At 41.6% G+C, this 144,179-nt stretch overlaps 2 protein-coding genes across 2 annotated transcripts in view; one reads left to right on the top strand and one right to left on the bottom strand.

Moving 5' to 3' along the window:
* Positions 1-61,352: 61,352 nt before the first annotated feature.
* RAMP3 (receptor activity modifying protein 3) lies at positions 61,353-108,534 on the bottom strand. The gene is made up of 4 exons (XM_061374851.1): positions 108,351-108,534; positions 91,501-91,530; positions 88,740-88,872; positions 61,353-62,723 (listed from the first exon to the last, which is right to left on the bottom strand). The coding sequence occupies exons 1-4, from the start codon at positions 108,400-108,402 to the stop codon at positions 62,468-62,470; spliced, it is 471 nt and encodes a 156-aa protein (XP_061230835.1). The 5' UTR covers positions 108,403-108,534; the 3' UTR covers positions 61,353-62,467.
* A 28,505-nt stretch (positions 108,535-137,039) lies between these two features.
* The window catches only part of PDIA4 (protein disulfide isomerase family A member 4), a 13,139-nt gene continuing 5,999 nt past the window's right edge, over positions 137,040-144,179 (top strand). The window contains exons 1-2 of the mRNA XM_061374898.1: positions 137,040-137,180; positions 142,498-142,678. Of these exons, the coding sequence (XP_061230882.1) occupies positions 137,081-137,180; positions 142,498-142,678 (281 nt within the window). The 5' untranslated portion in view covers positions 137,040-137,080. The remainder of the gene's footprint in view (positions 137,181-142,497; positions 142,679-144,179) is intronic.

Here is a 144,179-nt window from a genome sequence, read left to right as displayed (position 1 = left end):
CAGTTAAGCTTGATTGCTGCATAGGCTGGTTCTTGGGAATCAGTTCCCAGGTACAGATATCAACAACACCAGAGCACATAACTAGAAGATTTTAAAATTATACAAATGGTGAATGTAGGTTCATTTATACATGGAAATAAAGATTCCTAGAATTACTTCTGCAATTTCTGCCTCTCTAGTTGTTAACTTTCTGTCAGCACATCAGAGCCAACACATGTGAAAGAGCCAAGCGCTAAGAATAAATTGGCAGCTGGATTCTGAGCTGAGGAATCTTCACTGCTGTCTAGGTTTCAGAGCAAGTGTGTTGCACACATCTGACAAAGCAGTTAAAAATTATCTCCTTCCTTGGACTTTTAGACAAGTTATGAAAAACAACCTGAAATAACAACAAGAAAAACTACACTCTTGACAGAAACTGCAAAATAACAAAAAGGGCTATGAAACAGAGTATGTTTACAAGCTGGAAAAACGTAAGCAAAACAGTAGTTAAACAGCATGTTTCATAGGTGGCATTACATTTTACAGTGTTCATCTTAGGCAAGAGTACCTGTTCCCCAAAAATAGCCTTGGATCTCCATCTGATTTTCAGATTTTGGGGAAAAAAATCATGTAACTAATTATTAAACAAGTATTTCTTGCTAGAAGTACAAACCAGAGAAACATTATTATCCTATCTGTATTATCTGTGTAGTATTCAGCAAGGCTTTAGAAAGGATCCTAGAGAGGGACTCTTCATCAGGGACTGTAACAATAGGACAAATGGTGATGGGTTCAAACTGAAACAGGGGGAGTTCAGGTTAGATATAAGGAAGTTCTTCCCTGTGAGGGTGGTGAGGAGCTGGCACAGAGTGCCCAGACAAGTGGTAAATGCTCCATCCCTAGCAGTGTTCAAGGCCAGGTTGAACGGGACTTGAAGCAACCTGGTCTAGTGTGAGGTGTTCCTGCCCATGGCAGAGGGGTTAGAACTAGATGTTCATAAGACCCTTTCCAACCCAAACCAGTCTGGGATTCTATGATTCTATACTCTCTGCATGCAGGCTGTGTAAATAAACATCTCTAAGTGTTAAAGAATGCTTGCCCAGGATAAATCTCTCTCAGCAACTAAAGCAAAATATTATTCCCCCAGCCAACAAGTTATATATTTTTCTACATACACACTCTTAACTAACAGCATGTGTTTAGTCACAAATCTAAAATCAGAACTGCTGAACATGTCACAGTCCCACAAGCAGAGCCTATTCTGGCATCGCATCTGGTGAAGATATCTGCACTGGATTTATAAATCCAGATTTCAGCAAGACAAGTGGCAATGCTTTCCAGAAAGGAGTAGCAAAGGAATATTGCATGGTGTGATTAATGCCTTCCAACCTCTTTATTTCCTTAGGTATTCTCACTGATCATCCTCACATTCAACCCCTTGGGGCACTAAACAGCAGCATCACTTCAGCAGGTGTTTTCAGTCAAATGAGAAACATCCATTAACTGTCCTCATCTCCACTCCTGCTCAACACTGAGCCAAAAAAAGATAGAGAATAATTGGCTGTTACTCCCAAGGAGATGCTGGGTCCCATTTTAAAAAGCACTTCCTCCTTAGTGTGGACACCACAGCTTTCCCTGAAATTTTCCACCTTCTCAGTGTCTGTGGCTGACACCAGTCTCCCCTACACGTGGAAATGAGGAGAGCTTAAGAAGACCCAGCAACAAGAAAGAGCCTCATTTATATTATCCTGCGCATTGCTCCTGAATTCTACTAGCAGAATAAAAAATGACTACAGATTTAAGAGCATATAGCCTAGTGTGAAAGAACTGAATGCCAGCAAAAGGCTTTATTTGCAACTACCAGTCCCCTTCCCTTATTGAGCCTTGCCAAGAGAATTTCAGTTCCTCAGGCTAGAAATACCAGGCTAGAACACGGTAACACTTCAAAAGATGGGGGACTCAGGTCTTCTGGGCACAACACAGTAAAATAAAGTGTTAGAAACTAATACCACCCTTGCTTTTTGTGCTCCTGGGTTCCCACCCAAGGCAGGCACATAGTAGCCGCAGTAAGACCAACAAAAGACCTTTGTTTTACAGTGGTCTGCCACCCCCCTGTAATAAAGAATTCTGCACAATACCCCTCCACTTCAGTGCCAGCAGACCACTAAGCAACAGTGCTGCTGTTGGGGACAGGGAGTAGAAGACCTTACCCTTAAAGGCATGACAGGGCCTATGGCTGATTAGATTGGCTTGGTAGCCAGATATGTTTATAACTTAAAGGAAAATAGGATGTGAACCAGATACTGTCTGGTTGGACTGTGCCTCTTTTCTCCCTCATAATGGGCCACCTCCTATGTTCTCTGTGTGGTGAGTTTGGCATACAGCTCAGTGGAGGCGTGCAACCTTCACAAAACACAGAAAATACCTTTTCTATCAGCAGTGGATCAGATTTTCCCTCTTCAGCAGTCACTTGCTCTGATTTTCCTGCCAGAGGTTTCCAATCCTGCAGCTCATCCATCCCCACAGAGTACACTGTTTGCATGGCTGTGCTGTGAGGAGAGTGGAAAACCTCCAGCAGGGGAACAGAAAATATCAGACTGTGGCAGGAGAATGAGACCCCTTAATATGCCACAGATATTATGAATCTGTCACTTGTGACAAAATCCCCAGGCTGGCTGCTATTTACCAGTCCTTTCCAAGGCCTTCAGCTCCATTTAGTGCAGCTGCAGTGCAATTAGAGAGGAGAGGCAGGCACTGCAGTCACTCATCAGGTTGAGCCCCTGTTTTGTGCCAGAGGCTGATTTCGAAAGCTCTGCACTAAATGGAACCAGGACTGTCATTCACCTCGCAGTGATGATGTCTCTGTATCTATCACAGGAGATACTGTTAGGACAAATGGATGTGCAAGAAGCAAGGAATTCCTGAGTGCTCCTAAGCTATTGAAATAAATGATTGCAAGGTGTCCTTTCAGCCAAAAGTGATTACACCGAATCGCATCTCAGCTTCCTAGCCTGCTTTCTGAGTGCAAAATTGTCTTGCGCAAGTACAGCTTCAGCTTATCATTCTTCCAGAAATTAACTTCATCCAACCATTAAGCCCTCTTAGAAGCAGTGCTGCGGGCACAAGTGGGGAGAGTTGGGAAGAAGGATGAGTTTTCTCTGGGTGCTATTATGCTCACTGAAAGAAGACACTAAACGAATAGAAGCTGTGAGACAGCCAGGTAGTTTCTGTCCATCACTGCTTGCCAAAGAGATACAGATAATTCATCCTAAAATCTTGGGCTTCTGGTTCTGGCAATCCAAGTGTGCTCTTCACTCTCAAACACTAAAGGTTTGGGGACTGGGCAGGGGAATAACTTTAAAGCAATCTGTTACTGGCAACACTTCTAGTACAGTTTCCAAGTACTCTGCCATCGACATTTTTTGGTGAGCTAGTCATAAGAATAAATATATAAACCAATCTCAGGAGAAGAAACAAAGACTTCTGGCAGAAATCTGTCTTAGAATAAAAGGAAAGAGAAATATATTTCAACGTGACTTTAATTCGTAGCCACATCCAAAAACCAGCCATAAAATACATTCCTCTTTTCATTGATGGAAGCCTTACTGAGAACTGCAAGCTATTAAAGAAGTCTAGAAGCATTTTATTATGGGCCAAATGTTATTTCTGTTGAACTGGAAGAGTAAACTTCTATGAAAGAGCAGAATTTGGCTCTATGAATGTGCTTTCACTGTGATCATGACACAGTACCTCTTACAGATATGGTCAACTGGATTCCATTCTGATTTAGTACTTGCTTGATGAAATGTGATTCTCCTATTCTACATATTCATTTATTTATTCACCCTATCTCCTCTTTGATTACTTCATGTATGCCTTTTTTTGTCTGCATTGATATTCTTATTTTCTGCATTTTTGTGGAGGTAAATCAGCGTAGATAAGAGAGCTAAATCAGCATTATGAGTCTATTTAAATGTATTCAGCCTGCCAACAATCAGGTAAGATTTGTATTGTGTACCTGGTTTTGTCTCTGCTCAGGAAGGTCATTCAGAGCCTTAGGAGAATGATGATAACTGTTTATTCATCTTACAGTATATCCCAAGTCAGCAGCTATTGCTGATACTCATATTGGCTGTATTGATTAAAGCAGTTATTCAAACTGTATTTTTTAAAATAGAATTAGAATGTATAGCTCAGTTGCATCCTGGAGGAAATGATGCATTTTGGTATTTGAGGGAGTATTTTATAAATGTTTTAAAATCAGTAATGCTCACTCAGATGTAATCCAGAGCAGCCCGGGCTTTAAGGCACATTCTTAGCTCTACCTCCATTCTTACTGCAGCTTCATGTGATCTAGGGGCAACCTGGTGTTCCCAGACTAGGGACTGCTGAATTTAGCATGTCTGGAGCAAGTCTGTTCAACAGCTCACAATTACTGCAGGTATTTGGTACAGTATTCGCATGTTTTGTAAATGTATTTGAGTGATAGGTGTATATGCTTTCACAGTTTGCTCCTCAAAGCAGGTGACTGCTCCCTTTGATAACTGTCACCATAACCTGCATATGAGCTTACCTCAGCCACTTCTTCCCTTTCTACTAGGTGGAAGCCAACACTCACAAGCAGCAGCCAAGTAAATAGGTCTGGTCTTGAGCTGTGATCTTGAGCTGTGGGTATTAATCCACTGTCTCTTTGGTAACCCTATCCCAAAGGCAAGGAGTCACAGGGTACAGAGACAAAGAAACTCCTTATCTGACACAGTCTCTCTTAATACAGGATTGAGGGCAGAGGAAGGCACTGAAGTGTCTGTCACAGGCTTAACAAGTCCAGCCTGAGAAGTCTAGGACTCAAACCTCTGACCTTAGCTCACTTCCAAAGAATGAAAAGTCCTTCCCAAAGGAAAAAGGGCAGGAACATGTAATGCATACTGTCACCCTAAGGAAGCATGCAATCCTTACAAAAAAGAACCTATATTGTCATCCTTTAGAAAGGAAACAGGATAAAGAGACAGCTCTTCTAGAGGTAAGAACAGATGACAGCTCTGAAGCTGAAAGAAACCTCAGCTGATAGTCAGTAGCATCTCTAATCGTCCTCTTTCAAATACCAGCACCCTCTAACTCTGCTCTGAATAATGTGGCAGATCCACATCTGCTTCCAAAAATGAAGTACCGCTTCAAAAGCTAGCACTTCTACTAATCAGGTTGGAGCAAATGAAAGAGAAAGAAACATGTTCATCCTTCTAAAGTAACACCGCAAGTGTACTTAGCAAAGGCAGCTCTATTTCAAGTGATTTTTGGAAATACTTACACCTTGTTGTATACTTTATAAACACCGAGTAACCTCAGTCTGCTACACAATATTTTTATGCTACTGCTCCAAATTCTATTCAGTTACTGTAGATGTTTTTTTAAAACACTGTTGTCAAAAGAAAAAGCCTAACAATACAACTCTTCACATATAACACCTCTTCAGGGCTGTACTATTATTTTCTATTATGTGTTATCAGTGTATTTTGGAAGATTGAGATGTGCAGGACAGAAAGAAGGGTATTTCAGAATCAGAGTTTTGTTTAAGAGCCTGGTCTGTCCAACAATGCTTTTGAGGTCAGGAAATGGAAATATTTGCCACCACAACATCCCTGAATGTGTTGTCTGTTTGCTCCAGCAATGGGGAAAATGGAGACAACCCCAGCCTATGACTGAAAGGAGAAGAGCTTACGATTCTTCAATTTGTTCATGATCAAACATTTTTGGTTTTTAGTTACATCATTCATTCAGAATACTAAGTCCAGTTTTATAGAAGGAGATTAAACATTTAACAAAAATGCGTAATTCCTTTCTACCCCAAATTCCATCCCACAGATCAGCAGGCAAACTGAGACTTGCTAAAGTATCTGTTAGATAATTTATATTCCTCAATGAGCTCAAGAAATGTTAACAAGATTCTAAGAAATTATTAAATAAGAGATATTTTTATGGTCCCATTTATTCAACAATCAGGATTTTCCGCATCCTGTCAAAGGATGATGATCCTAATCATGATTAGGATCCATTATCCTACAGATGCTTATATATTAACTTCCCCATCCTTCAAGTCAACTTCTTCTCTGACTAAAATTATGCAACATATTAGGGGCTTCCAGCAGAGAGGACTACTCAGCACATAAAAATAACCCTTTTTTAAGCTTTGTAACTGTCTTTGAGCTAAACCAAATAAATTATAGAATCGTAGGACGGTCTGGGTTGGAAGGGACCTTAAAGCTCATCCAGTTCCAACCCCCTGCCATGGGCAGGGACACCTCACACTAGACCAGGTTCCTCCAAGCCCCCTCTTTTCTATGAGGGGAAGCCATTTCAGTTCCCCAAAAGCGTTTTACTCTACATCATTTCACCCAGACACTGTGTAATGAATAGTAGCTTGTTAGCACACAACAAAACATACTCTGTCTGGAACAGTTACATGCTTGTAAAATACCTCTTTTCCTCTTAAACACCATTAACTCTAGAAATCTAAAGCATAGTTACACATGCATCCTCCCATTTAATTTTAATGACCCACAAAGGAAATTAGGAGCAGAGTTTCTTACATGGGTATTTGGAACCCAGCCTATAAAATAGCAAGGAGGATATGATATGCACACTTGCAGAAGTCATACCTCTGTGTGTAAATACACATACATTATTGCAATGACATACCCATTTAGAAATGTATCCAACGACAACTGCCTTAAAAGATACTGCAAATTCATGTGAAAAACTGCCTGATTTAGAGTTCCCTACAAGACAGACTGCTTCTTACCCTGGGAGTACATCTGGGCTATGGAGTGGATTGTCCAGTTTCTGGTAACTGGTGATGAGTGTGATGGGGGCATTAAAACCAGGGAAATGAGTGTTAGGGCTCAGAATAGTCCCATATTTAAAGCAGTTGAGAAATTCTGTCCCCAATTCCCAGCAAGTACCATGCTAGCTGCTTTCAGTATGTTCTTCCAAACTGGGTCATTGGGTGACTGCTCTTTATCCTACAGGTTTCCCATTTGCCATTTCTGATCAGAACTGAGCCCTCACACCTGCCAGCTCCACACAAGCTCTCCTCTAAAAGCATGAGTACTGTGTTGACATTCAGAACAGCCTCATCTGTCTTAGTATTTCAGTTTTCTCTCTGCAAGCTATGTGTAAAGTGGGGTGGATGACCCCTGGTGTTGAACAGCATTTGATTTGCTGGAAAGTCTCACAGTAAAGAAATTACTAAGATATGCAGTTCTTGGCTTCATTTTTACATACGAATACTGTGATGATTTCCAACACCTCCAACATCTCCCAGATTCTTCCGTCTCCTCCTCTGATTACTCTTTACTTGCCAGTCAGAGTCTGTCTCTTGCTCTTGTCACCAGGGGCCCCTGCACTGTCTTTTGATATTCTCTGTCCCCAGCTCTTTCAGGTCTGTTGTTTGCTTCTGTGTTCTTAATTGTTTTACTTTGAAACTCTCCCATGACTGCCTGATGTCCGCTGACCTCCTCTGGTGGTACTTGTCTCCATGAGTCACCTTTACAGCATGGAGAAGCAGTTCCATCATGTCAGGGGGTCCCCAACAACTGGAAAAAGCATTTGCAAGGAAAGGACCACCCAGACCCCAAAGGCCAGGCCAGATGCAGATTAATTTGCTGTGTTGAAGAGCAGATATGCTATATGACTGCTATAGAAGCACCAGGGGAGGTTGAAACACTTGCTCTGTACACAGGCATAACTGCACTTACAAACTGTTTTTTTTCAGGTAGGTGTACTTTAGCCAAGCCAGACAGATTTTTAACAGCTACACCAGGATGATACAAGCTTCCTGCCAAAGTTCAATTTCCTGCTCCAAAGCACTTAAGCTCTGGAAAGTCCTAGAATCATTATCCATGTCTACATGGCTAAACAAGGCTTGTTTTAGTCCAGTCTCTATTTCAGACACAGATGGGCAATTGAGCTCAATTCCTGTCATCCCACTGTCAGAAGAAGTTAATCTGAGGCAGAAAGCTAGCATGGAAGACAAGCTGAAACACATGTAGTGCACATACAGCGAGAAGACCCATTTAGAGGTAAAACATGCTTATGAGCTGAAATGTTTGTCACAGTGCACACCTGAAGATGACATGCACTGTGGCTTGGAGCCAGGGTGGGTCACAGCCAGCCCAGTATGGGCACCAGCTGCAGGGCAAGCCTCACTTCAGGCACTGATACAGATGTTTCACATGGAGTAGAGCCTAAGCAGAGCAGTCACAGCACACCCCTGCTGGGTCTGGCACTTTGAACAAGGAGCATGGGGCCATATACACTCAAGCGGTGCAGAAGGGGGACATGGTTTTCATGCCTTCTGCCACACACCAGCAGCAGCTTCTCACACGTAAGTTTGGATCTACAGTGTTTAGTACACTGGCAGGTGGGTGGTACATATGCACAGCTACTCAGCATCTCTGCGCCATGCTGTACTCTCTTGTTAGCTCAAATCTGGTGCTTCACTGAAGCTAGTAGGACCTTCCAGAGGCAAAGTGCCAGAAAGCAGTCACTGAACAGATCCTCTGCATAGAAGTGGCGAGTTGCACGCAGGCCAGGATGCTATACCAAGGCCAGAACACCTTAGCTAAGTCCTGGCAGTACATGCCAGTAGTTCTGTTTCATAGTGGCAGTGTCATCATTTGGTAGCACCAAAATTACACTGTCCAGAAATATGTAATTTTTTTCCCTCCTTTGTACCCCAGCACCCTGAAGAATCAAGTGCACATTCTAAATCAGTGCATATAATTAAGATGTGTAATAACCATCCAAGAAATCCACTTCTTCATGTTTAAGAGCTTGTTCTAATCACAGCAGAGTCCTTGAGCTTCCCCCTCCATCCTCCCCTTTACAGTATCGCTTCATTCCCAGTTCTTCTACAAGGTAAAATGACAACTGTATTTTTCCTCAGCTCATAACTCTGTCATTCCTTTTTTCCACTTATTGGGTGGATTCTAAAAACGCTTAGAGTTCATCCTAACTTATTACACCATTCTTCATATCACAAACATCATAGTGTTATTTCTCCCATCAGCAATCTTAATTTCTTCCTGATACAAGCAAAAGCAATTCCCTGCCAATTTAGTGAGCCATGGTACCCATTAGTGCCAAGTCAGCAGAAGTGCAGCTTTGGGTAAGACAGATAGATGAAGACTGCAGAAATAAAACAACATGAAGCATACTGCAAGCAGAGATAGTAACAATCAGTAAGCAATATGAGCTGTCATGAATAAAGAGTGAGATAGGTTTTGATTCAATCCTGTTACCATTCGTGATAAACAGTCCAACTCTAGAATAAATAGATCAGTTCAGCTTTTAAATAGAGAATACTGGCAAAGAGGTTTATAGAATGTGAAAGGCTAGAAATGACTAGCAGCCACAGCTTGTTTTGCAAAATTCAGAGCAAATGAAGTTTTCCTTGAAGGAAGGAAACAGTCATTCCCTGAAGTATGGTGAAGCTCCTTATTTTGAAAAGCTTTGCTCTGTCTGTCATATGTTCCTGGTACTAACTATTAGAAACAGGTACTACCAATGGAAGGAGGTGAAAATGAAGCCTTTTTGAGAACTACTGAAAAACTTTCATACACTTGGTGAAAGAAATACATATGGATATAAATAAAACTACTGGGGAAAGGAGGAGAAAGCTGGAAACATAACCTTAAATGTGTGGTTGCAATAGACAGACAAGGGTGGAAATCACTTCAGTAAAATACTCAGGAAAGTCACGAGTTATTGTAGGTTATGGCTTAAAAGAAGGAAAAGGGAAGGTTGTGTAGCATGGTGAAGGTCAGCTATTCCTGCAAGAATGCTTCCAGAAATTCAGCTAAAAATGAATGCATTCATCTTACTTACTTCTTTCTCTTGAGGAAACTGGAGAGGAAGCACTGAGGTTGGCAACAGCTGCTAAATGCTTTGCGCAAGAACTTGGGAGAGCTTCTGAACATTGCAAAACGATAGGAGATGAAAAGAAGATGCGGCATTAGCATCCAGTCTTCTTATCTTCAAGGCAACCATCCTGATATGCCTCATACCAGTTGAAAAACATACTAAGTGTTTCTTGAGTAACTTATAAAAGCAAACAATCCTAAACCCAAGTTTGTTTCTTTTTGTAATGAGTTATAGCTCTGGACAGATCTTTTCAAGCTCAGGTTGCAGACTGCTCAGCCCACTTATCTTCTTTGAAAAGACTTCTACTCCTTTCCTTTTCCTGATATAAATCAGCTGAGCTTAATTAACAAATAAGAAGCATTTGTCTTAAGCTTCTCTTTACATTACCCACTCCTGATTCCTGAATCCTAAAAACAGGCAGTTAGCTAGCTTTCCTTCCCAGTTCCTCACAGGTTGGCCAGCTCACATCATGCAGAAACCCACGTGTGTTATGTACAGCATCAGCAACAGAGAAAAGCAGAAGGACTAGTACCAAGGCTATCTCTTCCATTCCACAGATGCTCCTGAACAGCATCTGTGGTTTGAATACATATCAGTTCTCACCTAAAGATTCAAAGTTCAGTGCATGAAAAGTCAGAGCAAAGTCAGCCTAGAAAGCCAGAACTTGTTTATTTCACAACCAGAACTTTAAAAATCACTCATTTGTGTGATTTTCGTCAAAGTGGCCCAAGTTAATTCAAAACATTTGTGAACCTTAACAACCCTTTTAATAAACATGGTTAAATTTATTAGGAAACCTAAAAGCAGGCAAATTTCACATGATTTGTTAATAGAAGTTTGGTCCAATCACAAATGCCACATCATGGTTCACACAGCAGCAGTGAGGGTAAAAGGCATAAAACATCATAGGTTTGTTGTAGCATGGGGCTCTCTTGTACTCCTTAATTTCCTCACTTTTAGAAACAAACTCAATAGCAAATCTTTGTGTTCTTCCCTTCATCTTCAACCGCATCTTTTCGTCTCCTCAGTTTCAGCAAAATATAAGGTATTTACTCATGGAGATCTCACAGTCCTTTTTCTCTTGCCATTTCTAGACCAGCCTAAAGCTGTCAGCTTTTTAGAGAAGCATCTTTATTATAACTGAATAGGCAGCTGGCAGTTCCTTGCAGGTTACTCTTCATTCCTTTTCCCAGATTTTTTCTTGCTGTTGAATCTGGGAGTATTTCCCAGTCACACTTTAGGTACTACTCCAAGGGTGAAGCTTAAATGTTCCCACTAAATGCAGTTGTTCAAAATAGACGCATTTATCTGTTGTGCTGCCAAAATGTACGTTTGCATTTGCAAGAGACATGTATAGGTGATTCACACAGAAATACTGTCAGGAGTCATTTTAGAAATGACTTTCTTACTGTGATTTCTGTACCAGCCCTTAGGAATTCCTAATGGTGTTTTTTTAGTGTCTTCTCAGGATGCATACTTAGGATGAAGAAATGAGGCATAAGGTATAACTGGGTCCATATGAAAGGCATGTTCATGCACAAAAGTTAGACTTTCCAACAATATTAGTATTTTCCTTCAAGGTAATGGTGAGGTTTTGTTCAATTCTGTTCTTGATAATAGTGATTTCTGAGTGAATGTTTTTTTAATGAAAACCATAGTGCCTTTCCAGTGTTCAGATGGTTCTTTCAAGAAACATCTCAAGTCTGTTCGAAGGATTGCTATTCCTTGTGATTAGATGTGGCATTTATGTCCCTATAGGTTATAAAATACTGATTACAGTGCAATACAGTGCTGGATTGCTTTATGTCTAAATGTATAAATATGTCTGTCATCCTGGAGGGGTAATAAAATTGTCTTTCAAGTATTTTGACTAGCTGTCAGCCTCACTGAAAATGTTTGAAACCATAGGCCCTTTTCAGACAATTTGACAGAGAGGCAGCAGCTCTAGAAGTAAGCTTCAGGAAGGGCTAAATGTAGGTCAAAGACACCAAATAAGGACTGGATGACATCGAAGTGTCCCCGTTCCCTCTAACCAGGCAATCAGTATGTTGGTGCTGTCCCATGAATGTTTAGGATACACAGAGAATAGTAGATACAAGTTTGAAGATAAAGTTGGCAATCAGAGTACTGTGAAGCCAAGGGAGAAGCACTGCCCTTTTAGAATATAGATATTCTTAGAATAGAATCATAGAATAGTTAGGGTTAGAAAGGACCTTAAGATCATCAAGTTCCAACGCCCCTGCCATGGGCAGGGACACCTCACTCTAAACCATATCACCCAAGGCCTCGTCCAACCTGGCCTTGAACACTGCCAGGGATGGAGCATTCACAACCTCCCTGGGCAACCTATTCCAGTGCCTCACCACCCTAACAGGAAAGAATTTCCTCCTTATATCCAATCTAAACTTCCCCTGTTTCAGTTTTAACCCATTACCCCTTGTCCTACCACAACAGTCCCTAATGAAGAGTCCATCCCCAGCATCCCTATAGGCCCCTTTCAGATACTGGAAGGCTGCTATGAGGTCTCCACGCAGCCTTCTCTTCTGTTCAGCCCCAACTTTCTCAGCCGATCTTCATATGGGAGGTGCTCCAGTCCCCTGATCATTCTTGTGGCCCTCCTCTGGACTTGTTCCAACAGATCCATGTCCTTTTTATGCTGAGGACACCAGAACTGCACACAATACTCCAAGTGAGGTCTCACGAGAGCAGAATAAAGGGGACCTTATACCCTTATACCCTGTCCTACAGACTTTGCTTCTTTCTTCAGTCATTTTCGGTTAGCACTACTTCATCCAGGAGTTAGCACATCCTTCATCTTCAGCTAGGGATGACTGCAGGCAGGGAGACTCCCCAGATTGATGACACCAAGGAGGGAAGGAAGGATATGTTTATACAGAAAACAAGAGATTAAAGAAAACAGATGACTACTTAGATTATTCTAAACCTTAGCGTATGTGAGTTCCAATTACCTGAATAGTCATGTTAAGAAGTAGTGTTTGTATCATCATTACATGCTAAAAGTTTCTCAGTCCTTATTTTGTACTTGGACTTGTGTGTCTGGGCTTATTAGATCTTACACCACCTTAAAGTGTGTCAGCACCACCACAATGGCAGAGCATTGCATATCATGCATACAGAACTGCAGCAAACTGAAACTAAGCTGTTTCTAGAGTTTCTGCACAAAGGTTCCCGACACTCCATATTCCCTGATTAGTGGGTCCCACTACAGAGCCTGTTACATTGCATGGACAAGTGAGATTCTGAACAGAGCGTTGGAGGGTTTTCTGGGTACCACAGTCAATGCTGAGGTTAGAACTTCAAATATGTGCTAATAAGATGTTGCATTCTGGCTGGAGCTTGCTTGAATTTAATTATTATAAAGTGTTAACGTAGTTCCTTCCTAAAAATTGGCAAAACTTCAGGTAAAAGGGGAAACTTCCTGAGCAAAAAGGCATTTTATACTTTAAAAGCATTAAAACAGCATAAATGTTAATAAGCCACTGCCAAAGAAGCATGCAAACATAGTGATTGCACTCATAGAATCATAGAATCCCAGACTGGTTTGGGTTGGAAAGAACCTTAAGAACATCCAGTTCCAACCCCCTGCCATGGGCAGGAACACGTCACACTAAACCATGTCACCCAAGGCTCTGTCCAGCCTGGCCTTGAATGCTGCCAGGGATGGAGCATTCATAATTTCCTTGGGCAACCTGTGCCAGTCCCTCACCACCCTCACAGTAAAGAATTTCTTCCTTATATCTAACCTGAACTTCCCCTGTTTCAGTTTGAACCCATCACCCCTTGTCCTATCGCTACAGTCCCTGATGAAGAGTCCCTCTCCAGCATCCTTGTAGTCCCCTTCAGACACTGGAAGCTGCTCTGACGTTTCCATGCAGCGTTCTCTTCTCGGGGCTGAACAGCCTCAGATGTTCTCAGCTTCTCTTCATACAGGAGGTGCTCCAGCCTCTGAGCATCCTCATGGCCTCTTCTCAGAATCCAAACTGTTAATACTTTAGAGGAAGCAAGGGAGACAAGTTCCTTTGTGGGCTAATAGCACATCTAGGTTTTGTAGCAGTCAGAGAGTTAAAGTAGTGCTCTAGGAACAATTCATGACCTGTAAGGATTTGCTGTTTTTCCCTATTGCTACTATTTCTTCTTCTTAACCATCATCTCTTTGTGGTACAGCATCATCTCTTTCCCTTCTCCTCTCTCATCTGTCGCAAAGTTACACCTTCAAATCAGTCAGTCTCTAAAAACATACTCATTTTCTACCTTCCTTTCTTCCCTCCTTTCCCAGTCTCTCTAATTCTTCGAATTATTCTTGAGTTAATTCTTCATCTAATTCTTCTAAATTTGGGGAGGTGACAGGGCAGTTTCTCATGTCTTGAAAACAGCAAGTGGTGCCCTGAAGTACTTTCTGCAAGGTGAAAAAACCTATTAACAGAACAAACTCCTACAGTTATACAGACAAGGATAAGCAGTCTCTGGATAGGATTTACTTTTGCTCATCAAAATGTAGATTTATTGTTTCTACAATCAATTTTAGCTGGTGGATTTATTATGGAAATGTACATTCTTGTTACCTACGTTTGTTGAGCAATTTTTGCTTCACAAACATCTCATTGTCTCTGACGTGTAAAAGCAGGCTGCATACTTCCTATGAAATGAACACATCTCACCAGGTATCCTCTTTTGCACATTTGCAGCACATGTGCAGACACATGCACATACGCATACATATATATAAATGTCTCTATTTTATTTTTCAAAAGATTTCTAAGTATGCAGATTTCCCCAAGTTTTATCATAAGACACTTGGCTAGATTCCTCTGATGGCCTTTTATCACAGCTTTGATTCCCAAAACCTTTCCCACCGAATGCTTGAGTCATCACCATCACTCAGTTCACAGTTTGTCTGATTATCATTCATGCACAAAGCCATGGCAAAAGTCAAAACAAAACCTAATTTTAATCCCTAACTGTTGATAAACAAATGGAAGGACACAGTTTATTACACAGCTGCAACTGTGTATTCAAAGGGCAAATAAAAGTTCATTTTGTTTCTGTTCAGTGGTTATCGCTGTTAAGTGAATACTGATTGTTGTGTTAACAGCAATGCATGGCATAGTCCAGCAAAGCCAAAAACTGGGGTGCTGATCAGCTCACAGAGAAAGCACTATTGTAATTCAAACAACTCTTCTCACTGCATCTCCCTGAAAACCTGTGTGTTTGTTGCACTGTGCTTCTGAACCCATGTACTGTTTCTTGCATATGAGCATGTCTTTAAAGGGAAAGGGGGCAGAGGGACCTGTGGTGTTCATGTTTTTGAGACATAAGCATTTATTTTACAGAAATTCCTGCATGAACTGCATCTTTATCGGGGACTGTAGCAATTGGACAAGGGGAGATGGGTTTAAACTGAAACAAGGGAAGTTCAGGTTAGATAAAAGGAAGAAATTCTTTACTGTGAGGGTGGTGAGGCTCTGGCACAGGGTGCCCAGCAAAGTGGTGAATGCTCCATCCCTGTCAGTGTTCAAGGCCAGGCTGGACAGAGGTTGGGCCACATGGTCTAGTGCAAGGCATCATGGGGTTGGAACTGGATGATCTTAAGGTGCTTTCAAACCTAAACCATTCTATGATTTAATGATTCCCTGTCAGAGTCTGCTTGCTCTGTGCTAGTTGCTTCATCATTGTGGCTGAGCAGTTAGGATGTCCATATGACCAATTATACAGGCAGCTGATCTGACCTAAAAATAAATCTCTTTCTTTGTTCCTTCTCCAGTTTTACTCATTTTCTATACAGCCACACAAGTACCTGCCCATGTTACTGAAGGTGATAAGTGAGACATGAAGAGAGAACCAAGAAACAGGCAGCAGAACAAACTTAAACAGGGTGATCACCAACTGTCTAATCGCAGTTCAATGATGCAGATTATCTGAATTCTTCTCAAGGAACAGTAGTTGCGAGAAGTGTGTCAAATACGGGACACTCAATGCATCAGATTATAGTTTGCATGGTTGTTGGTTTTGTGTTGTGTGCTATGAATAGCTCATGACATTTCCCAAGGAATACTTCTAACCCAAATGGGAAGTTTAGATCCTGGGAAATCATGCTGTTTTGTATTGGAAAACTGAGTGGCTTTTACAGAGTCAGTGCTAAAAAATTATTTTAATTAGAATCTACTTGTTGGTCCTGTTTATTGGTCCCAGATGAGTTCCAGTGCACTGGAGTAAAATTTGATGTGTTCAGATATAGCTGTTTGGCATTAAGCAGTCCTGTTATTACAGCTAGCAAAAACCATCAGGCCTTACTTGGCTTGACAGAACACACCTGATGGGATCTGGAGACTTAACAAACAAAACTATTGTGCTGGAAGAGCTTCACAAATGGAATCTTGGAGACCATGCATGCAGCTTATACAACAGAGAAGATAATGGCTCCAGCATTTAAGCTATGTACAAATATTTACATATATGCAGTCTGTGGATTAAATTGTGGATCTCTCCTCTCGGTGCTGCTGCAAAATGACAATTCACTTGGATGCAAATCATGCTTTTTGCAGGCACTTCATACCTGCAGAGGGGAAATAAAGGAGTGGACAGTAGTACACAGGGGATGAAAAGAAAATGATACTTATATGCATTCTCTGGTTGTGTGAATCCTGTGTCCAGGAATGCCTGGGCTGGGTGGATGGGAAGGAAGGCTGTGGGAGAGGAGGGGCCATTTGCAAGCAGTTTAAGACAGTGTCTATAAAAAAGAATGTTAGCAGCTGTTTTCCTGACTGACCTCACATAAACCAAGGAGATTTTCATGCTCAGGTCAGAAGTCGTGGCTCCTCAGTGTATCCTGAAACACTACTTCTGAGCAGTTTTGAACAAGCCCTAAAGGCCGTAACTCAGAGGCTGAAGTTTTAAGGGGCAATTACAAATGACTGTGACTTGGTTTCAACCCTTTATCTGGCATTCAGGATAAGTCTGTGCCATCATGAAGGCACAGAGATCCCTCATAACCTAGAGGAACCTCCAAAGAAATGGCAAAGAAATAGTGTGTCGCAGTTTGCAGTGTTCCCACATAGTCCACATTTAGTTGTTTATGGAACAGAACTTCTAGAAACAACAATTATGTGCTAGGAGAAAATGGCTTATGATTAGCCTGAAGAAGAGTATTTCAGCTTTGTGTTAAATGTGGCATGACTTAACTAAATAATAATATGCAATGGGAATATATTTCTGTCAAGCTTTCTGAGAAGTCAGAATTTCAGTACCTATAGATCTAAGGCACATGAAGGTTTCTTCTTCCACAGATGCTAGTGTCTAATGCATCAGTATTTTCAAAAACTACCAAATCAAAGACATTTCTCTACATTATGAACAACACTTGAAATTACGCATCAAAGTGAATTAGAAATTACTAATAGATTAAATCTCATAATAATAATGCTGTTTGGGAGAATTAACGTTAAGTCTTCTTTCAGGCTTTCTTCAACTTAAAAAAGAATGCTCCATCCCTGGCATTCCAATAGAACAGAAACCAAACAATTTATCACAAAAGATACTGAAAGGTATCCTCAGTATCAGCCATCACAGAACTGGGTATGGTTTTAAAATGCTCAGAGAAATATTGGCTCATTCTTAAGGGTTTTCTTCTGTCTGCTTCCGGGGCCATTAACAAGAGATCTTATACAAGGCCTTATCCATTGTTCAGTTTGTGGTTCTTTAACAATAATGGTATATTGTGGTGAAATAATATGAATGGCAGATGTCAAGACCATTGAAAATAGTGGTATGATACCTGAGCATTCATGAGAAACAGAAGTGAAGTATCTGGAGGGTTTAAAATTCACCTAGACTTTGTTTTATCCTAGACATTTGTATTGGAATTGCCATTCAAAGTAGAAGTCAGTGCAATTTGCATAGAGGCCAGATTTAGTCACAGTTATTCAAAACTGAGTGGTGCTTCACACCACCACTAAACCTCATTGAATATATGGATAGGCACCATCAGGAAGGAGTGACAGAATCCAGACATGGTCCTCGAACAGGTAACTTCCCACAAGGCTTTTGTGCCAGGCTTATTTAGTCAGTCACACAAATAATGCCAAGCTGATGTTAACATCACATGCTTTCACAAAGCAATGTCCAGTGCCATTGTCTTGATGTAAATATACTCATATAAACAGTGATATTTAAAATACATAGCAGGTTTTTTTTTCCTTTTCTAGTGTTTAAAGATGAAATAAACAAAAGCACTGCCTGTTTTTTCACATTCCAAGACACTGTGCTTCCAGAGATAATGTATTGTACAGTTTGTCCTTTTGCCAGGCAGTACAACCCTGTGATAACAACAAAGCTGGGAACTCTACCAGGCTTTCTGAGCTAGAGCTATTGCCACCAGTTACTATCAGTTGGGATGGTGGGTCCCATGGCCCTGAAAAAAATCTGAAAGCAGTCCTATTTTTGCCATAAGGACAGAAAAAAAATCAGGAATAAATGCAGACTCTGGATCCTGCAGGTGACACTGATGTGGCATTTTTATCACATGTCTTTGGGAAAAAGAAAGCTCCAAGACAAACTGATAATGTAGCTCTGATCTCTGAAACATGAAGTGTTTCAAAATGCTTAGCATCTTCCCCTTCTCATTAGCAACAGACTTGTGTCTCACTAAACTGATTTGCTTCCCAGCTCACTCCACTCATTTCCCCATCCTCTTATCATCTCCACTTACTTTCTTCTTGCCCATGTGTCCCTACCCTTCTTCATTGTTTGTTCATTTCCCAACCTTTTCAACACCCCAATATTTAGTCTTTCCCATCTCCTTTCTGAAGTTGCCACACTTCCTAGGCTTTTAACATTTAGAGGCATGATATTCCTCTCTCTTTCTCACTAACTAATTACAGGGATCCTTTGCCCAAGACAAGGTGGCAATAGGTGATTATATGATCACAGAGCATTTTGGGTTGCAAATGACCACTCTAAAGCTCTCTCCTTTCAACTTAAGCCTGTTGTCTTGCATTCTCCTGCTCTGCAAGAAGCCTGGCCCCATCTACTCCGTTACATCTCCATAGCCCCTGAATCTGTGTCTTCTTCCCCAGGCTGAACCAGTCATGGTCCCTCAACCTCTCCTCATAGGAAAAGTCCTCCAGCCCTTTCCATCCTGAAGACCCTGCAGGGCCTTTTCCAAGGAGCTGCTGCCCTAACAGGCAGGCTCCAGCTTGTGTGCATTGAAAAAGGTTTGTGTATGCCAGGGGTAGGACTTGCCATCTGTCCCTGCTGAATTTTACAAGGTTCCTCTCAATCCACCCCCTGGAAGCAGGAGAAGCCAACACCATTACAGAGCAAAAGAACCATCAGAGCAAGCATGAGAGCAGCCTGCGTAGGCTGTGAGGTCCACATCCAGCCCAGCATCTGAGATACAGAAAGGCACAGAATGCCAAAACTTCTCTTGTAGGCCCCTATCAATCAAAGGCTGAAACTCAGGAAACAATAGACAAAATACCAGTGCTCAGACAGATGAGAAGGCAGCAGGACTGCTGTATGCCCTGCAGGATTTGACAGCACTAAGCACTGGCCACATTCAGAAATAGCCAGGCCCAGTCAGACTGCTAGGAGTCAGGGGAGTCAGTCAGGGCTGTTCTGAAGAGGATCTGAATGCTCTCTGGGAAGACATAGACAAAGCCATGCAACCAGTACAGATTTAGGGCCCAGTGTATGACAGAGATCAAAGGGATGCTGGGAACATTGAAAACCTTATGCAAATACCCAAATCTTTAGCTAATTTGAAATACTCACTTGGAGAAAACATCTGGAAACTGACCTCAGTGCCCTGTTCCCAATAAATTATTAGCTAGGCAGAAAAACAATAAGCCCCAGTGGCTATTTTTCAGATGTGTGCAGTAAAAGCACTACTGGCAGGTTCTAGGGAGATATTTTGGAAGAAAAGAGGGGTTCATCAGTTGTTCAGAGCCAGAACTTGCATTAGCACAGCTGTCTTGGTTGTGCTTTTCTGATGTATGCAGAGTCTCATCCCTTTCCAGATACAGTAATGACTTGTTTGTACTTGATTTCCTTGGTAATCACAGATTTCAAAATACATAGGATAACACTGAGCAAGTCATGTAAACATCTTGCTGGGCTCAACATTGAAAAGATGAAGATAAAAGAAATATAGACAATGGGATGTAATCCTTCATGTCTTCAATAACAAATCCAAGTATAGCATCATCTGTTTGTGGCAAGATAAGGTCAATTTGATCTTATGACCAATTTGATCAAAGCTTCATGTACCAAAATGTTTGTATGTGTGTTTATACTTGTATTTATCCAATTCCCATACTTTGTTGATGGTATTGTACTTAGCTTTGTTACTAATTAAGTTACTGCTTTGTGTTATTACTCCATTGGCCTTCTATTGAAGGAAATACTTCTCAAAGAGAAAATTGCTGTGTGCTGATGTACTAACCATTCCCCATGGTCCCATGAGGAGAGGGTATGGGTCCCAGCTGAGGCTGGTCAGGGCCTTAGGACATGTTAAGAGGCCTCAGGATCCTGATAGTTCTAGCATAGCTTATGTTATTTACGTTTCAATTTAACAGCAGTATTTCATTCACTTTTAGTATCATTATTCAGTTATTATTATTTATTGCTATAATCAAGAAACTATGCAGACTTTCAGCACCAGAAAAAGGATCATTAATTCAGAGCTTAGTAAATTAGAGAAATGAGGAGAGAAATATCTTTTCTTTCCCCTGGGAAGCAGAAAAGGAAACAAAAGGACAGTCACACAACCTGGGGGTTAGACCAGTGATCATGGAAGTGGGGTATGCAGACCCTAAGGTGTGTGCAGAACAAGTCATTGTGGTGTGGGAAGAAATTTTTTTTAAACCATTAATAAGTAAAATAATCTAAAATAGTGCTTATTTCATCATTATCCATTTTAAATTTCTATTTTGGATATGTTTTATAAAGTACATGATAGGAACAAATTACCATTTATTATGATTTATCTGATTTATCGACAGCCATAGCAAGGCTGACGTAAGCACGATAAAACCCTTCCGTACCCAATTCTTCTTCCATTCCTAGCAATGCATTTTAGGAGTGAACTGATGGAAATCTGGAGCATTTCAGTAATGCCAAAAAAATCAGCATAGTGGAAAAATCCAGACTTCAAAATGGATCATTTCCAACTGTGTCTAGCTATAGATAGAATAGCATTTAGAATATGGCTCTTCTGGAGCTCATGCAAAGGTTTTGCCTAAGGAGGAAGTAGTCCAGCACAAAGTACAAGAAGACAACCTCAGAAATACACTTGTTGGAAATGGTTCCTTGCAGGATTTCTCTGAGGGGTCAGAGAGGAGCTTCCAGCGGAGCATCACCACCGCTGAGAACAAACTCTGAGAAGGGTGGTTTTTATCACCACTATATCAGCTGTTTGCATCACTCAGCACTTTGTTTTAACTCATAAGAGGGCCTGGTTTGGAAGCAACTCCATGTGCGAAACGTTTAATGTTGCCTTTTTCAGAAGGGTTTTCTGAGGGGGTGTGGAGGGCTGTGAAGTCTTGTGGACCTCTCCATTATAATCCCCAGCATGAATAGTTACAGGACTTTCTTCCCTTCCAGCTCAGATTTTGTCAATGAATCCAAATTCTACCATTTAGTATGTGTTGTCCCTTTAAACCCGAGTCTTGGACAATGAAGGAAGTTCCTATGCTTGTCATGTCATGACATTGATGTAGCTTTTGGCCTTTACCAGGACACGCTGAAGAAGCCTGAACAGATTAATATGACACAGGGCATGAAATTACTGTAAGTCAGGTGCTGTTGGCAGTGCTGTTTTTCTCTCTGTCTCCTAACAACCTAGGAAATACAACTGCTATCTAAAATCTGGGGTTTTATTCTCCTAAAACTGTTATGAATAGATGCCTAATCCAAAGTGCAGATGAGTTCAAAGTGGCTCACTTGAGTTTGAGATCAGACACAAAAAACTTCCTTTAAACTGAGTGGAACTGCTGAGCTCAGCTGAGAAGTTTTATATTGTAAAGCCTTTATAAAACAGGTTGACTAATAATTGCAAGTGTTCCTCCAGAGATTTGCTGCTTTTATTGCTTTTGTCCTTCTCACTTGTTTTGTCAGGTTTCTCTCTTAGAATAATCAGATCCTTCCCTCAGCCCTCAGAGGTCAGGAGCTGATTTTGCACATTCATTTTTACTTTTCTGTGCTGCATTTACGAGCATTTCTGATGCCTCGGTGCTCTAGGGCATCGCTGTTGAAAATGATGACTTCAGCTGACACTGCACACAGGTTTGAGGTCTGAGCTCCCTGTTCACTTGAGAAGAGAGTTGGTGACACATTGTTTTTTATTTTGAAGAGCTGTCTATGTGTATATCCCTTCTTTTTCATGAATCTGAAATGAGTAAGCACCATTCAGAGGGCCAGGGCATTCCCTGGAGCTGTAACGGACTTCATCTCTGTCTCCTACCTGATTCAGAGGACTTGGGTTTCCACGTTCTTGCTTAGCAGTTGTGACTCCTCAGCCATTCCAGCTGGAGAGGTCTTTTCAAGTGAACCAGCCTGCACATTTCTGCTAACAGTTCCAAACCAATTAAGTGCATCTTCCAGAATAAAGCGGTTTTATCTGGAAGTGCCAACTATCATCTCTGTTCATGTCAGTACTAAAATTTCTGTAAAATTTCTTCATGTGAAACTGTTAAAAAAGCTAATAAATCTCACCATAAGGAAGCTTAACAGAATGATCAAATTCATTTTTAGTTTATTAATACCATACTGCTGCTATAACTGACAAGTCTTCCAAGTACACACAGTCATTTGTTTTTATCCTCCCTACAAATTGTTTTTATATAGTATCATAGAATCCCAGACTGGTTTGGGTTGGAAAGGGCCATAAGATCATCCAGTTCTATCCCCCTGCCATAGGCAGGGACACCTCACACTAGACCATGTCACCCAAGGCTGTGTCCAAGCCTGGCCTTGAACACTGCCAGGGATGGAGCATTCACCACTTCTTTGGGCACACTGTGCCAGTGCCTCACCACCCTCACAGGGAAGAACTTCTTCCTTTGTCTAATCTGAACTTCCCCTGTTTAACTTTGACCCCATTACCCCTTCTCCTATCACTGCAGTCCCTGATGAAGAGTCCCTCTTCAGCATCTGAGGTCTCCATGCAGCCTTTTCTCCAGGCTGAACAGCCCCACTTCTATCCCCACTTAATCAGTACTAAGTTAATAGTATAAACTCATTCCTTCTAATGTACTTCATCAAACAATTTCACCAGTCTTCAGTGATTGCATAAGACTAGAACAGACGATGAAAAACTGTTTTTCTGTCCCACAGGAATGTGAAAATCTTCCCATCCTAAGTCATAATTTGGAACGGGAAACCAAAATCTCAGCAGAAATACTACTGGTGAAATATCTCTTAATTGTTTTGATGTGTTTCTATTTTGCAAAAATAAACAGTAAAAATCAATTTAAATGCTTAAACCTAACTTCAGTTGAAAATCATCTGCATGGGCTTTTCCTGTATTAGAACATTAAACAAATAGTTGTTGAAACCAACCTTTTCCTACAGGAAACTGAGTTCAGCAGCTCAGCAGTTCCAAATGAAAAACACTTTACCTAGGCCTGTCTCAGGTCAACATTTACACTGAATGAATCCCCTTTCTTGAAGGTCAGCTGATGTGGAGAAGCGGACATGGAACAACATTAGGAAACTGTTAGCGTGGCTCCCACTAGCGTTGAACATACTGGGAAGGCAGAGGTGATCATTTTGTCAGATAAGTGAATTGCACTTAGAATTAATTGGAATAGGATTTTTCACACTATAAAGGACACAACTTTTCTCAAAGACTTTGAGCACAACTTCCAATTACAGCTAATAAAAACAGACCTCAAAAATCATTGTTGCTGTAAACACAAAGGCTGTAGAAACTAATCACAGGAGGCAAATAGAGCTGTTGAAATGCGTTTAAAGGTCTGGAGAAAACTCAGCTCCTTGAGTCCTGGAAACACAGCAAGGCATCATAGGATATCAATCTGACATTTTCTCTCTTCACCTTCCTGTAGACTGATACCTTATGGTGAGAGATACTATAAAGAAAATGCCTGATATTATCTCATGGTGCTGACAGACTATCACACACCATCTTCATCCAGTGAAGCTCTGTATGTTACTGGTGAGCTTGCTTCCTGTCCTCATCCTGTTTTTTCATGGGAGAGTAGCCCCCATTATTCCTGCTACTCACAACACATTCCCATCTTCCCTGGGTTTTCCCTTCAATTTTTTCGATCTCCGTTTCAACGTTGATCAGGAAGCATGCTCCCTTGCATGCCACTGCACAGCTGGCCTGAACCCTTGTTCAGCAGGATGTGTAAAGTACATTTTCAAATGTCAGTTGTTCCATTAGCTTCACTTGCTTAAATTTTAAAGCTGTGTCACTGCCTAGGTGATTCCGTGTTTAAGTAATTCATGGAGGAGGTTGTCAGTAGCTAGGTTTACTCTGAGAAACCTTCAAATGTGTAGGACTAACAGATGTATCATAGTGGTTTAATTTGGCTTCACAAATCACACATTTCCATATCCATATTTTCTTCCAATATCTGAAGGGAGCTACAAGGATGCTGGGGAGGGACTCTTCTTCAGGGACTGTAGCAGTAGGACAAGGGTTAACAGGGTCAAACAGATGAAGTTCAGGTTAGATATCAGGAAGAAGTTCTTTACTGTAAGGTTGGTGAGACACTGGCACAGATTGCCCAGAGAAGTGGTGAATGCTCCGTCCCTGGCAGTGTTCAAGGCCAGGTTGGACAGAGTCTTGGTCTAGTGTGATGCATCTCTGCCTATGCAGGGGGTTCAACTGGATGATCTTAAGGGTCTTTCCAATCCAAACCATTCTGATTCTGTGATACTTTAACAACTTGTTCTGATTTATTGTTGCAAACATAACTAAGTCCAAAATAGTACATATGAGCTGCATAGGCAAACTGTACTTAAGCAGGGTTTTATAGAAGGCTAGCCACAGAAAGCAGCAAACAGCTAGGAGCTGTAACAATCAGCAGAGTTCAAAAGTTAATATGTGAGTAGAGAGAACTATTTGGAATCATTTTGCTAACTACAAAAATAGCCTGCAAATGAGAAATAGATCATGCTAAGTAAGAAACTTCAGAAAAACTGAAGAATGTTTGGTGCATTACAAGGTGGAGGTGGCAGAATTTACAACTGCATAAAAGAGTGGAGGTGTACATGGAATGAGTCTTCCATGATCCAGTCATAGAATGTTGGGCCTTTCTGAAAGATGGAAGTGTCATCTAAAACCACCTAGTAATAGCTAAAATGCTCCTTCTCAGTGTCAGTATAAAGACCAGTTAGTTGTTCACAACTGAAAGAGTAACAGAATAGAGGTATTCCAAAGGCATGTACTTTCAAGTGCCTTTTCTTTACACTCTTCATTTTCTCTGCCTTATGATTGTTCTGGCCATCTCTTCTGGTGAAACCAGATCCACCCTTAAGCCTGTAGGTTTTGTGAAGTGATGAGGAGCTATGCAGAGCTAGCCTTTTTGAACATGTAACAGGTCTGATTACACACTCAGTGATCTGCAGTGGAGCTGACAGACAGATAATTCATGTAGATGCTTATTTCATTTCCAACCCACCTAATAAGTCAGCCTCTGTGGATACATATGCAAACAGTAAGGAAAATACACCACACCCTATCTGAGGATCCCTTCTGGGAAACAAAAGTTTTCTCTGCTCAAGACAACCAGGTTCACGCAATCCTAGTGAAAACAGACCAGCCTGTGCAGGAAATGTTATCAAACTGAAACCAGCAAAGTTCACCCTGTCTTTGGGCTTTCCTCATTTTGATTTAAAGAAGGGAACCACAAGTGTGGTGCTTTAATTCCCAGAAGTTCGGAGGGAGCCAGGCAAGTGGAAAGGGAAGTGCACAACAGAGCCTTTTGTTTGGAGAAACAGTGGGCTTTCCAGTTCACTTTGTTTTGCCTAATGCTCTTTTTTTTGGCCATGTATATATGAATAACATTTTACACAGAATGAATAACAATTTTTGGCCTATTTTTCTAATCTTAGATAATTTAACGCTGTTCTACTCAGTTACCCAAAGAGTACTTCTCAGCCTCCTTTTTGGAAAGAGGCTACAGAGTTATACAGCATCATACACTTGTTTCAGGAGTGCCTCACATCTCCCCAAGGTGCCCAGAATCAAAGAGCCTACTGCAAAGCACTTCCACTCTCCTGTATAAAGTAAATCAATAACATCAGCTGAGACATCTTCATGCCAGCAGTGCTATCCTTCCTCCTTTTCAGAGCAAGGACTCACAGTTGTGTTGGGACTTAGTCCTTTGATTTATCCATGGGTAACATCTCTAAGTAACACAACTCTGTGTGTGTGTAAAGACTGTCAGTTCCCATGCATGGAAATGCATTCAGATGAAATGGTGACTGACATATTCCTGGAACAAGAAGAAAAACCAGAAAAACTCATTGTTTCTTACAAGGGCCAAGAAGTAGGTACCAAAGAAGCCTGTCAGCTAGAGGCAAAAGGAAGGATTATCTGGGAAGCTGTGAGGGGAACACAAAGGGAGGAACTGGAATTTATTTACAATGGGACATAGAGAAAGTCATCTGACATCCTGGGAAAGAAAGGAAGAGCAAGCTCAACACCAGTGCTCCCGCTCTCCCTCATATTTCACCTTTCTAAACCATACAGGTTTGCTTAGTGTAGCTTTTCTTTTTCCATTCCTTTTTTTCCTCCTTCTTTGCAGTTTGATCACCAGTGTGTCTCATGTATCTTTTCGTTCTAGGCCTGTTACCTGTTGCTCAACAGCCTCACTCCAATTCCTCTGCTTCCCAGAAACACTCATCCCTGCAGATTTCCCAGCAGCCTTGCAGAGCTGCATGACTGTGTGATACCCTGGCTTGGGGTGGCCTCACACTCTGTAGCAGACTGCCTACAGGCAAGAGTAATCCTGCATGAGCCTTACGCAGTGACCTTCTGCTTTTCTGACTTGACTCTCCCAAGCAATTCCCACAAGTTCACTTGGGAACCATTTCTTAACTCATGGTTTCTGTTTCCCTAGTTCCTTTCTTCAGATAATTTTTCTTGTCATATTAACACCAAAAATACCCTAAGAGTTTTAACTCATGGGCATACTGGCACTGCCAGTGTTGTCTTATTGTACCTGCAGGACACATACAGGCATAAACCTTAGCTCAGATGCTGATCAGCTCTTACAACATATAAACCTCAGTGAAGCTGATCCCACCACATGACCCCACAAGGAGGGAACCAGTGGATTTGGGACCCTAGGTGTTCATGGCCTGCTTTAAGGTCTTCATAATGCAGAAATAAGACAGACAATGCTCAACATGCAATCTAGGTATATCCTTAAGTCTCCCAACAGTTACTCTTTCTCCTTTTCCAGTGAGCTTTCTGTCACCTCCATAAAACACTTGCAGTGTATTTAAAGTCAATGCCTGACTGCTCATCCACCCCTATACAATGAATGTTTTTACAAAGTCTTTATCACTTTCCCTTCAAAGCATCTCACCTAAAGGGATTTCACCAGCTTTAAACAGAGGCTTCTTAAAATCAAGATTCTTACGTGCCAACAGCCATTCTGTGCTTTACAAAAGCATTTGTAGTATGGCTGACCTCAAGTTTTAAACTTTCACATGCAAAACCTTAGAAGATGTGATGTAAAAATAAATTAATCTATTGTTCTTGCAGTCTGTCATTCTCATTTGCCTGCTCCTGAGCATGTAGGCTTGAGTGAGACCAAGCAAGGAAGCTTTTTCTTAGCAGTCAGAGTCTTTATTTCTAGGGACTATTAGGTTCTCATATGTTCACATAAGATCAGTAGATAGCTGATAAAAAGAATAAGTGGGAACTCTGCCCTTTCCTGTTACTGTACATGTTTTTCCTCTCTCCTACTTGTATGTGAAGTACCCAGTAAACCAAGAGGTGACTTTCATCATACCAGGGAAAACAGCTATATTTAGCCAGCTTAAATGCATGAAGAATCCCATCCCCCCTCAAAGACTGCAATGTTGTAGTGTCCCTTTTCCCTCTTAGCTCTTCTGAAACAAAGTAGTATTTAGAGCCTTCTTTAAATCTGTCCATTTGTCATTGTGTTTTCCCCAAGCTGATTCCTAATACCTTTCCACCTCTTTCTTCCTTTTATCCCTGTCTGCCCTGCACTACTTGGAATGGGGTTTTTCTTCCCAGCATCACAATATTTTGCTTCCACACAGGGCACATAGACCTTCGCAACCCATAGAAGAAAAGGAATAGTTTCAGAAGGAGTTTCTTGTGAGCCACTTGAGACTTGGGACTGCAAACATTCTTTCTATGTGCAAAGGGCTTTCCATATACTGCTGAAATCTTAGCCAATGCATGAATCTTTTTGCTAGAACTCTTGTGTCCTTAACTAACCTCTTCACACTAATGAAACCAGCCAAATGCAAGACAAGATCTCATCAATCCTTACACTTGGACTGCAGGAAAGCATACAGCTCTGGCTCTTCAAGGATGAATTGCACATCTCTTTTTGAAGGATTGATTTGCTTTTCTTGTAATGAAACTCTGATCTGATCCCAAAGAATAAGCAGCAGTTCAGAACCCAAGATATCATGGAGCAATGGAGAAATAAAAAGGACAAAGGGGCAGGCCTGAAACAGTTGATTTATGTGTGTCGCTGTTATAATTAAGTAACTCTGTGATGGATCTTCAGCCCTTGGAAACTGTCAGGACAGCAACATTTTGATATAAGCATTAGCTCCATGAGTTCACAGGAAGAGATAGAAATGAAGTAAGAGAGAATGGAAAAAAGATGCCTGGGGCATGCATGGAGAAGGTTGTTTTACAAGAGACCTCTGATACCAAAGAGCTTTAAGTTTTCTTGTACATAAATTTCTGACAACAAAACAAGTTGGTATGAATTCAAAGGGCAGCATCAATGTTGCCCACTCAGGCCCATGGTAGTTTGGATTTAATAACATAGGTTTCAGTAGTAAACACACAACTTGAGTCTCTGACAGAAAATCTTCCCAGAGATTCGATTTTGCTGAAGTGTATACTTTTGTGGATAATACATGAACTAAATAGATGTCCTCCTACATTAGATCACACATTCAACCTTAGTAGAGCATAACTAAACAGAGCATGAGAAATCATACAACAGGGAGAGCTGGATTTGCTTACCAGATATCCAGGCCACTTCAACTGAATGAACTTTTGTCTATTTGCTTTTCTTAAAGCAAAAAAAAAGTGGCTCTATATCAGAAGAAAATAAATGTGGAGAAAGCACTAGATATTCTTTGGAATGCAGATGGGACCATCAAATCAAAGAAATCCTGCAAAGTATTCGCAGGCCTATGTGAAAAATACAGTAGGTAGTTCAGTAACACACAGACATGTTTGTACAGTTAATAAGTGTCTGTAGTGATCTATGTCTTACTGTTTCATGAAGGATGTGTTTTGCTATTAAATCAAGGTTTACTAAGTAGGCTGAGAAAAACCAGAGCATGAACATAGTGTCAGAAGGATCATTCTGAGCACTCAATGCCTATATTGTCCTGAAGCCCCTTAAGTATGTGTGTACCTTTCTGCAGTTGCGGTGTAACAGAACAATCCATTAGATCATCACACAGATGAGCTAATTTCAAACAGAAAATTCTGCTTAGTAATTCATTTTCATTCTGAACTGGAACAAAGAAGTTTCAAGAAAAAGGTTTTCAGACGGATAAAAATACTTGCTTTCTTCCATTCTCATTTGTCCCTATTTACATGTTGTAATCTGTAATAAAAGCGTGGAGTGAAAGTCTTGTACTTTTGTACTGAAGTACAAAAAGGAAAGAAACCTCTTTGAAACGGCTGAAAGCTGGGTTTCCCCCTAAATACAACGTTGTCACACTGATAGGGAAAACTTATTTCAGAGGAAGAATTTCAGCAGAAAAACTCTGAGCAGAAAAGCAGTTCATCTGAAATAACTTGGTCACTGCAGAGCTCCACCAAACCAGCTCCCCCCTTTGTCAGAGTCTATGGGAACAGAGCTGGGTTACTGGATTGTCTGGTTCCTTTAGAACACAGGATGGAAACACCCTGACTTTCAGTAACAATTCAGAACTTGTATTGAGCAGAAAAGCAAAACATTTCTCCTGAGAGAAACTGACTCCACAGACTGAGATAACTTCTCAAAGAAAAATAAACAGGAAGCAAATAATTGAAGCCCTCACAGCAGCCTTCTAATATCTGAAGGGGGCCTACAGGGATGCCAGAGAGGGACTTTTCATCAGGGACTGTAGCAACAGGAGAAGGGGTGATGGGTTCAAACTGAAACAGGGAAGTTCAGGTTAGATCTAAGGCAGAAGTTCTTCCCTGTGAGGGTGTTGAGGCGCTGGAACAGGGTGCCCAGAGAAGCTGTGGCTGCCCCATCCCTGGCAATTTTCAATGCCAGGTTGGACAGAGCCTTGAGTGACATGGTCTATGTGAGGTATCCCTGCCATGGCAGGGAGTTGGAACTGGATGATCTCAAGGTCCTTTCCAACCCAAACCACTCTATGATTCTATAAATGTAAGAAAGGTGACCATACCACAGTAACATAATTAATGGTGAAAACCTACAGAAAGAAGTGACTTGCAGAAAGAACAAATGTGCAAACATTTGTACTCAAAAAACCACCTGGACTGCAAAAATTCTTAGTGAATTGCACTCCTGATATTTCAAATATGTACTGTGTTCTTAATTTTACATGGACATGCAGATTTTCAAGGAAATAAGTGAAACATATTTAGTTACTTAATTGCTTAGAGGATTATAGCCTCGGTTTGTGAACCCAAGGGATTTGTTAGCCCAGATCCCCTCTATGACTTTGGGTTCTTTTAAAAAATTCAGCCTAAATATATACTTTAATTAGAACTCAGCTGAGTCAGGGAAGTGTGAGAGGTTGAGAGGTTCACACGCTGCTGAAAACCCAAAATCAGACAGCTAACCTCTGGTTTCAGAAGTGTCTTGGTACAAATGGAAGAACCAGAGTCTTTCCGTGAGAGTCATTTGGCAATGAAAACAAATAATGGAGAGGAGGTGGAGATTTGAAACGATTCAGAAGTGATGGATGCCTACTTTGATCCCATACTTTCTTCCAAAAGCATCAAGGATTTGATCACTTGATCTGTGTGTCATTTTTCATCTCATCTATATGTACTTCATCCATATGCAGGACACTATTCCCTTAATCCAATTTTTCCAGTTTCCGACTTCCTCAGGTGCCTAGCGTGACTTTTTCTCTCAGATGAAAAATAAGGTAATGCTTAGTTGCTTTCATTAGGGTATCGTTCCTGGCTCCAAACTCTAGCTTCAAGCACTACTATTATTCCTCCAATGGATTTTCCTGTAGACCCAGAGGGCATAATAAGTCTTAGCTGAAACCTTAAACAGGCTGCTGTATATGTCCAACTGCCTGCATCCAATCAAAGCAATACTAAAATTGCCCAGAAAAGCAGTATTCCTTATGAGCTCCCACTGGATTTTTCCTCTGTCACCTTCACTGCTGTGACAAAACAAAATCACTTTTCCAAACCATCTCATCTGCCAACCACACCAAGTATTTTATTACTATAGCATTGAACATTCTAATGCATTCAGACTTTGCTGGTGAAAATGTGATACAGCATCTGGAAGAGAAATAGGGATGTTACCAGGAGGCAGTAACTTCTTAAAGCCTACAGCCAGCTCTGAAAAGGGTACCCCACCAGCAGCCAGGGCACCAAGACAACACGCCTACTAGTGAGTTGTTTGGAGCTGTATGTAAAGAGTTTATCTGATCAGGCAAGCTTTTAGCTACACATACCAGAGCTGAGGAGACAGAGGGAGATAGTTCTTCAAAGTGAGACTTTGCATGTGCCCAGCTCTTAATAGATTAATCCAGTAGCCACTTGAAAACAGAAGCAATAGATGAACTTTGCAAGTCAGCAAGAGCTATGTAACAATTCCCTGATACATTTGAAGTGGGAGAACAGAGCTGATAGAAACCTCAAGTGACACTGCAGACTGGCTTTGTGTATGGAGAGAATCAAAGACATTTTCCTGGAACTCTGTAGTTAGTGAGGCCATTTGCAGTTTGTGTCAACAGTCCAGTAGAGAAAGTAGTAAGTAGTGAAGAGAGTAGCCCCATGGGGAAAGGGCAGGAGGAAGAGGGGAACTTGCATGCACAGGTACCCAACATCATTTGAAAGCCTGAGTCCACAGTGGAACTGCAACACACAGGGACCAACCTGCCAGCCAGGACTTAGCCACATCAAGTGGTTGGAGTAAGTGTCCTCAGGTCCCTGCTGCCAGGCAGAACTGGACCAGAGGGGTTGAGGCCTGATTTCTGCAACTGTGTGAGAACGTTACAGGACAGAAATCACTGCTTGTCTGCGATACCTATCTCACTTCACAAACAAGCTTAGAATTTTATCTTACTTGGTATTGGTTCTCTTCTTGTGTCTACTCCACCTAAATTCCCTTTAGCAACATGTTGAGACAAAGCATAATTTTTTTCCAGACTATAAGAAATAATAATAGTTAATTCTGAAGGGCGTAGACTAATAGATATATATTTTCCTTTGGCAAAGGAAAACCTTAAATCTTAGCGTGCTTGTTAGATGAAACAGATATTGATATTCCTGACTGGATAAATTTCATTATGTCTTTCCATCTGCTTTTGCTTTTACAAAATACCTCTAGAATAGTCTGGGAGGGGGAGCAGGGAGTAGAGTTCAGCAATTAGTTTTCCACTCATCTATTTTCACTTTCCTACCTCTTTTTCCTAAAGGAAAAAGGCTAGGCAGTTTTCCCATCTGTCTCACTAGGTAGTGCTGCCCAACCATTGCCATCAGGTGTACCGATGCACACACACCTCACCGGAGAGGTGGAGGTCCAAGCTGAGACTCATGTGTGAGGCCACTGCTGTTTCTAGTCATACTGCATTATTACTGAGGCTCTGTATTGACCAAAACGTGCCCTACTGTTAGTCAGGGAACCAAGTTCCCTAGAGAAGTCAGGAACCATAAATCACTTTATAACAGTCTATCTGTTGCGTACACCAATTTTAGGTCCCTTTGTTCAGGTCAGTATGTTCCAGTGTTTTGTTTTACGTAGCTGATTTTGTGACACACATACACACACACCTCTCCCCTGAAAAGCAAAAGCTATTGGAGGAAAAAGAGGCTTTGTTTCCTTAATTTCATGGGAACCCCCAGTGCTTCCAGTTCCCAAAACACAATGAGAGCGTGACGTTGCAATTGTTGTGTGTTAGTATTCTTGCTGGAGTATAAATCCCAAGGGAGTGAATTCCCCTGTTCCAGGGGAACCTGGAATAGCAGCAGAAATTCCAGGGGTTTTTCCTTACTTCTTTCACAAGTCTACCCATACTATGGTAACTACTGGATCTTTTCTACTTTTTTTAGTGTCTTTCCCTCTGGTGTTGTAGTAATAATGGTGAAGCCTTTTCTGTCAGTGTTGAGTAGTCTCCCCTTTAACAAGGGACATAATATGGTCACACACAGTCCTTTCCCACCTCAAAAGGTAAATCAGTGTTCTCAGCCATGTAGCTTTGGTCTTCTTACCCCTTTATCCACAGAAACCAAGCAAATACCTCACATGGCTGACATCAAAACAACAAATATCGCAGTGGATTTGGAACTGGTCCACACATGATGCTAACATTCAACTTGTGTTGTCAAATGCAAGGAGAGACTTTCTTAGCTTAAAATGTCTGTAGTTTTTGCTTTAAGTTTTGTCAATGACTCAGCTGCTATTCCTTTAGTGGTGAAACTGCATGCAATTGCAAGGGGTACAGGCGGTGATCAATTGTCAGGAATTAAGCTATAATTTGCTCAATTGTAGATCAAAAAAGTAGGTGACTTGACTGTAATTTTAGATGAGATAGTTTCAAGAAGGCAGAGTTTCATAATTAAGATCCTGAAAAAGTCATCATGCTAAATCTGTAGAAACAGCAATCAAATCATTTTGTCAATTGATAAAAGCAATAGACCATTTAGCGCCAAGTGAGTTATTTTCCCTAAATCCCTCAGCATTTCAAAAGAGAGTAAAAAAAAAAAAAACAAAAATCACTTGCTTAAGGCTCACTCCAAACTTGTCATTTTCAGGTGATTTCATTATTTATTGGTTTAGAAAACCATTTTTCAGCCTGGGAATGACTGTTGTCTTACCTGGATCACTAACATTACCATTAGGTAAGTTCTATGTAAAAACACAGCAAGTTTACTTTCTCCAGTAAGCCCATACACTGAGATGATCTTTATATGGTCTGAAATAGCTCTGTTCAAGCCAGCAGAGTAGTATCAACATAAAACTAATGCAAGGCAAAGTCCTCAGACCTTAGCTACCTTACCAAAGTTGATGTGGATTTCTTTCTTATCCCTTACCTCCCACCCCCAACCTTCAGGTGGGTACAGTAGTCATCGCATGTGAGGCCACTGAGTACCTCACCACCTGTGACACCATACCAGTAGACGTGTTTATAGTTATGCTTCCTAGAGAATGCTATATGTTTTCTATCAGCTTTACCACATCCAGTTAAACTTTCATTTTCCTTAAGTAAAAAATTGAATTGATTTTCATCACTCATCTTCTAAGTTTTTTTGATCAAAATCTATTTGGGAGAGTCCATTATTTCATTTGGAAACCACAACAGCTTTACTTGTCTTGAATTTCCAGGTAGTTTTATGTAGATGCTGAGCTAACAATAATTCCAGTTTTCTGAAGATCCCCCAACACTTCAAGACTTCAGTTTAAAGTACAGTTTAATTCCTTCATCAGGTCCTTCACTGATGTTCAGATCATCCCATATACTTACTGTCCTCAAGGCGTCATTCAAGCGTGTACAGGAATGATGCACAATTTATTCACCTAGGACAGAAAACCCTCCCACATGAAGTGACCTACACTTTATGGAGACCCTTGCTCAGAGGTAAACCTTCAGCTACACCTGTAAGGACAAAACAAGACTTTCCTGACACCATTTTGGAATTCTCTGTAGCACAGTCAACATCGCATAACTGCTTCTTTCTTCCCATCTGAAAAAGGGACCATTATTTGACTGCTGTGCAAAAGGTTGGGTAGCACTTCCCCATGACAAGTCCCCCCTCAAAAAAGGCAGTTTCCTCAAAGTGTATCATATTTTGAAAACACAAATTGCTTTGCAACAAACCCATAGGCATGGCAGACCCTCCATTACAGATTCAGACATTCAGAGTGCATGGTACAAAACATGATCAGATCATTTCATTATATCCTAAAAAACATAGGGAAAACTACTATTTTGACTTCTATTTCAGTAACGATTCTAACAATCGGACTGGCTCAGCATGTCCTAACCCTAAGGTTAAGGGAAGTAACAACTGCTTAAAGTATAGGAAAGGAAATCAAGTAAAAACAAGGAACAGAGGAAAACATGAAGGACTGCACTATTACATATATTGAAACAAAAGTGCCCATGCTGACAGCAACAATACTGCTTACATGAGGTTTCTCTAGCTGTAAGGTGATCAGGGACACATGAAAACAAGGCACCTACTGATTGCAAATCAACTGAGGAACTTATGTTTTTTAGTAAGAACCATTTCCCTACAGGTATGAAAAGGGATTGTATTGTATCAGCTGGACAATAAGTAAAGACTCATCTGCAGTGTCTAACCTTTACACATCCCTGCTCCCAGTCAATCACATGAATGTGAGGACTGATTTTGAATAAACGCTGGAACTTCCTAATCTGGCCTTCCTTCTTTCTCCCTGTTGCTTTAGGAAATTCCCTTTTGCTAGAACCAGTATCCCTTTTTGATTCATAATTTATATAGCCTTTTTCCTTGATCACATCCACAGTAAAATTGTATGCAGTGCATCTCCTAATGTGGGAATTAATTTACTTGAGAAATACTACAACTGGGCAGTAGTTCTTAACCTCATAGATGTAGAATAAGACGTGTCCAGCTAAAGAATCTCAGGACCAGCTGCTGCAACTCATAGGCAGAAATGATGGTACTGCCATTACGTACTTAAGATAATAGCTCCTGAGCATCTCATTGATGAGGAGATGTTTAGGAGCTGTGATCTTTGGGAAGGCTACCATTGATACTGATGGTGCTAAATTTTGTCTCCTAACATTTGAAGGATTAGGTACTTTTCTCGGTACAGACCTTCAAAACAAACTTAGGGAAAACAGTTAACAGCAGAGATTTGCTAAAAAGAAAGCAAGCTACATCAGCTGAGGTAATAGCACATAATTCATAGTGCACCATTCTGACTCATATTACACTCATATAAATAAGATTCATTGACGCTAACAATCCAACTGGGAAGACTTGTGTGATGACATCCAACATGCTCAGAGCCTGTAAGGACTCTGGTCACAGAGATTCTACCTTGATTTCACAGGCTGATCTCAGGCCAAAGTCCTCAGAGCTGCTAGAAAGCTGATTTTCTCACCTTCTGATGCATCCATTTACAGAAACAAGAGAGACTGCGAGACACACAAAACCCAGTATGGAGGAAAACCAGTACCCTTGGAAGGGCATGTTCCTACTGCTCCTAAATTTTAGCTATTTGACAAGGGTAGTCAGATTATACTCCCAGGTTCCTATTGTTTTCCAGTGCTCTCTATTTCTCATTAAACCATGAAGCCCAGAGTTTACATCTGGTACAACATAGTTATCCAAAGAGAATGGCTAAACTTATAAATAACCACTAGATTTCATGTAGAAGTGAATTGTGTAAGTTGATAAGTGGCTGTAACAGCTTTACATCTTACAGTGCAAAAGGAGAGGTCAGATGTGTAAGGAAAATGGTTAGAGGGCTAGAATGATCCATGTGAGGAAAAGCTAAAGGGATAGAGACTGTACAGTTTTAGGATGAGATAAATAAGAACAGACATGGCAGATATAGCTGTTATTGAAATGGTAGATTATTCACTGAGAATAATTCCTTCTTTGGAATGATGTGTCTACCATATGTGTCTTTGGCTCTGAGCTAAAAGTAAATGTGTAGGAAAAATGTATTGCACATTGTAAGTTAATTATGTGAAATTCATTGCCTCAAGACATCCCCATATATCTAGGTATATGGATATCTATATCTATATATACAGATATATTTCAGGAGGTCTGTAAAAAGAGCTAAACATTCGGGTAGGTCTTGGTCAGGTAGGTGATAACAGCATTTGCATTTAGCTGTATTAAAACAACAGTAAACCATAATCCTCAGCCATAAACTAAGCTAACTTTCTCCATGCTGGTTATTCCCTAGCACTGTACACTTCCCACCAGCTGATGCTTGACTATGTAAACATCACTTGCTTCTGATCTCTATACACAGGAAAGCACTTTCAAGTTCCTGAAACCCAAACTGTTTAAACTATTTCAAACAGTATTTGTTTGAAGGTATTCACTTCTCATCCCAATCCGTTTTCAAGTCTAGTAATCGACTGTACAATCGCCTTACTGGCATTTAGGAAGTCTTGCTTTACTGCCCAGTTTCAGATGTTTTCTGTGGTTATTTCAAGAGCTATTCTAAGTTTTTACTTACCCAAATGGAATTGTTTATATGTGAAACATACTCAGCATCAAATCTGGATTTTTTCCTAGTTCTAAATCTCTGCCTTTGCTCTATCAGAAACAGAATTCTGGTATTTTTCTAGCTGTCCTATATATACACTTGAAGCAGGTTTCTGCCTGGTTTTAGCACAGCTTGTTCCAAGCTTCCCAAAGAAATTAATTACCAGTCTTTGATATTTCAAAAGTTTCTCATATAGCCTGTGTCATACCTCACATCTATGACATGCTTTCATCCAGGAGATGCGATGGATTTTACAGTGTCTGAATCCTTGTACAAGCTGGAGCTGATTTTTAACCTCCTTTTCTGTCTACTTTAGAGTTTTGACTGACCTTTTACTAGAGGAACAAAAGGAAATTTGGCAGACTGCTTTATTTCTGTCATTCTGAGACATAATCTATACAAAGAATATAGATACAGTAAAGATACTGTGTGCAGCAAATAATACTAGAATCATTATAATGCCGCTTGTGTAACTTGTGGAGCAGGGATTTACAATTGCAAGGTTGTGCTAAATTGTTTGGCACTGAGCCACAGAAGATGAAGTATTTTAAATAGGTCTTAAACAGCATCCACCAAACAAATGCAATACTCAGGGATACTACCTGCTTTTGAAAATCCTAGGTGTTAATTGCTGCAGTGATGGTCTTATGATTTCAGTTTGTTCCAATGTCTTTTCATGATGACAGAGTTTTGATTTTAAATGTCATGTGTTTGTTTATTGGGGGTTGGAGGTTAGTTTCCAACCTTCACACATCAAATTCAAGCAAGGTCTGTGAGTGTAATATCTAGGCTAATAGGGATACTCACTAATAAGTGGTTATCACTGACTTAATTTTCAGTTGGGAACCTGGAGTGAAATCAAAAGGTGGTAGCAAATAGCCAGTATTTATTATCTGAGAGCAAGTAATGCAGTAAAACAAGTATCTGGTATACTGATTGATTACCATGGTTAATGAATGTACCTGATTAATATGGAGCTAGATTTAATAGTTTCCATATATCAGACATCAGAGCTGTGATGCCATGCAAAGACAACATCTGTTCCACATTGAACTGCTGACACTTTCACTTTAATCCTCTATGACTTTAAAAAACATTCAGGAGAAGAAGATGGAAAAGAATGCATACCATTCTTAATGTCCTTCCCAAATTCATACGACAGGCTGCACATAATCCTTACATTGGATGTAAGCATAGGAGGTAAAGAAAACAATGGTCTGTAGTAGCACAAATTGCAGGTTTTGTGCCAAGGAGAAGTTGTGGAGCAGAATAACTCCTACAAAACTGCTCAACTCTAGGAAAAAATAAATCACTGTTTCTTGGCATTGAGGAGTACACCAGCAGCAGGGTTACTATCTACTCTTCCCTGCAATAAAACACATGCAGCTCTTCTGAAATCACTGGCTACTTGTGTATGAGGATTTATGACAGCTTAATTCAGTCATTAATGCTGTAATAATTTTACCATTAGTAGTTAGTGAAAAAAGTAGCTATCAGATTTGGTAGACAAGTGAATTTTAAAATAAGCCAACCCCACACTGAACTTCTGTTGGCAAATACCACCTAACCATGGTTACCAGATAGCTCAAAGTACCTAAATCTTTACCACTTACATACAAGAAACAAAGGAGTAAATAACTTCAAGTCTTGTTCTTGCTGAATGCCAGGTCTCCCCATCCACTAACAAGGTAACATATAGAAAAGCTGCATACTGGAGGGTAGTAAAGAGGCAAAGAATGAGGAGAACTGTATGGAATATTGACATTTCAAAGCACAAATTGGTCCAGAGCAGTGTATCACCAACAAATGGTTGTACGTGTGAAGAGCTGAGAAAAGCTTGTTGCAGCAAAGAAAGGGTACAGGGTGCATATCTGGTTGTTGCCTGTTGCTCTACAGGTTTTAAATAGCAGAAGAGAAATTCTTTAAGAATATTGTTACAAAACTGCAACAGGTACAAATTATTTTCCTCCTCGGAGTTTTGGCACATTTTAGGGCACCACTTCTGTGAGTGTCACATGAAACACACTTCAAAAGCTTGGGAGCGAAGCACACAGTTCCACTGGCAGGATGGCATACAGATTGTATCCTGGAAAAATCTGAAGCCTGCATAGCTTCATGGTTTTTACCAGCTCTAGCCTCTCTTTCTTACAAGTACAAAATGTCAGAGGTAATCTAGCAGCTCAGTGAATCAGAGAGCAGCACAAACTGTTCTGAAAAGTTACATGAAGATTGCAAAGGATATATTTTTTCTCTCTTCACCCAGCCCTGCCATGCACTTCAGTGATGAAAGTCTTAACCTACTGCAGACTGCCACAAGGAATCATGAGAAATTCTAACTCATTATTTAAGTCCTGACGAACTTTGCACAGGCAATGGAGAGGCACATACAACTACACTAGCTAAGTCACTAGCTCTGGAGCTTGTCCCTTTCTATAAGCCTCTCACAACTTGATTTCGCTAGATACCAGTAGTCTCATCACCTTGCAAGATTAGGCCCAAAGATCTAGTTTTGCTCATTCTGTTTAGTGGGAAAGGAACAGAAAGACAGCTAATTCCCCTGATTTCCCATTTCAAAGCCGGTTTTCTATATGTGTAACTTTGATTCAGTATGATGCAAACAAAGTCAACTGAACAAACTGAATCCTTCATATCCCAAACAGCCTACAGAATGGAAACAGATGAAATAAGAAACAACACCTCAATGGTCTTCTAGGACACTAGAGACCTGCTGAGACACTTAAGATCTAATCACTGGCAAATTACTCTTTATAAATATTTCCTTCTTACATTAGTGAGAAAATAGAAGCCAACTGGGTTCCCATATATGCAGCACTCACACACCAGGTTATTCATTTGTTAACGCTGATGTTGTAATGTGATGCAGTATATTTGCTTAAGGATTCATCTGTATATCCACCTCAGTGCATGGAGCTCTGAATTAGGTTCACTGGAAAAGCTGGCCATTGCTGGCAAAGATATATTTGGATTAAAATATATCAATACTGGTGAGAGCATTTTCCTGGGAGTTTCCCACCTTAGAGTTCTGAGAGCACTCAGTAAATCTCTGGAAATCACACAGGAAAGTCCTAAGAGGTCATGCTTTAGGATGTGGAGCAGAGCTACAGCACGTTTCTATGCTTGAATAAGGTGCAAACAACTCCATTGAGCGTCAAAGCCAACTGAAGTCCACAGGGATCAGCAAACAGACCAAAGTGGTTTGGATCAGGCCCAAAAATAGCTGTTCGCACCAGTGTGAAATTTCATATAAGATTCTTTTCCTGGCTTCTACTTTTCAAAAGAAAGAGGTTATAGACACTTTGGAAACATTGGAAACCTTCATGTAAATCTCAGTCATGTACTTACCAGGTACCTGTCTTAAGCCCATGACATCTAACATGTATGAATATGCTTACAGTGATGTTGGTGATTTGGACTGTGTTTCAGATACTTTAGTCAGGCAATGATATCATTCACTTCATAAATATACAAGGTCTCATGTCAAACTGCTATTCTTTTTATAATAAATCTTTATAAAGTAGATTTGAGGTAAAACATCATTTTGGGTATATTTGCTTTCGGATTTTCTGGGCTTCGTATCTTTGAGCTTTCATTTTTATTATAGCTTGTGAATCACCATTAGGAAGCCAGGATTGCAAGTGTGTTTCAAATTACATAAAATCAAATATATAAGTATGCAATTCCATAATAACCTGAAGATTACAGGGATGATCTCCAGTTTGGTCCCTTTTTTATTAATACTGCCATTTTTTATATCCTTATTTGATAAAGTTCTTCTAAATACTTGTTTTTCATGCTATCAAGGTAAATTTAAGACCTTAGTACAAGCAGAAAAAAACACCAGTACTAAAACCTACTGTAGAAAGCTGAGCACACTGAGACAGAACACTAGTCAAAACAAGAGCTGTTCCAAACTCAGCATCATGATTAGGCAGTAATTTACATCAACTAAGAGCCTGGTTAGAAACATTGACTGGTTTGTGTTTGAAACCTTTCCCTCAAAACACAAACTCTAAGCAGCAAAGTACCTTGTTCTTCACATCATAATCTTCCCTTCTTCAGGGACTGCAGCGACAGGACAAGAGGTAATGGGTTTAAACTGAAACAGGGATGTTCAGGTTAGATATAAGGAAGAAGTTCTTCCCTGTGAGGGTGGTGAGGCGCTGGCACAGGCTGCCCAAAGAAGTGATAAATGCCCCATCCCTGATAGTGTTCAAGGCCAGGTTGCACAGAGCTTTGGGCAGCATGGTCTAATGTGAGGCATCCCTGCCCATGGCAGGGGGTTGGAACTGGAAGATCTTAAGGTCTTTTCCAACCCAAACCAGCCTGTGGTTCTATGATATTAATGAATTCCACTGTCTTCCATCCAGAAACACAGATCAAAATGTGTTCATGTATAACAGAGCTCTCATTTGTCAACCAGTTTCAATGCTCAGGGCTATTATCAATAAATGATGCCCAGTTTTGGAGCAGAAAACTGAGGATTTTCAAACAAGATATGTACTGGAATTTTCATAGGGAGATAACTGAAGAGTTAGAAATAAAACGAGTACTTTCTGAAAGAAGATCCTCTTCATCCTGATGTTAAGTTGCTTAATGTCTCTAAAGTGATTTGAGACACTAAGACTGCAATATGTTGCCAAAAAACGCTATTACTATTTTAATCATTACTATTAACTTTGAGATTTTATTTTCTTTCAGTGGGGTTTTGTGTCCTTTAATTGTCTTTGTCTTTCATTGTCTGTATCTCCTTCAGACTGTAACATCAAGACAAAAACCATTACTTCAGACTGCAGCTTCACTGATTACCACACTGTGGCCCTGACCGCTGCCGCAGTTACGTGTTACAAGGATTATGTAATGTCAAGACTAATTCTCCAAGCAGTTTCTGTTTAAAATATATACACACATAGTATTTCATGAGCTGTAGAATACTTCCTGGTGTCTATCCAGGTTACAGAAACATAAGTCCTAGAGCAGAGGTTTCATCTAACGAGTATCACCTGCATTTACCTTAGGGTTCATTTTCAGCTGAATTGCATTTAAGTACAGCTAGAGAGGCAGGTAGCTTCTATATATGCTAGCAAACATCAGAGCATGGCTCTTCTTTGCCATTTCCAAAGCTCAGAGAGTGCGAGTGGTGAGGAAGAGACAAGTACTTCAGGTTTTGGTGTTTGCTATTCCAAGGACAGTGGTTACTCCTCCACACCACATTTTTCCCCCATGGCAGCAAGACCACCACATTTAGCTCTTCAGGAAGTTTGTTCAGGTTTATGTTTTAGCTCGGGCTGTTTCTCTTCCCATAACATGCGCAACTGTGCCAGAGCTATGCTGTTATCCAGCATCCTTCACTCTGCACAGTTTGATTTTGCTAGCACTGCAGACAAATTCTGACCAGCCTTTCAACTCATCAGGTTTCTTCCACTTTTCCTGTCATATCTCAGCACCTGTGGGTCCAATGGCATATTATGCTAGCATACATATGCAGGGATAATCAACTGCCAAGTGCTGCAGCCTTTGAGATAGGTCTCCCTGTGCCTGAGGAGGATTTGTTATTAATGAGCAAACATGACTGATTTTGTGAGGAATCTGACTGACTGAATATACTCTGAAAGCATCAAAATGCAAATAATGCTTCCCTTTTATGTTATGAAGTTTCAACTTTTGGACCAAAGTTAAATCATGACATGAATAAAGCTACATGTCAAATACTCTGAAGGGGAAGTAACCACAATGTTACCTTTGGACCCAAATTTTCTGAAAGGAAAACATTTCACTCCATCAAGACCATAAAAAGAGTTAAATCTGGACCACAAATATGAAATACACAGTGCAGATGCAAATGGCTTTCCCATTCTCAGACTTACTTTAAAAGTATGTCAATGCTTTGACTGTGTTGTTTTAGTAAGAGTGATTCTGGGTTTGTCTGCAATTGCAGAGCACATTTCGCTCGGTTGTAAGGCTTCTTATACTAATCCAGGCATTCCTGCTCATAGACAATGATGAAAACTCTGAAATCCATTAAATTGTGCCATGAGAAACCTACACAGATGTGGCCCAGGAGGAGGGTATTGAAGGAGAAGCCCTCTCACCAGAGCAAAGAGTTAATTTCTAGAGAAACAGGAAGGACTCAAGCAACTAAGAAAACTTTCAGACATAGGACATATATAACAACTTAGAGGTAGATTTAAAGAATAATATCCCCACACTACATCTGAATTCATTTCATGTGATACAGCTAGAATCTCAGCAATTCTTAAATGACATCATTTGCTTTCTTTGGAATATTCTAGGAATATTGTCTTGTCTAACCTTCTTGCTCAGAACTTGATCAAGTAGAGCAGGTTGCCCAGGACCAAATACATAACCACATTGTTGGATAATACAGCAGTTTAGATGTAGCTGCTTGAAAGTCTTGGTTGACAACAGAATTTGCTGCTAAACAGTATGAGCTTGGCTAAAAAGTTAAGTTCTGAACTTAAAACATGGATGTTTAAAGTAGGGATTTGGTTTACTTCTAATAGTCACTGCAGTTCTCAAACAGAATACATTTAATTGGTAGCTCAAGAACTACTAATTAGAAAGCACAAAGTAACTGGTCAACATTCTTTCCATTTTGAAATTAGGCTTCCATATTTAAATGAGCTTCTAATGTGGCCATGCTTTTGTTTTGCCAGGCTTATGAAGCAAATCTCAAGCTGCAAGCAGGACAGAATTAGTACTTACTCCCATAGTCAGGCTTCTATACTCACACTGATTTGCTGACAATTAAGCCACTAAGCAATTCTCACCACTGAATCCAAACGCTAAACTAATCCATTAATCCATAAAGTATTCTTCTTTTTTAATGGGATCACATCCATAAACATTTTCTATGTCAAAACCCAGAGACTGTGATGTATTTTTTATCATTTTTATCTGGAATATGGCAACAGCAGGAGCTCTCTCTCTCTCTATGACCAGAGCTGACTATAAGCACTCTCCATGTACTATTGAAACTGCAAGCATTAATTACAGCAGCTGTTCGATACAGATGTGAGCTCCCTACAGAGGAGCAGGAAGACAGTGTTTCCAATCTCGAAGACTGGGAATTTGGAGCAATAAACAATAAATGCAACATGTCTGGCCAAATCCTTGAATAGGATAGGATACATAATATAGACAGCACATACACTTGCGTTCAGATAGAATCATAGAATCAGCTGGGTTGGAAAAGACCCTCAAGATCATTAAGCCCAAGCATGCCCCAGCACTGCCAAGGCCACCACTAACCCATGTCACTGAGAGCCTCATCTACACGGTGTGTGAACACTTCCAGGAGTGATGATTTCACCACTTCCTTACTCCTCAAAAAAAGGTGATTACTCCTATGCCAATTCAATTTCTGTAGGAATCTGAACTCATAATGATAATCTGAGATGAAGATACACAGACAGATACACAGAAAATCTTCCATTCTCTTCATTGAACAGTTTAGATAGGGGCTAAACAAGGCAGCCTCAAAATAGCCTTGCTTCGAATGCATCGTATGTCGCAAATACAGACAGCTGACTTCGTATACTTCTCAGAGGAGCCTAATCAGATTTCCACCACAGCACAGGAGATGAATCAGGTTGGAGCCACTACAGACTCCAGTTATACCCTGGAACATCCACACTGACTGTAAATTCAGTTCTCACCTACAGCAATCGCTTTATGGTGTCACAGTTCTACTGAAAAAGGAGAAAGTGAAAAAGGACTGCAAGTGCACCCATGAAATCCTGCCACCTACAAAGAAACATGATGGAAGCCTCTAGAGGTGTAGCAGAAAGTATATGCTCTTGTACTGTAAGAAAGCAAATTGAATGTTTTCTTAGACAGTCTGCTCCTCACATAACCCAGAATGAGTCAGTTTGTTCTGAGGGTCTGGGCCAAATCAGAATGCAATTTGGTCTTTGCCATAGTGTTCTTTGTGGATTGTGTCCTTTAAAAATAAACTCAATACGAAGGGAAAGCCCTCTTGCCTCCAGTTACCGTTTTCTTTCACCAATTCTGCCAACACAGTTTCATCTCCTGTTTTGCAAGGTTCATTCTGTATTTAAAGAGACACAGAACATATTTGCGTGGCATTGCTTTGCTTCCAGCAGTAGAAACAAGAATTATAATTCAGTGGCATACATTACAGCAGGAATATAGTAATTTCATTATTCCATATCAGGAGATGCCTGATTAAGTATAATTTCACCCAGCCAATGATGTCAATGTGGTTTTAGTTCAGAAGACCGTGTTTGTATGTTTGTTGAAACATAACAGCATGGCAAATGCTAATCTTTGCAGTACTTGTTCAAGAGAACAATGGTCTTGGAGGTAATGCACTGTCTATGAAACTTGGTTGTACTGCAGGGAGCAATAAAAAAGAAAGTAGTTGTTTGAGGCTGGTGAGAGAGATAACATACTGAAATAATGGTTCTTTTGTTTCCTTACTTCCTTGCTAACTCCATTAGGACATAAACTTTCCCCCTGTGGTAAACCAGCATAGGGCCCTGTGAGTAGCCCACTGCCAAATGGAAGTCTGGCTTTTTGAGGAGACCACACTTCAGACATATGTAAGAACTGAGTATTTCCAATAGAGATTCAGTCAGAAGGGACCCTGCTGCTCTTATCCGTAGGGGAACTACAATTAACACACCAAAGAAAGCTGAAATGAGTCCATTTTACTGGAGGTTTAATCTCTTTAGAATTAGTTTTTATACTGAAATAGGGGCCTTATGTTTTTTTACAGCTTTGTGCTAAAAGAAAACAAGTACACTTCTTATTAGCCTCTGTAAGTATTGATCTTTCCTATTTGCCATCTTTCCTTGCAGCCGCAGAGCTGTCCTTTCTCATCTAATCAAACCCACTGGAAATCTTATTGCGGCAGTGCCATTGTGCAGTGCGTTTATTCTGAACCCCCTGGGATTTGCAGGTCAGTTCTAACCATTTGTTGTGCAGCCCTTGCATTCCCTAAAGTGACTGAATGACTGTGGGATACTGCCTGTGCATGTGCTGGAGTTAAGTGCATTCAGAAAGTCTGGAAGGGTCACAGCAAGCACATATAGGAGCATGCTTCCTTTTTGATGCAAAAATAAGTAACTCGAGTGGACTCAAGTTCAGAGGGATCAGAGATCACCCCTTTTCATCTACACATCCAGAGACACATATTAACCATGCAATAAGGACTAAGTATTTTATTCCAAGCAAGTTCTTCAGTAATTTAAAATACCTTGGTCAGTTAGGTTAGGGGAATCTAAAGCAGAATTTGTCCTTTTGGGCTCACACAATCATTATGAGACTTTTGTATAGTTTTCCGCCAAGCCAAGCTGTTACTTCATTTATATTGTAAGCTTCCATAAATTGCAGTATTTCTGCTTTCTTCTTTAATATTTTTTTCATTGCTTGTACATTGTTGCCATATAATCTCATGCTCCATAGTGACATGAGATGTACTATGTTCCTTACTACCTCTATAATCTAATGGCTTTGATCTGGATTTGCCTTTCTTAACTCAGCACTCTCCACCATATATGGCATGTAATGTATACTTACTATGTCATCACTATACCCATACACTTGCAATGCAAAAGATGTTACCTATTCCTTATAGGTTGCTAAATCCTTTCACTAGCAAACTTCATTCTAAAGCACAGTGACAGTAGTTCATAAGGGTAGGTAGGTCTGTGGCCTCTTTACCTGTTCTGATTTAGCATCTGACCCTCTCATATCCTCAGCAGACCACAGGGGTAATAACTTCTGAAAACTGGCCTGTAGATCAGTGGTATAGTAATACAGTGAGAAATCCAGAGCTGAGACAATATTCTGGAACATCTGAGCACCACTCCACAAAAACATCTCTGATTTTTAATGGCAGACACAATCAGATGGCTCTTACTCCTACAATGGCTTACTAATGCTTTAGAACTTATTCCAAGCTTCACCCTGTAAAATGCTCAGTGTGTTCTAATAGAAGCTAAATAATAAGAAACCTCATCACTTAACTGATTTTTAAGACTGATCCTACGCTAACCTGACACCGATTCCTGCATTCAGCCTTTGACAGGGAATTCAGAAATGAAATTAACCCAGTGTACAAGTAAAGCTACTTTTTTTCCTGTTTCTGGAAACTTGGCATGTTATCTATAAACATTATCCATACATTTCCTCTCCACATGGGATTGCTAAGAACTCTGAGCATACCCAGGCTCTTCAGTTCCATGTAAAATAAGCAGAATGCAAAGCCATACATCGTGCTTGGACCCATATACTGAGCCACCTCTGAAAAGCTCTTCAAAACATAGCACTTAAAGACATGTGCTGTTCTTTGCAGACCCTGTGACAGAGTTACAGTTGATCTGTAGTGCACTTTTACTATCCCCATGCAGCAGTCTGAGCACAGGATTTCAAGCTTAGCTTTATAGCTACTTCTGCTCAACTGTGAACTGAAAAAGAAGACAGCTGGTTTGTAGTGTTTTCCAAAAGAGTAATGGGTTCCAAAGCAAAGATACTATAAACTCCCTCGGCACAGTGAAATAGTCAAATTACATTTGGATCCAGCTTTTCCATAACAAACCCCATAGGAAATCGTAGTTTGCAGATGGGAAGTAAATGTCTCAACGAAATGTGATCTAAGTGGTCCAGGGAGAGGTTTTTATAAAAAGAGCAACTTAAAAAAAGGAATGGAGATTTTATTGCTTTTCTCCTCATTCCCATTTCTTTCATGCACACACTCCCAGTCATACTCTTAAGTCATCAAGCAACCATTTATTTACAGGCATGTTTTCATTACTATTTTACAGAAGAAATTCATTATTTTTAATTATCATTATATCCTGTGGACATTCAATATAGTACGTTTGCTAATTGTTTCATGACCCAAAATTCAGATATGGAACTGATCTTGTCAAACTTTGCTCTAATTCTGTCTTCACAGATTCAGCTGCAGCAGAAATACCTCAGGACTATTGCAAGTGAAAGAACTCAGACCCCTGCAAAAAGCTGCTTTATCCAGAGTCTTTTAAGTGCTCTTGCTCATGAGTACCCTGACTTACGTTGTTTTGGTATCACCAGTGGGTAGAATATCGGCAACAACTTCTCTTTCCTCAGCTTCCTAATTTCTCAAACCAGAAGCTCGGCTTCAGAAGCCAGCCCTTGTATTACACTGCCAAGCTTTCAAACAAGGACTCCAAACACATGCCTTTATCTACTGTCTCCGCTCTTCTACCACATACACATTGCATAAGATCTGAATATCAACCCATTACAAAGGCCACCAGTTGCATTGATCTCCCTACCACATACATAGGAAGACATCCCACTAGGGCATAGAATAACACTGTTTTCCTTGAAATCAATAACTGTCCATGGGGGTTACATAAGATAAATACCATTGATCAGGCCAAAGGTCCATCTACTGATCCCTCACAGGACCCATGAAGTCCTAAGGAAAGTAGAAGAATGAGGTGAGTGTAGAACACAGATTCCAGCAATCATTGTCTTGGTGGCAATCAGAAGTTCCATATCAGACTGGAATATTTCATAATCTCTGATGAACCTGCCTTCTATAAATATTTGCTTCTTTGATCTTCACCTTTTTTGAGTAATGATAACATATTCAAGCCGTAAAGTTTATATGATATGTAGCAAGTCAGAGCTACCAAACTGAAATGGCTAATCCAAGGTCACTTACATGTCTTTATCAGATGAGTTACTGATTGGTCTTTGGACATCTCTGCTAAATCAACATTGCAACAAGTTGATAAACTACTGTCTTTGTTCATCACTTAGTGTCTTTTGACTATTGCAGCAACTTCTTACAGACTTAAGTACATGCAGGAGAGTACTGAGTGCATATTCATTTTGGGGGGAATAGAATGAGCATGTGAGTTTCCATGTAATTATTCAAGGTTATAAATCAAGCACTGTCATGGGTAAGAAATAAAGATACATTTGTGACCCTTCCAAATACATTTTGGATTTCATGCCTGTCATGATGTAGAAGCTAACAATGTCTTTGCACTTGTCAGGAAGAGTCCTGCATCCTGAAACTCTTCCTCTGCAGCAGATCCCAAACTATGGATACCCAAATCACAGACCACACACAGGTATAAAATGCTGCAGATGGATTTCTTAACAGGCAATTAAAATATTAATTGGCAAGTGGCAAGAAGTGGCACATGAACAAACCCATAGCAATATTCAGCATGCATATTTTAGCCTGAAGCCCAGCAGATAAATAGGACATGTGCCCCACAAGATTTCCATTTTAAGTTTTGACAGAAGTGAATAGTATTTTTTCCCCTCTAACAGTTTATAACATAAATGTGGGTATTAGCAGTTCCATGCATAGCAGTGAAAATTATCCACTGAAGTGCCCATCACAGTCACTGTAACTGTTACCTGTATAATGATGTGCTATCTGTATCACTTATCATTAGTAATCTAGCACTATTAGCTTTACTGAAGTTGTCATACCTTTGCAGTTTCCCAGAAGACTCCATTAGCAAAGTAAGACATATCACAGTTTTTCCTCATGCATTGCAAAGACAATGTTTCATTAAAACTGCCATTCAGTTCCACTGTAATATTACTTTTTTTTCTCCTTTTAATTCTGAAGTTCATAGCACTGATTGTGAACAGGCCAAGGAGGTTTTATGTTACTTACACAACTGTCTGAATCCATCCAGCCAACTAGTATAATACAACTGTTCTCACCTGGTGGACCACCTCAGTACACAGTGTGGTCTTTGGGTAAGCAGAGCAGAAGCCAAATGAGTGCAGCAGTTATTAGAAACATAAAGTCAGCAAGGCTGAATTGCCTGAAGTTTGTTTGCAAAATGACAAACTAATTACCAAGGGGCAGCTGAATTGGAACATAAAGAGCGTGTCTGTATTCAAGATGGAGTGAAAGCACTGGAAGTAGTAGAAGAGGGGGAAAAATTGGTGAAGTTGAAAGATTAGTTGGAGTATGGAATGAATACTCAAGGGAAGATGGTCCTGGGAACAGGGCACCAGAGCTAGGCTCAGGAGGCTCAATCCCACCATTAGCCTTAAAGGACCTTAGTTTTAGGAAGCACTGAGCATCCAAACTCAGAGGAGCTGGCCAGTTTAAGGTAACAGACCACAGTTTTGATTCTGGAGGGTCCCTCTTTGCTTATGGGAACAAAACATACCCAAGTTCTGAATTCATTACAATCACTTCTCTAACCCTGCTTCTTGTGCCTCTACCTCAAGAGGCACAAGATGCAGGGTTAGAGAAGTGATTCATTTATTCCCAAAGGGGTCCTAAGAGGAGCAAGAATGTCAACTGCAAAGCAAATAATACACCGAGCTATCCAGGCCAACTCTCTACACTCTAGTACTTTGAACTGCTGCCAAGTTTGCATCTTTAGTATTCAGAAAAAGTATGTTTCCCCTCATAGCCACTCTGTGAGGAGCAAGCACTATTTACGGTGTATCTTTTATGTTCAGAAAGGAAAGAAACCCAAAGGCATAATTCATCACCACTAAGCTTTACTTCAGGCTTGCTAAGCTGAGTCAGTAGAATTCCAGCAGAATAAAACTGGAGTAGCTTGATGGTGAATCAGGCTCCCAGCCTCTGGAAACTTCAGGGTACTTGTGGCCTGCAGAATGGTAACCACTTAGAAAAATCACTGTAGCAGTCAGTGTTTCATCCTTGGCTTCCCAATAATGTACAGCATTAATAGGTTTATAGGAAAAAATACTAGGAAACTTAAGAAAGTATAAATTTAATAGTAACTGAAGGTCATGTAGGTTAGGTTCTGTGACCAGGCAATACAGAAGTGATTCTCATGGCAAAAATACCAGTTTTCTTACTGAGAAGTTCTGAAAACATTGAAGAAAAAGCTTAAAATGGAAGTCAATACCTGATCCACAGTCAGACAGGGTTTGCACTTCTGTAAAGCTCTAAGTGTGTTACCATTCTAATCCCTGTTTCACATAACAAGAATTCAGCGTTAATACCTTTGGGGATTTGGGGGTCTGTTTAAGGCAGCAGTCCAACAGCATATCTGTATCAACACAGTCCTGAGCACTGAGGCAGCTGAACCCTTGTGAGCAAAACAAGTAAGGGAACATCAATTATTTTTCCTCCAAAGTGGTACAGTTGATAGCAAGTCAAAGCCTAGGAGAGGGTAAGGAGTGCCAAACACAAAGCAGCAGTGCTTCGTGGGGAAAATGTCTTCTCCTCCATATTCCAGGCCTAATCTCATTCACACTCCATAAGATTTCCTTAAGTGTCAAATCCAGTTCCAAGTGAGAAAATTAAGGGTAAGATGAGATCCTAGAGAGCTCCAAAAGATGTGGAAAGACCTATGATAAAGCCTATGGGATGATCCTGGCTGAAACAGTATAGGAAATAAGGAGGTGACTATTAGAATAAGCACTTTCCAATTCCTATAGCCCAGATTCAGGGCCTGACCAGTGGTATTGCAGTCACACTTGAGTAGCTGCAAGCCTGTTAAAAGAGGGTTTGGCAACTCAGCTGTAATTCTGGGTGCCAGATATGTTGTCACCTTAAAACAAATGCTTGTTCTTTTTAATACTGTAATTTGCATTAGAATTTAATTTACAAGTCCCATGGAAAGTAATGGCCTGAATAACAAGCAGCTGCACTAACCCTTCACAAATATCCATGACAGATGGGATGACAAAAGCCTGAGCTGCTCAGTAAATTACCTACAGTACAACATGCAGTAATTCACCCACCATGCCATTTGCTGTTCTTCATTTTTAACTATGCTGGGCCCACCCCTTACTTACATACTCAATATGGCTCTCACTTTTGCAACTAAGTGTATTATTTTTGGTCATCCCAAGTTCAGAAAGAGTAAAGCACATTCCTTAATGCAGAAAGTACTTAGAAGTATTTAGAGGTATAATCAAGTAGCTACTTACTGGTAGTTAGCTGGAGCCATCCCGTCCCCATTCTGGGATTGCTGGCAACTCATTATCTGCAGGAATAAACTTCAAACTGAGTTGGTAAAGCTGACTTAGATGGCCATCCTGTGAACAGCTCTGCGTTGGGAAGGTACCTGTTCTCAAGCTTGTGTGCGTCTAGGAGGTGGATTTCCTTTACTACCAATAGCTTTACCTTTGGAAAAGCAGGAAGACGTTGGAGGCAGTACCTCCTAAAAACTCTTCTCCCCTCCCCTACTTTCATTTCCCCCTTACAGAAATCACCTGGGGGCTCAGCTGTAGGCAGTGAGGCAAGGCAAACCAGCTCCTTCAGGGAAAATTCCACCCCATCTCAAACACAATTCTCTCTGGGTTAGATGGCAGTTGACTGACTTCTCCTCCAAGGTCATGCTCAGCAAACTGGTACTTCTGAAATGCCTTCTCAGTCTCCAGCAGGCAATACTGTGTGCATTCATGAAACCAAAAGAAAGTTATACAGCAAGAATGAGAAGCATGAGCACAATTGCCTGCTGCTCCTCCAAAGCCACTCTCTGCACTATATATTTGTTTTATTTAGATTTCAAGGCAGAAACCTATATGGCCTAACAAGGCCTCCTGTAATCATTGATAACAGGAGTTATCAATATTCTTGATTCCCATTCAGGAAGCTAACCTGGGGGTTTTTTGCTGTCACCAAAATCTTCCTGGGGCAGTAAGTTCCACAATTAAACCATATTTCATGTGAGGAGGTTAATGAGACTGGAATTTTGTACCTGTTAAATTCACCTGATGATACCAGCTCCTGTGTTACACACCAGGGAAAGTGGGATTAATAAGAAGATGTCATTGGAAAGCTGAAGACTTATGTACTGCACATCATACAAAGCCTGTGATACATTCTTTGGCACAGGTATGTCATCAGGGGTTTAAAAACCTTGGGCAGAAACATGGAGATTCTCCTACCAACAATATGAGTATACTTCCTTCTAACTGAAAGGAACTGCACCTCCTGTATGAAGACAGGCTGAGAACATTTGGGGCTGTTCAGCCTGGAGAAGAGAAGCTGTGTGGAGACCTCAGAGCAGCTTCCAGCATCTGAAGGGGGCTACAAGGATGCTGGAGAGGGACTCCTCATCAGGGACTGTAGTGACAGGACAAGGGGTGATGGGTTCAAACTGAAACAGGGGAAGTTCAGGTTAGATATAAGGAAGAAGGTTGCCCAAGAAGTAGTAAATGCTCCATCCCTGACAGTGTTCAAGGCCAGGTTGGGCAGAGCCTTGGGCGACATGGTTTAGTGTGAGGTGTCTCTGCCCATGTCAGGGGGTTGGAACTGGATTATCTTTAGGTCCTTTCCAACCCAAACCAGTCTGTGAGTCTGTGATTCTGTTTCCATTCAGTTTACTGATCTGTGACATCCTCAGAACTCATAAAGACCAACTCCCATAAATGATCACTGCAGAATTCTCATCTTTTGATCACTCATAAACATTCCCTGGTTAAATGGATGCATTTTTGGTGTCACTGTACTGTGCGGTACCTGTGCACTGTACCTGGTGCTGTATCCTATGTAAGGTAAGTGGCAAAAATCTCACCTTGCTTCTGCAGACTTCTATGTTAAAATAATGAGCCACACAAGTAACAACTGAATTTGCTTTATTTGTGCAAATTTCCATCCCCTCACAGTTGTGTTTAATCAATGCATCACCCAGTTTTTGTAAGTTTGTTGTATGTATAGGTCCATATATACACATATATGGAGCACAGCAGAACTCTCTCACTGCAGTTTCCAGATACATAATAGTAGATCGTGCTTCCCAGTAGCCATACCAGCTTACATGAATGAGGTGAACTAGACAAGCTTGATAAATGTTCTGTGGCCACTTTTTTTCCCTTTATATTAGAAGTAATACTGGAATAGGGATATAATCAGCTGTTTTCACAGAGCACCTGTGAGAATTTACGTGCTTCTAATAACATCTGCAGTGATGAGTGACTCCCACTGTCCAGACCTGTAAAGTCAACAGAAAGTGATAGGCTCTCCTACTCACATTAATTGCCATGGGTGTAACCTCAGTATCATCCTTAGTGCCTTCTATATCGACTGCATTGGCAGAGAGCTGAAACATGGCACCTTCTGGAGAGAGGATTAACTCACTCTCCTGAGCTTAATCATTGTATCACACATACTAAAGAAAAGCAGCTTTGTGGCACCACAGTGACTAACGGGGCAAACATACCTACCAAGCCATCTCTCTCCATCCTGGTACATAGGTACAAACTGGTGCATAGGATACCATGGAACCGTTCAGCAACCGTGCAGAGCACAAACCAGGGCAGAAGCAAAGGACATTCACATTAAGCACCAGAAGAGTGATTTGAACATTCAGAAGAAATAGACCCAAAAAAGCCTAGTCAAGGGTATGGTGAGAGTGAACCCTCCTGGGATTATGCAGTTGTCTAGATCCCCATCAAAATCCAGGCCATCTGAAATCAAAATGACCTAACTGTCCTATGAATTACATTATAATGTAAATAAATAAATGTTAATAATAAAGCCAGCTGTAGTAAATGTCCATACACCATCAAGTAGGTTTCATATGAATTACATTGTCCTTATCAGCTGCTAAGATTATTCGGTATCAGTTATTCCTTGTCAGTTATTCCCCAGAAGAGGAATACAAATATAGAGCAGGGTGGTCACTGCTGCTTCCACTGCTGCTGATCCACTGCAAGAGCCAGAAACGCTGCTAACTGCTTAAGAGAAACACATAACACAATGCTATAAATATTTCCATTTTCTTCTTTTCTCAAGTACTTTGTTCACCCCAGAGAGTGGAAGTAAGACTGAGGAGGCTGATCATATGACCCTGAGAGGTACCGAAATGATTGCTCTGATATGAACAGTCTCTGGTGGGATCCTAATGAACAGTATGCACTGGTGACATTAGCAGCAGTCATTAACTTCTGGCCTAGATCATCGGTGTCAGGAAACTTGTGGCTTGCAGCATGCTTCGTAGTTACTGATGTTGTTCTCATATAGGGGTTACTACTGAAGGTGATCTTCCAGTCTGGAAGACTCGTGCCTATCTCAGCTACATGGAGATAGGCACACGGAGTTACACGCCACCCTAGCGGTACTGACTGGTAGATGGCATTTTGATAGACATGCACTTTAACTCAAGTTTGTTCTCTGGCTTCAATGAAGTAAAACATTCCAGGTTAACCTGGTGATTTAGCTCTCCTGCTCTTCTTGTCATTAACTTACAAACATCAGGGACATTTGCTCTGCAGGTTGGTCTTAAGTTACATATTGGACAGGAGGCAGGACAAGGCAGCAGAGCCCTGGGAAGCAGAGGAGACATTATTCACCCTCAGCTATTCACTTTCAGGTTACATCAGTAGCTACAAAACTACTTTTGCAGGTTGTGTATGCTGAATTCACTATCTATCTTCTCTCCTTCTGCCTCCCAAAACCAAGTGCTTCCCTGAGTCAAATGACACAACTTCACCGAAGGAGCAGCAGTGCCAACACCTCATGTGCCACCACAGTGCAGGGTTTCCACGGGCCCATGAGTCTCACCATGTCACAGTAGATAAGCAGCAGCTCACATCTGATGGTAGGAGTCTTCCTCCTGGCTGCACTGAAATAAATCTGGAAGGACCTTGTACTCTTTTACTCTTTAATGTCATACTTTTTAATGTCACTCTCAGTTTTGACCAAGGATATTCACTGTGTGGGCTGACAGTGAAATGTGACAGTTCACACAAGTCATACATAAAGAGATGACTTGGGAACCCTAGCACATGAATCACAAGTGATAACTTTACCATTAGTGGCAGAGTCATTTGCCATGTCAGTAAGTGCGTTGCATAAGTGCAAAATAGAGCCAGCTTTTGTTGGATGCTCACAGTACTGATGGCTGGCCATTGGTAAACTCCACCCAACCCAGTGAGGCATCTGCTCCCTTGGCTGTCTCCTTGAACACTGAAAAAATGCTTTATATGGGACACTAAGGATTGTATTCTTTTATATATTCCAAGGATTGGGGTTTTGGGGATACATTATGGAGGGGAAAAGAAGTGAAGCATTCCACTTACAAGAAATGTTTGGAAGATCAGCAACCACAGTTTCTCCCTCCAGTGAAGTATCCCCATGAGCCAGAAGAGCCTATAGTCAACAAAGAGAATGTTGCTTCTATTTTTGCCTGGGAGCTGGGTGGTCCAGTGAGTTAGTGCATTGGCCTTTCTCCTCTGAACACTTTGATTTTAATAATAGCTTTCAGCATAATAGAATGTGACACATTCATCCTACTTGTGTTACAAAACCTCTGTACCATATTTAATACATTGGGGAAATTCAGAAACAAAGGAAAAACATCAGTCTGGAACTATTTTTGCCATAATATTTTGCCATATAATTTTACCAATATAATCAGAATTTAAGTGAATATTTACATTGACCATATGATTTTTGAAACCCTACTTGCTACAGCTGCTGTAAAACTTCCATCAAGTTTTACATAAGCTAGCAATTTTGTCAACATTTACTCTTGATAGGTGACTGTTTCTTTTTACTTATCCACATATACATCTTTGTAGCCTGTCTAGAAGCTAAGATAAAAGGGGATAGACAATATTTTCCATCTGCTAACATCCTCTTAATACCAGCACTATTTTAAAAGAACCTTAAATGTTGCTTGGTATATTTCTGAGGGCCAAAAAGGCTGTAGTCTGCGTTGGGAGTGGGGAAATGCAGTGGTGAAGCTAATGTTTAACTGACATACGTTTAAAGCTCTTGAGCTAAAATGAAGGTTAACCTCTGTAAAGGAGGGTGTTAAGATGACCACACACTGAGGTCCAAAAGGAAAGCTCTTGGTCTTTGAATTCTCCAGACTCCAAAGTATCTCCATCTTTGGACTCAAAGGCATTTGAACTGAAGAGAAAGTGCATTGGAAGATAGGAAGGATCAGATCCTTCTGTGTACTTCTTTGACTGTTCATAAAAAGAGAATGTAAAATGACTGCCAAAGAACACACTTCTCAATGTCTTATCATGCTTCTCCCAGAACATTCCCATCGTAATGATTGGAGTGATATTAATCTGCACACTTAGCATCCAGAGGAGAACTTCAGAAAGCCCCTTGTGTTCCCAGCCAGAGAGCTGGTCACCCTTGTTACTGTTCTGAGAGCAAAGGAGTCCAACTCTCATCTCTTGGAGATGAGAGAACATTGGAAGACAATTAATGTTTTCATAGCACTCTATAAATACCATACACTTAGACAATGCAAAGCACAGTCTGAACCTGTGCAGGTATTCCACCTCTAATCCAGTGAAATCAAAACTTGCACATTTGAGAGCTTAAAGTGAGATACCCACAGTAAAGGTAACTTGATTTTCAAATACAGAGCAACTGCAATTCTTAAGCAATGTTTGCTTCAGCTGAAACAAACCCCAAGATGAGCAATGTGCAGTTAACTTCCTGCACTTAAACCAAACCTATTCAACCCTATTTCATAATTACTTCAGATTATATCAGATACATACAGCGTTCAGACCCCGTGAGCGGTCACCACAGTTGAAGTAGTAAGATTATGCTTATTGATTTGACTTTCTCACACTCCTTTCAGGCAAAGAGAGTCTATGTAGTAGATTTACGAGAGTAGTTTGCAGCAAGTATTAGAACTTTAGTTATTAGAAAGCTGCTTTGAAATTCGGACTGCAAGTTCTGCTGCTCTGCTAAAGGAAGTACCCTAAACCTGGTATTTTTGCTAGCAACATCAAAGTGTTGAAAGACAGGGAAAAAAGTGGAATCTGCAGATATTCTGCTAACATGATTGCCAAATACTGCTGTTTCTCCAAAAGTTTTAAAATATGGTTTTAATGTCCAGATTAATTCCTAAAAAAAGGTAAAGTTTGCTGGCAGAGATTTCACTTGAAAATAATCCGGGACAAGAGAGCTGGGATTCACTCATGCTGGCAGGAAAATTCATTGCAGCCACCTCATAAATAGTATGCTGTAAGCAAATATCTCTCCTTAGAGACTGAAGCTCGTGGGAATCCATCCATTCAAAGTCTCATCAAAGATCCACAGGTCTCTAAGATGCTGATCCAATAAAATGTCTATGAACTGTGACCTCAGTTAGCAACAGTTATCCTTAGAAAATGCTCTCTTTGTCAAAACCCAGCAAACCCGAGTCTTCCCAAGGGAGGCTTTCAAGCCTGCAGGCTGACTCCAGGTAGCCCCAAGCTGACCTAAGTACTCCTGTTAGAGTGTCCTGTTAGGACTAGTAAGATTGCATAGAATCACAGAGTGGTTTGGGTTGGAAAGGACCTTAAGCTCATCCAGTTCCAATCCCCTGCCATGGGCAGGGACACCTCACACTAGACCGTGTTGCACAAGGCTCTGTCCAACCTGGCCTTGAACACTGCCAGGGATGGGGCAGCCACAGCTTCTCTGGGCACCCTGTGCCAGCGCCTCAGCACCCTCACAGGGAAGAACTTCCTCCTTATATCTAACCTGAACTTCCCCTGTTTCAGTTTGACCCCATCACCCCTTGTCCTATCGCTACAGGCCCTGATGAAGAGTCCCTCTCCAGCATCCTTCAGATAACTGGAAGCTGCTCTGAGGTCTCCACACAGCTGCGCTTCCTTCTGCCACAACTTGTCTCCAAGATCTTCATCTAGAGATGTCCCAAAAGACTATCTAGCAAAGAGGACATGGAGCAAGTCCAGAGGAGGCCATGAGGATGCTCAGGGACTGGAACACCTCCCATATGAAGACAGGCTAAGAACATTGGGGCTGTTCAGCCTGGAGAAGAGACAGAGAGTGCATGTAAGATTTCCTTACTATTCCTTACCAGTCATAGAATCATCAAATAGGGTTGGAAAGGACCTTAAGATCATCCAGTTTCAACACCCTCTGCCATGGGCAGGGACACCCAGTGCTCCAAGAGGCATCTTGGAAAGAAATCCTGAATTATTTTGTGTAGTTGACTGTTTCTTGTTCTCAACCATCTTTTTCCTTGCACTTCCATAGCTCTTTTCCTCCTCCAGCCTTCATCCTTGATACATTTCTTGAAAGCGATGGCAGCCCTCTCAGCCTTTGCCTTGCTCCCGGTAGTTGTTGTCTTCTTCTGGCAAGGGCTTGCTGAAGCTGTAGGACACTTCCCCACTTGTCCCTGAATGCAGAAAACCCTGCAACTTGGAGCATATAAGCAGTGTCAGACAGCTGCACAGCCAGTCTGTCACTTCTCTTCTGCCTGAGCATTTCTTGGGATCAAACACTGTTCTCATTCTCGGAAGGATTTTAAACCAGTTATTTCCTTTCAGGCTGAATCTCTGCCTGTTTTCCTCTGAGACTCTGCTGTAACATAGAATCAATTCACAATTAGAAAACAAGCCAGATTCTTGGTCTGAAATGCAATTTCCTTGGCAATGGAAACAGGCTTTGGGGGAAAGGTAGCAGACTCCATGCATTAGAAAGTAATCACTAACTCTCACTTACATATAGTACAAGTTAGGTCAAAGGATCCAATAGTTACCACTGTGGTTCTCTATCAGTGGTCACAGCTGTTAAGAACTGGACACGGCAGCTGCTTTTTTCCTTGAAACACTATAAATGATATAGATTTCACTGCTGAGGCTGCATTAAATTCAACTTCTGTACCCTTCTATCAAGTATATAAAAACCACAGAGGAAAATCACACTGTGGATGGGGAAGACACACAAATACAAAGCACATATAGAGCAGCAGAATCCTTCCCCCTCCCCACAGCACATTCATTCTTTGAATGTTACATTTCCTAGACTTGTTCATCGTAGATTTTACTCTCACATAAAATAGAATCCATTTAAACAAGGCATTTGTTTAAAGACTACATACACATCCAGTAGCATGATGCCATCAGGGTGACAGCTTCTTCTCCAGTCTGTTGTATATTGAATGAAGGGGGGTGTAACTCTCAGGTGAGCTGTTGATCAGCTGAACTCAGTTGCAGATGAACTAGAACTGGCCAAGACTTTGGACCACACATGGCAATCACATTAAATGAACAAGGGTTTGAAAAAGTCTACAAGTATTTGCTCTGTGAAGTTTTGAGACTCACTTTGAAGCTTGGTGAAATTTAAAGTAAAATGAGGATTACAGTGAAACTTCATGCATTGTTTGGGGTTTGGCCCCAAAAACCACAAAACCAAACGCTGTTCTGGATCAGATGGAGGGGTTGGGGTTTGTACCCATCACTAGTTTTGGTAATGCAGAAAATCATAGTTCGGTAGAAAACTAAAGCAGAATCCTCAGTGCGTATGTCAGTCTTCTTTTACAAAGGGGAGTTTTCTCCCAGCATCTAGAGAATGAAAAAGGATCTTTGGAAAAACACACAGGAAACACCTTTAGAAAATGAATCATTCGAACATGAGGGTAATGAAAAAGCAAGCCAGTGCCTTCAACCCTTGTGAAAGGATGTGAAAACAAACCAGTACAGCTGCAGGGGTTCTTTATCTGTCTACATATAAGCAATTCCAGTAATGGGGGCACTTCTGCTTTGATTCCAGCCCGGAAATGCTTCTCACACACACAGACCTAAGTCGCAAACACAGGGCCAGAATCTTAAAGGAGAAAATCTAACTAGCAGAGATACAGACTCACAGAATGGTTTGTGTTGGAAAGGACCTTAAGATCATCCAGTTCCAACCCCCCTGCCATGGGGGGGATAAAACACCATTCAAACTGTATTTCACTTGTGTGTATGGAAAAATGAAGAGTCACTTGTAACAGATACTGCTCAAAACATAACAGAAAAGCATTTGACTGAAAGGCATTTTGTGAAATGACAGAAAAGAGGTTTACAACACAAACATGGAACTTGGTTTATTTTGGGCATATAATCTTTATTTCAACTGTTACACAGGAATAGCTTTATAGCGTAAGAATTCTGAGTAGAAGTTTTTCTCTTTCCTCCTCTGTCTGTTCCTGTTTGATGTTCATGCTTTAGCTCCCCACTCTTCACGGGATGAAGAATGATTTATGTACAAAATTACACTCCAAAAGGCACCTCAAGCAACATGATGCCTTTACATTGATTTGTAGGATCTCTCTTGCACAGAGTGAAGTGAGAGCAGGGAATATACAGTGAACACAAGTCATCAAGAATAATCACTATAAAAGAGGAAAAACAGAGTCTGGCATAGGAAAGTTTCTTCATTATTCCTTAGTATATTTATAATCAGCTGATTTTCCGTTTTTCAGCTCTGTAAAAGAAGACTTCTTGTAGATCTTCCCAGATCTCGTTTGTAAGCCATACAATTCCAAGTAGCCATGCTTAAAGGCATTTTATGACTTGTTGTGAAAGTGGCATGATAACTTCCCCATGCTCATAGTCACTGGACACATAAATTGTTCCTTTGCCAGAACAATACTTCCAGTTCTTGATAATGATGGTTTTGACTGGCTTCCAGGAAAAGCTGCCACTTGGTTACATCCATGTTCACTTCCTTTGCCAGTGATCTGTCCGAGCCACAGGGTTCACAGATGAAAACCTCCAGTGTCCTACACAAGAACTCCAGAGATGCCATCTTCCCCGCTGTCAGGGTTACACCACATGTACAGACACTTACATACAGTTCTGCAAAACTTAGTTTACCAACCAGCTTTACCCATGTAAAGTAACTTTATCCCTTTTGCAGTTAAGGGGTCCGTTTGTCTGGGGACTCTCCTGTTTCTGGGAGCTGCCTGAGAATTCCATGATGATGAAGCCTGATGGAAGTAGAGAACTTTGCACCAGCAACACCAGTATCCAAGCTCAGAAGCAGTGACTTTGGGCAGCAGCAGCAGGCAGCTCTTAGTTCACAGGAGCGTTGTCTCAATCTCAGCATCTCACAGGTTCCATTTCAGCAGATCTGAAATCCTTCTGTCGAGTTTCTCTTTCCTTCTTAGTGGTTTTGGAAGGAGATGGAGAAAAATAAAGCCCAGGGGAAGAACTTACACCAGGATATCACTTCTCTTGCTGCACCATACCACCAGTGTTATCATGGCACACGTCAACATGACTGGGATCAAGATGAGGGTTACAAGGATTTCATCCGGTGGATCTTCCCAATGAACCTTCTCTGACGTGCAGTTTGAAAAGAACTGTTTATGAATTCCAGTGATGAAGCCCTCTGCGAGAGGGTTTGGCCAAAAGCAACTCGCATTGTTGGCTTCACGTTCTGTGCACTGGGTAAAGTTGTCATAATACCTGGGAGAAGAAGGAAATGAAGGAAAAGGTGTCACTAGAGTGCATATGCGTATTACACTTAGCTAAAGCTACATAAGGTGCCATATAGAATCTGTGAGGGTGGGTCAGCCATGGAGATACTCTGCTGAAGGACCTGTACTGGAAGCTGTGAGCACCAAATAGGTACCAACCAGTGAGGCAGAAGAATTCACTCACTGGGAGATTTCATGTGAAACCGTGAGGCCCGCAATGAACAGTGGTAAAAACCCTGTCTTCTGGGTGCTGCTACTACAGCCAGGACCTCCCAATGCCACTTCAGTAGAATTAGAACCCTCACTAAAGGCATCTACAGGATCTTTACAAAACACACACAAATGTGCTAAGAACAGAATGTTCTGAGCAAAATATGGGTAATTCATGGCTCGTCTGTCATTGGGCATGACACTGTGGTGAAAATAATGATGTGGCACTGGAACTGAGCAACGACATGCGTTAGTGTGTAACAGTTTCAGTTCTGTTGTACCCTCAGGCAGTAGAAGGATAATGATAAGATAAACATGCAGAAATCAGCTTTTGACAACCTTCATCTCTTTCCCAATTCCAGCAAATGCCAGGCAGGGGGGGAAATAATTCCTAATTACACGTTAACAATCCTAGAATCCCAGACTGGTTTGGGTTGGAAAGGACCTTAAAGCTCACCCAGTTCCAACCCGCTGCCATGGGCAGGGACACCTTCCACTAGACCAAGTTTCTGCTTCTGTCAGTTCAAAGCCATTCCCCATGTCCTGTCCCTACAGGCCCTTGTCCCAAGCCCCTCTCCAGGTTTCCTGCAGCCCCTTTAGGCACTGGAGCTGCTCTAAGGTCTCTCCTTCAGGATCCTTCTCTTCTCCAGGCTGACCCAGCCCAGCTCTCTCAGCCTGGCTCCAGAGCAGAGCTGCTCCAGCCCTCGCAGCATCTCCAGGGCCTCCTCTGGACTCTCCAACAGCTCCACGTCCCTCTTGTGCTGCTGCCCCAGAGCTGGATCAGGGCCGCAGGGGGTTCTCCCCAGAGCACAGCAGAGGGGCAGAATCCCCTCCTTCAACCTGCTGCTCACGCTCCTTTGTTGAGAGCCACTTGTAAAGCCTAACACCCGATCTGAACACCCCATGGGCTGAAGTTAACCTGTCCAGGGTAACTTTATTTATGAGAATTGGCTACCCCTCAGGAAAAAAAAAAGGAAACAATAAGGCTAAATGAATAATTGGATGGGTTTTATGGTGTTATCATAAGGCAAAGAAATTCAGGAAGCAAATGATAGACGCAGGAGGAGTTCGGAAGCTAAGAAGACAAGGAGTGTCTGCTCAGTACAGGAATAGGACACGGAATAAGGAAACTGAATTATTGTCTCTTGCGTTTTTAAACATTTATTTCAGTTCTGCATGACTCAATCAGCTCACTTCAAAGGGAAATTAAAAATAGAAAGGAGAGGGCAAGAAACCATATGACACCTGATGGGATAGCATCCTGCCCATTGATGTGAAGGCCCTACCCTCCCTCACAGTGCATGTAAATATGGTAACTCCTGACAAATGGCTTCTTCTGACATTAAGTACCAAAATGAGACTAATGCTGACTCAATCCTTTGTTGTGAAGTAGTGCAGGAGTGGCATTCAGTGTCTGGGTCAGGACTGAGGTCCCCTGTCTATTGCCTGTCAAGGAAGACGTCTGCCTGCCCAGAGCTTGGGCTGATGCCACTTTAGTCATAAGCAGATACATTGAACAGCCTGGTGAGTCCACACCCAGATGCTCTGACACACAGATGTCTATATGCACAATGTATGTATATTGTAAGGAAAACAACTAGAAAGGAAGCTTTTGTGACAACAGCAGCAGCTGCAGGGGAACAACAGGAAATAAGCTAAAAATAAACCACAAATACAAGCTGTTATTTCAGTAGTGTCATTCTGCCATGTGACCCACTAGCATCCATTCTTTATGTCCTTGGACCAAATTAGAAGCTGAAGATGTCTAGCTGAAGATGGGAAAGCCAGTCCCAGAGGAATCATACATCCAAAGGCAAGATATCATACATCCAAAGGCAAGCCTACAAGGCTCAACAGACTGCAATGCAGAGAAGGTGCACACCGTGGCCCAGGCAGCTCAGTGCTCTGCCTAGCACAGACACCAGGCAGGTGCTGTGCTAGAGAGCTCCAGCTCCCCACCGCCACAGCCACCTCATGGTCATGCAGAGTAACAAAACCAACAATAAATCCTGATGACCTGAGCAGACTTCATAGTAAAACACCCTAAACTGGAAGTTTTATTTATAGAAACCTTTCCTCTTCTTTTGTTTTCTCCCTGGGTATAAAATCCTATAGAAAGCTCAGTGATCTGCAGGAATTCTGTGGATTTTCTGTGGTATAAACAAGAGTTTTTCCCCCTGATTTTGCACATCAAGTACAGCATAGCTAGAAAAACTATCTGGTTAAATGTTGCCAAAAGGCCAGATAAAAAGCATTAGGGAGTTACATTGTATTTGAAAGAGCAAATCCCTAAGAGCCAAAATAGAATAAAAATGCTATCTTAATAGTTTGCATTCCTCACAACCTTCCCTTAATACCCTCTTCGTTACCTGCACCGTAACTGGGGGTTTCCCACAATTCTGAGAATGCAGATAAGGAAAAACCTCAGCTATTTGAGCATGCCACATCTGCCAGTAAAGCTCAGTTCACTTCAATATGTATGTAATTCAGTAATGGCCAGTTCATGCCCTGCAGCAGAAAGCTCAGGTGAAAACCAGTCCTCTGCATGGTACCAACAGCTGCCTCGGGAGGGAGGAACTGAATCCTCATTACATGGTGTTTTGTACTCGGTCAGTTTGTTAGCAAGTTGTTGGGCTTTTGTAAGAGGGAGGTGTGGGTTAATAGAGCTTTCAGTCCAATTGGATTCTCCTGCTCTTAATTCTCTTATGCCTTATGCAATTCTATTCATTCCAATGGGAAAGGCTAGAGTAGGAAATCTATTCATTCTGTATAATAAAACAACTACCACGAAGATGCCCTGACCTCTGACTGGAGGTACTGCAACATCAATGCATAAAAATGACACACTTTGGGAAAGGAAAGAATGAGAAATGACGTTTTCCACTTATATCCAGAACGAGTAATTGGAAAGCAGGACAGCAGCACAAGCTTCTTCACCATAATGAGGTGTGGGAAGGTTATTATGCTCTGTCCTGAGTCACATTTTCATCTCTTTGGGGCTAGCTCCAAGTTAGTTAATACTCAGCAAAGGCACATTCACTGGGAGCCAGGTAACAAGCTTTGTGATCAGTGGGCTGAAAAATTAATGTATTTCTCTTGAGTTTCAACTCGGTTTGATAGGCCAGTACCAAAAAACAAGAGCTAAGCATAGTCTGAGCACCAGAATTCATCTAAAGCTGTGCTTTCCCCTCATATGCTCAGGGGAATCATTGTAAGTTTTATTGAGGAACCAGCTACTGGGGCATAAGGCAGAAGATGACAAATCCTTAATTCCTCTTTGGAGCAATGTCCGAGCTGCAGCACATTTGTCATGAAAGACAATATTAAATATTCTGGAACAAAACTTCATTTTGAGAGCACAAACACTTTTTCTGCTGTACTTTTATGTTTCCACTAGAACAGAAAATAACAATCGTGTGGCTGGTTTTCTGTAAAACCTGAGGGGAAATTTAGTTTGGGAGTTATTTTACCCATAACCAAACGTATTTATATATGTTTATCTATAAGCAAGAACCTGGACAATAGGCAGTTATTATCAGTGCACACATTTGCCTTAATGGGACAGTGCTTCCTGGAGTGCCCACTCACACTATTTAATGAGCCAGATGGATGTGTTACAGCTCACCCATCTTAGGGTACCCAGCTGCCCACCACTCAGGGCACTGACTGGTCTAAGTGACTCTTCATCTCATCCAGTTTCCCACATTCCCAGGAAGGAATGTGGTAAGTTCTTGCTCTTTCTTCTTCAACATCTGTACAGAAAAACTGCAGGGATGACTGGTTTATAAAGAAAAAATACAGCTCCCTCCTCCAGACTCGCAAGAGACCAAGGAAAGAAATGGATTGTTTCATGATGAGCTTCAACAAACCAGCACTTCTAAAGAAAAATGTGCTTTTGAAACCCTCCAAACAATTCTCCAGCAGCAGAGTGCCATAGATCATGGGACTGAGGACAAACTGTTGAAGGCATTTGCTGGCTGCAGACAGCAGACCCACCAGCAGTTCCCATAGGAGAATTTGCCACCTCTGCAGCACTCATGGCTAGAGACGCCCTACACACACAGAGTCAGGGATGTTTTGCCATTACTTAGTGAGATGGGTGAGGAATTCAAAACCAAAACAATCACTCTCCTGTTTTACACAAATAGGATTAGTGACAGAATTATGGAAGGGTTCGGTGGGGTACATACATCAGGAGCTCTTTTTTGTTATTTTGAGTCATACCAAGTATTCAGAAAATACAGGGGAAAATCTCTCTAGTGCAGATGAGTCTTGATATAAATCAGGTAACAGATCCCCCAGAGACACTCCTACTCCTCAACAGGCCTGGAAAGGAATCTAGAGGCACTGCTCAGGATAGCACAAGTTATGTGGTGCATTTTAATAAAGAGACTTTAAACCTCTTCTCCCTCATACAGCCCCCAGATGCTTCAACCAAGAGATTTCTTTATACACAGTTATATCTTTATTAGAGTTCAAAGTGAATCATCCTCCTTGTAGCCTCCACCCAGTCTGGAATGAGAAATGCTGAAAGAATACTTATAAATATCTTCTGATGAGATGTGTTGCAGCATTTCTGGACAGGGGCAGGAAGTACCAAACAACCTCACAAAACAAAGCAAAAAGCCTGTTCTTGTGTGATATGCAGCCAGATTTGGTAGAATTTAAGGGTGTAACAATCTGGATGAAGTTTAGATAAGGATCCAAACCTTAAGATTACTATCTCCTGAGGTTTCAGCATCACGATGAAAGCAAAGCTTTAGTTCTATAATCAGCTATGAGCCTACAGATACGGTGCAATATTTCTCAGTGTTTTCCATTCAACATCTCTCCAGACAGATCCATGGCTGTATCTCAGCACTGCTTTGAGAGGAGCATTCTCACAGACACACTTCTGCCTCCCTGTGCAGATCACGTCTGCTGTTGTGCATCTGCAGCACAGAATCCAGCTAGAAGAAAATAGTGCTTTACAAAACATAAGGAAGGAAATGGGGGGAAAGGGGACACAAGAAAACCCTTGCTGGTTTAATGTCAACATTGTAAAGTGTAGTTTACTCTCGTGTCACTAAATAATGGGCATTGTGAGAGATTTACTCACTTGGGTTGAGAATAATAAATACATTCTGGTGTCCTTTGACATAATTACTGATCTGCACCCTTGGCTTCACATCAACAGTGTCTGGGAAATGCAAGATGGCTGAATAACCCTCACTGAAAACCCCCAAATGCACAACTACTACTAAATTGTTGTTCATTTCCTAGAGAGGCCAGGTTGGACAGGGCTTGGAGCAACCTGCTCTGGTGGAAGGTGTCCCTGCCCATGGCAGGGGTTGGAACTGGATGAGCTTTAAGGCCCCTTCCAACCCAAATCAGTCTGGGATTCTATGAAAATGTAAATATAAAGAGCAACTGTAGACGTAAGCAGTAGTTTATAGACCTATTATCCATCTCCAGTGAGCAATAGAAACTATACATTAAGCAAATCTAGAACAAGGAGGGAAACAGCCTGACAGCAGGTATAAAGATCAAAAGTTTAGTAGCACTGGAATCTTACCAAGCCAGAAGCTTCTGCTGTCAAGTGTGCTTTGCCTTCTACCACTCCTGAGCTGTGTGTTAATGATTACTTAGTTGTAAACTCAGCCTAATTTAGGGATACACCAGTTCAGAGGGGAAGTATTCTCTGAAGCCATCACTACACCATGTCTACAGGAGACAGTCCTGTAACTCCCTTGAATTAGATAAAAATCAAGAGAGCAAGTGAAGGCAAATCCTAATCCCACAAACACTTAAGCATATGCATCCAACTTCCTATATGCACTGCATCTCCTAAGTAGCATCACCATCAGTGAGGATGTGTGGAAAAAGATGTCGTTCATCTTCATCAGTGAAGAGTCTGCACTGGTCTCAGATGCTTTCTGCCACCTCATGAATTCCCAGCTCTCCAGCCCAGAGAGAAACAGGGAACGGACTGTGGAGAGCACAGGAAAATGCAGGATGCAAGAGCAGCACATGGAACTGGCATCCTGCAATCTAAACAATGAAATGCTCTGCAAATGTCTGGCTTGCAAAGGGTCAGTCATGTGCTGTATCTTCCAGATAAGAGTTTTGCTCCTTAGAGATGAGGACAACATTGCAGTGTCACTCTGCCCTATGCAGTGATCTGGCTCAGATACAGCATTATATACTATGCTATTCCATGAACAGTGAATTATGGCATAACATATTAGTTGATGATGAAGTCATCATGGACAAAGAATAAAATGAAGAAGGCTGAACTACTCCAAAGAAATCCTTGAGCTAGCTTTCAGAGAAGAAATAGGTGCTGTTTTAGTGGTGAATATGGATTCTCCACAAAGGTGCCAAGCTGAGGCACATCCCCTCACCAGTTTGACACAACAGGTACCAAGCTGCTGTGTTAATTAATACACCATCAGAAACTCTGCATTTCTGGCTTTAAAATGTACATTTCTTTATTGCAAGAGCAGGGCCATCTGTGGCTCACTGCTGTTAAATCACCACTGCTCAGTTTCTAAAGTTGACTGGAATTACAGCTTTGATGCTAGAGCACCTGATAGAGACCACAGGTACCACCACAGCTCATTTCTGCTTAAGCTCCTGGGGCACAGCAGTGCTGCCAGTTAACAAGTGCCTTGGTAAGTTGACATCCTTAGGCTTGCAGCAGCAACCCTGCTGTCTCAGTTCAGAATGAGCTTAACGTATAACAGTGCAAACAGGACTGAGGACACTGAGGATTCAGGACTATTTTAGGAAGTCTGATGCCTGCTCTCTGCACTGGTCCAACACCAGCAGCTATTGTAGTAACACTGACATTTGATGGGAAACAGAACAGCCGGGGGGAAAGAAGGGCCATTTGTTACTCACTGAAAGCTGAAAGAAGGCAGAGTCATTTTTAAAACAGGCTTTAGTGCTGTGAGCTGAAAATGACACCTCCTAATCCTGAATGATACCTAAACCTTGAGAAGGCACAAAATGCTGTTTGGAAGGAGTATGAGACTGTATGTGGAGGAAAAAGCATTAATTAAAGATGCACCTCGTTACTATATTGTACCTTCCATTTAGAAATCTATGCTATTACAGCTAATAAAGATAACAGTCATTCCAATGTGTTTTCTCACTTTTTATTCTGTCTTGTGTGAAGGGTTGTTTGGGCTGTATTTGCTTCTTTAATACATTGTGCTGAATTTTACAAGCTCAAGTGTGCAGTGTGGGCCTGGAGGGACACGAGCCCTTACGAGATCTACCCCAACTGTTTAGAGACAGGTCTTTAAAACCAGTCAAGTCCCTGAAAACAGTCACTAACAGTCCTTGAAATCATGTGTGTTATTCCGCAGCCAGTACAATACAGAACACTGGACACACATGAATTCCCTGGGAGGTATATGTAAATCCTTTCTTTTTCCCCTGCTTTAGGGGACAAGTAAAGTCTCTGTACCTGAATTTCAGCTACAATCATCCCCAAAGTGTTTGGGAATCCAGGTCATATAACCACAAAGCAAGGGTGGTTCAACTTGCACAGATGACAAGGTTTCTACACTGTGCTGTATTCCTCCTCCTCCAGCACCACGATATGTACACTCTTTACAGTCTGGTTCCTGTACAGCACAGCACTGAGCACCACTGAGCTGCCACCCCAATCTGTGTGTGCTCATCAGTGAGACATCTCTGTACCTTGGGTGACCCGCTGTAAAATGAAGCTAAAGTAGCATTGTCCAACCTCACAAAAATACTGTGTAATAAAAGACAGTAAGGTCTCTAGTGACTACTGTAATAGGGACCGTATGTGTCACATACGTACAGTTCAGATGGCCAAAACCTTCCCAAGTATGTAACAACAACCCCTGTATTATTTCTCTGGAGCCCCCAGCACAAGAGGGACGTTGGACCTGCTCAGCCAAGTCCAGAGGAGGCCCTGGAGATGCTGCAAGGGCTAGAGCAGCTCTGCTCTGGAGCCAGGCTGAGAGAGCTGGGCTGGGTCAGCCTGGAGAAGGCTCTTGAAGGGGAGACCTTAGAACAGCTCCAGTGCCTAAAGGGGCTACAGGAAACCTGGAGAGAGGAGCTTTGGACAAGGGCCTGTAGGGACAGGCCAAGGGTAATGGCTTTGATGTGCCAGAGAGACTGAGGTGAGCTCTTAGGCGGAAGTTCTTCCCTGTGAGGGTGCTGAGGCACAGGGTACCCAGAGAAGCTGTGGCTGCCCCATCCCTGGCAGTGCTCAAGGCCAGGCTGGACAGGGCTTGGAGCAACCTGGTCTGGTGGAAGGTGTCCCTGATTGTGGCAGGGGTTGGAACTGGATGAGCTTTAAGGTCCTTTCCTGCCCAAGTTCAAGTCCATGATTCTGTGATCTGATTGATTGCCTTAGAAGCATTAAAATGAAGCCCTTAGAAGTATTAAAATTTTAATACTTAGAAGTATTAAAATGTTTCTGCCTCTAATTCTAAGTCCTGTTTGCTGTGCTGCTCAAACTGTAGCAAGCAGTTTGCTTTTTAACAAAGCAAAGGAAGTCATCTCTTTACAGTTTCTGCTATAAAAGAGACAGACAAATGTGGTGAACTTTCTGTATTAGTTCCCATCCGTACTCAAAAACTGAACCATGTAAATACCCATGCAGTGACAGTGGGAGAGCAGATACCACTGAAAATGAATAAACACATAAACCCAGCATGGATAACTGGCTTTGTTTTGGTTTCAAAGTCAGAGGCCAGTTATGAAATAACTGCTCTAAATAAAGCTAAAATAAAACAACTGATTTCTGAATGAGGGATGGTAACAGAAAACAGGTGTGCCACACTGCTATTTCAGACACTGACTTCTATGCTCAAACCTCTTAGTGGTTTGTATTTTTTACTAATGGATACGGGCAAAAAGATACTGCAAATGATGCCTGTGTGTCATCTCATACCTTCATCCATTCATTTGCAAAGGAAGCAGACACCCACATTGTTTTCTGGATGACAAACATCACACAAGGAATCACAGTTTGCCCACCGCAGAGTAGTTCATGGCAGAACTGGGGACAGAGCGCGGGTCTTCTGGGCTCAGGACCAGGCTCTGTGCACAATCAACACTGCATACGAGAACTCTTGATTCTTACCCTGCAACTGGGGTGCTGAAAAGAACCCTCTCCTTGTGAGATCTCCGCTGTCTGAACTATAAACACACACACAAAGCATGACTACATATGGCTTAATGCCATAGGAAACCAGGCTGGGAAGTGTTACAGAGAAAGTGGAGCTCCAGAGGAGCTCAGTCTTTGGGGATTGTGTGGACAATGGAGCACCAGGTCCATCAGAACGTGCCAGAGGGAATGGAAGGATGCCCTGAACTTCCTTTGTGCTTTTCCCTCTGCACCTGACTGAAATACAGACAGGAAAGAAAAACGCTGTCCACACTGAATACAGGGGCAGAAAACAAAGCACAGTTACTGCTGAGCAGTTATCTAGGAATATACACAAAATAGCAACAGCCTGAAGGAGATCTCCAAGTGACAGACCCGAGCTTCTGGCTTCCAAGTAAGGAATATATGAACTACCATCTTTAAATCAGTGTATAAAAGACACCCTGTACCTCAGTCCTGAGCATATGCAAGGGCTCTGCTCCCAGAGAGTTCATGCGAGTTTTGGTACAAGCTCCAGTTTCATTTGTGTTACTGACACAGGAAGTGTCACATAAGTACCATCAATAGCACAGTCCTCAGGTGAAGGGGAACTCAGTTACAGACTAATTCTACACTGTCATCCACCTTCCCTCTCCCTTCTTTTCCACAGGAAGCAAGCCTCAGCACACAGGCCAGATGAGCCCTCTGACGTGCTTCGACAGAGCCGTGCTAACAGGCTGCTATCAGAAAAGAAAGCTTCTAGAACACTGCACAGCAGGTGAATCGCACCACACCACACCACACCACCAGAAATGAGACACAAAACAGCGGTGCAACGCACTGCACCTTGCCTTCATCTCGCTTCATTCCCCTGCAAATGCACTGAGCTTGAGGTTTTCACCCAAAAATCAAACCTCTGTCTCCATTCAACAGCTGGCTTGTAACCTTAAGTTCGGCAAACCTCACTGGAAGAAGTTTATGTTACATAAACTTGCATATCCAGACAACCTGAAACTGTACTTTGGAGACATGCTGCAAATAAGTCTGTAAAGGTGAGGAGGTAAAAAGGGATTTAAGAATCCTCAGTGCTTTTGTGACTACTTAAAACTTGATTTTCACACCTACTCGTTCTCCCTGCCAGTTTTCCATGAAAACCATGACCTCAACAAAGATCTCTGATGTGGGGGAAAACATACATTTCATAGCAGAAAAGAAGTGAGGATTCCATTTAACAATAGACCAGATACTTGAGTTCAGCTCAGCCACGCAAAAGAAATCTCAGTATTCCTTATTTACATGGAATGTTCTTTAAGAGACCAACAGCATTTGTGCCCTGAAGGTCTCCATCAACTCATCTGTGACCACTCCTCACTTCTCCAAGGACTGCAGAAGTGCTCCTTGCCAGACACAAAGCAGGTTTTTGTACTTGCCCATGGGTAGCTAGGGTCTGTGTTTTCAACGCATCTGTCAGACTCCTCACAAGGTCTGTTTTGGAAGCCTGCTCATCCTAAGATTATATGAAGCACTGCTGTGGTGGGGGTTACAAACTCATACTGTTTCTCCTCTCTCCAAGTGCATTTTCCCCACAGTGCAGAAGCAAGCTTTGCTTTCGGATAGACAGATTGTGCTGCTAGCTTTAAGCAAAATGATGCATGTGAGCAGCTTAAAAGACACAAACCTGCAAGAGCAGTCGAGTCTGCTGTTTGCCTGGGGCTCTGTTAAACAGTCTCTAATACATAGGTCTCAAGGGCAAAACAAATGCATATGAAACCACAAAGACACCTTCCCTAGCATTTTGGTTCTCAGCAAAATTCGTGCCAATTTGCAAGTGAAATGTGCACCTTCCCATCAGATTCTACAGCAATGAACTAGCCCCGAGTCCTTTGAGAATTAATCATACTATTAAACCAAACATATTAATACTGCTGTTACTAACCTATTTCAAAAAGTAGATTAACAGCTAAATTACTATGGGTATTAACTGCTGCACTGGCAAACCAGTGTGGGAGTGGTTATTGCAAAGCTGCAGCGATGTTCTCCTCAACTTAGGTTTAACAAAATGTAGTGTTCCCATAGGAACAGAGTTTCCTCCTTCAGCCAAATCACTGGAAAAAATCCTAACCCTCAAGCTCAGCAATAGAAAAACCAAAATCACAGCTAAACCACCGACCTAGAATGGAATTCCTCAACAGTCATGTTTTATTGCTATTTAATCATCACTTCCAGACCCAGATAAAGGAGGTGGAGTTCTAGTGGGAAGAGCAGTAAAAAAGCCTCCCTGTAAACAGCCCCCATAACATGTCAAAGAACTCCTACCTTCAATAACATGAAGTGGCAAGGGACTAAACGGTATTAACCTGACCAAGCAGCAACGTGATTGTTCCTCACTAATGATTCCCTGGAAAGAACTGAGGTAACTCTAACACAGCAACTTTCCCTGCAACTATAATTATACATTAGTCCATAACCTTTGTTCCTATGGTAAATGAAGCACATATAAAAAGATGTTCAATCTGTAAATCAGTTTATACTTAAGCAACTAAACTAATGCAGTGCAATGCAATTATTCCATGGTAACTTTTAATTAGCCAGCTGGAATATCAGAAGCAGTTTAGCCTTACCTACATGCACCTCAGAACAAGCCCATGTTATTGTGTGTGGTGCACACATCTTTGCTCAGCTCCGTTCTCCTGTGGAGTGGACTGGTATTGCTGGCAATCTACTTTGGGTTTAAAGGCAGGCAGTTGAGCTGACATTGCACTGCAGCGGGAGCTTTTATGTGGACACATCCTCCACAAGACTCCTTTTCTTCTGAAACACAAACCTCAGGTCCCTGCTCAATTCCAAAAGCAGTGATTCATATGAATGAGAGGAAAACCTGTTTGCTTTCATTTGAAAAACAGGGATCTCATTTGCAGAACTGCAGCCAACAGTGAACGTCACATCTTATTAGTAAACAGATTTTCATGCTTCTGCAACATGAGTTGTGTTTTCAGCACTACTTGGAAATGAAGATTAGCAAGAGGTAAGTGTTCCTGCTGATCAAGTCCTGTCCCATTTATATTCAAAGCAACATCACTGAAAGTCTGAGGATCCCATAGCAACATTTGTACAAGATTACTGAGCTGCTTTGTTCCAAGAGTTTTTCTATGACCCTCCAGGTTCTCTCAAGAAAAACTGAAAGCTGAATGTAAATGAATCCAATAACCAAGGGAAAGGCAGTCTGGACATTTCCTTGATACTTTCAAATAAGCAGTCAGAGATAACAAAATTAAAGGACCCTAAGTAACATCACTAAAGGCTTAATTTTGAGTTCTTATTGTTATAAAGTAGATGCTTTCCTTCCTGGCGTATTCTGAGTGCACAAAGCACTCTCTCTGTGCAGAAAACCTCAGCTGTGCCAAGCTTACCAATCAGTTGGTGACACTGCATCCTCAGACACCAGCACCCCAATCACCAAAAGCTCTTACACTTGTCACTCATGTCCTGCTCAGCCTTGCTCTTTACCTCGCAGCTGAAATGCCAAACAAGTGCCCGTGTGTCAGTAGAGAACACAAAGTACAACCTAACAGCGTGCTGGAAGGAGGAATTGCACAAAAGCACAAGATGGCTCAGAGGGTTTAATTGCATTAAACATCCTAAGTGAGGACACTTACCTTGATACAAGGGCATGGTACTGAACAATTCAATACTGTTCAGCAGTGATTCTTTGTTAAGGAAAACAAACAAAATCCACACTTCCCCCAACATCAGCATCATGAATTCATATTAGATTATTACTTTGAAGCAGAATGGGTCTGAATGATAAATTCTGTAGAAGTACCAAGTACTTCCAAACCTGAGTAACAATGCACAGGTTTTGAGGAGAAGAAATATTTCATGAGGACAGTACTCTCAAAAACATTACATCCTACCTGTATTTTGTTGTCTCTAGAATGGGAAAATTCTATCAATAGAACACATTTTCAGTTTATCAGCAAGGACATCACATAGAATTGTTATTTTAGTCAAGGTATCACATGCTGCAGTTTTGTTAGGGACCCCTAATGAAAGGGAATTACAACAGCCAATACTCAAGAGTTCTGAGTCACAGGGAGCAGAACTGCTGCAGTAGCCTGTTCTCTCACTTAGCATTTAACAGTCTCCAACCACTGACTGCTTTTCATGGGGAGCAAGTAACACATTTCTGCTTGGTAAGACTTAAAAGCAAAGCTTTTCTGCCAGTGAACCAAACCTCTTTCAGAAAGGTGGAGGAACTGCTGCTAGAAAACAGCTTTTTTGCTCCCATGGTTTACATGACAGTTTGCATGGGGATAAAAGGCTGCTTCAACTGATGATTAATTACCCCCTAAAAATTGAAGAGACAAAATAGGTGCATGTCAGTTGTCACCAGTTTTCCAGCCTTATCTATCAGGTATATTTTCTTTAACCTTACTTTTCTCACCAACATACCTGCAGAAACTCTTATTACTCTTTGCATCTCTAGACAATTTCAGCTCCAGCTGTACCTTCACTTTCCTGATAGCATCACTACACATCTGGGAGCATCCCTGTATTCTTCCCTGCATACACGTCCCTCATTCCACTGCCTGTGCATTTCCTGCCTACACTTCATTTGACCAGGAGGTCCTTACTCAGCCATGCTGGTCTCTTGCCTTCCTTGCCTGATTTCTTACACATAGGATATATCCTTTAAGAACTGCCAGGTCTCTTCTGCTCCTTTATCCCTGAGGGCAGTTTCCCAGGGGTTCCCATCTACTAATTACTTGAGCAACTGAAAGTTTGCTCTCTCAAGATTCATGGTCCTGACTCTACACTTCACCTGGCCCAGATCCCTCATGAGAGTGAATTCCAGAAGGGCATGATCACTGCTGCACTGGGCTACCATCAATCTTGACCTTGATATGAACATTTCCCAGTCTGTTTCCAAAGGCCTTGTGAGCCTCAGTCAGAGTGTGGCTACAGAGACAGCAGCAGTGCCATCTTTGTAAAACAAAAAGCACTCTTTGATAAGACAGAACACTCCTTGTAAAGCAAAAAGCAAGGGATGAAATTCTCTTTTCAGAGAAGACAGTATTAATCAAGTGTTGCTTTAGAAAGGCACTCCAGCTACTGACTGTTTCAGCAGCCTCCTAAGGATTTGAAGGCTGAGAAGATGCATCCACTCTAGGTTCTTTCTGACGTTGAATGATGCTGTATTTTGGACCCTCACATGCACACCTGCAGTGCTGACATGCAAATAATATAAAATCAGAACCTTTACAGAACCACAGAGGTTTTGTTTCCAAAGAGAGGTTTTATTATGGCTGTTTATCTTCCCCTTTCTAGTTTGCTTTCCAAGACCCATGAAATGCTGAGTGGTTACATCAGTGTGCCTAGCCCCTGAATCCTGAACTCTAACATCTGCAGTTTGGATAGAGCTTCCAGACAACTCTGTTGAGAATTCAGGCCTGTGTTTCCAGCGCTCATCAAACACCCTGTCCACTATTCCTTAGTGTCTCTTGTTCCTGTTGTCTGGTACAAGCTTCACAATACTTTCTATGTAATAAAGCAACTTCTAAAGCTGTGTTGGGGCCTGTCCCATGTCTATTGAGCCACTGTCCAGTACCCTCAAACTTGTACTGAGACTAAACCACAGACCTAACCCTCAACTACAATAGTTCCTATAGGCTAGTAGAAACAGTGGAAGCAGAGGTCAGCTCACTAAGAGGAGAAAAGTTCCTTCTCAGAAGGGGAGAGAGGAAGCATCAGAACAGGTAGCCTATATAGTAGTAGGACAGGAGAGGAAAGAGATGGAAATAAGAGGCAAAAATTATCCAGTCCCTATCTATGACCAAGCTCCAAGACAGGCACAGAGATTTCACCCATCACCAGAATATACATGTATCTTTCAAGAGACATCAGTTGACTACAAGTAGCACAAACCATTACATACCTATCCCTTACAGTCAAACAAATCAGGCTTGTGTTTCTCTAAATTAAATGTAAGCTTTAAGACTCCTTGCTTATGGCCCAGGTTTCAAACTTTCTGTCCAGTTGGTCAACTAATGAAAGCCTTTCATCATCTTGAGCTTCTCATGAGAGGAGACAACATGTTTCTGGAGCAAGCATTCAAACACATCGCATGTGTTTGTGTCACTATACTCATCAGTAGTCAAGATTTTACATCTAAAATGTCAGTCCTTGTGCTAGCACATGGAAGGGAAGCAGGAAGCACTCCCAAATTCAGATCCAAAGGTCCGAATCTCTTTTCATTTCTAGTAAATACTTCTCAGTGCTGAAAACCACAGGTGCACAATCTCTGCTGCCTCATCTGCTTTTTCTCTAGCACATTCAGCTATTTCTCCATCCAATTAAGATTATTTCACAATAGGTCAAGGCAAAGGCAAAATCAGACTAAGATCTCCTATTTTTTCTCTCCCATCTGCTTTCCCTCTCTCTTCAATTTCATTACAAGTACCATTAGCATTTTCTAGTGCATATCCTCCTTCAAAGGCCAGAAATGACACAGATGAGACCCCTGAGAAGCTAATAACACCATCTGAAGGTGTATTCCCACTATTTCTTGTCAGGTCAGATTTCATAGCAAACTTCTGCATGCTTAGAAATTAGTCTGCCTTTATAGTCAATGGAAACACTGGAATAACTATAGGGCATGATGTATATGATAGCTTTTAAGACACCCAGCTTAAGTTTCTGCTGACTAGGAAGGGGGTCCAGGACAACTAGTACAGTGGACGGATGAATCCCACAACTGTTCTGTGTAACAAAGAAAAAAGCATCACAAAAGGCAAGAATTACACTCAAATATGCCACTGTCAGTGAAGGAGAAACATGCAATCAATATGCTATCCTTGTATCTACCTGAGTTCATCTCCTTTCCAGAAACATTACCATCAGAGTCACCATTTGTTCACACAATCTTAGCTCCAGTCAGCCCAAGTGCCAATGCTCTTGGTGCATGCAGGTATTCAAGAGATACCAGTCATCTGTTGAGGCAATTCTGGTTTCTCCCAAACACATCAGTCTCTCTGCTCATTCACTTTGTAAAGTTTGCTATGACTAGTGATGTATTTGTCACCACTTTTCTCCAAGCGTTCCAACTCCATGCTAACACCATTATCCCACTGGTGCTTCCAAAATTAAAGGCTCAGACAGCTGCAGTCCAATCCTCCAACACACTGGGAGGAGCCAGAGCCAGTGGGGAAGAGCCAGTCCCTAGCCCGGTGCCGCTGTGAGCCAGTCAACAGCATCTCACTCCCTGTATCATCTCAGTGGCTCCAGGCTGTTCTTTCCATCTAGATTAACCAAGCTGACACGCAAGCAGAGAAAATGTGGCTCTGATCCAGGTCAGTGCTACACAGCTGGGCCTCCCAACAGCTATTCCAAACAGGCACCTGCAAACACAGTCATTTTTCTGACCAGCAGACAAAAACTCACAGGGAAAGCAATAACAGAAGAGCCCTCCTCATTCATTCCAGTTTACATCTCCAAACAACTGCTTCGGTTCCATTTTTCAGAGGATAATAAAGCATATTAAAGTGTCATCTGCTGTTAGATTCCACTTAGTCCAAAGTAGCACAAGCCTTTCATAACACCACAGCATCATTTCTTAAAGTGAAAACAGGGAAAAGAAATATCTGATGATACCCAGCTGTGAAACAGGAAGCATGGGTCAACCAGGTTTACACTTTGAGAAACACCCACTGCAGCATGTCCAGAGAGTGAAAAATACATCAAATTAAAACCCAATTCATATGCTTCTAAGTTGAACTTTCTATCATAATTCCCATATCCCTCCTTAGTTAATTTGTATGAGCATGCCAAGAATGTAGATTTTTTTTCTTTATGGAAAATGGGTTTATATACACTAATAAAATCACTGCAGTTACAAAATCCATTTGCTTTGGGAGGAGAGTGGTAGTTGTTTTCTATTCCAAGCAGAACACAAATAATAAGGGTCAAAAAGCAAGTGACCAATTGCAGACCTAGGTATGTATTAGGTATATATACTTCCCAGTAATATGGTGTAAAAATCCATTATAGATTACAGGGAGACATGATAAATTATGCATAATATAGACCTCTGCAAGATCGTCCTGCTTCTGAAGCTGCCTTTCTGCAGATCAAAATCAGACTCAGAGCTTCAGTGACTCCCAGTCCCACAGGCTCCATAATGGAGGCAGACACAGAAACCAGTCCCAGATGCCAGAATGCTCATTTTAACTTTTCTATGTCTCCGGTGCAACCTGATACTCACATTAATATGAAATGGTACATTTTAGCAGTCAGTGGAATGTATGAAGGACATCTGTATACCTGAGAGAAATGTAGAACATCAGTTTCCTGAAAGCTCAAGAGTGGTGCTCTTAGTTGTTCATCTCTGCACTGTGCCTTGGCAACCTTTGCTCTTTCCAGCCCTTATACACTCAGGTCTTATCACAGAGAAGATATTTAATTTTACAGAGCTCTCTTTTACCTGTATCATGTTTCATAAGTACTATAGTCATTTCATACATTGCATCAAGTTTGTCCATGCAGCTAGCAACATACCGGTTGCCCATACAAGTGGTGCATGCTCCATCCCTGGCAGTGTTCAAGGCCAGGTTGGACAAAGCCTTAGACGACATGGTCTAGTGTGAGGCATCCCTGCCCATGGCAGGGAGTTGGAACTGGATGATCTTAAGGTCCTTTCCAATCCAAACCATTCTGTGATACTATGATATATGTCTGCCTTTTGCAAACTATACACCAGGCTGAAGAAGGTGACTAATCCCTGTAAGAGTGCAGAACACTGCTTTTTTTTGGTCTTGGAACTACTTTCCAACACTGAATTGTAAACTGTTGTGCAAAGATAAATAGAAATGCCAGAGCCTTGTCAATTAACTATGTAAAATACTTACTTTAAAATACTGTTACATAATAAACTTCTGTCATTGAAACAAGACCCTGAATATAGAACAAATGGCTAGTATTAATTCGTACCTCATTGTGCAGTCAACACTTAATCACATGACTAATACTGCATGTAGCTTGAAGCAAGCAAGCCTATTTTCTTTGCCTCTGCTGGGTTAATCTGGGTTGGTTTATATGTTTGTGGTTGGTTGATGCAGTTAGAAAACAAAAATGTACAAACTGTCTTGCAAACCAGAACAGAAGAACCACAAAAGTTGGTATTATGCGTTCGTTTTCGTAACACATTTATTGTCCTACATTTTCACCGCCTCTAAAAATAGACTGTCCATGATATTTGCATTGCATAATTGATACCAGTCTATCATTTATGCCATATTGTTTTACCACTGAGTAACTTTAGATGGAAAACTTATGTGCTGCGTATTTTGAAATACGACCTTTTGTAATAAGCTCCATGAAGACAGTTTTCTATTTCCACAGAGGGCATGAAAGGTGTTGAAAGGGCCTATCAGCTGACAGCCATGAGATTCAACAGCAGAGTGCTTTCTAACATCACCTCTAAATTGCTTACAGTATCTTTTGCAAGTGGTTTATCCATTATGATCATTATACTCATGTGTTTTGAACTATTTGTTACTTGACTTTACCAAGTGCTGACATACCGATCCCACCTTGTGAGTACAAGCTACCAGCCATTAAGTCTGATGCATCTGCAGCAGTACATATCAGTTTGATGCATGGCACCTTTGCTAAAATGTTGCCTGTGGTGCCTTCTGGTGACCTTAACTGCACCAGTGTTGGAAACTCTCCAGGCCTTTAAGAAGAAATCATCGATATATACGTTGGTGACCTTTTGGCAAATGCCAGGTTTCACTCTCTTCTTAAAAACAACAACTCATGACAAATGTAACAGATGTCAAAACTTGTTGGCAAAAAGCACCTGAAAAATTGAAATCTGATACTAAAAATGGAAGAGTTTTCAGCTATTGGTAATGAAAAGGTCACAGAGTGACAGAACTTGCACAGATTTGCAAAACTCTCTGTAAACTGAAGAACAGGGAAGTTTGGGCTCTTAGAAACATTAAAGAGATGGAGAATGGGCTACAAAACCACACTATTTTGGCATGATAGAATCACCTCTTTCACAGTGGCAGACACAGAAACAATTATTCTTGATTGGAGAACAAACTCCACTCATTTTCTCTTCTCCCCATGCCTCAGTATTGGTATCCCCAGGTTGAGGCATTTGTAGGCTGTGATTACATGTGTTGTGGAATAAATAGTAAATAACATTGGGTTTAGTTCAACAAACCTGAGCTCCTGGAATTGTGTGTATTTAGCTCAGCAGCCTCCCAGCAGATCAGCCAATTTCTCCTTATCCTGTGCATTCACCCACTTACTGGTTGCAAGGAAGCTCTTCAAAGCAAGGTTTCTCTTGCAAAAAGCAGTATTTGTCAGTGTCTAAATCAAAACTCATCAAATGTAAATCTGACAAGGCTTTCCTAGCTGACAGTAGCTTTCCTAGCTATTACTATGATGTGCGGCAGAAACAGTGGTGGCTTTACACAGAACTCCTAAATTCCAGTGTGCTTAATACATCATTAAATTTTGGAAGTCAGAATAATTCATTTAAAATTCAGTGTCCATTAATGTTTTTCATCACTCTTCTACGTCATGTAAGTGGCTACAGCAGACACAGATTTGGGAGCGGATTGCTGTAATGTTGCACCAAAGTGAGTAAAAATGATGGAAATGAGTGTCCAAAGCCACAAGCCTATTCAGTCCTGCATCTGGAATTATCAAATATAGATTTCATTTTCATAGCCATGATTTGTATAAAGTCTTTCCCTCTCCTATGTAGCAAAGAATTAAAAATGTAACAGCATAAATAACCATATTTCAGCCTCGACATCTAGCAGGAAGAAAGCAACTATGTGGCAATGGAGGGTTCTTGCCTCGTGTGGAATCCTGGTCTCTGAATTCAAGCTTTACGCGCATTCATCAGGACATACTCTTAGCTACATGGTATACTCCAAAGCTAATATATTTTGTATGAAAGTAATGGAGATTCATCTGAAATGTAGTTCCTCTCTTAAGATGTTCTAAAATCCTCAATCAGGGACAAGCTGTGCTTTTGCATTAACTTTACAGCAATTTTGTGGCTAGGAACGGCTGATCCCAAACAGGAGGTGAGTGCATACATTTTCAGCGCATCCCTGCATCTGGCAACCTTGTGAGACTTTATACTCTGTGTGAGTGTGTTATTTCCATTGTTTTAAATAATAGATAGCAAACAGTATTATTTCTGCAATGAAAAATTGCTGTTGTCAGCTACCAGCACGATGGCAACACAAGTGTTGAAATATGATGTTCTTTTTCTTGCACACACCTCTGATTTATAAGCTTTGTTTTGCTTTGGAAAAGGAAGGTATGAGTCACTGAAGGAAAATAATAGATTCTTGGGGGTAATGATTACCAGCCTGGTTTTGCCACTGCTGCCATGACCTCTAGGAGGTTTTAGAATGATTTTTTAATACAAAATGACTGTAAGCTTTGATATATGAAGAGGTGGAAGAAATACACAGGTAGAAAAGATGAAATACCAGCATTATCTGCATTTCACTGAGAGCTTAAAAAGACATCAGTAACTGTATCTGCATGAGAATCCCAAAGGAAACCCGTTCTGTTATACCACAGCAGTCCTTATTTTACTATGCCACACCAAACACTTAATGGTAAATAAATTACACTGACATGAGGCCAGATAGAGTGCAGGTTTCTTCAATCTTCCTTCACAAGGACACTAAGCTGACATGGAATATTTTCTTCTACAGAATCTGGCCTGACAAAACCGGGAGGGTTTACAGCAGGCTAAAGAAGGAATTTTGGTTCCCTTCCCCAGTAAATCTTTAGAGGGGAGAAAGGGAATTCTTCAGACACACACAGAACATTAGGGGAAAACATTGCAGAAGATAACCCAGAGACCAGGAAACAATACAGCGAGCTTTTGTTCTGCAAGCACATTTGTGATTTGCAGCATTTTCATCCAAGATAAAGCACAACCAATGTAACTTGTCTATCAGGATATAAATCCTAACACAAATACAGACACACACCTCTCTACATGGTGTCTGTCTGTAGCCCCTCTACCTGGCACAAGTGAGGAAGAGTGGGACTCTCTTTAATCAGTACTATTCTTGATCTAAAATCACGTGTGCTGGCCACTCAAAGGGCCAGCTCCAGGCAGCCCCACTTTGCTTTTCATGTGAGAAAATCACATGCAAATATCCAGAATTGAGGCTTTTCTGATAAATGCTGAACAGAACGAGCCGAAGGTGCCCACTTTCTAACTGTGAGACACTTTTCTGTGGGAACAAATTAGCCCACACAAATCAGTGCCTCACCTTAGCTGCAAAACAAAGCCAGGGGTTTGTCTGAGATTTCCACAGTACATTCCCCTTGTGCAGCTGTTTTGACATTAGCAGCTGGATGCAATCACCACTCAGCAGCTACATCAGACTTCCTGCAGCAGTCAATGGGGAAGATATAAAAAACCTTATACAACCAACCAAGAAAATGACTCAGTTTGGAGGGGTCTTACACACACAGCCAGCCAGCAGATGTTATTAGCTCTGAGCTTTAAGAACTGGGGACATATAATTTCACTTTGGATTGCACATGTTTCTTCCCGTTTGTTTTCCCATTGATCTTAATGTCATCTGGCAGTCTTTTCTTTAATGTTTTACTGTGTTTCTTTGAAAACTAGACACTTAGTAGTAGTATAGTTTAGTTTAGTTGGGCCAAGTTGTAACAGGCAAAACCCCCTTTGACTTTAAAATTGAGCAACAGCTCTAGGATTATTTTTCCAGCAGATTAGATCAAGTTTGGCTCTAGTCAGACATATCTTTTTTCCTTAATTCCTTTTTCAAATCTTCAACATCTGTACAGAACATGGTGGACTCCTTTGTCAACTTCAATGGAACTAAAGCCTATTGCTTGTCTTTATAGAATTCATTTTTGATATACAGCGCTCTGGGAAGTCTACACTGGGGCTGTACTGAAAACACAAGGGTTGTTCAGCATGAAGATAGACCTTGGGCTATGCTCACAGCAGAGCAGGGAGTTCCACCAGGTACACGCACATACTTCCACTGAATCAGGTTCAGACACAGTACTGCCCTCTCCTGTGCTTTTAAGGACTCGAATTTAAAACTTTAGAAAAGTACAATTGTAACATCTTCCAAGTGCCACAGGTCAGTGTCACACAGTCACACAGCCACTGCCTCACAGTGAATTAGGGGCTCTCTGAGCTACCAAAACAGGCTTGATGTGGTAGAAAAAAGTAGGGTCTGTAGGAAGAAGTCTATTACAGTCAATACTTCTGAAGCAGAAAAGCCGGATGTTACATGTGTTACCTGCACTGCTTTGCTAGAACTCTCTTCCTAAACTAATATTGCTATTTCACCCTCAGCCTCTTGATTCACAAGGTAGCAGGTATGTTCCATTACACTCTTGTGAGATGACTGCGGCAAGAGTAGTATTGGCCTGAAATGGCGCAATGTCTTTCTTACACCAAAACAGACAACACTCAACTAGGTCAAAGATAACAACAGAATCCTGCATTGCAGTCCATTACCAAATAAATGTTAGTGAGGCTGCTCTGTCCCTTCAGGAAATGTTTAGAGGACTGGAAACCCTAGAAATTACATATCATCACTATCTTTTGGGTATTAAGTTATCAATTGTTATTTCATTTACTGATTCAGCTAAAGAAAAGCACTCCATAGTTTGCTTTGGGTCCATGAGAAGTTAGTTTGGTGATGCACTCCTCAGACAACTCTTGGCTGGCATGACTATGCGAGATTTCAGTTAAAGGAAGGACTGCTGGAGTGACAAGATGTTTAAGGATACAACTGACTAAGTGTGCAGCAAAAGACATGTACAAAACATGTAGCCATCCATTTCCCTTTGATTAAAAGAAGGTCTTTGAAGGAAAATCACTTTCTGGGCTCATTTGCCATCGCTGTCCCTAATGACATCAGAAAGACTGATGGGCTCTACTCAGAGACAGATGCTCTTTTCACTGTATCTTTCCCTGTCCTGAATCATGCAGTATTCTGCCCTCATTTTGATTTCCTGATACACTTCCCTGAGTGTTGGCAATAGGGTCATGTTCTTCAGTGGCATCTGCCACTCAGTGCCCCAGACACAAAATGTGCATCTTTTGCCCAAAAGAGGTTCCTTCTGACAGCTGAGTAAATAAAGCCCCAACTCTTAACATTTCAAAGAAAGGAGGTGTTTTGGTATGAACCCATTACCCCTTGTCCTATCTCTACAGTCCCTGATGAAGGGGACTTATATGTGATCATTATACATTTCCAGGAGGGTCAATATCAGCTATGAGCCTAAAATTCTGTTACTGGTTTCCAGTACCACCTGCCACACGAGGGCCTCGTCTGTTTAAACTCAGTCAAAAGGCTTCTTCTTAAAGAACATGAGTTTGTTAAGAATAAAGTTAATAAATAATGGAGCAGTCAGAAGATCTTACAGTATAATTAAGTTACAACAGACTGAAGTCACTGAGATGTCTCTCACAACTATTTGGCTGAACGGTGAAGCAATGCGGATAACGCTATTTACAATCCCATAACCAAGGGTAGCTATTTATCCCAAAGTGCTAAAACTCCTCCATAGAGTTCAGAAAAGAAGCAGATTTCCATAAAACATTACATTTTTAAGATACAAAGCCAAATTTTGTAAGAGCTTTGTAAGTGAAAAGTACCATGCAGAAATTACTGCATGAAGAAACAGCTTCCTTCATAGTAAACTCAGTTTTAAGCCACTATCTGATCCAGGCTGACTAATTTTTATTGCTGGAGACTAGATGTAAAATCAGGGTGAACTAGTACTACCAGGTTTAAATATCTGAATTGTAAGTGACCATGGCTAGAAATACTGTTTTTCTCCTGATTTGTCAGAATACTTCAAATAAAGAAGTGTTTCAGGCCCATCTGTCAGGTTCCTCCCATGAGCAGGAAGAAATTACTCTGCATTCTTCTTATATAAAGCATGACATCAAATCACATTGCCTGTTCTCAAAAGAGTAAAATTCTTAAAGGCAGGTGTAAATGTGCTGTTTCTTCAGCGCAGTGAACCCTTAAGTTTGCAATCACACTGATAATGCTTGATTAATACTTGAAATAAATTCCAAAGCAAACTCATCTCTTTACTCTCTCCTAAGCTTGATCTTGAAATATAAGTGATAGAAAGTTTTTTTTTAAAACGTATAATGTAAAAATGTAAAGGGTTTTTCTTTCAGAAGAGGCTGGAATTCTGGTACTGCATATGGGGAAAAATGAACAAAGCCTCAGACTGACCCATTTCTTCAGACAAAACAATCTTCACAGATAGGCAGTTTTCTTGTACAGGGAATGAAAATGACACCAAAGGGGAAGTGCAGTCAGAAAAGATAAAAGCAAGGCAGATTCTTAACTCATTGAAGATCAGGAGAACTCAGAGACTTTGGTCACCTCCAAGCTTTGGACAAATCTTGTATCAAAATGTTGGAACTCTTGAAGAAATATCAGTGTAAGGCTTGTGAAAAGCTGCCTCTTTCTTCATCTGCATTAGCGAAGGCAGATTCCAACATTTTCACTCCTGTAATGTATTTTCACTCCCCCATTCCTTTCTCTGCTGTAAATAGTCCCACTAGTTGAGGACACATCAATATGAACATGAACTCTGTTTTGTTATTATAATACAACTGTAATGAAGACCAAATGGAGCAAAATTACAGTCCTTCCTGCAAAACAAGTAAAACAACTTGTATCTAGAGGAGTTCCAAAATTAAAATCATTACCACATACTGTACAGATACTTGTTAATAACTTTATCAGTAGCTGCATTGCAAGGATTTTCTTTCCCTTTGCATAAGCACATTTCTCTGCCAGATTTGAAGGCAGTTTCTGGAAGCTGGATAAAGACCTTATCTCCTTTTGCTCTTCCCCAGGGTGGGAGAGAGCTGCATGAGTGCATCTTTCACTCCAGTGCCATGAGTTTTAAGAATCTACCTTGTAGACAGTTGCAAGGTTGTAATGTCATCTAGGGTGTGCAAACAAAAGTGCTAAGAAGGAATAGTATCTAAGTTGTTAATATGCTGTCAGATTAATGAAATGGGTACGACATGTCAATACAGATGTCAGTGGTACGAGAAACATGGGGAAGTGCTGCAACAGAGCACAGCAGTCTAGCATTTCATTACCTATTGTGTCTATTGGTCATCCACTAGCTAAAATCTTGCATAAGGTGGCTGCAAAACTTTGCATCACCTGAGGTGATAACTACATAGGAGACAAGACCAATGGTCATATGAGACAAGAAGATATCTGCGGCTATTTGATGCTGTGACAGATCTGGTGACAGCTAGCTTATGGCCACCCTCCCTCGGGAGCGTCTCCATAACCATTACAGTGCAGTTTCAAACCCAGGAAGATGCTCTGCTTCAGGCTGGCTTGTAGCACACTTATTCACTTGAGTCTCATTTGTTGAAGTGCTGAACGCCTGCAGTTCCCTCTGATTTCAGGGGGTGTACAGGATACTCAGCGCTTCCAAAAACCAAGGAGGATTTCAATTTATCTGGAACACAAACACTTTATATGCATTATGGATGTAGACATTACAGTGTTCTTGGTCTCTGAGGTGATCCTTTCTTTAAAGGACAAATAGCACTATCAGTTGAGAACTATTAAAACCAAAACTAGCTCTTACATGATAAATTCTGTCAGGTTGCACCATTTTTTAGAGTCCACTTTCTTCATCATCTCTTCAAAGGATTTTCCACAGGCAGGCAACTTTTCTAACATGAGAGATTCATTGCAGAGATTAGTCTGTTGACGAGCACCTAGGTAAAATCAGAAAGCACCTTAAATCTCAATCACTGAAATAGAAGCAGCACAAACATATCGCTCACAAGTTACATTGTTGTAAACCTATCAGTTAACTTTCCAAACAATTTTAGAAAATAGATAAAATGCATCTTTAAATAAATTAATTCAAAACATAACTTAGCATTAAATACTATAGGTTGCCATATATAGTATCATCTTTTAGACCTAACATAGAGGAACCTACCTGTTCAGTTTTCTAACCTTACTATCTAGTAATACTACTTATACTATACTGACTTACAAACTAACATAGAAATGCCTATTTGCATTGTTAATTAAAAGCTAACTGCAGTTACTGACCATATACTTAAGTGTAGAAAGCGCTTCTCAAGCTCACACAGGTGCATCCCATTCAACTAACTGGCTGTAAATGTACTTCAACATCAAGAACACTTGTGTGTCTTATCAGCTAAAGGGCTTGAATTCCCACAGCCACAGTTTAGCTTTCCCTTTAGTGTATCCACTAAAAGAATTATCTACCATTATCAGATGCTAATGTTGCAGCAAACAGCTACTGACAAAGAATGAATTAACCTTGACTTGAGCAAACCTGTTTATTTTGCAACCTGAAGTGGCAATTCCACAATATTTAGAGCCAAAGTCACAGGCTTTTCTCATCCAGCCCCTATCTGCATTGGAATATAAAGACTGTAGCTTGTTATTTCTTATAAACTTAAAATTCTGCAAAAAATCTATTCGGACTAACTAAAGCTTTTGATTTTGATAAGGCTGAAACATTTTGTTTTGATGAATTAAATATGCCTTGCTTTACCTTTATAAATGCCACTAGTTTGATTATTCTTCTATATACAAAAAGCACACCTTTTGTAGAACACTAAAATTACCTGAAAGCATATGTATGTCAATTTATTTAATACAAATGCCTAAATTAAATTAGTCAGAAAAACCTCAGTGTGATTACTTCTCTTTAGAGCAGCACAAACCAGAGAAAAGGATTTACCTGAACAAAACTGCAACCCTAGCAGATCCTCCTGTGTCAAACAACCCTCCTGAGAACTCTGGAGGAACAGCTCTTATATGAATAAAGCCAAGAACAGATTACTTCATCCTTTTTAATCATTGAAGAAAGAAGTCTAAGTAGAATCATGTCTTACACCTTTTTCTTCCTGAACTACATTTTTCACTGAGACCCTCTTCATACCAGGGAGAGGAGGTATTTATTTTCCTTCTGTTAGTTACTTTTAAAGCAGGATCCCATCATTGCTGAAAAGAGCCAATGGTTCCAATTATGTGTGATGACAGGCAAACACACTGCCAGGTGAAGTAGGTCGAAGGCATGTAAGTCTTTACTTGAGAAGTCAGGCGCAGCCCTCACTCTCAACAGTGTTCCTTACTGTTCAGTCCAAAAAACCTAAGCCAAGAGGACTGGTTCCAGGCTTCACATCATGACCCAGCCATCAGTCATTAACTTGAACATCTCATTCAGAATGGGCCATGTGATTGGAAGACAGGCTGGAGTGCACATTAAGTGTCTCACCCAGCGAGAGGGCTTTGGAGCCTGGGCAGGAGTACATTGCAACTCAGACTGTCGCAGCCAACATCTTAGCTGAGGAAGTCACTGACTCAGTGATGCCATGTGCCAAAGGAGACACAGCCGTCACATCTGACCAAAGAAACACTTCACTTTCACATCCTTTCCAAAAGTATACTCTCCATAACTGAGACCCTAAGCCTGCTATTTCATACAGACCACAAACCTCTCCGGGCATACGGCTGACTGACTGGGAACCAAGCCTACATCCTTTGCCATGTCTGACTGACAGAGCTCATAAAGCTGATGCTAAGCCTTCATCCATGTCAGAAAAATATCAATTAATCAGCAGTGATAGAAATGGTGAAAGTTATGAAATAGGGGCAGCATAACTCTGTCCTTGGAAAGTTAACATGGTAGCGTGGGGCCTGCCTATTTTAAGTGTTTCTGCCAATGCATCTGGCGGCTGCAGCAGCTACGTTTTACGTTCCACTGCTAGATCTGCAGATAAACACTAAAGCTGGGCAGAATTCAAAACCAGATATGAAAGTTGCATAGCTGGCAACTTAAATCCTGCATTGATGCTTTGACAAAAGTTAAGCAAAGCTGCCTTCCCTGGCAGAGTATTCTAACCAACCAGCTGTCATTTGATTTATAACTGTAAATCCAACAGAATACAAGTGTCTCCTCCATTACATCATGTGCACTGACAATTTACTCCATCTCCTTCCCCAGCAGGGTGTTTAAATGGATTTTCCATGGCCTTGGTATTTTTGGTTAGCTTTCTTTAGAACTTCAATATTTTGCAGGGTTATAGAAAAAACTCTGACAGAGTCATTTGACAGAAACAATCTGATGATGCAAGAGTTTCTGTCTAAATCCCTGGCCAAAGGGATTTGAAATTAAGAATAATTCTACTGTTTTACTATCACTCTTGAGACTGACCTTTACAAAACACTACAGAACTTTCTGTTCATACAGCTGATGGAGATGACCAGTTGACCAACTGAAATGAGACAGGATGGAAGTGCTTCTCAGATAGCTGCCATCAATAAAACAGAGAAGTTTGAAGTTTAAAAGCAAAGCTCACCTGCGAATCCAAGCGTCATCAGACCATTAACTAGAGGAGGGGGAAAAAAGAGAGACGAGTTAGATACCTGCATGCTGTTATGTCAAAGACAGTACAGATACAAGCAAACCTGAGCATAATTTAGGCTTCAAGAGAATACTCAGAAGTATTCATTTGATCATTAGTTTCAGTTTTATCGAAGAGTGAGTCTGAATGGAAAAAATAACATTTAGAGCATGATGCTTTTAAATTCCTTTTTACCTATCCTTTAAATGCCTGAGTCATGCAAACATATGGGTCTATCCACACCACTCTTTCCTCTAGATTCCAATGTTAAGAATTAGGGACAGGGAAAATTTTACTTTAAGCTTCTTGAGCATGAAAAAGTCAGAGAAATAACACATTTGCTCAAAACACAGGTGAACTGCACATTCTAAAGTGTAAAGCAAAAAAAACCCCAAACCCTTTTGCTATTAAAATCAAGCAAGCACAGAATCATAAATGTGTACTATATTCGTTGAGAAATGTAATGCTGCTTTTCATGGTATCCACCTTTTGCACGGTGAAATCATACATTTTGAAAACCATTACAGTCAAAACACATAAGCTTCTCCCACAGATGTTACTTTAACAGGTATGTCAGAAGAGCATCCAAATGGAAACACAGACTATGCCAACAGAAGGAGTCTTCTTATTAGCGATCTGCAGTACATTCAGATGGGTTAGAACAGAAGCCCACTGTGTTTGCACAGCTCCAGCCACACTTAGGATTTTGCAGATAGAGCTAAAAGGGATGTGGCTTCAATTGTTTTTGATGTCCCACTGAAAAGAAGAAAAATTGCTGACAAATCTTTACAGTATTAAGTATATAGTATGCATCAGAAATGAGTAATTTCACACACATGGGAGCCCCCCTCCTTCTTGTTTATACTCTACATGTCACACCAGTAGAATGAATCAAGCTATATACATAGCAGAATATTAGTTCAAATCATATTGATTTAGCCTGTACAGTCACTGCAATATGCCAAGCTCTCAACTGAGTTAACTGCAAATTGTGTACATACATCTGAGGAGAATTTAGACCCTTCCAAGGAACGTATTTTTCTTCCAGACAAGCATTAAACTCTGTCTTGGTTACTAATGAGACAGAATGTACCGAAACTGTAAAAAGCAGGAATCCAAGTATCCAAAAATTGAGTTGCATCCAACACACAGAGCTGAAACACCATTACACACTCTGGTGGCTCTATCTCTTTCACAAATAAAGTGCTGCTCTTTCCAGACTGTAATGCCAGGTGTAATACCAGTAAATATACTTGAGTCTCTTTATCCTCACTTGAAAAATGTGACTGATCAGCTGCAGAATACTGAAGATCAAATTAAAAGCACCCAATTTCTGAGGGAGCCAAACCCACTGATTCTGAGGAAAGGGGTCTAGATGCGTACAGGTGCCTTAGATGCTCCCCTGGAGGACCACAGCCTGCACCTCAAATTTTCTATCAATTCCAGTCACCAATCTCTAAATCCTTCATAGTTATTGCTGTAGTAATCCTCATGAGACCATGGAGAGGCAAATAAACCAGGAATTACAGCAAGAGAGAATCAGAGAAAACGAGTCCATATTTTACAGAGAAGAGGCTGAGTGACTACCCTAGTGTCAGGCAGGGAAGCTGTGATAAACCAAGTACTGAATAAAGGCTCTCAGGTTTGTGCTCACGGATCCCCCTGCTCACATGAAAGCATGCTTTTTGCATGTTCTGATCTGCTCATGACAAAGTAACACAGGATGTTTTGCACCTATCCTCAACCAAGAAAGTCCAGATACCTTCAGAGAAGGGTGAAACAAAAATGCAGACCACCACGTGCTATCATGCCCACCTCTCTTTGTTTCGTTACTCCCAGGTATTCAACTCATAACAAAGATTTAATCAAGAGACTACAGCTTGTTGGCCATGACAGTTTACACAGAAAGTATGACTCTTCCATCAGATATTTTAGGAAGGGGCAAGTTCAGCTTATTTCTTGAGAGGCTGATGCCATCACATCTCATTAGAAGATACACAGAGGAAGTAAAGCGGGTCACAGCATTGGAAGATGCTCCCATGACCCCAAAATAAACAGTTGCCACACACTCCTACATGAACCAACATCTAAAGGAGAAAAAAGGAGGTTCAGTTTAACTCTGCCAGTTGACTACAGGTTAAATCCTGTTAATAATGAACCACAATGGCCTTTAACTTTTATTTTCTCCATACACTGTAGCAGCACGTATGATTGCCCCTAGCATTAGTGGAATTAGATGTGAAGGGGCCAGCCAGCATGAAGCCACAGCACGAGGTGAAGGAAAGCATCACTGAAATAAAGATGGGGAAAAATCAGTTTTAAGAGCCTATGGAAAGAAAAACAAAATAGGATAAGTGATAGAAAATAAGAAAGCCAAGGAAAAAAACAAGTTTTTACTAATAACCTTCTTGTATATGAAAAAAGAGAAAATCTGGTTCTAGACCTTCACTGCAGCCTCTTATTATTCACTCTCTACCCTCCTTTTGTAAACAGGCATTCTTCTGGCATGAAAAAGGGAAGTCAGAATGGGATTCACAGCACCATGTAAATTCACTATTGGGATACATGAGAGGGTAACTGTCCTACAATTCTTCAGGTACATAAAGTTCTGTTTTCCTCTAGAATGAATAAATATTTCTAAATGGTTGTTTTCCTGCTATACTGTTATTATTCCCTGGCATTCTCCCTTGAGGCTTAAAATTAGCACTGGAAGTCTTTGGATTTGAAGCAGCCTCTGAATTGCTGTGTGCTCTTCCTACTGCATGTTTCTCCAAACGCTTTGTGAGGATAATTCTGAAAACCTTGTTTATGAGGGAGATGTCAGAACATTTGCCTTTGCTTGGTCATTTCTTGAGGCTGCTGCACTGCCTGACGGGATAGGAAGATTTCTGAGCAGCTCCAAGACTTTCTCAGAATGCATGTATCAAATAATTCTTGTTTTACCTAACCACTGTATGCAGTTCTTCACCAGCAATTACAACAAAAGAACATATAATGGCCTCAAGTTAAACCTACTGTCAAGACCCTACTTCTATACCTCTTTCTAAAGACAATCCCCCCAGTTGCAATCATCTAATCTTTAACTATGTGTCAGGACATCAGATTCTATTGGAAGTTATGCATTAAGCAAACACCTGCCTCTCTGCAGAGCTTGAGGTTTCATGGATAGCTTTACTGATGCCGATATTGAAGCTTTACTGATAGTGTGCAAAAACTGCTCTAACATACAGTTCATGAGAGTAGGTGAAACCACAGTTTGAAATGGCAACTGCCATTCTGCAGTTCTGCACCTCTGATTTGATGGAAACACAAGAGAAAGATTAACACTCTATTGGTATCATTTTGTCATAATGATCACATCTCTTTATCCACATTTATTTTATAAATCTGATTTTAAATACTGAGCAAATCAATCTTATAGAAGTGTACCAATGTTTCATCAGGTATTTAACTGTAACATAAATTTACCTGTTGTGTGGGTGGCATTAAAGACCATGTTAAATTCACTCATCTTTTATGTAAATCCCAAGTTATACCAATACCGTTACAGGTTCTCTGGCAGGAATGCACAGAGACTTTGGGGTATCTAATGCATAAGAGACTCCCATGGAAATAACTCCATCTATGCTCTGACACTACGTCAAGTGCATCCTACTGCATCAGAAAAACAGTGATTACAAGTAGCTAAGGGTTCTTTATTACCTATCTTCCTGACATTTACAAGCTCAAGAGCCTCATTTCACTAGGATTTTTATGAATATAGAAGGAAAAGATGAGCTAACACAAGCATCACTTGGCTGCTTTCCAAAGAGTTCTGTAAAAGCCCTTAAAGGGGGCAAGTAAAATGTTATGTGGCCAAGACGCAGCAGAATCTGAAGAGGCTAAGCAACCCCAAAGCTTGATGGGAAAGCCCACAAAAGTCTGAGCACTTCTTCTTTGAATAAGACTAAGACAAAACAGTTTCTTCAAAGGTATCTCATCAAACACACCTTTTCCCCTGCATAATCTCTATGCCTTTCTTCAGACAAATACCATCAGTAAGCATTGCTTAAAGGCACATCAAGGTACATCTCTGTCTTCCAATTTTGCATTATGTTAGGGCACTCAGTTTTGTATCAACAACTCACTCACAGTGCTGGCAGGAGGGGCAGAGGTGGACCAAGTAAGGATACGAACTGGACATGCAGAAACCAGTCCCTACAGTAAGAAAAACAGGCAAAAGAACTTAGACCATTTCTGTCCTTTCAGCTTAAAGCCAAGGTTTGCTACACCAGCTGTTGGGAGAAAAGGTACTCATCTTTAGCTAGTATGAAAGAGCACTGATTGAGTTCTGACCATGCCACCCTGCTGAGGAGCAGACTGACGTAGGCTGATTTACCAGACATGGTAACTGAGGTACTGAAACAGATTTGACTTAACACCCACAGTGCCACTGCCTGAAAATGGGAGAAGTCTTAACACAGATAGTTTCCTATAGGGCTGCTGAAGCTTGAAGCCATGTATTTCTCAGCGGCCACACAAGATACCTTGTGCTGCAGGGAGCTGGCTTGTCCTCCCCCTGCTGCAGCCTTCATCCTTCCTGCCCTTATAGGCCTAGTTTATACCCCACAAACTGCAGCTCTGGGTTATTTTTTAAATTATAAACTGCTTCTCTGAGCCCAATACTCATTCCAGTCTAATCACACCAGGATGCCAAGCCCCCAACAGAGAACAAAGTGATAATTTAGCATGAAATTGGTATACAGATGGGCAAAGCATAAACTTCTGTTATTAAAATGTCTTAAACACATTCAAGGGAAAAAGAATTGATGATGACTGGTGATGAGCTGGGGTGACCCCAGCACCATCCCCCAAGATGGGCAGAGCCACGAGTGGGAAACTGGCTCTATTGGCAGCTCCAGTGTGGCCGGGATGAACCAGGGAGTGCAGCAGCAGCAGCAGATAGGCCCAGAGGCCAGGTTGGATGGAGTCTTGGATGACATGGTTTAGTGTGAGGTGTCCCTGCCCACGGTAGGAGGGCTGGAACTAGGTGATCTTAAGGTCCTTTCCAGCCCAAACTATTCTATGGCTCTGTGAGGTGACCCAATACATAGGTCCAGAGCACATACAGGAAAACAGCCAGTAAGCCAGGAGCACTTAGGGTGTAGCTCAGGGCACACTGGGGGACCCAGGCAGCGGGCAGAGGGGAACTCACTGGGGCTGTTGAGGGTGCTGTTAATGCACTGGGAGTCCTGATAGTAAGGCAGCAAGTGGTCAGCAAAGTGCAGCCTTCCACCTAGGCTTACAAACATGATGCAAAAACTGGTCCAGATGGATAACTCTTATCTGCTATACAGTGAAATGTATGCCTGTGTGTATGGGGAAAATGAAATGCAGCTTCTCAGGTGGCCACCCTCAGAGAGAAAGCTATCATGAGTGATTCCAAGTCTAGAGGTTGTTATAAAAGTACAGAGAATAAAAAAATGCTATTGGTACAAAAACTGAAGTCCCACCTGCCAATCTTTAAATAACCCTTGCTACAGTAGGTAGGCTCAGAAGGTCATCTTTTGTTCTCAGCTACTAACTGTCCCTTTGACACTTTATAAGAGGAGCGGGATGGGGAGGGAGAGGAACAGGAACAGGACACAAGAACATCATCACATAGCGTGAAAGCAGCCAAGGAAATGAGGCAACTGAAGTTCATGGAGCCAGGCAATGACAGGAACCCAACACAAAGGAAGGATGCCAGGAATAAACAGAAGCTTGCAATAAATATAGTACTTGAAAGAAGTGTTACACTTGCATTCAGAATTGGCCCAAAAAAAAACATGCCTCAGCATGTGGAGAGGCAGGAGCAAGTAAACCAGTTGGCAGGGTGCATTGATCTGTCGCTATGCCCGAGAAGTTATCTAGAGAGCTAGGATAACAGGTAACATAGAAGTCAGCTTTGCACCAGCCCCTGCTTTGATGCTAAATCCTTTTTAATACTTTTTTTTCCCCTGTGTCAAGTTTATGGAAGGCATATATTAGCCATGTAAATGTAATATTCAAAACTAAAAGTGCAGTTCAATGCTATACTTTAACACAGTTTGAGGCATTACGTTATTGCTTTTGAATTGGCAAGGTAATTTCAGACAGTTAACAATTTTGGACATCAGAGTCTTCTTCCTGCAGAGCAAGAAAAGCAGGAAGGCAATTTAAGCTTTTTCATTTCATCACTGCAAATCAACAGGGAACACTACTGAGGACATTGGCTGTTCAGGCTCATGTTGGCTCAGAGTTGCCCAGCTTTCCAGCGACTGCAAAGAAATGTGACAATTATTCTGAACTCATACTTCCACTGGGAATACAAATTATTGCCTTTTACATTCCTTGGTGGAGTTCTTAAATCACTGCTGGCAGCGTATAAATAATGCTGCTCAGTTTCTCAACAGCCTATGGCTGCTTCCAGAGGTGTTGGATGAGTTTTCTACTACTTTGTTTGAAAGCAGTATGATTTATTTCAATATATATCTAACCAGTACTTTTCATTAAATATTTATTTTCTTATTAATATTTATTTACTAAATAACTATTTAAATAAACCATGCCATTTCAACAACAGACTTAGGGAGGGGATTATTTAGCAACTGACTGAACAATAAGATCTGTATTGTAATGGAAGTCCTGTGACTCAACCTGAAATGTCACATAGTGTTTTCTCCCCTTCTTTTCTGTCCCATTATGCTTTTGATGAAGCACTGTGTAACTGAAACACAAATCCTTCTTTTTTTTTACTGCCACTGACTTCCAGAAGGTGGATGAACTGAATATTCCAACATCAGAACCAAGTGCTTAAAGTAGACCATCTTCATGCTCTTTTAGAAGGGTGCTATGGATAAATGTGATCCTTGACAGAAATCCTGAGATCCATCCTTACAGTGAAATTGAAGACTAAGAGGAGTACATTTGTTTTTAGAGTAGAAAGAAATTTGTGGCATTAGAAACTGTTTAAAAATGACATCCAGCAACAATACAGGGACCACGATTTGACTTAAGGGGGCTGGAAGAGAGTCCCAGAGGACTAACAACTCCTCAGGAGGTGCTACAGCCTACCTAGCAGAGACAAGCAGAACAGCTTGCCTAACAAATTCTAATTGACTGAATTCACTTCTGTGACTGTTCTGTGGGACATTAGGAAAACACTGTTATTTAGGATGTATCTACAGGCCTTCCAAAGGCTTTGTGCTCCTTGTTTCCATCTAATTTCTGCCTATGAGACCTGGTCTTCTGGGTCTTGGAATACACTAGTTGTCACACAGATGTGTAACCTCTAAACCAACCAAAATCTCTCTCTTAATAATTTATGATTACAAATAAATATGCTTCTAGCAAGAGGAAGTGAAAATCTTTTTTCACCCCCTAAACATCTGCATTTCTTCAGGTTCATTACAGCCTTGTGTGGTACCACTGGTGTGGTCCCAATTTTACACGAGGTATGGAAATGGTGACAGAACTAGTAAGAGATTTGTCTCGGCCACAAGCAGGAACCAGCATCACACCGAGAACAGAGTGACCCAGCAGTGGTGTGGTGCCAGGACCCCTGTCTCCTCTCAGAAAGTGTTACCAAAGTAACGGAAGAACATGATGACCTCTCTGCCCCAAAGGTAATAATTGTGAAATGTGTCTGCTGTGCAATTTATGGGAAAGGTACATCACCAAATGAGGCAGCACAGTTCAGATCTATCCCCTGCAACAGGCCAGACAGTTTGCAATTCATTGTGAAGAAAGACACCACCCCCCCCCCCAACTCAGTCCACATCAGAACTGTGACAGCCCCCAAAGCTGGCCATCCACATCCAGGACCTCGGTCTGCCATTGTACCACCTAATCACCTGGAAGCACATATCAGACCTAAGGGATGCTCATTATTGTAACCCAACTGCCTGTCATTCGTCAAAAACACAGGAATACACAAAACAAAATGTAATATGACATGAGAATTCCCTATAATAAGGAAACATAAGGTCAGCACAATACTGACTTCACTCTACACCTATCCACCTGTGAATGAGTGTAAAACACCAGTCCCCCGAGGCAAATAGTCTGCTCCTGTGGATGGCCTGAAAGAGAAGTCAAGCAACATTTCTTTTTTAATAACCTTGGGAAAGGGAAATGACCCGTGAAGGTTTCACAGACAAGGGTCACAACACACTCCCTCCTGAGGAAATGTTTAAAACCATGGGATACTTGAAGACATTAAAAGTTTCTTCTTCCCTTGACAGCCAGAACATTTAAATCAAGATCTTGCCATCACAGAAGACCTGGGAAAATTGGGATTTTTTCTCTTTTCTGACCAGACAATAAAAAGCCCCACCCTGCACATCCACCTTCTCTGAATGCTGCATGTACTCCTCTCACACATCCACCTTCTCTGAATGCTGCATGTGCTCCCCTCGCACATCCACCTTCTCTGAATGCCGCATGTGCTCCTCTCACACATCCACCTTCTCTGAATGCTGCATGTGCTCCTCTCGCAGACTCCTAATTGCTGTTACATACTGTGCTGAGGCATTACATCAACATAATTTCAGCAGTCATGCCTCCAGTGAATGCTGCATCTACCATGAAATAGTAAGTTGGCCTGACCATTCAAACGTGGGCTGTTTTGCTTCAGTAGCCCAGCTCACCTGTCAGTGCTCCAGAGCTCTGGATACTCAACTACTCAACCACAGAATATTTTCAATGACATATTGCCATGAAGAACTCAAAAGAGCAATAAAACTAATGAAATCTCAGAGATTTGCGTGCCTATGTATACTTGTATATACACACTTGCTTATTGTAGGTCTGTATGGCTCTTCACAACAGCATCCTTACTCCAAGGAATAAACACTGAAAACATATCCTTGGCAGTCTGGCATGGCAGCATGATCCCTGCACACCATAATCTTTCCTGGATATCCCCACAGGAAACTGCACAGCAGCAGGCACTGGTATAGGAAACTACTTAGGCCAATCCTGGAGTAAATCATCTCTCTTAATGGATATGAGGAGCAGAACTGAGCTGCAGAAGAACACAGATTCCCAGGTATCCCCCTCAGCAAGGCAGGGCACATCTGGCTGCTCATGCAGAACCCAGTGCTGCTCAGTTTGCACCTTCTTTCTTTACGCTGATTTTATGTTTCCTAACACAGTTGCTTTGTTTTCCAAATACCAGGTGCCACCAAAGGAGTAAGAAGAAATGATAGTGACAGGTTTAAACTCCTTTTTATTCTTTTCCACCATCTGCTATCTTAGAATCACAGAATCAGGCAGGTTGGAAAAGCCCTTTAAGCTCCTCCAGTCCAACCGTTCCCCAGCACTGCCAAGGCCACCACTAACCCATGGCACTGAGGGCCTCGTCTACACAGTGTGTGAACACTTGCAGGGACTGTTACTCCAGCACTGCCCGGGGCAACCTGTTCCAATGCCTATTCCAATGTTTCTTTGGGGAAGGAATTGTCCCTAATCTCCAGTCTAAACCTCCCCTGGCACAGCTCGAGTCCATATCCCCTCGTCCTGTCACTGGTTACTTGGGAGAAGAGACCAGCCACCTCCTTGCTTATTTATTAACATTGTAAAAGTTGTTCAAGTTGATTACAATTACTCCTGAGGAATAGAAAACAAGGCATTTATTAGTAAGAGTGCCATTAAAAACTTCCAGTAACAAAGGTATGCAGAAAGTATTAAGCCAGTAAAACCTTTAAATTAAAGTTTAATTTAATTTCATTTAATTAATGACCTCTGTCCTGGTTTTCATTCATGTCAGTGTTTTATAAGAAAAGTTAAAAAAGGGTAGCATATCTGACCTTATTTTGCCAAGCAGCCCAAGACCAAAACATGTTTCAGCAACAGCAGATCAGCAGTGTTTCCATTTTCATGGGAAAACTAAGACTCTGCTAGGAATATGCCAGTTAAGAAGTATGGAAACCCAAATGAAAGTAAACACTGTAGAGAAAATGCTATACCATAGTTATTCCTGAGCTAAGAAAACTGCTAGGGCATGAGGAAGAAATCATTCATCACTATCTGTGAAGCCAGGGAACACAACCAACCCTGAAGAGCAGGCTCCTGAGGAGATCTTCAGATCTCCCTATTTTTGAGCTCTGGGGTGGCTGATCCATAGCCCAGAGCCCACTGCTGCACAGCCACCCTACTGTGGTTACTATCCAAACCTTCTTCACAGAGGCTTTTTCCCAAGCTTTCACCCTGCAAATAATAAAAAAGCCTTCAATAACTTGAGACTGAGGCTAAAGCTGCTTTTGGGGGTTACACAAATAAACATCTGCATACAACCAGCCACAGAAAGATTTATGTCCCACTATTCCCAAGCAGCATCAGAGCTAACTGTATGTTGTGGGACTGACTGCTCAGATAACACTTCTCTTTTGTAACTTGGTGTGGTGCTGACCCTGGCTGGACACCAGGTGCCCACCAAGCCACTCTATCACCCCTGCTCCTCAGCTGCACAGAGGAGAGAAGATATAATGAAAGGCTCATGAGTTAAGGACAGGGAGAGATCACTCACCAGTTACCATCATAGGCAAAATGGATCCGACTTGGGGAAATTAATTTAAGTTACTGCCAATCAAAATCAGAGCAGGGTAATAAGAAATAAAACCAAATCTTAAACACCTTCCCTCCACCTCACCCTTTTTACCTAAGCTCAATTTCACTCCCGATTTCTCTACCTCCTCTCCTCAAGTGGTGCAAGGGGGCAGAGAATGGGGCTGTTCATCACATGTTGCATCTACCGCTCCTTCTTCCTCAGAGTCTTTCCCTGCTCCAACATGGGGTCTATCCCATAGGAGATAGTCCTCCATAAACTCCTTCAACTTGAGTCCTTCCCACAGAAGCACATTTGCAGCCACTATGCCAAAAACAAACGTGAAGAGAAAAGCTGTCCCACAGCCCCTGTGGCTACCAGGCAGCACAGCCCTGATGCCAAGGCTGAGATACCCTTTAAACAAAGGGCCCCTCTCCGCTCCAAAGCTGTCGTGTGTCCAGGTCGCTCAGGGACAGCAGTGTCCCTTCAGATCAAACTAACCGTAAGCACCCATGTGGCCTTTGCACCACTGCCTCAGGAGAATGTCTTCCTGACAGCCCTGAAGATATTCTCCAGTGCACAGAAGGTGAGCAAGAGAGAGGACTGCAAACCAAAACTAAAGTCCAAGAGATTGGAAGAAATCTGGACTTTGTGTCCTATTGATGAGCTCTTGAATGATTCTACAGGTTGCTATTTCTGTCCCAGTATCTCTCCATCTCTTCACAATACCCTCTGGCTGTACACTCTCTTTTCATTTCTGCTGAATGGAGGAGGGCCATACAGACTAAGAGCTGCACACCCTGTCAAATCTCAAGCTATGTATTTTGAGACAACAAAAATGCATGGATGTTTTCTAAAGATTAGAGTCTCTAACATTAATCTGCACACAAAGGGATGCAAAAGAAATCTGCCACTTCCCAAAAGTCTGAATTCCCATAAAAAGTGGCAGCCATTACTGGCAAAGTGAATGACACTATTTCTTCTCACACTGCCCACAGAAATTTTCCCCAGATCACACTCTCCAAAATAATGGCAAATCAGTCACATTTATTCAAGTGTAAAAGCAAAAAGAGAGATGCTTTACTGTAGGGTGTGGTGCTTCTGCATAGCACTTTTCTTACTCAGCTTAATCTGGTTAGATGTGAAAAAGATGTGCTTCCACCAGCCCTGTGCTGTGCAAGGGCCTATCACATTGTCCTCTTCAGAGGTCAGAGTCTCTCTGGCTCAGAGCACAGGTGGAGCAAGTAGCATTCCATTTGCAGAAGGCCATCAGCCTGGCTTCAGACAGACAGAATACTGTATTCCAGGGGATAATTTGAGGCCACCAGCTGCTATGCAGACATGCCCTTTGTTGAAGTCAATATGGCAGGGCATGTCAAGCTGCTCTGGAGATGAAGGCTGGAACCCTCTCTAGCTTTCAGAGCATTTCTAACAGTGCCATCTCATTTCTTTTTAAAGCCTTTAGGGAGGAACAAAGCTGTCTCCTCTTTCCAGGCTCATTTCAGGGAAGCCAACAGAGATCAAGCCTAGAAACTAATGGAAAAGAAGGCTTACTCCTATTCTGCTTTCCTACCCTTTTCTTTCCACATACCTATACATATCCCTCCCAAATGACCCAAGAGCCCTTCAGGCAGCTTTTAGGACCTTCTACATATATAGTCACGTTATAATAATGTCATTTTTTTGTCATTGATATTTCCCAGTGTATCTCAGTGCAAGCCTGGCTATGAAGAGACTCTTATTTTAGAATAAAAATCACAGCTGCTTTCATAGAACATAAAGTAATACACTTGTACACTTCTATTCTGAAGTAAGATGGCTCGTGCAACAGCTTTCACTAATACAGAGAGGTGCAAATGAAAACAGGCTTCATTAAGTTTGTGAAAATTAATCTCTTTGTGAGCCTTAAATGAGAACACAGTTTGCTTTCTTCATACCTGTCTCTCAAGCACTAATTTCAATATAAAAGACATGGATGGTAGCAAATGGTGCTTTGTAAAGGACTCCCTCGCTGCATTTCTTTCCTTGGTAAGAAAAAGTTGAATTTGCTTTGTTGCCTCCAATCCAAGCCAAGAAATCACCTCTGTTACCAATGGAGAGGTGGGAGCAACTGAAGCAACAAACTGTACAAATCCTGCTGGTGTTGCACTTTTTAAAGACAACTTCATTAGCAAAACCTTGCACGGTTCCCCTTGAGCCACCCCAGGCATGCTCAGGACCATGTCATTAAAACCTTGTGGTCTGTACATATCTGCATCTATAGCAGTACCTGTCTATCCCAGGATAGACTTCTAGCTTCACTTCATAGCCTTTGATGGTTTACCTCATAGATTTGGCTAAAATGAACCTAAAAGCTAAACCCTCATACCTCAAAGGTGTTTAAAACCCTGACTACTATGTAGGTGGGGCTCCCTGCACAAGAGGGATGTGGAGCTGTTGGAGTGAGTCCAGAGGAGGACACAGAGATGCTATGAGGGGCTAGAGCAGCCCTGTTCTGAAGCCAGGCTGAGACAGCTGGGCTGGGTCAGCCTGGAGAAGAGAAGGCTCCAGGAAACCTTAGAGCAGCTCCAGTGCCTAAAGGGTCTACAAGAAACCTAGAGAGGAGCTTTGGACAAGGGACTGTAGGGACAGGGCAAGGGAATGGCTTTAACCTCACAGAAGGGAGATGGAGATGAGCTCTTAGGCAGAAGTTCTTCCCTGTGAGGGTGCTGAGGCGCTGGCACAGGGTGCCCAGAGAAGCTGTGGCTGCCCCATCCCTGGCAGTGTTCAAGGCCAGGTTGGATGGGGCTTAGAGCAACCTGCTCTAGTGGAAGGTGTCCCTGCCTGTGGCAGGGGGTTGGAACTGGAGGAGCTTTAAGGTCCCTTCCAACCCAAAGCATTCCGGGATTCTGTGATAAGAGCAAGAATTTACTAGCTAAATGGCTTCTAGAAATGGATCTCATTGATGTAAGTCAGGTTCAGAAAGCCCATTTTCCTCCTTTCCACTTTCAATCTGGGCTTACCTTCAAACACACAGCAGAATTCCTCCCGGCTGCTAGGACGGAGGCAGCTGTCGATGGCATTTTATGCTCTATGCTACCACCTGCAGCCACTTCCAGTCACCACAGGCAACTGAGCGCGGGCAGGACAAACCTGTTCCCTGTTGGATGGTGAAGACCTCAGGAAAAGACCAACACCTCTTCGAAAAAGGAATCAAGAGACACAAAAAGCATGAAGGATGGTGGGAAAAATGTCTGTATCCATGCGTAAGTTGGAACAGAGTTTGGATTTATGCTCCATGCTTTGCTTTCAGGATGGATGTTGATGGGGTCCACTCACTATCTTCCTGCTTGCCTGGTGTTGAAAATTGCATCTTCAGGAAAAGAAGCATCATTTTGGAAGAGAAGTGGTTTTGTTAAAACTCTCTGGTCTGTCAGATGTTCTGCTTTGCAAAGGTTTATTTGTCTTACATTCACACCCACCTGGGTTTATTAAATTCAGAACTCCTACAATGGTTTTCCCTTTCTTTGTTCCACCCTTTGCAGCTGCAGGACAGCATGATATATTAATAAGAAAGTAATGGAAAAAACTTGATTTAGATTTCAAACTTTAGCCCAATAAAGTTGTTTCCTGTTTGTTTTGGGTTTTTTTTTCCATTAAGAGTCCAAACTCCCCAGGAGTTACAGACGCTGTGTTCCACACAAGGGGAGCTCAGGACCTTACAGAACTCAGATTTTAACACACAGCTTTTCATTATTGTTTGCAGGATGAGGTCTGGTCTTTAAAATAGGAGAATGGGAGCCTGGAGCTAGGCTCTGTTCCCAGCTTTCCAACTGTCCAGTTGTTCACCTCTGGCCAGAATGCTAAGCTTCATTAGCCACTGTAAAACAGGATGATGAAATGCAAACAGCTATAGACAGTCTTGGAAATCTGCCTGGGTAGACTGCTCCAGGTAAAAATCACACCACCTCTCCCTACAGGGGTATACATCCATATACTGAGAAACATTCCTCTAGGAAAAAATACCCATTTCCTCTGGCAGCATCTTTTGACTCCCATACCAATAGTACCACTGAAATGCCGGCATTATGTAAAGGATGAAGAAATAAATGTCTGGATACACAAGCAGAAACAGCAACTTGTATAAAATAACCTATTTAGTCTGTTAAAAGTCTTGGTCAAGCCCTTCAGTTTCTCCTTGCCTCAGTTTCCCTAGGTAGAAGTGGAATAAAAGAATCTGGTGTTATGATATATACATAATTTGTGAGGCACTCACATTCTGCAGTAAGTAGGTATCTCTAAGTACCTCCAGCTCTGCTAAACCAAGCACAGAGGATTTCACCAGGCAGCTGGTGTTTCCAGCTCTGGATGTTATCAGCACTTTATAGGGTAAACAGTACCGATGATGGTGGTCTGCGGAGCAGGTACCTCAGTTCACACCTTCTTTCCCCTCCAATAAACACACACAGAGCAAATCCAACTCCTATGGTCACTGACCTTCCAGCAAGCAAACACACTGCCTTTTTTGCCATCCTCACTAAGGAGGGACAATGCGTCAGATGGTTCTACACAGCGATAATGTGTCAAGAGCCTCAGGTAGAGGCTCTTCTGCATATGCAGAAAGCAGTGGTTACAGAAGTACAGTTCCCACCCCCATCCAGACAGGCTTCCCACTGGATTCAGTGAGAGCTAGCACCGAGGAATCCTGGCAAGAGTTTTATCTTAATGACAGAGGTTGTAGGCTTCTGGTTAATCAAAAGAAGCCATTAGGAGAAAGGGATCAATTAAAGTAAAAATCCTTCTGAAATAGCTAATGCTACAAGTATGTTTGTATTACTGAAAGAAGAGCTTTACTTTTCTGCCACTTAAGGCTTTTCTTATTTGAACACCTCGATTTCGTATCATCTTTCCCATCACTTTCAGGGCTTTTCTACTAGCAAATTAAACTAGTTTCATTAGTTCTTGATTTTATCTATCCTTTCCAATTCCAAGCAAAAGTAATGCATTATCTGTTCACAGATACCTTTAAAATCTTTGTGTGTGTGTGCTATTCTCTTAAGAAAGCAACCAGCATAGCCAAAAATGTCTAGCGCAATTGATTTACCTGTGTGTATCTGGTGAAAAATATCTTCCTGTAGCTTTCTAAGCTACAGGGACACTGTCCCTCATTCTACTCATCCTCTGAAAATAAATCTCCAGTGAGTAATTTTGCTTTGTAAAAGTCACAGTAACATCACAATGTCTCTACACACACAAAGATTCCTGCCTGGTTCCTCGAGTTCAAGACTGCATAAATCTCTCATGTGTCAAGACAGGTGTTGGTTTCTATTCCTTTTCAGCTGGGAAATAACAGTAAGTGATTAAGGTCAGATTTTACCAGTCCTCAAACCACAGAGAATCAGAAAATGTATGCATTTGACATGCCATTCTTTTGACAGACCAGGTCAAGATGATGCTACTGAACACTGTCAATATAACTACCCATTTATTTGTGGGTCATTCCTAGAAAGATGTCCAGTGTTTACCAGCTTTGTACTTCAGAAGGGGCATAAAGTTAGCAAACGAAGTTAGAAAGTCCTCAGATAAACCTTCAAAACATACAAGGCTTGAATTTCTTCTCCCCTATCTGTGACTCACAAGGACTTGATCGCATCTCTGGGTTACTGCTGGGTGAAAAAGATCAGAGCTGACTTCTCCCAGCAACTTTTGACCTGACTGCAACATATTAAATATGGCTAAAACAAGCTACATGACAAGGGGGGGGGGGGCCCAAAGATAGTTCTTCTAGCAATAGAGTTACTCTAAGTGAAAGATCTTAAGCATATCTGCACTTCACAACTGCCTGTTTGCAACCCAACCGTTCCGACGCGAATCAACCTCTCGCCTGCAGCAGAAAACCTTTCCCAACAGCCAACCCTGCCTCCTCAGCAGCGGCTTTGGGATCCGAGACGAAAAGCATGACTAACCATAGAAGTCGCCGAGATCATTTTCCTGGGGGGCTGCGTGCCCTGGGCCGGGTTTCTGAGCTCTCCCCCCATGAAGGTGGATAAAGGGGTGCAGCTGGCGGCGGGATGCTAGACCGGCGGATGATCGAAACGTTCCCGCCGCTCTGCTCGGGATGGAGACCTCCGAAAGGAAGCATTCCCCGCAGCGGAGAGAAAGCTCCGGAGGGGAGCAGTGTCTGCAGCCCCCCACGGACCCACCCTGATTACCTGCTCCGCAAGGGACCCCCGAGGAAACCCCCTCCATCCCCAAGCGATGCTCCTGCCGCGGTGCTTACCCCACAGCAGCAGGACGGGGAGCTGCGGCCGGCAGCAGCCCGGCGCCTCCATCCCGGCGGCGAGGGGCCGCGATGCTCGGAGCCCGCATGGGGCGGCCGGTCCGCCGGCGCGCAGGGCCCGGGCCCGCCTCAGCCGCCCCGCCGCGGAGCCTCCCCTTCATGCCTCGGTGGCCAGCCCCGGGCGGCGGCGGGGGGCGGGACCCCACGGGGGGGGAGCGGCTCCCTCGACCCGGGGCGGGGGGGTCCCAGCGCCGAGGCGGGGAGGGAGAGGCGGGACCCCGCGGCCGGCGCTGTCGCGGAGGGAGCGCGATGTATGCGCGGGGTGCGCACGGTGGAGGGTCAATGTGTGTGTGTGAGAGCTCGGGAGCGTGCATGTGCAGGCACACCGGGCATGCCTCCGAGAGCCACACAGCAGGAGGGATGCTTGTCGCGACCTCCGAGGCAGGGTGGTGTTTGGGGAGGGGGAAGAAGTTCCCATTCTGGGGGGAGATGGTTTTGGTCCCACGTGTCCGAAGGCTACAGGGAGGCACAACAGCCTCCCCCATTCTGGCACAACATCCTGGCACTGAGGCTGAAGGCAGAAAGGAGGATGGAGCCAGGAGGTGGCTCGTCTCTTCACCCAAGTAACAACTGATAGGACTAGAGGAAACAGCCTCAAGCTGCACCAGGGGAGGTTTAGACTGGATATTAGGAACAATTTCTTCCCCAAGAGGGTGGTCAGGCACTGGAACAGGCTGCCCAGGGAATACAGCAGGGCAGTGATGGAATCACTGTTGCTGGAGTGTTCACAAACCATGTATTTGAGGCCCTCGGTGACATGGGTTAGTGGTGGGCTTGGCAGTGCTGGGGAACAGTTGATGATCTTAAGGGTCTTTTCCAACCTGGTTGATTCTATGATGCTAGCACGCTTAGTATGTACAGCTAAACATGGGCAGTGAGCTAACCTAACCCCATATGGCACCAAAGCAGAGCAGCAGGAGCTCTAAGTAAATGCTTAATGTGTTTTTGTGTTGCCATGTCATCTCTGCATGGCTCTTTCCAGAGAATGGCACAGCTCCTAATTTTCATCAATATTTAAAGGCTGCGTTCCTGGAGCTCTCTCTAGGAAATTAGCGTCTCCAGCAAGAAACACTCGGCTAAGAAGCTGCTGAAGAATCCTCTTCTTAGCTAAAGATAATTGTACTGCTCAGCAGTATAAAGAGCCAGAGTGTGTTTCTAGGTACATGGATGCTCCTCCTCAGTAACTGCCTTTTAGCAGAACATCACTGCCATTGTTAAAGGTCAAATGTACCATAAAACTTCGTATTTCAGAAATATCTTAATGCCATACACAAGAATAAAGGGTGCTTTTATGTATCTCTCAGATTGTTCCCAGTGAGTCTGTACACTTGTATAGCATGGTGCCTTCAAACACTTTGTGGAGAGTGGGTACCCAACACAGTAGCAGAATTATGCATTGCACATGCCTCCTAAAGCAAACTACTCAATACACAAACTGTCTGATTTATGCTGTTATCTAGGCTGAAGGAAATGGAAAACATGGGACACCACAGAGAAGGCTGGGAATCCAAAGCTGAAACAGTTCTGCAGACATTTAAGTATGTCCGTTATAATGAACCTCCTATCATTTGTGTGCCACTTTTTCCTCTTGGCTGAGAGCAAACCTGGTAACACACCATAAGCCATAAATAAACCATAGCTCAGGAGATCATCCTTCAGCAAAGGGGCTGCCACTTCTGCTTTGTAAGAGTGTTTGCAATCTGCTCCTGCCAGAAGGAACTACACTGAAGTGACAAGCATGAAAGCATGCACACCACAGACTTGCTATAGCACCCTTCCTAACAGCGAGATCTTCATTCCCCTCGTAGAATCTGTTAATGGCAATATCTGAAGCTACAATTTGTATTTTCAAGAACCTGGACTGATCTTCAGGAGGGTTAGGATGCATCATGTGTTATGTGCAATATTATACGTTAAAACAATATACAGTATATTATACAATATACAGTATACCAGCAACATTTTATTGACAAATACATATGGAGATAATGCTAGCAATTTTCCTTTTCATCTTTTGCATTTGATTTCTTTCAGATGAGAAACTAGAAATTTTTAGTGACTGTTACTGCTTACAGCTACCAAGATCCAGCAAGGGCTTCCCATTTTATGCTTGCAGCAGGTAGTATAAAGGTGCAAACAGTACCTTTGAGTTAGAACAGGTAAAATTTATAGATAAATGCACTAATTTGGAACGTTGTATTGAACCACAAGCCAACTATGCTAGGTGGTATCTTCAGCAACATGCTCTAGAGTAAGACTGATTCACAGGTGTACCTGAACAGAACTGTCACAGTGTCCAAACCATCAGCAAGAGGCAACTCTGGCTGTTGGCAGGTTTTCATCAAGATTGCCTCTCCCCCATCTGTTGAGGTAATGCCAATAAATTTACTTCAGAAGGGCTGCAAACCTTTTTATTCTGAAAATCTGCCCTAGTAGCATCATGTCTCTGTACCAACAGTAGAAATCCAGTTCAACTTAAACCTGAGAAATGCTGTGAATGCTGTGCAAAGCTCTGAATCTCAACCCCAGCAATACACAGTAACAATAACATCAAAGCTGTAATCTGTTGTAATTTCCAAACAAGCAACCCTTTGCAGGTACCCTGCAGACAGTGCTGCAATCACATTACTTGAGGCATGGTTTTAGAATATTTAAATCTGGTAATAAGCCACTGACTAAAAAAAACCTAAATGTAAAATTATAGCAATAGACAGGTAGGCAGTTGCTCCAGTATGGAAAGTTCCCAAGGAGTCTGAGATGAGGTGGAAGGAGTCAAGCCATCCAGGGCAGGTATTATCGTGAGCAGTGCAAGATAATGTAATAAACGCTCATGCTCCAGAGGTTAAACTGATCCAACATAAACTAAAAAATAATTAATGATAAATTAGTAAGAAGCTGAAGACATTACACTATGGAAAGCAACAGTGCCTTCCCCTGTCACCTCAAGTACCAGCCTGGACAGAGCAGTGGCTTACCTACATGGAGAGCCCTCACCTAGCACTGGGCAGAAAGTTTCTTCTCTTCCTAGAACAGTTCTTTTGCATAAAAGATACATGAAGATTTTAAGACCATGTTTTAATAGGACTGATTGCTGGACTGAGGTTTGAAAAAAGTAGGTTCAGTTCATCTGTGGTTTTAAATTAAAGTAGGTCATCTTTCCCATCCATTGCTCCTAGGAGCCTTTTCCTGCTCCAGAAACTGAAAAACTAAAAGGCAGGTCATTAAGATAATTTCCTCTTTTATATTCTGTTTGTGTCATTCCACACAAATCTTTTCTCCTGTCTTTTAGCATCAATATAGGAAATGTACAAACATGCTAAAAAAAAAAAAAGATAGTTACAATGGCTTCTTCCTGTGACTCAAAGGCCACACTGTGGTGCATTGATTGCACATAAAAGCCGACTGCATTTTAAGTCAGCCAAATTTGATGAGCTGAAACACTTTATGCCTATATTACCTGAACTGAAGGGGGAAGAAAAAAGCTCACATTTCTCTATGTAAAGATCATAATTTTTTTTACATAAAAGCAGACAAACATTAGGTAAGCTCACAAATATTTTGCCAGCCTTCTAAAACTCCACTTTTTAAGCCATGCATGAATGTGCTCTGTGATTTCAGCAGGGATCCCATGTTCAGAGCAAAACATCTAAGCAATATCTATATGTTTCAAACTGCACTGTTTCACAGCTCTAAGTATTCAACACCCCTAAGGCCATTTTATTTTACACACCTAGCTATGACATGACAGCCTTCCCACCGGCACAGCGTGTGGGCTTTGTTTGAAGGAACCAGAACATTCAATTGCTTTGTTTCCATACTAGTTTCTAGGATGGTAAATTGTCTCGATCAAACTACTTCTATATACTGCACCATCAACACCAATACCTACAACTAATAAAAACGGTTCCACAGGTCACGATGGAGATCAAGGAAAGCAGATTGTACGGGAGAATGGCAGACACCATCTCCCCTCTCTGCTGGAGGGAAGGTCCCCTGTCAAGGCTCCTCTACCAAGATGCCCACCCCTTGTTTTACAGCCAGGGGTACAAAAGGCTCTCATCAAAGGACCCAAGCATGAATCTGTAAGAGCTGGGATGTCTCCCTGATTCCCAGGTGTTTTTCTCTTATTAGAAGGGGCATCCCAAGGCTTCTGGTGACTGTATGTCATACACATTGTGATCTCTTCTTCTCATTGTACATAGCAATTCATCTTTTTCCACAACAGGCAGAAGCTTTAGTGTAACAGAAACTCTTTCTAATTCATCTCAGGCATGGGAAACAAATCATGCCTTCACTTTTAATGTAAACATTAGCAAAATGCATACAACGCTCTATTCCTTCTAGACTAAATAAAGCCAAAGTTAATTCACGGGGTTTTAAACACTTCACTGTCAGTTATGTTCTAGAGGCCCTGAATTTTTACTCAGAAAATGCACTTATTTTTTCATTACAAGCTGTCTGAACAGTTTGGGAAATGCCAGCAAGGGAATATGTAGACTGTCTGTGTACATGGCTGTGTCTATGAGAAGTAACTCAGCTTGGAAAAATCAGGCAGAGAAGAGGAATGGAAACATACTCCATGAAAAAAATAGAAATAAATAGAAACAGAAAAAAATAGAAAGAAATAGTAACACTGTTAGAATCTTTCTTCATACAAAAACCTTACAGACCTTAAGACTGAAATCTTACAGGACTGAGTCACCAATACTCTTGCAGCCATCTGAAGGAATACTCAAGGATCATTTCATAACCTTTGGAAGACAGCTGACTCTGCAGAGATTGGTGAAGCAGTACAAACCTACCTGCAACAGAAAGCAGCAAAGCCTATTTGAGTTCCCTCTGAGCACAGGACTTCTGACTCTACAAGTAGGCTCTGATTAGTGCCATTATGAACCATCCAGCATCTCCCTAGCATGAAACCAGACTAATTATCCTTCTTAGGTGCATGAAAGACTGGCTTTAGGGCTGAGCAAGTCAGATCCTAGGATACCTCTTAGATGGGAAATTCCATACCTTTCCATTCCATGGGAAAATGGAGCACTATATAAAATGGAAAATATTGCCATGGTAAATAAAATGTTATTTGGAGGTATAAAATGAGTGCAGTGCGTAGCACTTCTAATTTTCTGGCCCTAATTCCTACCATAGCTGTCCTTCTGAAGCTAAACAGAAAATAAAACCCCCATGTTTTCACTAAGGCTGAGTTCACCCCACTATTACATTCACACAATTAGACATCTACCATAACAAATCATCCTGTTTTAATCCTGTCACTTTACAGCCCTAGGGCAACTCCAGTTCATGCACAGATTGCTTGCACCTCTGTCCAGACACACCTCACAGCATTTGCTACAAACTGCGTAAGAAATGAACCCAGGCACAGAGATTGCCTTGCAGTGTTTTACTTGGCCAGTTTCTCTTGCAGGGTGATGATGCAGAGCTCCAGTTTCCATTACTTGAGGAGAAGAGCCAGAAAGCTTCCCCAGTGTCATGCATTTGCTTTACTACCTTCCTTTCCCCTGACTGAGAAGTGATGCATAGTAAATACTTTTACTATTTAACGGGAAAACGGAGAAAATTCATTGGCAGTGTGCCTAAAGCACATCACTGGTCATCATTGCCATTGAAAAAGGGAAGGGAAGAAAGAAAGGTGATGTGACAAAGACACATCTTTGCTCGTGTTTTCCATCACTGTCATAGATCTTTCCGGGGTCTCAAATGTCTCCATTCACGAGGGGTTTTTCACCTTTTGAGCACACACTTTCAGAAGCCTTAGGATTCCCTCCAAATGACTTCAATAAATAATTATTTCCCTCACATAGCAATGAAACCACTGTTTGCATTTGAGTGCATCAATTAAAGGTTTAATAAAGTTTATTGCACTTATAGAAAAGACAGCATCTGCTCAGATTCTGCTGGCCCCAAATGACAGAGAGTAGCTCAGTGTGCCAAGGGACCGTGACTCTCATTTGAGAGAATGACATGTCTCAAACATCTGGAGCAGTACAAAAATCAGAACAGGACATGCGTAGGAACAGGGAGTTGAAGATTTATTGTTGTAGCACTCACTGTCTTCCCCTTACAGCAAACAGCAGTGTATGCTGCTGAAATGTGTGTGCTCCATCTCTGATTCACTGAGAAGTAACCTACATTTTAAGGAATTCCAGCTATCATTAAGAAAAGTGTGTGCTTATGGATTAGCTCACATTAAACAACATCTATCCTCAAATGAAGTTATAAAATACACAAGAAAGGAAAGATTTTCCTTTCAAATATTCACTGTTTATAAAATGCATCTTTCTTCATAAAGCTACCTTGAACAGAATATCTAAACCTTCATATTTGATTGATTTGCTGTAGAAATCTCTCACTGTTTTTACCTCTAAAATGTTCTGTATCTCACTGAAGTATCAATGAAATCATACATGGGATCTCTTCTTACCATCAGTCCTTTTTGTTTTCAACTTAGAAAAGATCAGAAACAACAAAATGAGATAGCAAGACTGTTCCATGCAAAGGAAGCGAACAAGTAATACAGATGAGCACAAATACTTTAAATAACTTAGAATAACTGAGATAGGCATCTATTTTATTGGTAAATACAGATGTAAAATACTCCAAAGGCGAGCTATTTTTACCATTATTTCCTGAGATTTCTAAATCAGAGGAAGGATGTGAGTAAGTGGATGACAGGCAGCGCAGGTGGTGAAGCACCGGCATGCATGCATACTCACCATCTCCAACTACTGTATCAGCTGGTTTATGAATTAGCTACAGCTTACTGCTTGATTCTAGCAAGTGTAACAGGAATACTTGAAGCAAAGCCCAGTGTAAAAAGTACAGGAGAAGCCGCACTAGGGGAAGCAAGAGGTATCAGAAAATATGAAATCTCTCCCAGCCCGAAAGCAAAACCGAGGTTTAAAGTTCACAATAAAGTCAGTGATGAATATGTGCCAAGGTGGGCTTTTGCACTGCTGGTGCAAGTGTGTCATTTGCTTCGATCGCCCACCAGATCCTATCAAATAAATGGGAGTTTCAAACCCAACTCTAAACAGAATAACCTGAAACAAAACTATAATTCCCCAAGAATGCTCAGAGTGCATGCTGGGGGGGGGTGGGGGGGTGGGTGTGGAAGCATAAATATTGAACCAAAAACATATGCCTGTGCACACCATAAACTAGGCAACTATTTTTAAAAGACAGTATTACCTCTAAATGCTTTTAACTTGCTCTGTCTTCAGCAGGTGTCCCAACTGTCCCTCTATCAGAACAATCTCTGGTTATTTTTTGCCTACTCTTCAGAACATTTCTATCTTAATTCTGAATAAAATTAATTGATTTTATTGAGCTTGAGGAAAGCTGTGTTCATGAGCTGAGCTAGTAATTCCCTCTCTTAAATGAATACATTTCCTTTAACATTTCATTTCCTCAAAGAAATGAATAAAAAGATCAAACAGATAATAATTTCATGAACACCATTTCTTTCATTTGTCTGTTTTGCTGGGTATAAAATCAGCATTTTGGGTAGCACTGTGACAGTTTGTGAGATGAGCTCAGAAGGCCTGAGTGTGAGACTATTCCTCAGGTAAAGGCTTCCATGGATTTACATTAAATCGGTCTGTGCAAGAGATGGGCACAGATGTTTCCTGCAATCATAAGATATAGATTTACTTTCCTCAATTAATTTCTTCTGGAACCTAGTAAATATTAATTAATTGAGAGAAGGGCTTCCATTAAAGACATTAATCTTCCTAAACAAACTATACAAAAACATGCTGTCCAAACAGAACACTCAAGCAAAGAATTGGTTTAATCAAAGAAATTCTTTGAGTGGTATTATCTTGACCAAGTAAGAGAAAGTAATTATCGATCGGCACAAAGATGATATGGGTAATCACGATTAAGATGTCAAACTCTACCAGTGAGAGACACCCTGTGGTAAGAGCCTGAACTGTCACCACTGCTGTCGCCAGCAAAGACAGTGCAAGAACAAATTCTCTATAATGATTAAATAATAGATTAGAAAGCTAGATTAGATAGAGAACAGATTAAATAAAGATAAATAATAGATTCTCTTATGGAGGTGGGAGAATGAGAGGTTAACCGGGATCATTTTAACAGAAACAGGCTTAGGGAAAAGTACATGTGGCTTTATACTGGCTGCCTCGATGGACTGGAATCTCAAGCTCGACTGAAACCAGTTTGTCAGCAACTAAAATATACAAAAGAAGTAAGAAACCCCTATCACTTAAAGAATCTAAAAAAATTATTTCATTCTCCAAATATTAGGGAAATATCTTTTAAATACACATATCTCAAATTGCCCCATTAAATGAGTCTGAACACAAACAACATCAAGATAAGCTGTAGTTTAATAAACTAAACTGCAAAGCATATGGTTGAGCAGCATGTTGCCTCTACTCTGCTGTCTTGCATGTTCCGCATGGTAGTGCTTCCAGGTAAGACCATTAACAACACTGACATAAACTCCTCTGACTCATTTCTCTTAATAGCTTGGAATAAATGTCCATCATCTTCCTGAACTACAATGCTAAAACCTCATGCATTATTCCACCCCCACTTTTCATCTCTATAGGCAACAACATACTGAACATATTTTTCAAGCTTTTAGCTCCCTCTACTGTGGAAACACTATTAAAAAACAAAAACCAAACCTTAGTGTTTTGTTATTTAAACCAATGCAGGAGTGAAAAGATTTAGACTAAAAATAATGTAAGAAAATATGTTATTTTCTTGTTTTCCCCTGTGTTGAGCGTCTCGGTTTTGAACTGCTTCTGTCCAGGAACTGGGCATCATGAACCTAATCTTGAATTATTCCAGAACATGAAGTGGCCAAACCTCACCACAGCCTCTGCATACAACTGTAACAGATCCATCAGATGCACTGGAAATAAATACTCAACTCAAATTCATGCAGAAGTCATGCAGTGAAGGGGCCACACCAGTTTCTTTCAACATACACTGCGTCTCCAAAAAGCTGCCTCTATATAAATTATCACAAAATATCAAGCCACTAAAGAAAACAGCCCTAAAAACTCTTTCAAGGACACATATCACAAAGGTTAAAAGTGGAAACAGGATTTTATTTTCTGTTATTTCATGTTATATTGCAGAGAGCATTTCATAGCCAATGCTCACAAGCACCAACACAATGCACATGTGTAGCCAGGAGCAGGCTAATACATTATTCAGGTTAGCCTGAAAAAACATCCCTTGCAGTCTAGGAAAGGAGAACCACAGAAAGCAGCAGCAGGAAGACAGAACAAGCAGTCCCTGTCTCCTGAAGACTGAGAACGTGAAGAATGAGCATCCACACCAGCTACACACTAATGTGCAAGAAGACAGGCAGCAAGGCTGGAGCCCTTCCAAGCCCAGGCTTCTGTGCACAAGAACCCCTGGGGAAATGGAGCCAAAGGAACAGCAGAGCTCACTCCAGCTCTGAGCCTGCGCTGGGCAATGGAGCCAGAGAGAACCAGGGCACAAGTGGTGCCCTGCAGGGATGAGAGCAGTGGGCGAGAACCAAGCCCAAAGGACTCTGACAAGGGGCTGTGCTCAATGCAACAGAGGACAAGCAGCAACCCCCAGGGGCTCCCCTGGGAGTCGCAAAAGCTTCCTCCCCCCAGATGTGGGGCATGAGGGCCACCCATGTGGAGCAGGAGCAGCAGCCTTTGGGCCACAATAGCCCAAAGGAGTCCTGTCAAGGGGCTAGCCCACCGCTGCAGAGGAAGGCAAACCCCCCCCCACTTGCATGCCCTTGTGGGGGGAAAAAAAGCCTTCCCTCCCCCCAGCTGCAGGACACAAGGGCCCACCTTTGTGGTGCATGAGCAGCAGGCAGTAACCCACCAGAATGAACCAGATAAGCCCTGACAAGTGTTCCTGCTTCATGCTGCAGAAGGCGGCAAAAAGACTTTTAAACTCATTGGAAAAGAAGTAGATTCTTGTAGCCCTTGCAAATTTAGAAGTACAGTATGCAAATAGCATTAATGAGAAAACATGGTTGAGTGTGAAGAAAAGTTAAGGAACTATAAAGATTCCGTATGGTTTTCTAATACAAGTAACTAACGCCTTTGTATCTTCTGATATTTAAGAATAGATTAACTATTGAAAAATACTAAGTAGGGAACAATGCCACCACGAGTCTGAGGGAACTGAACTAAGTGACTTCAACTTTTCTTTCAGGATATGCACTTTAACAAAAGCCAGGATGACTCCTTGTTCAAAGAGGCTGACAGGAAGAATGTAAAAGATACTAAAGATGAAAGTCAAGAGGTTCAGAGCTTGAAGAAATGCTCTGCTTAGATTAAGGAAAAGAAAAATCATGCAACCTGTAGAAGAAAGAACAGGTATTGTAAGAAGAGTGAGGAGAAAGCTACTACATGTGGTTTATAAATCAGTGTAACAGAGGCAAGAGATTCAATGTAAGATGGATGAATTTTCAAACTGACTAAACCAAGGTTAGCCCAATGATAATAAACTATATGAAAAAAAAAAAAACCACAAAAATCACAGAAACTAAGAAAACCAGAATAATTTGGGAATAAGTGTCTCTGGGAGTTGTGGGGTTTTAGTCACTGACTCAAACTGATCTGTCAAAAACACTTCAGTGTTAGTAAAGCAACAGGAAAAGAAAAAATCCAACTTTTTCTTTCATTTTTAACTCATGTTTTTATTGGTGAATGTGCAAGTTTAGAAAAATATGTATCTTAGGGCTTAAATTTCAAATGGAGCTTTGATTTTGGTGAAAACAGTTTCTCTCTGCACACAGAGAATAAATAATGACAATTAACCGATGACATGAATTTGGAGCAACGAGATCCCATAGCTCACACAGTGCAAAGGGGCAAAAGTGCCTCTGTTCATGCTTACATACTCTGTGTGTGGCCTGCTTCCTTCATCTGCTAGATAGTAAGGTTCACTCAGCTATCCAACTCATGTTCACAGGCCTTGTGCCTAGAGGTGGCTGAGCAAAGTATGTAGGTAAGAGATCTTAAAGGAGGACAGTAGCAGTAGGAATTAGGGCAGGGAGGGGATAACTATAACACAAAAACTCCACAGTCATCAGCAAGAAGTTTGAAAGAGTTCAGAAAGCTGAGAAGTAAACATAACCTATTAGCAAATCTAATAGAAAGAAACAAACCAAACAGGATTATGAAGAGATTTAAGAACAAAGAAATACACTCAGACTGCATGACAGAAGAAGAAATAATCATATCACAGTAAACAGTGAGAAGCCTGGAGGTCCAATTGATGCTTAAATACACTAACCAAAGAATAGCTGTCAAGGTGATGAATGCCAGAATCATTTGCTACCAATCAGTGGCGAACCCAGAAAGGCACTCAATTTTTATCAGATCTGTTTCAAACTCGGAAAGAATGCTAGAAAGCAATGAAGTTATCAGTCTGCAGAGCATCAGAAAACAAAACTGCAAGGTTTCAGTCCCTGAACCCTGTACCCTAAAATAGTACATTCATAGACAACCAGAAAGCTTGAGATCGAAAAATCTAATAGAATTTCCAGGTCTAAAAACAACATGCTGAGAGAATAAAAAAGCAAATGAAACTGAGGCATGGATACAACATATTGAAGTTTTCTGCTCTGAAAACTCCTCTTATAGTCAGGGCTACAACTCCCTTAAAAAAGATGAAAATTAAAATAAGAAATCTTGCAAGCTTTTTATAATGGTTCATTTATATGTAGATTCCAGTGCCTTCAAAAGACTTTAAATGAATATAGCAACTGAACTTTAAGTGAATATTATATTCATACAATTTCGTATGGTATCAATTTTGCTGGCAGAAAAGTAGCCAGAAGGTCACACAACTAGCCTCAAGTCATGTAGCAAAGCATTTACAAGTGAAGATAGCAAAAGCCTTCCTTCCAAGCCCCTTCTCAATCCCAGAGTATGGCTCCCAGAGTAATCTTTTAGTGCAAAACCATGATCAGCGCAGGGCCAATGACAACTGAGGTTTTGCCTCACCATGGCCATCCTACAGCTTTCCTCAAGTAAACTCTTCCCTGCCTCCCTTGGTTAAAAATACAACACATTTTCTTTCACTTGGGAACCAAGAGATTTTATGTCCCTGTGGGAAACTGATGTTCTAAAAAATTCACTTGTCTGGTATTTGAATCACCACAAAGTCGTGTAAGCTATGGCTTCCCGTTGGCTTCCAGCATCAATCCTGGAGCGCTCAGCTACACTTACTCAACTTCTGCTGTTTTACCCAGTCTCTCTGCCCTACCCTCTCAAAACCCATCCCATTGGTGTCCTGATGGGAGAAGTGGATAATGAAACACATGGCTCAATGGAACTAAGAATATTTTCAATTAAACACTAGGGAAAGGCTTAAGGCAGAGCCTGTTAGCAATATAAATTTCATATACACACCCCATGAACATTTGCTGCACCCAAGGACGGTACAGAAAACATCTCAGAAGTCTTTTTCCTCTTGATAGAAAATCCTTCCCATGATAGCTCTAAAAACATGGGTTACAAGACAGTGTGACCGAAAAGCTGCTTCACTGTCACAGAGCTGGGCCTCAGCCTATGAAGGTTGTGAACCAAATAAGCCCAGCAAGCAGAAAAGAGCATAATGGTTAACAGAGGGGTTTCTAGGCTCCCCTTAGAGGAGGGAAAGGGCTGTAACACTTCAGTAACTCACTGAAGGTTTGCAAGTAGAAACACCTGAGTGCAGCTTTACGTGTTTATTCTAAGTGAGCAAGATTTGTTCCCTTATTATGAACAAACACAACAACATACTCTGAGATCTTGCCATTATTCCAAATAGAAAGCAATGTGCTTACTGACATTAGTAAGTATTAGACTCACTAGTAGGGTCTGATTTAAACAGCTTTACCATCACATTTTACATTTCTTCCTCTGCTTTACTCTCACCATATATATCAAATATTTAATAACATATTTCAGACTTGCCATTGATGTGTAAAGTAAACCTTGGCATAAGACAAATCAAAGAAAGCAGTGGTTATTTTGCCCTTCACAATTCCTGCCACAGTTCCTTTGTGGTGGCAGAAGAGCAGGTGGAGCTCCTTGGTTACCTGGGAAGAATTCAGGGTTCCCCCTTGAGGTAGGAACTGCTGCAGAGTTTCATTCTGACACAGGTACGTCCAGGGAAGAATACGGGAAGAACTCCGCTCTGATAAGATGAGAATACTGCTGCATCTCAAAGAAGTGGTCATGCTGACCTTTTCAAACATCGTTTGAATGCAGGACATGTAGGACATGACAGGTTACCAGACTCACACACACCACTCATAGTATTAACCTATTTCTACTGAACACTGTTTTGTTTCCTTCCTTCTTCCTTTTGTAAACTACTGTAAGTGCTTAAAAAGAAAAAAATAAGGGGGGGGGGGAACACTAACAGCAACAGCAAACCCCTCACAAGACAGAAGTTTTTTTCCTAAAATACAATAAAAACACAGTGCTGAAATCCAGTGAACTAATTCTCTCTCTGGCACCCAAAGGCAGGAACCACACTACTTATAGCGCATTTGTAAAAACTTCCAAAAAATGAAGGCTTCAGAACCTTCTCAATCTCTTTCAACACTTCAATATCACAGAAACTAACCTGAATTTCGTTTTGTTGCAATCTACATTCGTTACTTCCTGTGCTGTTCATTGTTGATAAGGGGAACAGCCTGGACAACAGCCAGAAGCTGTAGTGTAGCTCCATCTAGTGCTAATAGTCTGCTAAAAGACCTTACAAAGAGCTCGCTGGTATTTTACAGAAAGCTAAATGCTAGTATGTGAATTATGTCAGTTCTGAAACCTGTATCTGATCCATTATTGAAGTGATACACACTGGACATAACAGCAGGGTCAGATGTTTTAGAGTGCTGATCATGAACAACTTTTCAAGAGATGGAAGTAACACCTTCAGTGTGGGAAGAAGCTGATAAAGGGGACATGAGAAGCAGACAGCCTTAACTATAATGCATAACTTTATGCAATTAAGTCTGGGCTAGAAGCTAAATCTCAACGAAATTCAGATTAAATTAGTTTCCGGTCCTGTTTTTTATGGGAAGTTTGATCCAATATGTGGATCTCCATGCAGGGAAAGCCTATACAGTCTCTTGAAGCCAGACATGAGTTTGCTCTGCCCATTGCTACAGTTAAGGGTGGCATTTATCCCACATCTGCCTAAAAACATTATGTATACAGACACAAAACCAAGGGCAGTGAACTGGCTTAGGGAATCTGCAGGCCCTTGGCTTTCTTTTCTAAATGGCCTCAGAATACAAAACATATGGGGTCAAGCATTACAGAAGTGCTGGCTTAGAAAGTACTGAAGTAACTGGAAAAAATTGTGATGAGAATGCAGAAATTACATAGCCTGGAAATTGTGCAGTAAAGAATAAACTTGCCTTAAGACATAAAAATAAACACGCACCAAGACCCCAGGAAAATATAATAGAAATCTGAAATGCAGTTGCTCAGCTACTGGCATAATTATTGTTTTCTCTATTATTTATGGGTTTAATAGCAAAGTAGCATGACGACATCCATCTGCACACCATTAGCTGTGGTAAAGGACAGCTTTATTAAAACAAGATAAGTAATAAAAATTGTTTAAACAAAAGAAAACTCATTTTCAGTGTGGAACTGTTACAACACAGCACAAGTTATTAGGTGTGAGTCAGGCAATCTTAACAACAGATGGCACTGATCTGTGGACTGGGTTGCTAAACATAGTATATTATTAAATCTATTCAAAATTATAAGGAACACCTTTCAAAACAAACATACCAGATTCTGTATATGAACAGTATAGCTGAAGCATAAGCTCATAGGCATATCTATAAACTCTATATGCCCAGATTTTATATAAACCAGATATTTACCATCATAGTAGGATGGAAAGACTAAAGGGAGTTAAAACCAACAACAACAAACCCCTGTATCTCTAGCAGAGGAATCATTTTGGATGGAATAATGTATTAAACACTGCAGTCCCTTCAGGCACCTGCCCCACAGGAAAGCCCCCTACATTTTCTCCCTCTTTGGCTGCAAAGCTCTCTGCTTTCACAGTCCCCTCAATAAGCCTGCAGACCCTTCCAAGACCTCCATGCTTCTCCCTCCTGTTATGGTTTCCCATGTCTACCGGCAACTCCTCAGCCCTGACACCAAGTTTTACCCTCATAGTTTTCTCCTTTCCCCTTTTCCTACACAAATTCTGTTTCAATATCCTGCCTTTTAACCCTATTTTCACTAGAAAACAGTTTCTACATACAAAAAAAAAAAAAAGGTGCAAGTTTTTGATATTACCTCTAAGAGATACTCCTTGGGCCACTCAGCTTTTGTTAGCTCTCTTCTTCAGTGCCAGAAGGTGATGCTTTTTGTTGCTCAAGCTTTTTCGCTAGTTTCACTGTGGCTTTGATACTGTTGGGGAAAATGACATTGCTCTGGACCCAGTCTACTAATACCATAAAGTATCTAGTATGCTCCTGTATTCATAAGGAATACACAGGAATGTAATTCTCAGTAAAAAGCTTAAGAGAATCTCTGAAATTCCTAAAACTCAGTCAAATGTGATTACTCCTGTCTGGATTTTATGAGAACAAGAGTAAGTAATGTGTGCCTATTTACTGTCAAAAGGGACAAAATTAAGATTACTAAATCTTTAACAGCACAAGGACAAAAGCCTGAAAAAAACGTGAAATGTTACGGCAAAACAATGTTGTTGAAAATATTAGGGGTAGAAAACAGGTGTGTACAGGAAGATAAAGTCACTTTAGCTGAGACTACAGGCATTTTCCATGGACTACATCATCATTCCTACCTCTTGGCACTCTGTGGATTAAAACTGTTCATAAAATGTTGTTTGATTCAAATATAGCACAAAAATTTCCTGTGGGAAAACTGAGCACAAGACAATTTGCTGTAATCTGTTACCACCACAGATGCGCAGAAATTGCATTAGAACAGCATGGACCTTCCAATCAGTTTTCAGCTGATGCTTATAAAAAAGTTGTTTCTACCTTGAAAAGGCTCTTAAAAATGAAAGAAAGGTTTTCAGGGTTCTTAAGTGAAATATACTTGTCTGGACACGGGACTTCCTAGATTTAAAATAATGCTTATAAAACTGAACAGTAGGAAACAAACGCTAATAATCACAGAATCACAGAATTAGCTATGATTTGGTCCTTCAGCCTCAGACCAAAAGAAGTCTAGAGATGTGGATCTGCAGAGATAACCACTTCCTGTATTTTACAGAGCTAAAAGAAACATATTTCATAAACCAAGAGAGGTTGGCAGCCCCAGATCAGCACAAGTCCCAGTGAGAATGAAAGCAGGTGCCAAACTCACATAAGCGTTTGCCTTGTCACGGATATTGCTTTGTGCAGGTTTGCATCAAGGATGGAGTGGAAGAACATAGCAGTGAAGAGAAGAAAGAAGGCAAAAAGCCTTAGTAAAAGACACTGGGCTCCAAAAAGAAGCTTTGAAAAAGATTTTCTTGAACATAACTGATTGTCTGGGGGAATAAGGAACCAACAGACTTGACTCTTACCCTGGAGTTCAGGACTTGACACGTTCCTTTTAAAAGGCCATGGCTGCATTTTAGATTTTCAAACTGGACTAGATTTTAACTCCTTGTTTAGCTGCAAGACCATACAGTTTTGTCCAAGCCCTCATGTCAAGAGGGAGAACTCTTTCTAGTAATCTTTTATGGATAAACTAGATATTTCTAAGATGATCTTTTAGAGCAACAACACAAGCTATGGGTCTGATTGTCAAACATTCTGATACTTTCAAATGTCTCCAACTTTAGATGGATAAATGGTATTATCTAAATCAAACGGTGCAGTGAGCACTGTTTTTTGTTCATTTATATACAGCTTTGTTCATTTATATACAGCTCAGGGAAATGTGTTATACCTCAACAGGAAAAATGTTCTGAGATTTCCAAACACACCCTCTTACTTTTAACCTGTAGAAGTCATTAGTAGTTTCTAGCTTGGATTTTAGCATTAAGTGGATGTGCAGACTGAGTTCAGAACAGACAAACTGACATAATTTATTCAATTACATGATTCTTCCTGATTAGCCCAATATAGAATCATAGAATAGTTAGGGTTGGAAAGGACCTTAAGACCATCTAGTTCCTAAAGAAAACTATACCCACCCCCCCCAGTATATTTAGTTATGACTCTCACTGGCATTAGGTTTTCTACATACGTCTACTTCAGGTAGCATGATCTTACACATTTATTCAGTGCCTGCATGCACTCAGTAATATTTTTAGTTCAGCTGATGTGTGTGGATTTGTGCTCATGTAATGAAGAACAGAGCTAAAGCAGCAGCTCACCACAAGAATGAAAGAGTACCAGCACTCAGATTTCAGCTGTGATGCTGGCTGCAAGAAGCCCTCTTATTGACACATAGTCCCCTTTGGCACTCATGGACAGACTTTTTGAGGCCAAGGAGGCATATATATGACCTCTCTCATGACTTTTGCCTAAGATTTGGCCAGAGGGAGTTAAGAACATGGGATGAAAATAAATACATTGTGGACCACATTTACTAAACAATGGTGTTCTCTCTCCTCACCCGAGCCAGACACTCAAAAAAGAAAAATAAAGTATTTGTACCAAAGTATGAACAGACTTAAATGCAAGGGTAACTAAACTCAATACTTACACATAAGAGTCTCTAAGGTCTACATTTTTCCCCTTTTAAAAATAGCTCTTTCTTAAGGATAGTGCAGTATAAACCCAACAATTTATTGTAACTAAGCATGAATCAATCAATAGATAGTTAAACTAAAGTTTTACTATTACCTTTAAAAGGAGCTAGAAAAAATGCTCTCTAGAAAATGCATAGAAGTCTTAGTGTTTCTCTCTGCTGCATCTGAGTACAATGCTACTCCTGGAAAACAAGTTAGTAAGACAGACTCTGCATGGAATAGCAACCAGAATGGGGAGCTCACCCCCCTGACAGGATCCTGCTTCCTCCTGGCAGTGGGCAGCGCACCCCCAGCCTATCTATGCTGGTGAGCTTCTGGCTTCATACAAAACATATCACATCAGCGGAGGACTGGTGTCACGGAGCTGTCCTGCGTCCTGTTTCACCCAGGCCAGAGCCCAGAGTAAATGGAGGCATCAAAGGATCCTGAGCAAGTGCATAGGTAAAGACAGCAAAATGTTACTCGCTTGTAAAAACAGGTCCAGCCCCAAATCTTAGAATCACAGAATGGTTTGGGTTGGAAAGGACCTTAAGATCATCCAGTTCCAACCCCCCTTCATGGGCAGGGACACCTCACACTAGACCATGTCACCCAAGGCTCTGTCCAACCTGGCCTTGAACACTGCCAGGGATGAAGCATTTCCCTCTTCTCTGGGCAACCTGTGCCAGTGCCTCACCACCCTCACAGGTGGTGTTGCAGTTTAAAATCTTGATCAGCTGCAAAATGTTTCCTTCTTAAACTGCATTACAAATAAACACTTCCTTTCTTCTACTTTAAAGCAGAGAGATCAACTATTCTGCTTCAAAAACTACAATCAACAACCCTATCAATACATGTGGCAGCGGGGTAGGATTCAATATATTCAGTATTTGCACCAGCATTTGAGTATCTCAAGCAGAAGAGGTGTTCTCCTGACAGCAGGAGGAAAGGCTTTCTCTCACATCAAACCAGAACACCCTGGAGAACAAAGCCCCCCCCCCCCAAACACCAGAAGGTGAAATTCAACACTGAAATCAGTGTCTAGTTCTCAGTGCTAAAAAAGTTGGCTCACACTGACCAATATGATAAAAAAAAAGCGAATATAATAACAACAGCAATTCCCAGTGCAAGGAGAAAATAAACCTCCCAATATCTGATGGTTCTCTAAAGCTAATTTTGTATTCTTTCATATGTTTCTCCTCTCATTTTTATTTCTGGTATTTGGTATATCTATGCGTATTTATGGACAGCTTCCTCTGCCTGTCCTGACTCTGAGGCTTGAGGAAAATACTCTGAGGCTTAAGTAAAAACATACTTTAAAATGTAATAACATCACTTTCAAAAAAATCTTAAATCCAGACCAGAAGACAGCTAAAGGTATACAGGACAAGGAAACATAGCAACGGAAAAAGAATTAACTACGTTGTTCACTGTTGTGTTCATTGTCTTCTGTGTTGTGTCTTGCATGGAGCAGTCAGCCAATACTGAGAGCCACTCATGTGAAAACAAGTGGATTTTAAATGCTAATGTTGTCATTAACAAGTAATGTACACAAAGCCCTGTGTGTCCTATGATTCTGTTTTTCAGGATTGCTAAGAAAAAAAAGCCCCAAGAAACCTGAATTAATAATGTAGATATAAATCATAGAACCAGCCAGGTTGGAAAAGACCTTTAAGATCATCCATTCCAACCGTTCCAAGCACTGCCAAGGCGACCACCAACCCATGCCACTGAGGGCCTTATCTATATGGTGTGTGAACACCTCCAAGGACAGTGACTCCACCACTGCCCTGGGCAGCCTGTTCCAACGCCTGACCAACTTCTCAATAAAGACATTTTTCCTAACATCCAATCTAAACCTCCCCAAATTCATTTTAAACAAAATCAGTGAAATATGGCATTTTGGTTTTGCCAATTTTACAGCAATTTTGGAGGGGAGAAATAGAACTGTGGGACACTGCAGTTCTACAGGTATTTCTCTACATGCATGGTGTATTTAAGCTGTTCTCACTACAACACATCATTTCAGTGGAGGAGGAAGGCAAATTTAAATCACTGGGATAATTGTTAGAATAGTTTGATGTTTCTTAGTATTATATGAGAAACGGTGCTGCAAATGATCAAAACATTGAAGACATAAATGAAACATGTAGCAGGACAGCAAAGGAGAGCAAAGCACTGGAAGCATAAAATGATGGTGGCAATATTTACCTTTCTTTTTTAAGTACCTGAAAAAACAAGAGCACAGAACAGGAGCTTCTTTGACTGCTGAGACAACTGGAATTGATTTATCAGGACAGATTGGTAAACAGATTCATATTGTTTTCTGGGAAATTTCCAGCTAAAGAATAAAATACAGTAGTGTGAATAGCTTGAAAAGTGCTATTCTGTCAGCATCAGCTGCAGATGCCATATTTTCTTTTTTTCTATCCTCACAAGCAATTTTTTTCCTCCTAAGGCCTACCTGTTATTATAAATTGACCTGACTCAAGTCCCACTCGCTTCATAGAAGGGATGATACATTCTTGTTAATGCCACCGAGTTCCCTTTGCTTACGAACTGATCAGAGAGAGAGAGGATATAACCCTTTCGGCTGCAGCCTAGTTAGCACTTCCAATCCTTTCAAGAGTAAATCAGCGCCAGCACCTTCCACTGTTTCCAAGTAGAAATGTAATCATGATTGTACTCATGGCAAGTTGGAAACTCTCTGTTTAAGAGTTTAGAACACAGATCCGTAACTTCTCTTTTGACATGGAAATAATTTTGACTTTTGTGAAGTGCTGTGAGCCAGAGGAAGGTGCTAAATAATGTATGTTACTCAATAATTTATTTCAGCACAGCCATTGCATTCTTACTGCCATGTCGCCCTATATGAATGTCTGCAAACTCTGTGCAATGTTTATATGCAAGAATAACAAACTGCTCTTGTAAAGAACCTATACTACAATAATAAAAAGCTTCTTCTAAAGAGTTTGAGTTTTATTAAGTGAATCCAGAAGTGTTTCCATATTAAGGCTTACAAATGAAACAGAAATAAGTGTCAAGGCCTATTGCTGTTCTCTAAAGAGCAAGATTAAAATAAATTATCTGAAATAGAGATACTGAATTTAAACCAATTTTAAGAGCCAATCTCATGGATATGAAGAAGTATCTCATCCATAGCTAAGATGTACCATTTTCATTGCTTTACTAATAATATTCCTTGTATAGGAGAAAAGCAAGTGTTGAAAAACTATGGAAATACAAGTGGTTTATTAATGCATAACATACACACAGAGTTCTTTGGAAAAACAGTGACATACTTCACCCAGCTTAGAACTGTTATCAGCTTGTAAGGAGAGCAGTGTTGAGAATTTTCCATCCTCTGAATAAATACAACATGTACACTTCCTTTGCCCAAGAATCTCCACTGGTAGTGAGTAAAACTGCCTGTCTGAGGTGAACCTTGTAGCTCAAGTTGTAACTGGCTCAGAAGAGTGAAACTCATATCCTAGCCACAGCACACTAGCACCAAACCTTGACAGCCTCCTCACAAACACAAAGGGAAGAGAAGGGCATCTAAAATATTATTCACATAAAAGAAACAAGAAAAGCCTAAGTCTTTCCCTTCAGAACATTACAGATAAAAAAATACACCATTCAGACCACTTGTAAATTCTGGATTCGTAACATTCTCTCCACTCTCCCAAGACTCAGACTTGTACATTATTGATAAAATGATGACTTGAGAATAAAAACAACCCATATATAAACAAACACAACCCTTTGGAAGCCTTTCCTCATGCCTGCAGGCAGTTACAGAAGGACCAGCTGGTTTAAGTCAACTATAGTTTGTCGAAAGGTACCATCTAGTGGTGATTTTATACTATGCAAACTCACTGAATTCTACATACTGAAACTTTGCCGTCAACGTCTGAGCACAAATTCAACAAAACTGAATGTCACATTATGATACCACTTTATCGAACAGTTTCAGTCAAACCAAAGAAGAACATTACCCTTTGTTCTTACCTTTGTTCATACACCAGCTCATTGAGTCCCAAGAAAGGCGTGATACTCCTCAAGAGAGATCAAAGGTCTGCGACCTCACTGATGAGTTTAGCTCATTTTCAGGCTTGCAGCAGTAAAGACTTCTGGAAAGGACACGATAATAATTACCAAGTGAGTTTTGCTCTCTTAGCAGAAACTTCAGATGGTGCTTTCCATCAAATTAACTCAGAGAGCAACCCAGGAAAAAAGCAGTGCCTTGACCTTTCTCATGCTGCCAATTCTCAGTGTAAGCAGGGACATATTTACAGTAAATAAAAATAAAAAAGGTTTTATTGGAATATTTTCTACTCATTATCTACATTTGCTTTAATTCAGAACCCTTCCACCTCTCTTGAAAAGTCTAATCCACATCAACTCGGATGTAAAAACATAGACTAAATTGTTCAACACATTGTTGATGCTAAATACGACTGTGGAGCACATCAACAAGCCACATGTTCTCCTGAAACCAGCATGACCCAATGAACAAAAATAAAGTAAGAATTAATGGCCATTCACAGTGTTACAATGATTTTTGAGGGTCTTTAGGAAATAGGGTAGCAAAGCAATAGGTGATAACCAAAAGTAGGTGTATTTGCTGTAGCCTCCAATTATTCCAAGCCTGTGGATCCTGCAAAAGGACATAACATCTGGCATTGTATTCATCTACAGAGCCTGAGGATCCAGCCCAGTCTCATATGTCAGGTGGCCTTGGCTGATGTTATTAAATACTTCTGTAGGAACACCAAGACCCATTTCAAAGAAGGAATAAAGGCCAAGTCAAACAGAGCTAATGGTCACTTTTAAATATTATTTAAACTTGTACTTAAGTACCTGAAGTTCAGGTTGGAAATGTCAGGTAAAGGATTCTCAGGCAGACTGAAAACTGCAATAGTTAGAACACCAGCAGTGGTCAGTGATTTGTGGGGAACAGGAAGAAGATACGCAACTCTTAAAACAGTTGTTTGCATGAACTACAGTTGCTGAGTACGTTAAAGGATAAATATTCACCCCTTGTAAACGTTAAAAAACCCCAAATGAGATACAAGAAGCAGAGTATAAAACATTTTCTTAAATTAATTGTTACAGAATCATATGTCTAGGCCTTTGTTTTCCTAGCCCAATTATTTTATGTTCCTGGGCTTGCAGATGCAAATATCATCTTCCAGTAACTTCGTTTTACAAAACTCTTCCCAAAGGAAGACTCTCAACATTCATTTTGTGGCTCCAAATCCCACCCATGTATGTAAATACTATGGCAAGAACTTCCTTCTGTGCACATACTATCTTTCAAAGTGCTTTTGACTTTGAAATAGTTTAATCACTAACTGTAAAAATCCGTTCAGCTGCCAGACTGCAAAATACACTACCTCATGGAATTGTGTGTCATGTGTCACACAGGTCCTCCTCATACAGATGGATCTGAAACCATTATCTTTTCCTGAAAGAAAAAACACTCATTTTTATATCTGCAGTTCCTGCTCCCTTTATATTGTTCTATTACTACTCCAAGCCCCACTAAGAGTTTCTGTCACAACTGAACAATCAGAATATACTCCATCAGGCGCAGTTTATTCTGCCATATGATAGTTTAATTTAACTGGTTTAACTATTCAGCTGTTGAAAACAGCTCTAGCAGAAAATCTTGATTATTGCAATTGCTTGGCAAATTCAGTTCAATGAGAGCTTGTGAGTGCTTTTAAATACAGTTGGTGTAACAGAATTCTGAGTTGATTTCAGTTTTTACAACAGGGGGCCACATAAAATATCACTTCTGCTAGATGTTCTATAGGTATTTTTGAAACCTAAAGCATATACAGTTTCTCAGACAGTTCTTCCTGAGGCCAAGTTACAATCACATGATGTCAAATTGAACAGAATTATCCCTGTTTTACACGTGAATTACTTCCCATAATTTCTTTCTAAGTGTATTGTTTGCATGAGCTGCAATCATGCTGAGTTAAATAAAAAAGGATAATCAACCTTTGCAAATGTTTAAAAAACCCAAACAAGATAGTAAAAGTGGAGGATAAACGATTTTCTTAAACATCTGTGTCTTATCAACTGCTTCAAACAGATAAAGCAGGGAAATGCAAATGCTGATCTATTGGCTAAAGCTGGTCAAACCCATGGGCTAAAGTGTTAATGCTCAGCTAGCTTCCAGTTTATGAGCCTTGTTACTTTGGAGACACCTGAAGCAATCTCTTCTGATCCTACATGCTATGATACAGAACTCAGAAGAAAAATAATGTAAGAGACAGTGTTCAAAACAAAACACATGTGACACTGTGAGAGTTTAAGACTGGCATATTGCATAAAAGAGAGGACTTGTAACTGAAACGGGTTTTATTTGTTGTTTGGTTTTTAGGAAACAAGTTTTAAAAGCATCCCCCAAAACTATACAGTGCATGTGCTGTAACATCAGGTGTGGTTTAGCGGCATTTCAGCCATATTTTAGATTGCCAGAGGGTGGCATCAAGAGCACCATCAGCTCATGCTCTTTGGAAGAAATGCTGCATTCTAAACAAATCACAGAAAGACAAAGTGGTTTGTCACACAGTCCTACCGATAAAGCTTCCATCATGGTCCAGCACCTTAGCTAACTGGCATGGTGCTGAGGCTGCACACACTCCTCTTAAAATGAATTTCCAATCGTTTAAGTACCATCAGCAACTTACTATAGCACCCAGATAGAAAAATTCATGTTTAACAATAGTAAATTAATTGGTTGCACCTCTATTCAGCCAGTATCAGTCAGCATCTAACCAGTATCACTCTGTGATATTAAGGATTACAATAAGGATCAGTATCATCAGACTGTGAAAGGCCAAGTAGGCTCAAGCCCGCTTTTAGGACTGTAATACAGTTTAACAGCAGAAGTTAGACTAATGTGGCTTAGTCTGGCATACCTTGCAATTCTCACGAATTTTGTGAGAGAACACTGGCTTGTTCTGCTTTGACATTCAGTGCTAGGTATGCCTCTTTAAGATCAACAATTGTACCCCACTGAACTTGCAGAATGACATGCAGAAGACAATGAGCATCTAGGCCTCCTTTGGACAGAGAAAACTACAGTACAGATATTGCCGCAGTCCAGCACTTAATGGTGCTGGCAAACACTGGTGCAACCTTTGAAGACTTTAAGATAGCCATTGACAACTTAAACCAAAGGAAACACTCCTACTGCATGTTCCTGAGGAAAAGCTTATTTAAGAAATATGACCATCTGCTTGTTCCTGAGGTTAGTGGTGATGCTGACAGGTTACAAGCATCAGAAAACGCAGTATGCACAAAACATAATCCAGTTTCAAATAATTCCAGTGACTGGAACACCTGGGTTTTTCTGCAGGATAGCAGATGTTATCAGATAGAAATGTCTTCTACTCAGAAACTGCTCCATAGACACTCTGGGGTCTCACACTTCCAGCGCTTGTTTTCTGTGTGGGGGCAGACATCATGACTGGTAAGTATGGCCAGTTTCTGACATCAGACATGCTGAAAGGGACCTGTGCTATTTAATTTTCCATGCACTGAACCTACAGACAACCCTATACTTACTTGTTACAGGCTCTGTTCTCCCTTCTGCCTACAGACCCTCCTGGTCAAGAGAAGGGTTTCCCAGTTATTAACTCATGTAAATAATGAGTACTTTGACAAAAGACAGCAGTGCTCTTACCAGCAGTACTTAGTTCAGAGGATTTTCAGTCTCTGTCAGTCAACCTCACAGGTAAACAAGCCTTCAGAGAGCAGTAAGGAATCTCTTGGAAAAGCAGCTAGCACTCTCCTTCCAGTGTGTGTAATTCATAGTTGCACTGAGCTTGCACCTCAGCTGGACAGGGAGGAACCACACTTGTTTGGTGTGCTATTTATGACTTGCTGTGTTATCTCTTGGTACCCCAAACTAGAAAGACAAGCACAGGCCCTTTGGTTTGCAGACAAGCCAGACTACAGTCCTCTGCCAAGGCCCTGTTTGTCTAGTGGGACATGCCTAAGATCCAGGCTATCAATACTGTAACCCATACAACGAACCTACAATGGAGCAAATCTCTCCATCAGACAATAAGGCTGTCCTTGGCTCCATGGCAGTTTTAGGGTGTTATGTCTTGCAGGCTTTCCTCCTGCAGTTCAAATAGTAATATAAAAACCTGCATTTGTACACTGTTTGTACTTCCTTTTCGAGCTGGATGCTGCTGCTTGATACCCTTGATTATCTACCAAATCTACTGATCTCATTTTTCAACTTGGTTAACTTCTACAGACATAAAACACGGTAACCATAAAACTTGGTTATCACAAAAATATTTAATCCTTTCCGTTTTACATGCCTATTTCTTCTGGAAGCTATTTAACCTGTTTTCCATTGGCCTAGACAATGTCAGTCATGAAGTATTGGGCCTGAAAGAACTTCTCTACCATGACATGTCACTATGAGGTAGATAATCTCCAACCTAAACCAGGATTGCAATAATCCTCTTACAAACAGCCCTCCTTTTACAAACTAAGGTTATGACAGCAGTAAACATTTCACACACCAACACAATATTCAAATTAGGGCCTGTGTTAATCAAACAGTGAACAGACTCTAAATAAAACCCTTACAATACACTTTTATTTTTCCATTTAGAACACTAAGTGTCCAATCCGATTATGTGCTATCATCAAACTACTGAATATCCATGTTAAGCAAACTAATCATCAAAACAAGTTACGGGTTTTTTATACTGATACCAAACAGAGCCAAGATCAGGATCAAGATCTCAAGAGGATCAAGACAGCTTTTACCTGGTTCAGATCAGGTGTCACCTGACTGTAGTGGTATACAGAGTGCTACTGTATTTTCAACGTAACTTGTTTGGCAGCTGCATTGAAGGCAGGTACTGACTTCTGCTCTAAAACTTGTAGCACAGTGTAGAACAAAGCATATTTTTAATGCCATTTTGTTACAGACTGATGAAAAAAAGCCAAATGGTAACCTGTATGCACCAGCAGCCTTTCACAATGCCTTCTCAATCCCCTAAAATCATGGGTTTCATATCTGAAGCTTGCACTTCAAGAGCTTCAAAGATACATGCTGCCACTTCAGAGTATGACTACTGTGCACTGAATCTAATAGTGCTTTATGCCTGCAAACTATGTGAAGGTCAGAAATATTGTGAAAAATAAAGTAATTGTTTCATGATATTGTTCAACAACTGTGATTTGCCCAATTTTGTGGCCGAACCGGCAATCTGAGCACCGAAAGGCCAGGTTTTAGCACTGTCTTGTTAGACTGTAAATGTTCACCAGATAAGCACACAGAATCACAGAATGGTTTGGGTTGGAAGGGACCTCTGGAGCTCATCCAGTCCAACCCCCTGCCAAGGCAGGGCCACTCAGAGCAGGGCACACAAGAACGTATCCAGGAGGGTTTGGAATGTCTCCAGAGAGGGAGACTCCACAACCCCCCTGGGCAGCCTCTTCCAATGCTCTGATACGCTCAATGTAAAGAAGTTCTTCCTCATATTGAGGTGAAATTTGTGCTTTAATTTATGGCCACTGCTCTTTGTGCTGTTGCTGGGCACCACTAAAAAGGGTCTGGCATCATTCTCCTGGCACCCGCTTTTGAGATACTGATCTGCCTTCCCTTCTCCAGGCCCAGTTCTCTGAACCCCTCCTCATGAGATGCTGCAGCGCCCTGATCATGCTTGGGGCCTCTGCCGGACCCTTTCCAGTATCTCCTTGTATTTCCTGTTCCGAGGAGCAGATGTGGCCTCACCAAGATCGAGTAGAGGGGAAGGATCACCTCCCTTGACTGCTGCCACACTCCTCCAATGCACCCCAGGCTATACCCTTGTCCCTCCTGGCTCAAGGGCACACTGCTGGCTCATAATCAACTGATCATCCACCAACACTCCTAGGTCCTTCTCAGCTGAACTGCTCTCTAGTAGCATTAATACCACCACCTCTCATTATCCATCCACAATCACCATCAGTAACCAGAAGAAATTAAGTTATTAACAACACAAAACGACCTGCCATGGCTATGTCAGCAAGTGCAAAGGGGAAGAAACCGCCATTCCCGAACGTATGCCTGTGCGTTTGCTGACAAGCAGAAGACCTGCTCTCTGGTAACCTAGCTAACCGAGTTTCACCACAGCTTTTTGGTAACACTAAAAGTTAAGACTTTTGGACAGACGGAAGCACACACCCCTCTGCCCTGCCCCAGGCGTAGAACGCTTCTGCTCACAGCGAGCCGTCATGCCATTACAAACCGGCAGGCTGCCCCCGAACGCCTGAGCTCTACGAGAGCCCCCCGGCAGCGGTGGCACGGTCAACCGCTTCAGGTAAACGTCAAGTTGCTTCAATAACAAGATCGAACAACTCTGCGGCCACCAGGAGCCCCAAAACAGCACACCCCCGCTTCCGCAGACAATGACGACCCCTGACCCTCTCCCTGCATTCCTGAGGTAAAGCACTCCCCGCTGGGGAGACACCGCCTCCAGAACGTAGCGCGCCCTCATAGGCTGAAATCGCCGGATGGCCCCGCCCCCTCGGGGCATCCCGCCAATCGCGAAGGGCAATGTGTCTTCTCGTCTTTGTGGGCGGGGCTCGGAGCCCCCTCCCCATCTCTGCCAGGGCGGCTGCGCCGGGGCCGCGTGTCGGGCGGCGGTTGGTGGTGCCGCGGTCAGCCAATGGGGGAGCGGCACCTCAGAGCCGCCGTCTAATCGGCACGCGAGCCGGCGCCGTGCCTGCCGCTGCGGGAGCGCCGCGCTACGGATCCCCGCCACGCACGCTCAGGCCTTGCGCGGCGGAGAGGCGCGGAACGCGATTGGCGGCTGTGCCGCTCGTGTCGCAAGGCGGCAGCCAATCAGGGGGCGCGGCGTCCCCGCGAGGGGCGCGGCGGGCCGGAGCGAGGGGGAAGCGGCGCGGCGCAGCCGGGGCTGGTGAGAGGCGAGATGAGGTTGAGCGGGGTGTGCGTGCTGCTGCTCCTGCTGGGGCTCGCCCAGGTCGCGCTTCTGGCGCAGGGCACGGCGGCCGAGGAGAACGGCGATGATGGTGAGCGCGGGGGTATTGCGGCGGCGGGGCGCGGCCTGAGGGACGCGGATGTGCGCAGGCCGCTGGGCTGAGGCGGTGGAGGCAGCGCGGTGGTCCCTGCGGGAGGGCGCTGGTGTCCCGGAGAGAATCATAGGGTCACAGAATGGGTTGGGTGGGACAGGACCTTAAGATCATATGGTGCTACCCCCCTGCCATGAGCAGGGACACCTTCCACTAGAGCAGGTTGCGCCAAGCCCCGTCCAACCTGGCCTTGAGCACCCCCAGGGATGGGGCAGCCACAGCTTCTCTGAGCACCCTGTGCCAGTGCCTCACCACCCTCACAGGGAAGAATTTCTGCCTTATATCTAACCTGAACTTGCCCTGTTTCAGTTTGAACCCATCACCCCTTGTCCTATCGCTACAGTCTCTAATGAAGAGTCCCTCTCCAGCACCCTTGTAGCCCCCCTCAGACACTAGAAGCTGTTCTGAGGTCTCCACACAGCTTCTCTTCTCCAGGCTGAACAGCCCCAATGTTCTCAGCCTGTCTTCGTATGGGAGGTGCTCCAGCCCCTGATCATCTTCATGGTCTCCTCTGAACTTGCTCCAACAACTCCATGTCCTTATGTTGGTGACCCAGCGCTGAGCAGCTGCTCTGCCTCACTGGTTCTAAACGGCAGTAAAAGCTTGCAATTAGCCATGGGGGAGTTACTGACTTTTAAATTGTCAGTAAATATGCAAGTCCATTATCTGTTGGCACACTCTCAGTTTAGTGCATTCCATGTGTTTCAAGCCGATTGTTTGTTTTTTCCCAAAAGGAATGCTGTATGTTGCTGGTTTCTTGGTGTTTCTTCCTGTTGTGTTTGGATTTCTCTGCTGCATGTCTTCTTTCCCAAATTAGCTGAAACAAAGCAGCTGTGACTTACTAAGTTTAGCACCTGTTTGTAGGAGGCAAGCATTTGAAAGTGCTTCTTTTCCTCCTTTTCTCATTTTAAGCATCTTTCCTGTGGATTTTTGAGGAAATCCTATGTCTTTTGTACTACCTACATTAAAGTGCTGTATGTTGAGTATTAGAGGGTCGTCAGGGAAGCCGGATTATGCATGACTTCCTGAACTCCTGTCCTGCAAATTCTTGCTCAGTGAACAGGCACTGAAACTTGGAGAAATGCATTTACAGCAGGTACCTTACCTGTGTTACTAACTGTACCATCTGTAGGGTAAAGGATCAGGAGATTCTCTTCTTTTAATAGGATATATCATCTGCAATAAGGAGATACATATACTTCAGCTTGAATTTTAAAAGGAAAATTCTTTATTATGTCTGTTTATCTGCTTTTAGCTGGAAAACTTGGTTATCATTGCTTTGTAGCATGTGACAAAGCCTGGTACTGACTTCCCCCACTCCCTTCAAACGTTGAAGTGACAGCAGTGATGTTACAGCAAAGCCTGGGTCCTGTGGCTGGTGGCAGTAGCTCAACTTCTCCTGGAGCAGACTCTTATCAGTATTTCCCATGTGTGCTCTTCCTCCCATTAGATGAGTTTTTGGGATCAAAGTTGCACAGTGATGAAAGGATTTCCTCCTGTGTGCAAGTTGAGCACTAATGCATTACACAGCTTGAATCATTCTGTTTCTGTTGGGTATCTCAAAATCTGTATAAATCACAAACCAGGCTTTACCAAGCCTTTGCTTTAAAAATGCAAGTAATTAGGGTTTTCCTTTTTTGCTGTTGAAACGCAGAACTGTAGGAAGTGGAATAAATTTACTTTGCAACAAGTAAGTAACCTTATGTAAATGAGTTGTTCAGGAGATGAAAAGTTCAGAAGAAACTGAGCTTGTTGCACTCAATGGTTTTGGAAGTGGAGTTTGACTTGGGCAGTGAGGCAAATACGCTTGCAGCAAGGTTAGCCTGGACCATGACTTTTGCATCCTGTTGAAGGAAAAAGAGGGGTCACATAGAGGATTGATCCACTACAGAATAGTCTGAGGAAGACTGCTTTCATAAACAGGCTTTTGAATGCCCTGGCAATAGATTGTGAGTCTTGACTTGGGTGTTCCTGAAAACTGAGCCCAGCCAATTGGGCAACAGTCATTCAGTGGCCTCCTCAAAAGGAAAGTTTCAGGCAGAATCCTGAAGTTATGTCCAAGTACAGGGTTTTTATACAGGATTCACTCTGCTTAAAATAAAGTTACAGGGACAGACTTCTAATAAATGCTGGAAGTTCAGTGAAGCTACTGTGAGGATTCATTTTGGTTCAAGTGGCTGTCATCCTGAAGGAGGCCTGCCAGCCAGCATCATCTACCTGAAGTCTTAAAGTTGGTGCCATCTCCATCATGCTTTTCAACTTGTGTAGTTTTGTGGGAATGCTTTGGTGGAATAAAAGGGAGTAGTCCATATTCTACTGGAGAGCAGGTTTTCGCTGGTACTTGTTGCTTTGTCCTCCTTGCTTTGTAAATAGCTTTAAGAAACAAAGATACTTCACTCTGAGTGCAGCTATTTTATTTTAGTGAGCTGCCTTTATAGAAGTATCTATTAACTACTTCTGGCATTTCAGCTGTCACAGTTAGACTCATTATGTATCTGTTCCCTTCAAACTGTAAATCAGTGATGCAGAGGAAACTTCCTTACTGTTAATGAAAACAGCCCTGCTTGCTTATCCCATACTTGGTCAGGTCCTTGAATCAGGTCTTAACAGTCTCAACACTAAAGAGTATGCAGAGATAGCTGTGATAACCCTGTGTATCAGTGAAGCTGGAGTCTACAGAGGGTGAGTTTGCACTCATAAAGCCCAATTTATAGGTGTGGTTAACTTCTTTATGTTTGGCAATGCCTTCCTTAAGCCAGCTGGGAAAAGGTGGAGTCCTGCTGTTACACACTACTACCCTGGCTTCTCCTCCTAGGAGGAGGAAGAGTGTGTGTCTAATGCCCATGACAATGTATCCCTATCAAGGAAGTTTTATGTTGTAAAAGCTCTACAGAGCTTTCAGGGAAAGACAAAAACTTTGGTGATGTTTGCTGGATCTAGTGGTAATGGTGTTTCCAGAGGTGATGCTTTGTTCTCAGCTTTCAAATCCATGAGTCCGTGCACAGTAGCTGCAGTGGCCTTTTTCCTCTATTCGGGACAGATAGTTAACATAGTAAGCAAGAATGAAAGTCACAGCCTGATGGTTAGTTTCAGACATGCATGTGCAGAATAGGCTGGCTAGTTTTGCTCAGATTCCTTTTTGTCAGGAAAAACCCCAAGTCTGAAGTGATTTGCCTGGAAAAACGACGGGCATTGGACAACTGGCTAGGAATTCAGGCACAGGCTGATCATGAGCAAACACCCTGCAGTGAAGATTAGCCTTCTAAAGTGCTGGGTACACGTGTCAGCAGAAGTTTTGACTGCTGAAAACTAGCTTTTTCACCAGGTTAGTCCCATAGGTATGTGACTGCTGCAGATTCACTTCCAGGGTGTCTGACAGTTCAGCCCTTTCACTGCAAGTGCTCAGAGGCAGCAACACAGGAGGCATTGTCCACTTGCAAATAGTGCTTTTTGCTGCTTCATAGAGCAGCTGAAACAGTAGTAGTTCTTTAAGAAACTTAATCCAGGTGACTACTGTTGTGTGATAAATGATCTCCTGTGATCTCTCTCCGCATCAGAAACTTTGATATTTTGGTGGTGAATAAAGTTAGGTTTTAATTAAAATTAACACATTTTTGTCCAGGAGCACATATTGTTTTCTGAGACCATATAGGCTTATTTCTTTAATACCTTCTCCTAACAGAAAAACAGCTATTGCATTTTAACAGCATCATTTTGTCCACTGTGAGCTTGTTCCTATAGTCTTCTATTGGTCTGAGAACAGTGGGGTTTGGGGTTGTTTTTCATACATGGATATTACACATTTATCATTCTTAACTTCAAAATTCCTGGTGAGATCAGAGCATTTTCAAGATTCTCGTGCTGAATCAGTAACTCACATGTACATGATTTGCTGTCCTGCTGCAGCAGCTCCTGTCAGCTTAGTCCAAGGCCTGTTAAGTGAAGAAAAGTTCTGATCAAGAAACCTCAGTCTGTTTTGGTATTCTGTTTTATTTGTTGGGTTGTTTCCTGATCCTAGGATTCCCAAGTGGGTCAAAGGGGCCTTAGTTTTGTGGTTTTCCAGTTTTCATTTGGGGTGAGGTGTTTTCACTAGTTGGTTTGTGACTGAAATTCCTTTCAAGTCATTCAGGAAGGTCTGCTTGCCTCAAGTGATAGCATTTAAACAAATAAAAGTTCAAAGGAGCATTTGAGAGATGAAATATTAAAGAAATATTAAAGGAACCATCTCGAATTCCAAAGCAACAAAGACTGAACCAGCTTAAATGTCTTGGCTTCAGGTTTCGCATGCAAACTGCTTCAGTAATTCAACAAACCTTTCTCTTTGAAAGACCTGTTCTGGACCAGCAGTCTTGGTCTCCTTAAATCTAAGGCTTCCCCAAAACCTTTGAAAGAACTTTTCACTCTGTTTGTTTCAGAAGAGTACCTTGCATCTGCAAAGTGGGTTTTCGTGGGACTCCCATGGCAATCACTTTCTTATTTGATGTACACTCAGGCTGCAGCCTGTTGCTGATCCAGAGCAGAGCGAGTGGGAAGCCTCTTCAATGAATAGCAGACCTGAAACATCACTATAACTGAAAGATAGACTGAGGTTGTGGGGGTGGGATGGAACAGTCAGGAACAGAAGCATAACATTCAAGCGCTACCTCTAAACCACCTTGCAAACGATATCATTTGAGTTTATAGCAAGTCTGTTAGAGCTTCAGATTGGCAAAGCATAGCAGTTATGGTGTTACAGGTATAGTAAGGGCACAAGAAAAGCACTGGTGAGAGATGACATCTGCTTTTTTGGTGCAAGACACCCAGTTTTTCTAGCCACAGGTTCCTGTGCCTGAAGGACAGCCCTTCTGGGGCATCTTGGAGGGCTTCTCTTTGAATTCAGGTGTCATCTGCATGCCCTTCTTGCCCAACAAAACAGGTCTTGCTTCCCAAATTTCAACAAGATACACAATGTACCTTGTTGGCAACTATCACATAGGTCTGTATGTGTCTTGTTTTATTAGATTGCCTGTAAGTGCAAAAGTACATGTTGACACTTTACTGAATACTGATACTGTTGTCTGGTGTAACATAGACAAAAGTGAAATGGTCAAACATCTGAGTCCAGGCTCTGTGCAAACTGAGGTAGCTGTCGTTGTAACCTGTGTTGATACCTTTTGTCTTAACTGCAGGATATACTTAATCCATCTTTAACCTGGTAGTGTTATTTTAATGTTAAACTCGATACAGTCTAATCCATGTTGCATTTTTACCTTTCCAGAATCTGTTATAAAAGAAACTGATGATGACAGTGATGATGATAGTGATGATGATGAAGATGACGAAGATGATGATGATTCTGAAGTTAAAGAAGAAAACGGTGTATTAATCTTGAATGATGCAAACTTTGACACCTTTACGGCAGATAAGGACACTGTGCTGCTGGAGTTCTATGCACCTTGGTGGGTTCACAGCCTGAGCTTCCTCCTTAGGTGCAGGATGGGGTAGCTGTCAGGGGCTTCTCTGACAGGACACAGCCTTAAAAAGTGATTTAGGCTACAGTTTTCAAGATGATGTAGGAATATCTTATTTACAAGAGAAGGACTGGACTCTGCCATAGCCCAGGGTAGGAGATGGTTCTGATGGTGTGGAGGTACCCTTTTTCCTCACAGAGGCTGAGGGATCCCATGCCAAGTGAAGCACAGTCCTGGTTCCGTCCCTGTTCTGTGACTGTCAGGGAGCAGAAATGGCCCCAGTGAGCCCTAGAAAAGTCATGCGGTGTGGTTGTGCAACCTGCTATAATCCTTTAGCCTGGTCCACTGAGAGCTTGTGTGCTTGCTCATCTAGGTGGAGGAATGGAAGAGGCTTCCCTGGTAGGGGTACTGCTAAAAGGTTTTCCTTCTTGAGTTTAAATGTCTGTCTTTGCCAGAAGGGTGTAGTGTGAGTAAGGACTTGTTTGTTATACCAGTTTAAACAGTGCCTCATACATCTGTGTAATGATGATAATTCTGCTGGTATGCCAGGGTACACAGTACACTAGAGCATTTGGAGGCTACAATGGATTTACCTGCGTATAACCAAGGCAAAGAATTCAGTCCAGAATGTATCTTCTCTTGCATTCATTCTTATGGACAAAAACAATAGGGATGGTTTGTGGGGGGTAAACAAGAGTAGAATATATTGGCAGTCAAGTTGCTGAGTTAGTGTTGCAGCCAGAACCTCTTTTCCTTTCGGGCTTAGTGGTATAAATACAACTTACTCATTCGTCCTTTTCTAGTCTTCGAATAGAGAGGGGAATATGATCTTGTGTGAGGTGGAGTTCCATTTTAACTAGTGCCACTCATCACAGAGAATCCCATCCCTGCTTGGCTCTAGGTACTGTTTCTGCAGCTGTAGTTTCCATGCGTGTCTGCATGAACACTGAACACGAAGCGTAATTTATCCAAGCAGAAGGGGGTGTGGTCATCACAAACTAAACACCTTTTTTTTCTACTCGCCCTCCTGCCAAAGGAGCACAGGCTGTCTGCTATGCTTTATTCTCTTTGATTTCCCGGTTTCATCTTCAGCTTGTCAAGCTATAGCTTTCCTAATGCTGGTATCCTCTGTCATACCAGCTTTTGCAGCAGAAGCGTTTGGCCTTCCCCAAGAGTTCTGCTGTGGCCACAGAGCGAGAGCAGATGCTGTGATACTGTGGTGGGTGTGAGATTTTATTAGGTCAACTGCTGAGTCATTTCTTTTCTTCAGTTGCATTCAGGGTGCTAGGTAAAGGGAGATGAATCAAGATTAGAAGATGAATTCTGAATGAGACTATACTGGTTGGGGAGTGGGGAGGAAGGAGAAGTATGATACAAGGTGTGCAATGAGATAAAACAGTTGGGGTTTGAACAAACAGCACATTACCTATAGTTACTTTATATTTTCATGATCTGAAAATGCAGCAAGACAATGCATACTGGAGATGCA

This window comes from Neopsephotus bourkii, unplaced genomic scaffold, assembly GCF_033783945.1.
Source record: "Neopsephotus bourkii isolate Nb327-2 ecotype Australia unplaced genomic scaffold, CSIRO-AGI_Nbou_v1 NB_1655, whole genome shotgun sequence".
Lineage (NCBI taxonomy): Eukaryota > Metazoa > Chordata > Aves > Psittaciformes > Psittacidae > Neopsephotus > Neopsephotus bourkii.
This window is presented reverse-complemented; position numbering and strand designations above follow the sequence as displayed.

Coding starts and splice junctions, on each gene's coding strand:
- RAMP3 (XM_061374851.1), bottom strand. CDS start 108,402: ATGGAGGCGCCGGGCTGCTGCCGGCCGCAGCTCCCCGTCCTGCTGCTG. Junction 91,531..108,350: donor CCCCGTCCTGCTGCTGTGGG/GTAAGCACCGCG, acceptor CCCCTCCTCTAG/TTAATGGTCTGATGACGCTT. Junction 62,724..88,739: donor AACCTGACAGAATTTATCAT/GTAAGAGCTAGT, acceptor TTCTTCTCCCAG/GTATTATGACAACTTTACCC.